The sequence below is a fragment of the Mustela lutreola genome, chromosome 9, assembly GCF_030435805.1.
Source record: "Mustela lutreola isolate mMusLut2 chromosome 9, mMusLut2.pri, whole genome shotgun sequence".
NCBI lineage: Eukaryota > Metazoa > Chordata > Mammalia > Carnivora > Mustelidae > Mustela > Mustela lutreola.
This window is the reverse complement of record NC_081298.1, coordinates 63,644,916-63,766,031: the sequence shown is the minus strand read 5'-3', so window position 1 is coordinate 63,766,031 and position 121,116 is coordinate 63,644,916. Positions and strand designations below refer to the sequence as shown.

At 42.1% G+C, this 121,116-nt stretch overlaps 1 protein-coding gene across 1 annotated transcript; it reads right to left on the bottom strand.

Annotated features, from left to right (window-relative positions):
* Positions 1–14,262: 14,262 nt before the first annotated feature.
* RFX8 (regulatory factor X8) lies at positions 14,263–84,594 on the bottom strand. The gene is made up of 15 exons (XM_059134468.1): positions 84,399–84,594; positions 71,193–71,316; positions 59,452–59,513; positions 58,297–58,383; positions 39,893–39,953; positions 35,738–35,848; positions 35,081–35,158; positions 32,559–32,672; positions 31,594–31,744; positions 28,980–29,038; positions 27,349–27,502; positions 25,127–25,221; positions 22,103–22,217; positions 19,516–19,832; positions 14,263–14,652 (listed from the first exon to the last, which is right to left on the bottom strand). Exons 1-15 carry the CDS (start codon positions 84,551–84,553, stop codon positions 14,512–14,514), a joined length of 1,824 nt encoding a protein of 607 aa, XP_058990451.1. The 5' UTR covers positions 84,554–84,594; the 3' UTR covers positions 14,263–14,511.
* Positions 84,595–121,116: the final 36,522 nt, after the last annotated feature.

The following is a 121,116-nucleotide window of genomic DNA, read 5'->3' as shown; positions in this document are numbered from 1 at the left end:
TCAATCTGATGCCAAAGCCGATTCCCTTGCTCTGTAAGGACAATGACCGTCTTTACGCTTTACTCAGACAGGAACGCATTGTCGTCAGTTCATCTGAAAGCAAAATCAAATGTTTACATATCAACTAAAGTAAAAGAGAGCAGACACCCAGAGACAAAGTGCCTGGGATGGACGAGGCAGAGAACTGTATGAATGCACCACAGTTTTAAAACATTCTCTTACTGGTGGAAATTTGGGCTATTTCTGATAGTAGTTTTATAGATATCAACATAATTCAAAATCATTTACATTTTTTGCTTATAGCATTCCCTTATCTGCCCATAAAGAGATATATTCTGCTCTAGATTTTCTATCCCAAATCAAATAGTCCTACTTCCAATTTGTTATGGATCAAAGTAACGAGAACTAGCACCAGACTTTTTGTAGGTATTTTGGCAAATGTTCCACTGGGCAGTAACCAGAGGAATTCATTGTCTACCCTGCCCCTGCCCCCATCTACCCTCCTCCTTTTCACTTCTCTTCAAAGCCATTATTCTTTAAAAAGTCTACTTAATTGGGCACCAGGATGGCTCAGTCATTTAGTCTGCCTTCAGCTCAGGTCATAATCCCAGGGTCCTGGGATCAAGCCCCACATCAGGCTCCCTCCTCCTCGAGAAGCCTGCTTCTCCCTCTCCTACTCCCCCTGCTTGTGTTCCCTCTCTTGCTGTGTCCCTTTCTGTCAAAAAAATCAATAATCCTAGTAAAGTCTACTTAATCTCCTCAGTGTACTTCAGGGTGGCCTCCTCCCATCCCCCCCAACCATCCTTCCAGGATGCCCTCTTTCTGTTGGTAGTCTCAGGGGGAGTTCTGGTATTCTTCTCCTAGGGATCTTGTCTCCTCCCATGGCTCTGCCATCCTTATTTACTGCTGACTTACCCACCTCTCTCCTTCGTCCCCAGAATGATGTCTTGCAGAGACACTGGAGCAAGTCATTAAAAACATGGGCTGCCTCAAACGACTTCAGATTAATTCAAATCCTGCTCTATGACCTACTGGCTGTGTCTGCAAAATAAGGACAGTCACATCTATCCCAGTGGGCCAGGAGGAGCTCAGCACTGACCCGCCAGAGACGCTCAGCATAGCAGCTTTCCCTTCGTGAGCTCCTCAGGGAACTGGGCAAGCCTGCTGGCTGCCTCCTTCCCCCAAGGCTCTTGCTCTTGACCAGGAGGGACTCCCTCTTCCTTTGAGGCTCTAGTGAAAGGGGGCGTTTTCCTCCACCAGCCCCAGCACATGAAGTGAAGAATAAATGCCTGATTCTTGCTGTTCATTGCCAGCCAGAAGAGGTCCAAGCTCCTTAATCCAGTATATAGGTCCCCTGTAGCCCGTGTGTCTGTCCCCACTGCATGTCCCTCCCAGACTCTGCAGCAGCCATACCAGCCTCTTACCAGTCAGCAAGCACCTGCGCTTGGCACTGGGTAGATAATACAATTAACATTTTGATCCATTTGCCCCCTCACTCTTTACTCCTCTGCTCATTCATCAAGCCACATGATAACCATTTAAAAATATTTTGATTAACAGGATGTATGCAGCAAATGCATAAAATACATATGTACAATTTAAAGAATCACTAAAAAGAAAATCTGTTAAAATCACTCAGTGAGAAAATATTACCATGACCATTACCAGTTCCCCAGAAGCTCTCCATCTGCCCCTCCCCCAAATCACAATCCCTTGCCTCCTTTCCTGGAGGTAATTACTATCTCGACATTTGTGATACATATTTCTTTGCTTTTCTTTACAGTTTGACTTCCTATTTATGCATCGCTCCATGCTGTAGATTCCCTTTTCCCTATTTTGAACTTTATGTAAATGAAATCGTGATTGATGTATTTTTTTTGTGTCTTTGTACATTCAGTCAAAATTCTGTTTGTGGGAATCATCCTTGTTTTATTGTTTGTGGATGTATATGGCTGTATAGTATTGCATTGTGTAGCTATATGATCATTTATTCAAGTATTGTCAGTAGATGTGTTAATAGGTTCTCTTAGGCAGATCAGGCAGGGCCAGCAGATCAAGAGATAAATTGCCATGGCAAAGGTGATTTATTCTACTCATAGATCCCAAGAAAAGGGATCTTTGGGCAATGGGGACAGGAGCCAATGGATAAATATTCCCCATTTTCAGGTCAGAGGTGGGCAATTCACTTTATACAGTTTCTCAGAGGCTGTCCAGCAAGATTGAGCCCTAGTTGCTTCCACTGACTCTCAATGACACCCCCTTCGAATGGCTTTCCTTTCTCCCTGGTCTAATCATTCTAGTGCACCTCTACTGTTCTTTAAGACTATCACAAGGTAGGGGTGCCTGGGTGGCTCAGTGGGTTAAGCCTCTGCCTTTGGCTCAGGTCATGATCCTAGGGTCCTGGGATCGAGCCCCACATTGGGCTCTCTGCTCAGCAGGGAGCCGCTCCCTCTCTCTCTCTGCCTGTGTCTCTGCCTACTTGTGATCTCTGTCTGTCAAATAAATAAATAAAATCTTAAAAAAAAAAAAAAAAGATTATCTCAAGGTAAACTACCCGAGTGCCATGTTCTGGTCTAGACCTTAGGCAGGACTTACGCTAAGATGTTGGTGTACACATTCAAGAGTTTCTCTAGAGTATATACCTTGTTGTAGGATTGTTGCTTGTGGGGTGTAAGTATGCTTAATTTTATTATGTAATGTGAAACTGATTTCCAAAATGATTGTACCAACTTACTTTGCTACTATCGAGGTATGAGGTTCCTGTGGCTCTGCATTCTCATCCACACAGATTATTGTTAGATTTTCTGTTTTTTTTTTTTTTTCTCCTCTTCCCAGACTGGAGGATAAGAAATGGTAACGAATAACTTTTATTTTAATGACTAATGTGACTGGTTGATCACCTTTTCATCTTTTATTGGCCAACTGGATATCCTCCTTTGGGAAATGCCTGTTAATATCTTTTTTCTATTTTTATTGGGTTACCCTGTGGGTTTTTTGGTATTGATTTGTAAGAATTAATTTTATTTTCTGTACTCCAGTGTTTTGGTGTTGAAAAGTGCCACAGCTTGTCTTTGCGTAATTGTTAATATTAATCAGCCCCAACTTCATGGGGCTGATGGAGCCCCAGACAGCTGCTAAAACATCATTTCTGGGTGTGCCTATAAGGGTGTTTTGGAAAGACATTAGCATTTGAGTCAGTAGATGAGGAAAGAAGATGGGTCTCAACAATAAGGGTGGCATCACCTGATCCTTGAGGGTCTGAATAGAGCTGAGATACCCATCTTCTCCTGCCCTTGGACATCAGCATTCTTTGTTCCCAAGTTTTCAGATTCTGGCTGGAACTGACTCCACTAACACCCCTGCTTCTGAGAGCTTTGGGTTTGGACTGGGACTACACCACTGGCTTTCCTGGGCTTGTAGCTTACAATGGTGCAGATCTGGGATTTCTTGCTCCATAATCACATGGCCTAATCTATGTTGTTCTACATATTAGTAGTGATTTCTGTTTTATAGGTGACTAAGATTCTCTTGTGTGAATATACCACTTTGTTAATTCATCCAACATTTCATGGATACTTGTGTTATTTCCTTTTTTTTGGCTATTATGCATAAAGTTGCTTAAAAAAATTCATATACAGGTCTATGTGGGGACACATGTTTTCGTTTCTCTTGAGTAGGTACTTAAGAACAGGATTGCTGGGCTATATGGTAATTATAGGTTTACCTTTATAATAAATTGTCAAGCTTTTTCCCCTAAAGTGTCTATATCATTTTGCTTTCCCACTAACACTACACGACAGTTCCAGTTGCTTCACATCCTTGGCAACACTTGCTATTGGGTGGCTTTTAATTTTAGCTATTCTGCTAGGTATGTAGTGATATTTCATTGCAATTTGAACTTAGATTTGTCCAATGACTACTAATATTGGCTAGCTTTAAAAAATAAATAAAACTGAGCAAATCTCATGAATAAGTTAAGCCTCATACCCAACTGCTCAATAAAAATGTGTATTCTCACACACAAAAAATATTGGGCAGCTTTTTATGTGCATGCTTACTTTTGTCTATCTTCTTTGGTGAAGCATCTGTTTAACTCTTTGCTGGTTTAAAAATCTGGTTGTGTCTTCCCATTTTTGAGTTGGTGAGAGTTATTTTATATATTCTCCATATCCGTCCAACCCGGTATGTGTTTTGCCAATATTTTCCTCCCAGTTTGTGACCTGTATTTCCATTTTCTTTACAGTGTCTTTTGAAGAACAAACATTTAAAATTTTGATGACATGTATCAAATTTTTCTTTCATAGTTTGTGCTTTCTGTATCCTAAGAAATCTTTTCCTACCTAAGCCCATGAAAAATATCTTTGATGTTTTATTCTAGAAGCTTAATAGCTTTATCTCTTACATTTAAGTCTATAATCCATTTAAAGATGTTTTCTGTGTATGGATGAAGTTCATTTTGTCCCTACAGAGATCAAATTGATCCATCACTCTTTGTTAAAGAGACTGTCCCTTCTCCTGATTTACATGTTATTTTTGTTTTAATGCTGTATTTCTCTTAATACAATGAGACATTGTTATTATTCTTTTTTCCAGTCCACATTTATTTATTTTTAAAGATGTTATTTGAGAGAGTGAGCACAAGTACACTTGGTGGCGGTGGGGGGGGGGCGGGGTGTTGTTGCTGAGGGAGAGAATCTCAAGCAGACTCCCTGCTGAGTGCAGAGCCCAGCTCTGGACTTGATCTCAAAACCCTGAGATCATGATCTGAGCTGAAATCAAGAGTTGAACACTTAACCCACTGAGCTACCCAGGCACCCCAGTCCACGTTTATTTTGATTTAGTTCCATATTTAGTTCTTCACTCTTACTTGTTCTGCTATCTCAGATCTTCCACCTGTGAACATTTTCTTTGTTCCTGAAGCATATCCTTTAGAATTCCTTTAACGAGGGCCTACTAGTGGCAAACTCTCTTTTGTTTGTCTAAAGTTTACTTCTCTTTCACTCACAGAAATTATTTCCTCCGAGTATAGAAATTCTAGCAGCAGGCATGTCTTCAACATATGGAAGTTATCATTCCACTTTTGGTTTCCATGTTCCTGCTGAGAAATCAGGTTTCAGCTTCATGGCCACTCCTGTGGTTTTAAAACCTCTTCTCGAGGTCTTTGGTATGCATCTAGGTATGGGTTTCTTCCTTCCTCCTTTCTTTCCTTCCTTCCTTCATTAGAAACATTTTAGACCTCTCTGGTTTCTAACCTGTCTTTCATATCTGTTGTCTCTTTATCTTTGTACTACACTTTCGATAATTTGTTGTTATTGTTATGTTTGTGTCTATCTCCCACCACCAGTTCATATGTTTGGGGGTGGCTAGATCTGGGGATAGGGCCTCGAAGGAAATAATTGAAGTTAAGTGAAATTGAAAAAGTGGGCACTGATCTGATAGAATTAATGCCCTGATAGGGACATCAGAGAACTCTCTTTCTCCCTATATATGTGCACCAAGGAAAAGATGACGAAGTGAAAAGGTGGCCATCTACAAGGGGGAAGAGGACTCTTACCAGAAACTGCATCAACTGGAAACTTGATCTTGGATTTCCCAGACTCCAGAACTGCAAGAAAAGAAATTTTTGTTCTTTAAGCCACCCAGCCTGTGGTTTTGTTATGGCAGCTCAAACACATGAATACAAGGAATATTCTGAAATGGGTTTGTCTCTTATCCTATTGATGGATATTAGTCTTGTTACCAGCTATTGTCTATTATAAATAAAGCTTCAATAAGTACTCTTGTACAAGTCTTTTTGTGAATATATGTTTTCTTTCTTTTGGTTAATTATGTAGAAATAAAATCACTGCTGATATATTAGGTATATGTTTATACAAAACTGTGTTATGGACTGTTTGTGGCCCCACCTTCATATTTGAAGCTCTACCCCTCATTGTGATGGTACTTAGAGATGGGGCCTTTGGGAGGTAATTAGGGATAGATTAGGTCCTAAGGGTGAGGTCCTGTGATGGGATTGATGGCCTTATAAGAAGAGGAAATGAGAGAGTTCTTCTGCCCAACTTCCTGCCCCCAAGGAAACTGTGTAGGGACACAGCAACTTGATCTTGCATTTCTAGCCTCCAGAATTGTGAGAAAATAAGTGTTTGTGTTTTAAGCCACCCAGCTTATGATATTTTGTTATGATAGCCCAAACAGGAACACAGCCAAACTTTTTCTAATATGATTTTTACCATCTTATAGTCGTGCTAGCAGTGTATGACTAGCACATGAGGTCTCTAAATGATGTTTGTGGTCATAGCATTTACCCAGAAGGAGCTATTTTGAGTTGGAACTCAGTTACTTGGCTTACTAACATTTTCCAGAGATTTCAGGTTTGTTTACTGTAAGCAATCCAGAATCATGGGTATTTGCTGCTATCCCAAAGGACTCTCCCACTGGCAAATAATCTCAGGTTTGGTTGCAGGAGACTGGTCCTCAGTATCCTTGTAAGAAGATTTGACTAGTAATGGGAGAGAACAGATTGCAGATCTACTGTTCACTCATTACTTCGTGCTCATAAATACGTTGTAAAGAACAATGAGAGGCAAGTGGTCAGAGGTAACAAAGCATGGTTTAAAGTTTGGGGTTGGAAATGTACAAGTTATGCCTACGATGCCTTCTTGAGTCAGAAAAGAAACAGAGCTAGAAAAGATTAATGGGTCATGTCAGAAAAACACAGGAGGCAAATCAAAAGGTCTTCCACTGGGAAAAGATGGAAAATTTAAGCATCAGAAAGAATAATGGTGGAAGTTATTTTTAAAAACTGAACGTACATTTATTTACCGTACTCCCTGGCAATTGCTCTCCTGGGCATTTTCCCCAGAGAATTAAAACTGTATGTTTCCCACAAAAATCTATATACATCAGTGTTCATAGCAACTTTATTGGTAACAGCCCCCAAATGGAAGCAACCCAAATGTCCCTCAATATGTGAATGGCTAAACAAATGGGCATATCCATACTATGGAATACTACTCAGCAATAAAAACTGATACATGCAACAACTTGGGTCGATCTTACAAACATGATGCTGAGGGAAAAAGTCTCAGGCTCAAAAGGTCGCACATCATGTGATTTCATTTATATAACATTCTCAAAATGACAAAGTTATAGATATGGAAAATGGACTAGTGGTTGCTAAGGGTTAGTGATGATACATGGGGGGTGGTGTGTAACCATAAGAGGGTAGCCTGAGGGAGGTCTTTGTGATGGTGGAAGAGTCCTGCATCTTGATTGTAGTGGTGGTCACATAGATCTACACATGACAAAATGTCACAGAACTGTACACAAACAGCACCAACGTTCAGTTCCTGCTTTTGACATTGTACTATAGTTGTGTAAGGTATAAGTAAAAGTAAAGACAGACTCTCAGTAGTCATCACTGAAAGTTACCAGGGCATCTGGTTTATTTTATTTTTTCTAAAGTAAAAACAGTCCAAGCATTTATCCTGCTTTTCCTCTTACATTTCAATTACATTTCAAGGTAACCAATTGGTTGATGAGGGAAAGATTTTCTTTCTAGATAAATTCCATCTAATACATCTAGAAGGAATTAGAAAATTAAGAAAAAAATCATTTTGCAACCTCTAATGAAGCAATCAAGAAAGACAACAGTAATCAATATATAAACTACTAAGTGAAATTTTGAGTGGACTCTCATAGTGGATATACCAGCCTGGTGATACGTGAGCCCCGTGATCAACCTCAAGCCTTAATTTCACCAAATGTGGGACAGAGGCCTGTCTTAGTCTGTTTGGGCTGCTGTAACAAAATACCATAGACTAAGTGGTTTAAACAACACACATTTATTTCTCACAGTTCTGGAGGCTGAGAAGGCCAAGATCAAGGTGCTGGCAGATTTGATGTCCAGTGAGGGGTATCTTCCTGGCTTATAGATGGCCACCTCACTGTGTTCTCACATGGCCTTTCTTCTTTTTCTCTTTTTATAAGGGCACTAAACCCATCACAAGTGCCCCACCCTCATGAGCATCTAATCCTAGTTTCCTCCCAAAGTCCACATCTTAAAACACTGAGGTCTAGGGCTTCAACATATGAATTTTGGAGGAACACAAACATTCAGCGCATTACAGTGGCATGGAGTATTAATAGTGTATGCACAAGTAGGAATTGCTCAGGGCTGTCTATGAAGCGTTTTAAAAATTTTTGGCCTAACCTACGAAATGGGAGAAGATATGTACAAATTACATATCTGATAAAAGGTTAGTATCTGAAATCCATAAATAATTTACCAAATTCAACAGCCCCAAAATGAATAATCCAGTTAAGAAATGGGCAGAAGACATAAATAGACATTTTTCCAAGGAAGACGTCCAGATGGCTAACAGATACATGAAAAGATGTTCAATATCACTCATTATCAGGGAAATACAAATCAAAACTATGATGAGATACCACCTCCCACCTGTTGGAAAGCTAAAATGAACAAGTCAGGAAACAACAGATGTTGGCAAGGATGCAGAGAAAGGGGAACACTCTTGCACCAGAAAGCTGGTGCAGCCACTCTGGAGAATAGTATGGAGGCTCCTCAAAAAGTTAAAAATAGAGTTACCTTATGACCCAGCAATTGTACTACCAGGTATTTACCCAAAGGATACAAAAATACAGATTCGAAGGGGCATATGCACCCTGATGTTTATAGTGGCATTATCAACAACAGCCAACTTATGGAAAGAACCATTGACTGATGAATGGATAAAGAAGATGTGGTATATATAAACACTGGAAGATTACTTAGCTATAAGAAGAATGAATTCTTGTCATTTTCAAAGATGGACATGGAGATAGAGCATATTATGCTACGTGAAATAAGTCAACCAGAGAAAGACAAATATCGTATGATTTCACTCATATGTAGAATTTAAGAAACAAAGCAGATGAACATAGGGGAAGGAAAAAAAAAGAGAGGGAAGCAAACCATAAGAGAGTCTTAACTATAGAGAACAGCTGAGGTTGCTGCAGGGAAGGTGGGTGGAGGGATGGGTTAAATGGGTGACGGGGATTAAGGAGGACACTTGGGAGGACACTGGGTGTTGTGTCAGTAATGCTGTAAGTGATGAATCACTAGATTCTATTCTTGAAACCCATATTACACTATATGATAACTAACTAGAATTTATTTTTTTGTTATTTTCCATAGAACTTGTATTTTTTATTTTTAAATTTAATTTTATTTAAATTCAATGAACATATAGTGTGTTATTAGCTTCAGAGGTAGAGGTCAGTGATTCATAAGTTGCATATAACACCCAGTGCTCATTACATCATGTGTCCTCCTTAATGCCTGTCACCCAGTTACACCATCCCTCCACCTACCTCTCCTCTAGCAACCCTTAGGGTTTTTTTTTTTCCTATTAACTAACTAGAATTTATTTTTATTTTATTTTTTTAAAGATTTTATTTATTTATTTGAGAGAGATTTATTGAGAGAGATCACAAGCAGGCAGAGAGGCAGGCAGAGAGAGAGGAGGAAGCAGGCTTCCTGCTGAGCAGAGAGCCCGATGCAGGGCTCCATCCCAGGACTCCGAGTTCATGACCTGAGCGGAAGGCAGCAGCTTAACTCGCTGCGCCACCCAGGCGCCCCAACTAACTAGAATTTAGATAAAAAGTTGAAACAAACAGAAATTTTGGCCTGAATCTGCCCAAGTTTTTATTTTAACTTCTAGATAATGGAAAAATAGAATGCAATAGAATAAGTTATATAATTCAAAATGTGGAACACCCCACGGTATGAATAACCCAGTTTCTTCAACAAATAAATGGCATGAAAAATTATGGATGTATGGTTATAGGTATGAAAAGATTTAGGAGACATAAGATGAAGTTTAATCTATTATTATATATAATAATAATATATATATTATAATCTATTACTGAGGTAAGTTGAGAAATCTGGATGTGGGCTAAGTATTAGATGATATGAAAGAATGGATTTTTTGTTAGGTAAAACATTCTGTTACAGAGATGTCCTGCAGTATTTACTGTTACAATATTTGCAAATCATGCATCTGACAAGGGACTTGTATCCAGAATATCCAAAGAACATCTACAACTGAATAACAAGAAAACAAATAAGCCTATCTATAAATATGCAAATGGGGTGCCTGGGTGGATCATTGTGTCAAGTGTTCAACTCTTGTTTTTGGCTCAGGTGATGATCTTAGGGTGAGATTGAGCCATGTATTGGGCTCCAAGCTCAGAGTCTGCTTAAGATACTCTCCCTCTGCCCCTCCTGCTGCTCAAATGCTCTCTTCTCTCAAATAAATATATACATAAAATCTTTAAAAAAATCAGTCAATACATACATACATACATACAAATGTACAAAGGGTTTGAACAGACATTTCTCCAAAGAAGTCACACAAATGGCCAATAAGTACATGAGAAAAGGCTCAACATCATTAGTCATTAGAGAAGCACACATCAAAACCACAATGAGATACCACCTCACACTCACTAAGATGCCTATAATCAAAAAGGCAGGGGATAGATATTGGTGAAAATGTGGAACCATTACCATTTCCGATGGGAATATAAAATGGTACAGTCACTTTGGAAAAAGAGTTTGGCTGTTCTTGAAAATGTTAAACACAGAGTTAGCATATGAACAAGCAATTTCATTCCTAGGTATATATACCCAAGATAAATGAAAATGCATGTCCACACAAAAACTTGTACACCAATGTTTGTAGAGGCATTATTCAGGTGGAAATGTCATTATCTACATTTCCACTCAGGGAAAACAACCAAGACGTCCATCAAATGATGAATGGATAAATGAAATGTGATATATCCATACAATAGTATACCATTTGTCAATAAAAGGAATGGTTGCTAGGGGCTGGGGGAAAGCGAGAAGAGTGACAGTTTTGCCCCCAACCTGATCCACACAGCAACCTTCTTTGTCACCTAGTGGATGTGGAGAGGGGGTAGGGTGGAGAGGGCAGAGGCACGTTTACTTCTGATTCACCCTTCCCTGGAGCTTATAAACCTTTGGGTGCTCTGATTTGTGAGTTCTGCTCCTAGACTCCGTACCATGGGTTACTCAGTGACTCTGATTCATTGTCCCACACTTCTAGAAGATCATCACAATTTCTTTTTTCTACTTTCTTCAGATCTCTTTTCAAATTATACCTTGTAAAGGAGACCTTGTTTGAGAACCCTATAAGAAGTAACACCTGTCTCCCCATCACTATCCCCATTATTGTATGTTATTTTTAGTATTACACCTAGTAATAGCAATCACTACCTAAGACATCAGACTTCCGTTAATTAGTTCCGTGTTGGGGTCTTCTACCAGGAATATAAAGGCTGAAGGGGCAGGGATTTGCCTATTTAGTTCCATGATGATCCTTGATGCTTAAAGTATACCTGGTAAAAGAATATACATGACAAATATTTAATTTCAGAATACATCGCCATACATTGTAGATCAAATACCTGTGTTTGTAAGGTCTGTCTGCTGCCAGAGGGTGAGTGGATTCAAATTCAGCATCATCGTGGGTGCAATTTTATGTTCCAAGATCTATGGGCTATTTCATGTGCTTCTCTTTCTGCAAGCACCATACTGACACTAGTGATGGGCCCTGTGCAGGTTTCTGTTTGTACATGGTGTCATTAGTATTTCTATTTCAAATGACTATTTCAGAAAATACTATTGCTTCTGTGGCAGATGGCTGAGTGAGCCCAGTTGAAGTTCACGAGGTCCAGCCCAGAGCAGCATAGCTGTCTAAGAGACCTGAGGACCAGTGAGGAATAATACACACAGTGTGGCTGTTTTAAGCCATTAAGGATTAGTTTGTCATGCCCAGATTATGAAGTGATAGATGGTGCAAGCAGAAAACAATCTTTGCCACTAGCTCTGTGAATTATTTCTGGCTCTTGGATAAAAACCCAAGTTTGGGGAAGGGGCCAGAGGGTGCTCCTAATTTATGCTCATGTTCATGTTCACATAATAGACCACCAGTAACTTTCAATCATAAGAACTGTAGATTTCACATCTACTTCTTTATGGTTTAAGTGATGTCGTCTTGATCCAATGGTGACTTGGTTTATGTCAAAAGTATGCCCCCAAAGCTGCTGCACTGAGTGCTTATAGAGAGGAAACCCTTAATACTAAGAATTTGCAAAGACTTACCAAGAATGTTCCATCTGGGCGAGGCTACTCTTTGGTGATCTAAAGAGCTCTTTGAAGACCTTGGGACATGAGCTCCTGCTGTGGCGAGGCTACTCCTTGTTGGGAGTAGAGCAACATGCAGGGGCCCCACGATTGAGATCCTCTTCCTCGCCGACACCAGCGCCTCGGCTCTGCTAGCATTGTGTTCTAGCAACAAAATGCTTTCAGTCTGGGCTGGCCACTGGACATAGGCTTGGTTGGCTCAGCCGACTCTTCTGAGAACAAACTTGTGGAACTGTACACCTCAGTTAGATTTGGACTTTCTTTCTTTCATCTCCCCTTTGAGTGGAACAGTAGTGTAATTAATCTATCACTGGTTTTGAGTATGTTCTTTCTTTATTGGCTCCTGAAGAGACATTATCCTGGATGCTACTGGCTTGTGACATATTATCATTATAAATTATAATTCCCTCAGTGAATTTTTGTTAAATAAATTATTGGCAAAGACAATCTCAGTCTCTGAGTATAATTTTCCATGAATGAAACAGGAACCATCTCTGTTGAGTAATTAGAATGTCTGATCCAGAGTAATAATCCAAATGTCAAACTCTATTAAGGATAAACATTTCTTCTCTCTCCTGGCTGAGAACCGTGTTGGGTCTTGAGGCCTGAAGTGAGGCAGGAGGATGTGGTTAGATTCTTGGTCTCCTTGCTGGGTCTTCTGCCTCAGCTCATCAGGGAGGTGGATTGAGAGGGGAAAACAAAGATATACATGGTGGAGTAGTCCCATTTTCACATCGGTGCTCGCTGGCCTCAGAGGCTTTCCAGCCTGGCTCACTATCTCTTGAAATCTTTCAGGTTTCTTAGCCATTGTCCCACCAGGAACCTCTAACACAGTCCCCATTATGTGTGCAATGCCTTCTATTTTTAAAAATACATTTTCACACATAACATATATCAGAAAAGTAAATCAAATCATAATGTTCGTGACGCATTTTCACAAGGTGAACACACTTGTATGGCCACCCCCCAGCCAAGAACTGGAAACATTATGAGGGTCCCAGTAGCCCCTTTAACTCCTCTTTCTTACTATCCACCCTCATCTGTACCCTAACTTCTAACCCCAGAGAGAAGCAATTCAGATTAGTGCCTTTGATAAACCTGGTTGGCTTTTTCAAGGACGTTATGTCCTCTGCTGGCTCTCAGCTAATCAGTTTACCCCCAAATATGCAAACAAAATTCACTGTTCCCAGACAGATACATCTTGGTGCTACCTTTGTTCCTTGACTCAGTCTCCTACCCCTCCACTTACATGTGAGCAAACAAATGATACGCAGGGTCACTGAACAGTGAGCAAAGGAATATCTTTGAGTTAGTCTTTGACAAACAACTCTCAGAGAGCTTAAGTAATGAGGTAATATATTAAGTGTGGGAGTAGAGGGCCTTGAAAAATGATACTTCTTTAACCAGAAAGATGAATAATTCTTAATGAATCTAGAAACATAAAGTTCTTGTGTTTCTTTAAAATTTCCAAGCATTTAGGGAAATTTAATTCATTTCTTAAATAACATGAGCTCAATAAAATATTCTCCATTATCTCCACTTATGCCAGAAATCATGTTAAGCATGAATTGTTAAATTCCTTTTAAATATTATAATCAGTTACATAAAAATGGGTCTGGTTTTAACAAGGATCTATTCTTAGCTTCAGCATTTCTTAGGATTTTGCAACAAAGAAAGGAATAAAAAGTGATTCAAAGCAGGATATCGCCATTTACTGCAGACACAGTTGGGTTCAAAATTTGACCTCCCTTTAAGAATGTTCTCAATGGACCAATGTGTAAGCCTAACAGTCGGTATCAAATTGCATTTTGTCTGTTCCTCACTGCCTGAGGGGATCTTTCTGCAAATTCTATTTCAATCAAGGCACTACCAAGGGGAAGAAAACTGACCACTGGCCTTCTACTCCTTGTATCAGTTTGTATTCTTCAGACTTTACCTTTCTCCAGAGATCTATTTCTCTACTCCCAACAAGATTCCTCAAATGTCTCTTCTGTTAAGTTCCTGATAAACACACCTGAAAGGCCCCGAAGAAAAGTGATAGAGGCAAAAGTTTTTCTCCAAATCGGTTTATATGATTCATCAAAACGAACTTCTTGAAATACATATAAACGCACCATAGACAACGCTACCTCTATTATGTACATAAAATCTTCTTATCAATACAAAAACTTTAGCATTTAATATATTTTTAAAAGGGAAAATCTATGTTTTCTTACGTCCTATTCAAATAAATAATCTTATATGTTAGCACTGCTTTCCCAGAAAAAAAAATATTTTCAGAGCTTTGGGGGTACATCTGATATGTGAATTACAAATTTTTGTCCATCTTTTAGGGTTACCAGGGCTTCTTGTCCCACAGGAACGCTGAGTCGGACTGTGCTTCCTGTGGCCTTGTCCTCCAGTAATAGCTGGATGAGCTGCAAGGGGGAAATGTTTTAAAAGGCAAAGATAGAAGGAAAAGTTATTTCCTGTTGCAGGACCCACCATTTATACTCTTCTACCATGCCCTCACCCCACCATGGGATCTCAAGTGGAAGCTTCTGTCTTTATTTGTTCATATTATGGGAGATCTTAATTTCTTTAAGGAACGCTCGGGGCCTGGTGAAGACTTCAAGGAAGGAATCTCAAACCTGAGATGGTACAAGAAAGAGGGCCCATGGAGGGTGAGGCAGGCGGGCTCTCTTTAGGAAAAAGAATGGGCCTGTTGTTTGTGAGTTGCTAAGATCAATCTAGCACTCTTCCATTAAAGACACGAGAGAACGTGGATTCATTGTGAAAATCAAGAAGGAACCTGTCTTCCAGATGGATACCAATCCCTGCATTCTTGGCTCAAATTCCCACATAGACTCTCCCTCTACCATTCATCAAGTATACCAATAGATAAGGGCCAGGGGGGAACCATGAAAAGAGTCATTCGTTAAATTAACAATCAGTTGGGTAGTAATAGATTTGAGAGATTCACCGATTCTAATGTTAGCTTAGGGCCTGCTCTTGGATAAGCCATCTAATTTGCCTGAGCAAGGTTTCCTATCAGAGAAACAAGGATACTATGCTTTCTTTCCCTTAGTTCTGATGGTACTGAGATTAGCATATCCTTGGACATAATTACTTTCAAATGGATAGAGACATATTTTCCTGGTCTGGTTTCATAGATAACCCCCTCCACCTTCCATAAGTGAATATATTTTACAAAGATGTACACAAGACAACTTCAAATGCAAGGTTAGTGAAAGTATTTCTCACTCTTTCTCCCTAAATTTGACAATAACCATCACCACCCAATGAGAGGATGTGTTTCTTCTCTCTCAAAAAAGTGGTCTTTACTTTTGTCCTATAGCTCAAGAGTCCCTTGTTTTTAAATATCTTTGCCATGTTTTCATTCTTGAGTACATGCCCTAAAGTGAAAAATGCATAGTATATTTTTATTTTTTATTTCTAAATATTTTTTTAAGTGACCTCTATACCCAATGTGGGGTTCAAACTCAAAAGCCTGAGATCAAGATTTACGTGCTCTACAGACTGAGCCAGCCAGGTGACCCTCCGTGTGGTATGTTTTTAAAAGAATATTCTTTATTTAGTATCTGTGATTTTTTTTTTTTTTTTACTTTATTCTTAAACACTCCTGGGCACCTTCCTATGTTGAATGCTGCTGGGGTGTAGAAGAGTGACAGATGGATACGGCAGTCCAGAATGCTGACTCTGGATGTTTTCATAGGTGCAGGGCAGCACTAAATTGTTCAAAGAATGAGGAAGCCACAGATGTGCAGCTGAATGGGCTGTTAACTCGTGGCAGATGAATGCAGATGGGACACAGAGGGTGTGCTTTTTTGTTGATGAGGAGTGCAAATGCTGAATGATAAATAAAATAAAAATTAGATGAGCATAACTTTTTGGTGTTAGAGTGTTTAAGTCATTATAGCTAATTCAGCAGGCATGCACAAACAGAAGCAGGTTTAATTAATCTCTAATGCATATTACTTTGGGTTACCTGAAATTCATCTGCCTATATTGCTTTATTATGTAGTTCAATTAAGTATTTAATGTATTTCTCTACTGTTTCCACCAATTAAATATAGGTCAAACCCCACTGCAACAAACTTTGGAGATGCTAGGGGATTGGGTGGAGTGTCATGGAAAGGGACTCAGATTAAGTTTCTTTGGAGAAATAATAATGATGACTAATGATTATGGGGTCTTACTATGTTCTAAGAATTTTGCAATCATTGACTTATTTAAACTTCATAATAGTCCTATGGAATTAGATATTATTATTCCCATTTTGTAGATAAGGAAGCTGAGGAACAGATAAATTAAGCAACCTAATCAAGGTTGTCAACTAAGAAGGGAAATTAGGGCATTTGAACCCAGGAAGTTATGTACTAGAATTGCCCACTTACGTTCCCAAATCATCAGAGTCTAAGGTATTTTTAATTTATTCCCAAGTTACTGCTTTTGGAATTAGAGCACATGGTAGCATCTTCTGGGGAGAGAGAGGGTGCTAGGAAGGGACAGAGATCTATGAAGGTTTGAATCCCTACTCTGTCAATTATAGCAAGGTGACCCTGGAAATATTACTCAACCCTTCATGAGCCTCAGTTATGTTATTTGTGAAATGGGGGTAATGTTGGTACATCTCATTGGGTTGTTGAAAAGGTGCATTTAAATGTCCAGCACAAGGAGCTGACAGTGTCTGCTCTCCACCAGCTTTCAACTGTGGCCCAAGAAGTAAAAGTTTACTCCCAGTTACTCTGGTGACCAAGGGCCATGTCAAATTGTCTACAGTCTTAGCTATCTCCCCAACCAGTGAGTATAGAGATATACACACTTGGAGCTGAGCACCCAGCACAACCGCTTGTCCTGGCAGGGTTCCATAGAATGCTCCAGAGTGTACGGGCCAGCCCTTGTGGGGCCCTGTTGCAAGAACAGGGTACATTGTCCAGAAGGTCAGAGTGCCCGGAGAGACATTCTGCTGGGCACAGCCTGGCCAGTTGGGTCTAAATGGGCCTTCTCTCTGCCAACAGCCCTGATGTACCAGCTTGTGAATGATGCTCTAACTGTCTCCAGCTGTTGCTCTCCTGAGGGGGCCCCGCTTTCCTGCCCCTGCCGCTGGGTCCCTGACTTGAGATCAGTATATCACTATATCCCTATTTTATGCCTGTCATGTCTGCTTCACATACACCTCTCAGGGGAGGTGAGTTTCTTATTTATGGACACACATCTGAATCTACTCCACCAACAGCATCAATGGCCGATGGATATATGAACTTACTATTGTAAGAAAATAAAAACTGTGGGCTTCTGGGTGGCTCAGTCATTAAGCATCTGCCTTGGGCTCAGGTCATGATCCCAGGGTCCTGGGATCAAGCCCTGCATCAGGCTATCTGCTCAGAGGAAAGCCTGCTTCTGCCTCTCCCACTCCCCCTGCCTGTATTCCCTCTCTCGTTGTCTTTCTCCTTCTGTCAAATAAATGAATAAAATCTTTAAAGACCACTAACTCTACAGAATGCTCAAATACACTTCCATGATCACAGAGGTTTGGGAAACACCACACACTCTATCTGATTCTCTATCACAATATATGTTAGCTGATTAAAGATTCTTATAAATCCCCAAGAAAACAAAAACCAAAGACAGAATTTGTAAACCTGAGAGGCATTTCTTTTGCTCCTGCTTACATAATTTTTGGCATTCCATCTAAGTAGTACTCAGTAATAGATTCTCTGGGGGCGCCTGGGTGGCACAGTAGGATAAGTGTCCAACTCTTGGTTTCAGCTCAGGTCATGATCGTAGGGTCCTGGGATTGAGCCCCATATCAAGCTCCCTACTCAGTGGGGAGTCTGCTTGTAGATTCTCTCCTTCTCCCTCAGCCCCTTCCCTTGCTCACACTCTCTCTCAAAAAATAAATAAATCTTCATTTAAAAAAAAATTAACAGGGTTCTCTGCACACTGCAGTATTTGGAATGAGGGTTTGTTCAGGAAGGAAAGGTTCTTGGGAGGGTCTGGTTATTGTGAGGACTGTAGGGCATGGACAGTTTCAGGCTGTGACTCATTTCCATGAGCAAGACCACTGTTCACTCCGGTGAAGGGCAACGCCTCTGTCTGGATCTCCTGCCCAACTCAACTCCTCATCTTCTCAAAAGAAGACCAAACTTGAGGGTGCAGAAGAAACACTATGCAAAGTGGCTAAACTTCCAAACACGTCTATAGAAGTTTTAGAAATTAGTACTAAGGTCACTTTTTTTTTTTTTTTTTTTTAATTCCAGGTACACCATCCCCTTTCTCCACCCCCGCCCTCCGCCCCCGCCAGCTTCCTTGGTCAACAGAGGAGTTTCAGTTGCTTATTCCATCAGGTTGGCTCCTCTTTCTGGCACTCAGAGAGGACCCCCCTCTCTGACCTCTGCAATCTGAGTCCCATTCCCCTTGGGGAGTGGATCACCTCCTCTGATCTCATGTTGTGGGAGAAGAATGGACTGGAGATCAGGCAGGCCAGGTCTCTGATCTCTGTTCCACTATTTACTTGCTGTGTCTTTGTGCAAGTCACTTAGCTTCTCTGAGCCTCAGTGAACTCAGCATGGTATGAAAATGATAAGAGCAGATACTCTGCAGTATTGTAAGGCTTTGAGATAATGCATATAAAGGGTGTATAGTTTGTATTAAAATAGCAATTCTTTTTTTTTTTTTTGAGATGGGGAGAGGCAGAGAGAATCTTTTTTTTTTTTTTTTTTAGAGGAAGGTAGGGCAGAGAGAGAGAGAGAGAGAATCTTAAGCAGCCTCCATGCTTGGCATGGAACTGGACATGGGGCTTGATCTCATGACCCTGAGATCACGGCCTGAGTTGAAATCAAGAGTTGGACACTGAACAGATTCAGCCTCCTAGGCTCCCCAGCAATTCTCATTTTTATATCTTTCAGGATGTACCCCAATTCCATCTTTTCAAAATCCAAAACACCAGAGGTGTGCTCAGTGCTTCTCTCTTAGTTCAGTTAGCTCAGTTAGTCTAACCATGCCTAGTAAGCTGTGGGAAGGTGAGACCCAGGCCATTCAAATATTCCATACCCCTGAGTGTGCCGGGGACCTATCTATGCACCATGAACCTGAGCTGACCAGTGATCAACAGATAAGCTACTATAATCACCTCTGGCAAAATCTCCCAAATCAAAGACAAATCTAGAATTGTGTATTGTTGTCAGTACAAAGTGATCTTTATGGGCTTCCTAACCATGTTAGAGTTCTTATTTTGTTTACAAAGACTGCAGAAGCTGGGGGCCCTGTATCTGTACCTTATTGCCCGTGTCAGCGTCCACCAGGAAGCCCAGGACCCTGAGAACCACACTGCTCACACCCATGGAACATCGGCTCTGGCCCATGTGTTTCAGGGTCACTCGGTGTGGATCTACACTTGGGCTTTCATATTCCTGAGTTGGTGAAGAATCTGGAGGGTGGAAAGGGTCCTGGTCTGGCTGGACAAGAGACTGGTCATCTGTTAGCATTTCCGTGAGATTTCCCACGTCATCATCTTCCTCTTCCTCTTCTATGCATGACTGAAGTAGATGAGTCACAAATTCCAAAAGCAGCAAATGGAACAGATGCCAGGAGCCTACATTGAAATAACTCCAAATGAATAATTAGATAGACAGATGGGCAAATAAGCAGATTACTCTGAAACTACCAACTTTTCTGAGGCTTTTCATTCCTGTGTAGTGGGGCCTTCTCACACCTGTAGCAGATCCTGGGGGATCCTGGGCAGGCATTCCAAACCCATGAACTCTAGCAAGGTGGCTTTTGGACAGAAAGCACAGATAGCTAAATAGCCTGGCCTTGAGAGGGAACTTAGAGCCCATCTAGTGTGAGGAATCTGACAGAGAAAGAGGTATTATTCCCAGAGCTGGAGAATGTGCCCCTCAGCGCCCTGTGGTTGGCATACGGGGCAGTAAGGGATAGGCTGGGAGGAGATGGGGAGGCAGAGTACGGGAGGGAGCCAGCTGCGGAGAGGAGGCTGGAAATGTAGCGCTGCTTTCCCCATGCTGCAGCCTCCTGCTGAGGGAAGCAGGGAAGAGAGCCTGGCAGGCCTGCAAGGGCAGCTGTCAGGGAGATAGTGTAGGAGCGACAGGAGGGCACGTGACTCAGCTGACCGATCCAAATCCCAAGGGCTTTGGTCTTCCAGGAAAGAAGGATAATTAATGTTCAGCTGAGAAGTGAGGCAGGGTTGGGGGGATGGGGATCTGGCTTATGGCTATCATTAAAAGACACTTTCTTAATGAAGGTAAAACCAGGGCTCTCTACAGATATAAAATGAACATGTGTCAAAGAACTCGTGTAAGTCATTTATTAAAGAGGAAGATGATAAAATGTTGCCAACTGGTTCAAAGGAGAATTCTAAGCACTGAACATGAATAGACAGTAAAGAATGTACACAACGAAGCCCACAGATCTGTCCTCAAGGCTGCAATCCATAGACCCACCTGACACATTAGTCTGCACTTCCCTTGGGGAGAATCATTTGCATTATTATTGATACAATACAGAGAGCTGTAAAATAACTCAAACACAATGGAAGGTTGGAGATAACTCAGAAGGGTGTGCTGAATCTTCTGCCTATTTCAAAGGCTTTTTGGTCCATTTACAACAAATTTTTGTCCGTTTCAAAACCTTATATAATGTTTGGTTTTGCCTGATGGATCTGGGGGGGTGGGGTGGGATGTCCCGACCGGGTCTGGAATAATCCTGACCAATAATCCCTGGCCCACTTAACTGTGTGAAGAGGAAAACCCAGTGTAAATACTTTTTTGGACACCATAGGGAGATCCGAAGAGGGTGAGTGGTAGGGTTGGGGGCAACAGCTTCAGGGCTGGGTTTCTTATCATGAGCCCAGCACATGAGCTCTGCTCCATCACTTTGCTCTGGGAGAGCATTAGCATACAGCAGAATCATTTTGGATTCCATGAAATGGAAGAGTCTCATTACTAGTGGGTGTCCCCTACCTGGCAGCTGACAGCAGCCACCGTCGAAAGAGTTCCAGAGCATTGGCAATACTGATCTGCCTATTTGACCAGATAGTTTGCAATGGATGCTACACTTCGCTCTTTCCGCTCTCTCCATACAATGGTGACTGTATCAATCCCTATTCATGAAATTTAAATTTGGATCCCCCAAAGAACCCATTTCCCCCCCCATCTCAGTTGGCTCCCTGGGTGCTTTTCTAAAAACACCCAAGCACACAATTCAAAAAAAAAGAGGAGGATTCTTATGCCTCCAGCCATGATGGAGCGGGAAAGGGAAGCTTGGTTAGACTGTTTGATGGACTATCATGATGCCATTAAAAAACAATTATCGTGGGGCACCTGGGTGGCTCAGTGGATTAAGCCGCTGCTTTCGGCTTGGGTCATGATCTCGGGGTCCTGGGATCAAGTCCCGCATCGGGCTCTCTGCTCAGCAGGGAGCCTGCTTCCCTCTATCTCCCTCTCTGCCTGCCTCTCTGTCTGCTTGTGATCTCTCTCTGTCAAATAAATAAAATCTTTAAAAAAAAAAAACAATTATCGTGGCTTTCTATGTCTATGTTGTATTTTACAAAAAAAGGTGAAAAGAGGGGAGGCTGGGTGGCTTAGTCCGTTGAGCACCTGCCTTCGGCTCAGGTCCTGATCTCAGGTTCCTGGGATCAAGCCCTGCTCAGCAGGGAGCCTGCTTCTTCCTCTCCTATTCTTTCTCCCCCTTTGTGCTCTCTCTCTCTTCCATCTTGCAAAAATAAATAAATAAAATCTTTTTAAAAAAAGGTGAAAAGAAGGTGACTGGATTCTATGTAGAACACAGATAATAGCTATCCTGTAATAACATTATTAATTTCAAAATGTCTTGTATTCTCTGACTTACCGAAACTATCTCTGTGGCACAGAGTCATGGCTTTGCTCACGGCCGTGAGAAGGAAATTCCATCTTAGCTGGAAGCCGGCGGCCAATTTGATAAACTCTTCTTTGCTTCTGCTTGGCTATTCCGTTTTTGTGAGGAAAAAAACGCTGGGGTTTATGACAAAATCAGGAAGATCATGTGCCACAGATCACAGTTGCCACGCACAGACGCTCCCACGAGGCCCAGGCGGGAAGGGAGGCAGAGGCACACTAGCCTAGTTCTGGTCTCCCCGCATCTCCTGCAGAGATGATTCCAGGGCAGAACTCTTTGAAGTTGGTAGAGAGAAGGAAAGAGGTGGGAAACTGGCCTACATTTTTTGTTTGGATCCCACACAGTTTTTCAAAAGCAGTCATTTGTGAAGGCCAGGAGAGGACTCCCACAGGCAGCCTCGCTCAGCCCACCGGGCAGTTGCCACGAAGAGAGCTGCTGGCTGCTGTGTGCTGGGCAAGTCCGAGAGGGTGCAAATGCGGCTCAGGAGCCCATAGTAAGGAAAGAAAGGGTGCTGATTTTGGAAAGCACGAAGCTGGCCACCTTGCTGTGTGCATGACCTGAGGCCCAGAAGGTTCCACCTGGGCAGCCAGCGGACAGCCTGAGTGGCACTATACTGGGGACTGTGAACTCCACAAAGACGGAGAGTCGCCTTGGGCCGCACTTGCTCTGGATTACAAACCCACAGGATCCTATGAATCTCGTGGGTATGTGTTGGAACGAATGCCCCTAAAGGCTTCCTAAGTCTCATCGTGTATGTGGACCACACATGCGGCCGACCGCAAGTCTCTGAGGAGATGTTGAGACTGGTGAGAAATGAGGGAGCACCCTTTTTCACCTCTGCTGCTCCTCCCTCTGCCCACTGTGAGTGCTCCGGGCTCTGGAAGCTGGTGGACTCCATCCAGGAGCGGCACCCTTGCCCTCTGGGCGCCCAGTCCCCCTGTTGGTGCTTCTGCCCACCTAACTCAGGGCCCCCGGGAGAAGCCCCACTCAACACACACAAGGACACTTTTGAAAAGGCTGGAGAGAAGTAGCCCTGGGTGACCAGCATGCTGCACAAGGGTTCAAACATAAACCCTGAATGCTGTAGCGCATTCCTCTGCTCGCCACCCACGTGGCACTTTAGGCTCCCCTGTTCAGAAACTGCTGCTGGGCCACAACCGCTCTGAAAACTGGGAGAGCCTACCCGTGACCCAGCGGGCCGGCTTCCTCTGCTGACACTGCCAGATGCTGGCCACTGGAGCCATTAGTCATCTCCGACATGCCTCAGGGCTTACATTTTCACAGTCTGAGTATTTTATTGACAATAGTCTGTTTTTTGTCAGCCAAGCTGTTGTACAAAAACAAGTCCTTCAAAGGCATGATTACAAAAATACCATTTTTCTAGCATGCCTCATTTGTGAAGGCTGAAGATATGGGGGTGGAGTCTGGGGAAACACTGAGGGTTACATGGTCTAAAATAGGGCGAGCCTCTTGGGCTGCTTCGAGGTAGGATTGGCATTACTGGGCTCATCTTGGTTCAAGTCAGAGGTGGAGAGAATACCCAAAACAAGGAACAGGGGCTTGAAAGCGTCTATGGGTGAAGCTGTCAAATGAACACCTGTCTCCACAGCAACACGACCGGAGACACACTTACACTGTTACCTGTGGGTTTTGCCAAAGCCCAACGAGGAGAGATCAAAGCCATATAGCATCTGGAAGGATTATCACCCAGAAGCAAAGGATGGAAACAGACACCTGCCAAGGGCTGGCACTGACTTTCAAGCTCCCTCCTGCAAAGTTTTCTGGTTTATCTCTAAAGTGTGCAACTGTACTGTCACCTGATGTCTTTGTGGCCTTAGGTTTACCTGTGCCTTTTCTCTGATGGGGAAGACAGGCATGCAGACAGGAACAGGTAGGGCAGGAAGGAGAGAAAGAAATGTGACTGGAGGCTTAACAGAGAAAGCCCAAAGTCGTGTTTCCAGCACAGGCCCTCCAAGCCTTAGCTCTTTGCTCCAGAGATGTTTGCTTCTTCCATAAATGGTCCTCCATTTTCCCATATGTTCATTCTGCTCTTGCCAGTCTCGTGTAAACACTGTTCCCTTTCTTAGATTGTTTTAATCCTATTCACCTTCTACATCTTGTTTAAATCCCACCTCCTCCCTCATCAAGGCCTTTCCTGACTGCCTCAGCCTTTGGGGGACAATGCCTCAAGGCGGGCAGCCTTGGGCTGCCTTGTTTGGGCCTAGGTTTTAATGCACAGCCCCCAGCTCCTCACCCACCACCCCCAAGGCACCACTGAGCAAGGGTGCTGTGGCTTTCTCCGACAGTACTCTCAGCTCTCACAGTGCAGCTGCCGAGGCCAAGGATGGGGACAACCAAGCCAGAGCAACGCCCTATTCAAGTAACGCCCGAGTTTCAAGTCGACCAGAAGGACCAAGCCCGTCTGTATCTAAAACGATACATCTCTGATTTTGTGAAATCAAGCCTGCCACTTGGATGGTTCTGCAAAATACCCAGACCAACACTGTTTTCCCCAAAAGGACAAAATCCCTCTTCCTTCTAGACACTCTGGCACTCATCCACACTCATCTGCGTGCACATGCTCACCTGCCCTGACACACACTCACTGGCACCCTGATGTTCACCCCACACTCGTGCTCGCTTGCACTCACCCATGCTCATCCGCACACACATGCTCATCCACTGGCACCTGCACTCATCTGCACATACAAGCTCACTTGTACACACAGCTGAGGCCACACACGCTCACCCAAGCGCATGCGCTCACCCACAAACACACACCTGTATGTGCCAGCCTCTGATTCCTGCCTTGCTGCAGAGGGAGTGAGACACCGCTTCCCTATTGTTAACACCCGCACCAGCCTTGATACATTTCTGGCCAAAGAAAACTCTTTCACTTCTTCAGGGCATGGGCACTGGTGCTAAAACATAGCTAGAATGTTCAACAGCCCCTTCTTCCCTTTTTAAAAAAAAAAAAAAAAAAGCACCCTTTTGTACCTGGAAGACAAATGTTTGGAGATTTGATGACAGACAATTCAGGAATATGCTTAGATCTGTGGATGTCCCCAGCAAAGAAACCAAACTGCTTAAACCTGTAAACAAAAGAAACAAAAAGATTGCGAGCGAAGTAGCAGGATTTTACTGTACGTATCTGTGTACCAGGTGACCTAGGGGACAACACTGGAATGGCAGTTCAAAGGAATTCCCTGGAGCCTCACACTCCTTTTGAACGCAAAGGATGATTTCTAACGCTGGATTTGTCACCTCTGCTGTCAGCTGGTTCAGAGATACATGGTCTTGCCTCTTAGGAACCACCTCTGTCACTGATTGAAATGGAAAAAAATATTTTGAAATAATAATAACTACACCTTATAATTATACAGAACTCAGCTACAGATGAGCTCATCACACGATACAGACGTGAGCTCACCTACCCTTGCTGTTTCACAAAAGGGGTAGTTTATTAGTGTCCTTTAAACTCAAGGTGGACTTCAAAGCCAATGAGGGTTGTGCCTTGCCTGGGGCTATAAACTCAGTTAGTACAGACCTGAAGGGTGGAGCCCCAAGCAAGTGTGACGTCAGGACTTGGGTCCTTACCTGTACAGGCAGCACCGAGCAAAGAACAGCCTTGGGCTCTCCCAACTTTTGGAATGCGGCTGTGCAACAAGCAGAGTTTAGAAACCTGCGGATGTTGCCATGGCCTTGACTGAGGCTTGGCCAGGTCTCATCTGGAGGATCATCCAGGGACACCGCAAGCATTTACCTACTAGACGCCAGCAGGGGCAACCAGAACACTGTCTCCTGCTGGCTCTGTGCTCTCTTGGAAGTTCTAGTCACAAGAATGCCAGTAGGAGCACAGGAGAACTGGCCTCGTGCCCTCCTGGGGCTCCCTAGACTCTGGCTAGGGGCAAGAGCATGCTTTGGGGACCACCCAGAGCTTGGGGGAGAGCCAGTAGCCTGGGAGGAGGGCCTTTTGGGCTCCTACCAATGAGCCCGGCTTGTCCACATCGCTGAAGTTTGCTAGGTTAGGGGTTTACCTTCTCATTACTTGTTTCGGAGGGGAAGAGCTGGGATTCAGGACCGTCAGGCAATAAGGGCAGGGGTGACCTGCCAACAAGTATGGATCTATTTAAGTATTTAAATAACCGGTATAATCCTACCAAAGTCAGCCCTACTTCAAAGAAAGAGGCCAGGATAACTTGTGGTGCATTTATGCACTATTGAGTCCACGTATTCATCTAGTTATAAAGGTACGTGAGTGCTACCTTGTGCCAATGCGATGTTGGGTGGACCAAGATGAATAAGCCACAGCTGACAGCTGAGGAAGCCCACAGGTTCTGGGGAGGCAGCTGTCCGCATAGTAAGTGTATCAAGACAGGGCCAGGCTCATGGAGGGTGAGGCTGCTGGACCTTCCCAGGCCATCCTGGTGGAGAGTCTGGAATGCATATGAATGGAGCACAGCTCTCATGGCCCCTCCTGGTGACTCTCTTACAAAGGCCTAGAGATTCACCAGTAGTCTGGGAAAGGAGGTCATACACCTTCCACAGCTCTCCCGCTGAAATAGCACCCAGGTTCAATCCCCTGAGTGAAGACAGTTCTTTCTCTCACTACTTTGGCTTCCCGGAGATGAAGCAATGCTGTCAGCCTGCTTGCTGAGCTCTTTGTGGAAGGGAGATTTTTCCCCTGAAAGATATTTACAACTATCAGATAGCAAAGGGCAGGAATATCTACATATTTAACATCACTTGTTTGGAAAATAGTGAAATATGGTAAGAGCACCATATAAGAGCTAAACTTCACCTTGTTAAAAATAATACTTGGTGATGCTAACAATAGTGACAGCAGAATCTGGCAAGGCAGGGAGCTAACTCAATCCATTTTGGACAGTTAGGAAAGATGCTGTTGAATCTGCATGTACAAGATCGATGCAGAAATGTTTTTTCCAAAGGAGGCACTCCAGGTTGGTTTTCGGGAAGAAATACTGGGAAGCAACAACCATCCTCCTCTGTTCATTCATTCAGCAAACGTGCGTTAGCACTGGTGGCCTGGCGGACCCTTCCTCACGCCTGCAGGCAGAGATGTGTGAGCAGATAAATGAGAATATCAAAGAGGAAAGTAGGTTCTACCTCTATTAAGAATTCACAAACTAGTGATGGCCGTGCCAACCCCAACTGTATCCCCAAAGTCCCAATAGCGCAAGGTGCAGAGGGAAGATTACATTTCATCTCCGCGTGTGTCTCCAGGACGGCGCTACTTGGATTACTTGGCAGGGCTTTCTGGGACATGTCCAAAGCACCTCGACTGATGATGGCATGTAGATCTGACTTCAAAACGTTGACTCTCCTGTTATTTTTCAATACCATTCTCATAGTCTAAAAATAATGGAGAACCATAATACTTCATTAAATCTTGTCCTTTTACTTTTGCCTAACTCCCCTTTTCCAAACAACTAAGATTAAAAAAAATTTTTTTTTGAGAAGAAAGAGAAGTAGATTTGGGTATTATCCACGAAAACTGAATCCTACATGACAACCGAAATGGGCAAATTGCACACATTCTAGGATGGCCTTTCTGAAAATCACCATTTGGAGTGCTTCTGCTCAGAGGCAGATGTGGACAGGGTTCTCGGGACTCTGTGGCTCTTCCTCTCCCTGATTCTTGTTCTCTGCACCTCAGTCCATGAGCCTGAGCTACTCTAGAGAGCAGCGTGGTGGCTCTTCCTAAAACTCTGCAAGGAGAGTGAGGCTCCCTGGACGCCAGTGTTGACCAGCTCTGGAGGGGGACTGTGGGCACTCAGACACTGTCTCTGTCCTGCCCGCTTGCAGGCTCAGGCCATGAATTCAGCCCCTGGGAGCTGACTTCCTCTGCCATCCAACAGGGACACCCAATCCCCTCCATTTCTGGGATCCATGGACAGAGCAGTCGGTCATTCTCAACCTCAGCCTCAGAAGCAGGCCCTGACGCTGCCTCCTCCATCTGACGGGGGAGGAGCCTGAGGGCACCTGGGGTGCTGAGCAAACTTTTGCAAGCCATCGTGTTCAGAAAGAAGATTCAGAGCAGCGTGGCTCTAGAGCCTGAGCTTGGTGCATGGGCTGGCCATCACCAGTGGACCCAATCAGGAATGAGAAAATGCTGGAGATTGGGATGGGCTGTGAGCACAGGCAGGACACAAGCCTGGGAAACGTGAAGTTGAGGAGAGTCTTGTGCTGGGAGGACAGAGATGGTGACGGGGAGGACCCAGCAGCGCTGCTCCCTAGCTGGGGCCGATTTGGAACAGATAGCAGTGTAAGTGCTGTCCTGATCTGGTGGCCACAGGATTTCAGAATTACAGAATCTTTCTTTCAGCCCTTCTCTGCCTTCCTCAAGCTGCATAAATAACCCAGGAGGGAAAAGGTCAGAGCTGAGAACAGTTTTCTGGCAGGCCAGACCCACGGAGTCCATGGGGCCGCGCTCAGGGTGAAGGGACCTGTCTGTCTCTTCTAGGCTCTGCCTCGATGTCCTTTCATCTCTGACACTGGCTGGCCCTGGTCGGCTCTTATGAGGGGTCTTCTTCTGTAACTTTAGAACACTGGCCTGCTTCTTCTGCTTCTTCCTCCTACGGGGAAAACCTTTCTGAGCAGGGGAGCACTGGGGTGGGCTTCTATCTGAGAGTTTTGGGCACACTATGCCTTCCCAGTTAGTGGCCAACAAGGTCCTCCTGTCTGCCCTCTGCTCTGTAAAGGGATAGATATGGGCTCCCCACAGAGGGAGCTACCATCGGCTCTTAGGGCACACTTGCAGCTTTAGGAAATACATACTTTGCTTTAGGAAACTGCTTTTCTCCCTCCTGTCCTTTAGGCTAAAACCTACCTTTGCCATGTTGGAAAGGTATGTCTTCCTTCTTAGTCTTTTGACAAACACAGTCACTTCTGTTAAGAACAATACACGTGGCCATTATTAATACTGTAGCTTCAAGTTTTTTAAATAAATATTTTTATTTATTTATTTGACAGAGAGAGAGCACAAGCAGGGTGAGGAGCAGAGGGAGAAGGAGAAGCAGGCCCCCCACTGAGTAGGGATCCCAGTGTGGGGCTGGATCTTGGGACCCTGGGATCATGCATGACCTGAGCCGAAGGCAGTTGCTTAACTGACTGAGCCACCCAGGTGTCCCTGTAGCTTCAAATTCTTATGTATAGAGTGGGGGAGGGGACGCACAGCATAAGCATGACTCTTTCCCGAATGACTAGGAGATGCTGGCAAAGGCCACTTGACTAAGACCACTCCCCCCACCCCTCCATGCTGGAATGTGATGTACTCCCAGCCTCTGATGTGCCTACTTAAAGGAATTTAGGCATTTTGTCCAGGAATTTTGAGTTCCCCCAACAAGGTCATCTTTCCAGGGCTCTCCTCAGCAACTGACCCAAGGAGAGGCGCCCAGGTGGCTCAGTCAGTTGAGTGCCCAACTCTCGATTTCAGCTCAGGTCATGAGCTCAGGGTCCTGGGATCAGCCCCACATTGGACTCTTGTGCTCAACGGCGAGACTGCTTCAGGATTTCCTCTCTCCTTCTATTCCTTCCCCCATGCTTGCTTGCTCTCTCTCAAATAAATGAATAAATCTTTAAAAAAGAAAAGAGATCCAAGAAAAGGAAAGGGTGAAAAGAGGAAACATAAAGGGAGTGTGTGCATTTATTCATCTGACAAATATTTATGAGGGACACTTGTGCAGTGTTTGCTCCATAAATGTGTGCTGGGTGTTTGCCGGATTGTTGGACAAAGGAGGGCAGCTGCTACCCTCTAAGGGCTCACCCTCTGAGGAGGGGTCGCCAGAAGTGCAGACGCCTTCCCCAGAGCAGGGTAAGTGCACCTGGCAGTGAGAGCCACCTGGGGAAGAAGCAAGGAAGGGATGTGTGGGGGTGCAGAGGGGAGGGAGAGGTCTGTTTGAAAGAAGGGTTAGGTGTGGCTTCATTTAGTATGTGCAAGTTAGGAGTTAGGGAGGGGTGAGGGCTTGGTGGTGAGGGGAATGGGGGTTGGGGATGGGACTAGCAGTCTAGGCAGAGACAGGAGCAGGAATAAGGGCGTTTTTGGAGACAACCCGTCTTGTGTTGCTGAGGAGCACCAGAGCAGAGGGAGGGGGTTGGGGACAAGGATGAGTGAGGCCAGAGGCCAAGCTATAAATGATGCTGGATAGTGAGTGAAAGCCCACAGATCGACCAGGCGGCAGGGGCCATGGAAGGTTTTAATGGGTCTGATCACTGTGTAGAGCCATCGCCAGGGGTGGAGGGAAGTGTGACCCAGCGGGTGAGGCTGGAGGCAGGATGATCAACTAGGAAGTTCTGAAGTAGTCTCGGGAAGGGACAGAGGGAGACCAGGCTTGAGTGGTGAGTGAAGTCCCTACAGGAAGGCTGGAGTGCGGCTTTGTCTCCTCACTTCATGGACCCTCTGCCACTGCAAGTTCCAGACCTCACGCTCCCTGCAGCACCCTCTTTCTGCTGATTCTTGGTTGGCAGTCGCATAGCCCATGGTCCCTGCCTGGCCATGGGAAGATTCCCAGTGTGAATACTGAACACAGTAAGGAGAGCAGGGCTGGTGGGTTAAAACTAGAGCTGGTCCTGATCTGTGGGCACTCTGAGAAGACAGTAAAGAGCATGCAAAGAAAGCAAGACTCAGCCCTGAGCAAGCTGGCCCAGGAGGAGGAGGGCCTGGGTGAGAAGGACATTGAACGCAGCTACAGGCTGTGGTGGAAAACCTCACAGAAGCAGAAGGGGGGAAAGAGGTATTTCCAGGACCAAAAACCTTGTCTTCGCACATGCGGGAGAGCGCTGGCATTTAAGCTGCTGTAGGCCTTGAGGCAAAAGCAGCCTGGGGAAGTAGTCTCCAGAGGCTACCTTCGGGCAGCAGGATGAAAGGGAACACGTTCTAGAAAGTCAGTGTGGAGACTGAGACTACAGAAGTGTGAATGCCCCAGTGGCCCAAGAGGTGTGAAGAAGTTAAGGACAAGGGGGAATGTCTAAGGAGGGAGTGATGTTTTTGGAAGGCTTGCTGTGAAGCCACACAAAGCACAAAGAAGCAGAAGAATATTGGAGCCAGAGCCCTGGTCAGGCCTGCTTACAGGGCCACCGAGCCCACGGACTGTAGGTGGCCCTCAGGGGACTGGTTTGAGAAGGCAGGCTTTAGCCACTGGATGGATGCAATGCTGGCCACTCCCCTGCCTGGGCCACAGTCAGCAGCACCTTCCCTGCACCTCTAACCCTCTGGGCCTGCCAGAAGCCCATGTTAGTATTTATAAGGGACAATGGATGGATTAGCAGAAGGACCCAACACTGCACTCCAGAAAAGGCCAGCAGTTCGAACCAGTCAGACCTTGTGCACTGCAGTTTAGCACAGGAGGAAAAGAGTTAAGTCACAGCTGAGGTGTCCTGCCTCAGTATGAAAGTTAGAAACTTCATCTATACTCACAGAATTGATTTTTTTCATTGAAACCTACCTTTGAGTTTAGAGATCTGTACAAGGGCTGGAAAACCTTCCAAGGCATTAAGTAGCCACAGCTTAAATTTCTTACTGAATAACCGGACAGACTTCAGGTACTGAATAGAAACATCTTCCAAAAAGTCATGAAGGAGAACATCTTCAATTCCCTACAACAGAATTGTCAAGAGGCTGTGACTGCTGGCCACAGTAGACATCCTCTAGTTATAAGTGGTCGCTCTCAGCTGGGCCACAAACTCAGAGAGAAAGCTACCATGCAGCCCTTGCCACTGCTCAGTGTGCAGGGTGTGCAGCCAGAATGGGTATTTTTTCCCAAAGATCTTCAAATATTGATAATTGATTCCAAATTTTCAGAAACACTATTTTAGCCCATAGGAGGCAAATCAAACCCAACTACATAAGGACTGAACCCAGACTCCAGTCTTCAACCTTTGTGTTAAACACATCGAAACACTAGGTTGTTCCCTAAAAAATAATAAAGTAAGAGGTAAAGGTTCGTGACCAGATTCAGAATCACAGAAATTATATATAACTGATTTTCCAAATAACAATAATTGCTCTGGAGGTCGAGCGTTTAAAAAAAAAAAAAAAAAAAGCAATGAGAAAACCTGGCACTTCTGTATATTCCAAAACAATTATTCCAGTTACTCTTTTTAAAGATTTCTTTTGTTGAGGTTACCAGAGAAAGAACTTTGACTCAGTGCAGGGCTCACTAATCCCTGGAACCATAGGTCACCAGGTGTACTGGCTTTTTCTTTCCATGAGGTGACTCTTGCCAAATTCATAAAGAAAAGCTGAGTTTTAGGGAAAGATCAAAAGGATCCATCAACATCATGATTTACTCCTTAGAGGGCCTGAAGTCCCCGGAGCCTGAAGAACAGGAGGGCTGCAGTTCTAACACCAGCATTGGTAACAGTTTCTGGGAAGGACACAAACTGGCAAGGCAAGCAAAGGTCTTCCTACCTTGTATAGCTGCACATCGTAGCATTTAAAGAGCTGGCACACATCGGGCAATGTCATAAGCATGACTGTGTCTTGCTGCAGAGATTTCCAGAAGGAAGTGAGCAAGTCCTCCACCTGATGAGGGAACAGAACCTACCTTCAAGAACTCATTTTGCACCTGGTGAGACCGATCTGCAGTTATATACTTAATCAGCCCCAAATGATAATGGGATGAATGTCAGTCCAGTTAACGTATAGCTCAGCCTATCAGCTTTTCCAAGCTGAGTTTTAGAAGTGTTCTTTCCAGTAACCCAGTGAGAATTGCCGGTGGGAGGATGTGAAATGTCATTTTTGAGTTTTCTAGAATGAAGGCTGCTTCTGACCACAAGGGGGCTCCTGTTGATTTGTAATAGGATGAGGATCTGGCCACAGGGCACAGACCACAGATTAGAACAAATGTTCATTGACTGACTGATTCCCTCAATTATTTGTAAGCTCAGAAGGACATGTAACAGTATGTCATCCAAGAGGCCTCCTTGAGAAGTTAGAATTCACCTAAGAACTGTGTGAGCAAAAGGGCACTGGTATCGTTCTCCGTGGAGCTTTCCGCTGACCCCTTTTGTTGTGGAACAAAATGGTGGCTTCCTTACTTTTCTTTATGTTTGCCCATATGGACTCTTCAGACTCGATTATTGAACCAGGTGGCCAGTCTGAGACCCTTGCCTTTTTAGGATTTTTGCTGGCTCAGATATTTTGTGGCTTTGAAATCCTGACACAGGACCCGCCAGTGACTCCAGGCAAGGAGCTATTCCTGTACACAGGCTGTCAAGGAAGTAACGGCCAGCTCTCAAAGGACCTGACGACTAGCCCATGATTTGAAATCCAGTTGTCGGGGCAGTAATTCTAGGGAAGACATCTCCAAAGAGGCTCACAGATATTGAACAAAAAATGCAATAGTGGTATACACAAGATTATTTAATTCTTTTAACTTTGGAGCATGGTTTTGCGGGTTGGTGGGTTTATGAATGAGGCAGCAACCACGGGCTCATCTCTGCTAACTCCCTCACCACCCTTGTCCAAAGTCATCCAGATGCACACATGCATCTGCTTCAGAAATATTTCTCCCATTTTTTCCATCTGTCTCTCTGATGTCATTGTCACTGCTCCAGATTTGACCCCTTGCCTCAGTTCTCACCTTGACTATGACAAAATCTCCTCATTGCCCTCTGCTCCGATTTGGCAGTCTTGCATCACTGCTCCCCACCACCTTCTCAGTCAATCAGAATTCTTCACAGGGCATGAAGCTCTTTCTAGTACCAGACTACTTTCTCCACATCCCCTCTGGTTCTCTCCTTAAGAGATATTTACATCTAGTCATAGTGACCCTTCTGCCATGTCACCCCTGAGAACATCTTGCTGCTTGCCTACATCATTGGTTCTACCTGGAACTCCTTTCCTACTGCGGTGTTGAGTGTCTCTGAACCTCTGCTTTTCTACTGCAATCAATAGCATCATGGCTTCCCCTTGGTAGACTCTCAAAAAAAGATACTTTTGCTATTTTTCCTCCTCGCCCCCAAAACAATCTAATCAAACTGCTGTTCTAGAACTTGCCATGTTGTATCACATTTATAATTTTTTTTGGCTTATATTGCTCCTTTTAGCACCAGATTATAACCTCTTAAGCCTTATGGAGAATACCTTCCTAGTTCCAGAAATGGTACTAGTCACAAGGTAAGAATTAAGTTAAAGTTTGATGAGCAAATGAAGAATGTGTCTGCTTCACTATAATGCTTTACACTGAACAAGTACTAAATGAACTCATGCTGAATGAATATTATCACCCAAAGTTCATGTACTTAGAACACTGAGTACATCAGAAAAGCTTTTATTTACATGTGTGCTTGTTTCCCTGGATTTTCTACAACAAAATATAAAATTCAGAATGGTTAAAAGATTTGGTTGTGTTTTCCACAGCCAATTCTAGAATAAAACCCAGTCATTACAACACAGATGACCCTGCTTCAAAGTCTTGCTTCTTTTTTTTTTTTTTTTAAAGATTTTATTTATTTATTTGACAGGCAGAGATCACAAGTAGGCAGAGAGGCAGGCAGAGGGAGAGAGGAGGAAGCAGGATCCCCGCCAAGCAGAGAGCCGAAGGCAGCGGCTTTAACCCACTGACCCACCCAGGCGCCCCTTGCTTCTTTTTTAGTTAACATGCATCAATAAAATGGCTCTTTAGCATTACTGAAAATTCTAAGGTAAATAATATTACTAGTATTTTACTCAAAATCAGCAGGAATTAGTTATCAAAAAACAGCTGAATTATATTTGAAGCATAAGGTTATATTAGCACCTTGGAAAATTTTCAAGTGATGAAACTGAATAAAAATATCACCCAGATGTCACCTCAGTGTCCATAAATAGGTGACTTCTAAGGACTACAGTGCAATGAATTCCCACTCGGCATCCCTTGAGGGGGTCTTTTCAAGTAAAATGCTTAATAATGAGTCATAAATACTTGTATTTTATAGATAAAACCCTACCCTCTCAAGTTCTTGGTTCCTCACGTTTTGTAAAATATCTTGGCAATAGTTGCAGTATTCATCGGCAAGAAAGGCCATCTAGGAAGATATGGAAAATGATTTCAATTTTAAGGTCACTTCAGGAATGAATTGATCCTCAATGACCTCTCTAAGCCCTTAGTGGCTGCTGCTTATGTTGTTCTGCTCTGAGAACACCTGAGCTCTAATGGTGTTGTCTACTTAGGTGGCACAGTGCATACACATCATTGGCCTAACGCGGACATAGCTTTAATTTTGATGTCAAAAGTCTAGGGTCTGTATCACCCACTAAAGAGGCCACCAATCTCTGACATCTTTCTCCCTAAACCCCAATTTCCCCCTTCATATTCCCCAGTCCCAGTTTCTAGAAAATCTGCCTATCTGTTCTCTGCTCTGTCATAGGGAAGCCCTCATTCTAGATGACACAGTGGTCCCAGGTAGAGCCTTTCTATAGCATGTGAGAGGAAGACCTGAATTTCCTGACTGCCACCAACTCCGGGAGGGAATGTTGGCGCTCACAGTTCTGGGAGAAGGCAAATATTACTCCATCTGGTTCAAATGATCACAGCCAAAATAAGAAGACATCTTCCGGGCATCAGAGGCATGAAAAGTTAGTTTCTCCCATATGTGCAAGCCTACCATTTTGTAGGAATACTTCTTTGCCAGTTCTTGCTCCCAGAATGGACATCTCCTGAATTCAGACAAAGGGGATCCAACTGGGTCTGTCCTTATCGGAGAATGATTTTCACACTAGAAACCATTTACACATAGATTATCTCTTGAAAATAAAATGCATTTTCTTGCATATAAACCATGTAATAATCACATTACCATTACAGGTTAATGTTCTACGTAACCATCTAACCACATCTCTGGACATATTGATCCAAGCAACTTTTCCCCCTTACTTCATTCTAAAGAATATTAACTTTTCCCTATATTCTATAAACTCTGGTGATCAGGAAGTAGTTAGGACTAAATATATTACCCAAATGTGTCACTCTTGTGTTCATGTATTATATATGCTGTATAGTAACATGTGATAAAAAATACTACCAATGAATAATTTAATACCACAAATACATTTATACAATCCTTGTCTATATAACTGTTCCTCTGAAATAAAACCATATCCTATCTAGGTCATGATGCCTGTATTATAAAAATGGTTAGTTATATCAGAAATCCCAGGGCCTGACTACCAAAGAAAATGAAGAGCACAGACTTCAGGAGGACAAATTACAGAACGGTAAAACCTTTTCATCAAGGAGGAAAAAGGTAACATGGCAGGAAGTGAATTCAGCATTCCTTCCTGCTGTCCCCTTTGAGCAAGAGAAGGCAGGATCACTCCTGGTTGATTGCAGGACCTTGATTTTATTTTAAATGACTTCTTCAAGGTTTTCCAGAATGACTTTGGAATAATTTCCATCTCATTTCTAGGAGTTGGAAATTGAGCTCATGAAGCCTGCCACGTTGGATTGCCACACGCATGAATGTTCTTCTCTTTATTCTCTCTCCAACCCAATGGTTTGCTTTGTGACAGTACAGTTCCAAGATCAGTATTTCATCCTTTGGTCTTATATCCTCAGATCTCATATACTTAGAGCCTCACTGAGCTACTCACTTATATCTTGCTTAGTAGATTGCTTATGCGGGTTTGCAGTATGTTCCTGTCTATAAGCTAGATGACGGCAGAGTGGCCTTCTGGACCTCCTGCACCCACCCTCCTGCACCCACCCTTATGGATAGGAGTGGCCCTTGGCCACCATCCCACAAGCTGCTACACACAATCGAGAACAGACACTGCCAGCTTCCTCATTCTCTCATGCTCCCTTGTTATCAACCCATATCACAATGAGGATCAGGGGAACTTAGGAGACATGGTCAACAGTCTTTTCAGTGTCCTGAAATCTGTACTACTTAACTCTTTGTGGTCCTGAACCCCTTTGAGAATCTGATGAAAGCAATTGATCCCCTCCCTAAAAAATGCACACTATGCACTTAACATTGTGAAGATACCAAGTTGAATTTCCTCTTACTGATATTTTTAGAATAAATAGAGGCATGGGTGTCTAAATAAATACATAAAGTAGTTGCATGGAAAGGTGCCATCTCAAAGGATGTCATTTCCAGTGGGTGCTGTTTGGTTCTCACTGAGTTTGCACTGGGTGCTATTCAACCCCTATTCCTCCCATTTTGGAACACTGGCTTCATTTAGAATCATGGGATGGCAACCCTTGTAGTGTGTGGATGTGGGTCATCAGGAAGGATGGGGCAGTTTTGTGGAGTTCACTGGCCTGACCGTCCATCTTCTATTAGAGAAGCACTAAGGAATCATCCAGTCCAATTCTGGCTAGCTTCTCTTACCTACCACATCTTACCCTAACTACATCCCTTTTCTCCATAGCACACCCTGACCTCCTGTATTCATCAATGCTCCTGAGACTGATATTGCTATGATCAAAGCCAGTGTTTCTCAAGTGTGGTCCTGAAACCACCTACATCAGAATCCCCGGGAGCACTTGGGGTTCATATCCCTAGGGCCCTAGTAGATCACACGAGGGCAGAAATCTGTCATTTTAATCAGCCTCCCAAGTGAGCCTTATGGACGATCCAGTCAAGAGCCAGAGTTCCAGGAAGACTGTTCTTTGTCTTGCTGCAGAAATCTCTACATTTCAACGTGGCAAAAAAAAAAATCACAGTTCTACCTGTTCAATGTAGTTGAATGTACTATCAGTGTACTATCATAGTAATGTATACTGTACATTACATACTATTGTAGTAATGTAAGAAATCATTATAAGGAAAATGTGAAAGTAATCAATTACTAAAAAAAAAATAATAATAGAAAGCAAGGTTATGTGTTCCTGGAGCTAATTCTTTCCAGGTTCTTCCTATGAAAAGATTTTTTTCTTTCAGAAAAAAATTTTTCAAAAAATTGTTTTAAAATCACAAATTGAAATCTTTCCTTTACAATATAAACTCTAAAGTGAAGTATGTTTCAGAAACACTGAAGTTGCGATTTCTGCAGAAGGCATTCAGGAAAGAATCAGAGGGATTCCCATTCTGGAAAAATAATTCAGCAAAATGACAAAGAAAAAAGTGGGAAATTCATTTAGATTTCCTAGGTATATCAAATGCAGTTTGGGATTTTCAATACTTCCAAAAAATGACATTGTAATCTTCAGTGAGAACGTACTGTGTGTCACACCCTAGAGATACAATGGGGGACACTCTTGTCAATATCTGACCCTCTAGGCATTATCTGCCTCCCCTATCAATTCTCCTGGATGCTATTGGTCCTTCCTGCATCCTTAATGACACTGGTCCCTCAGTTATCACCCCCAAAGCAAATGTATCTTGTCATTCTCCTGCTAAAGATGCCTCAATGGTGGCCTGTAGTCTCTACCAGTCTTCTGTATAGGTGAAATGTAAATTCTCAACCTGGCATAGATAGGCTCTCTACCCACCTGGAGTCTATGGCTCCCCCAAATCCTCACCTCTTCCTCCTCACTGCCTGCACACCTCCCAGCATGAATGTAAACTATGCCCTCCAGAAGAATGCTTCCTAAAAGAAGATCCAAGTGACCCCTCCAGGATCAGCTAAAGTACATTGTGACAGGCAGAATAATAACCACCAAAGATGTCTACATCCTAACCCCTGGAACCTTAGATGGTGAGAGGGACTTTGCACATGTGATTAAGGTTAAGGACCTTGAGATGGGGAGATTATCTGGATCATCCAGGTAGCCCCCATGTAATCACAAGGGTGCTTAACAGTGGGGAGCCCTTCCCAGCTGCAAAGAACCTGAGGGGTAGTAGTGTGAGAAAGACTCAGCCTGCCTTGGCTGGCTTTGAAGACTGAGGAAGGGTCCATGGGCCAAGGAACAGGGGCAGCCTCAAAAGCTATAAGATAAGAAATGGATTCTCCCCTACATCCCCCAGAAAGACTGTAGGCAGCACTTTGATCTTTGCCTGGTGAGAACCATGCTGGACTGTGACTTCCAGAACTGTAAGAAAATAAATTTGTGTTTTAAGCCACTAAATTTGTGTTAATTCTTTATAGTAGCAATAGTAAATGAACACAGGCCACCTCTTCCATGAAACCTTCCCAAATTACTCTGACCCACTACAACCTTTCTCCTCCAATCACACTTTGGACTTCACAATCTACCTACAGCCTACCCTGCCCATTCCACAGCACACTAGTTATTTCATGTTTATCTTAGTTTCTCAACCCTGAAACTGTATTCTATTCAAGTACAGAGAGTAGGCTTTTTTTGTTTTTGCTTTTCTTTCACATCTCATTCAGTCCTCAGGATTGCTGGTCACAAAAAAAGCTTTCGAAAAGTCATTCATTCAATGACACCTATCAACAAGACAGTGTCAAAAGTACTACCATATCATGTTGGCCAACTTCAGTGAAATTCAGTGTGTGATGTCATAGATTAGCTATTGATAGTTCTGGTGTCCTAATTCAAAGAGCTATAACTGTAATATGGAGACATTTTCACACAAATCCATTGCTAACAACCTATACATCATTCTTAATTATAGCAAAATAAACACAAACAGCTGCTGTACAGTGAACAGTAAGCTCCTTGAGGACATCTGTCCCAGCATTGTGTGTGGCATACTGTGGATAATGAACAACCCTGGTCAAAAGAGTGAGTGGTTAAGGATCATATATAATAAGAACATTAAGCACAGGAAAGCTTATTTGTTGTATTTGATCAAGCAATTATTGAATATTGCAGGGTCTATTATAGTAAATCTATTTTATTCCATACTCACTGTTTCTTCTTGTTGGATAATGTTGTTATAATTGGGTTTTTCAAAACCAATGATGTCTCCACTGTGACAGAACAGATAACAGAGAAACAATTTTAGTAAACCACCTGTTTCTGAGCACAAGTATGAAGTGTTCTTCTTTTTCTTTTTTTCTTTTATTTTCTTTCTTTCTTTCTTTTTTTGCAGCAAGTTTACATACATGGTGTACAATTTTATTTCAAAACTCTCCTCCAGGTTTCTATACACAACTGGTGATTAGCACCTGTTTGGAGTTTAAAAAAATCAATTTCTGTAACTGTAACCATATATTTCTTTTGAAGGGTTTATTTCCCTTAGAAGTAAAGTTATGATGTCACCATGGGTAGAACTTGCTCCTGAGAGAAAAGAAAAATTATCATGGAAATTAGATCTTACACTTTCTGATTTGGGGTTTTTAAAATGATCATTTCAGAAAAGATAATATCCTCTGATGTAACACAGCATCTTCACAGAACAAGGAAATGGAGAATAATGAGATGTACATCGTATTTCTCAGATTCATACCTTATAGTGAAGACAGTTGTATGTCACGGAGAACATTCAGTCCTCTCCATGCGGTGTGGGATAATTTCCCTTTAATGCTGGGTATTTGAGACTCTGGGAGCCCAGGGACAACCCTCTTTGCACAGGAAATGAGTATTTTCTGGATGTCAGAAGAGGTGGAATCTCCTTCCCAGTTCTCCCACTATCCCCAGAGCTGTAGCTGCTCTGTCCACGCTAAGTCAATACATATCTTTACACCTGATTGTTTCAACTTACATAAACATGCAAAGAGGAAGGCAGTAGACTAGTGCTCTGCTTCTGGAAGCAAGGCAATGGTCTTCAAGGTAGGAAGACCTGGGAGGAGGTCAGAGTCCAAGGGCATAGGGGAGATGGAGGTCAATGGCTTTCATCTCACACAAGCAGAGACTACAGCCCCTCCCATTTTCTCCAAATCCCCAGAAGCTCTCCTAAAGGTTTGTCTCTGTCCAGTCTCCAACCTAAGTTTTGGGAAACTGGGCAGAATACTTCACAACATTTCCACATAATATTCTATTTCAAAATAGGGCAAATAGATTTAGGGTCTGGATACAAAACTACCAGAAAACCATCCTCTTCACCTCCCATTAAGAGTTGTTATCATTATGGAAATTGCACTTTGGAGTGCTCAATAACAAGAGAGTTTCAGAACATAGGATCTGGTCAACCTCCCCTCCACATGGCATGATGGATTAATGAATGATGCAAGGAGACCCGTAGGTGAAGAATTTGAGATGTCTTGAAATTCCACTTGTCATATCTCAATGATTTCTTGGGTAGGTGTGGACAATGATGGTTTCTTCAGGTAAAATTTGTAAGGTTCCCATTGCCACACAGGTTCTGAGACATTGCCTCAAGACCAACAAACAATAAATAAAACACCGGATAAAACCTAGAGTGAAAGAAGACAGAAGAGGGGTACCTGGGTGACTCAGTCAGTTAAGCATCTGCCTTCAGCTCAGGTCATGATCTGAGAGTCCTAGGGTTGAGTCCTGCATCAAGGTCCCTCCTCAATGGGGAGTCTGCTTCTCCCTCTGCCCCACCCCACTGCTTGTGCTGTCTCACTCTCTCTCTAACAAAAAAATAAAATATCTTTAAAAAAAAGGAAAAAAGACAGAAGAAAATATCAGAAATGAAAGTTCACTGAGTAAAGGACTGATAGAAGAGGAATTTAAATAAAAATATATAGTCATCAGCCTTTAAGAGATGTTCTAAAAATCACTTGTGAGGCCTTTTCTCAACCAAATTGGAAGAAGAGCAATTCTATATTGTGTTAATATGCTACTCCTAATATATTTTCTTTGGGAAATGAACGCAAGACCATGGTATGAATATATTCAGCCCCATCCATCCATCCATCCATCCATCCATCTGCCATTGCCTCATCAAATATTTACTGCATGCCTACTATGTCAGGCATTGCACTAGGCCTTGGGGGATATAACTGTGATCATGATGGACAGTCTGTTCTCACAGAGATGACAATCCATAAAAAAGATGTCACATAAATAACTGCAAAGACATTGCATGGGAGTTAAGACAGTTGAAGTACAGGGTGTTAGGGAATATATGTTGTGGGGAGGGGCAGGCTATCGCCTTGTTAGTTTGACAGTTTACATGCCCGTATATCAGCAGCTTGATAAACTCAGGAGGGTGTCACTTGTGATTAGTTAGCCCCTCTGTTTGGTACTTATTACAAGACTGTACTTGGATAGCACTTACTAAACTCTTTTGATGATGACAGCCATATTCATGGGATATTCCTTTAGCTACTTAGAAACAGAAGTCTGGAAGCTACAAGATTGAGTTTTTGACTTAAAAGAACAAGGGAAACCCTCTGCCTTATTGTTCAGCCCCTCTGCTCCAACCGTGATTCTGGTAGCTTTGCAAGCCAATCAGTTGAGGGCAATACTCTCAATTATTTAGGATTTGTAATTGCAACTCCCAAGTGCCTACCACGTGTTCAATGTGGTATATGAGTTTAATTCAACAGCCATCGAAAGGAGGGGTGGGTTACCCTCCTCACTGTTAAAAGGAGGCTGAAAGCGAACCCCATGCCACATAGAGGTCTTTGTGTGTCAGACTAGGGGACACAATCCCACTATTCTCACTGGGATGTTATTTTATTTTTATAGCACTTATTTATTTGACAGACAGAGATCACAAGTAGGCAGAGAGGCAAGTGGTGGAGGGAAGGGAGCAGGCTCCCCACTGAGCAGAGAGTCCAACGTGGGGCTCGATCCCAAGATCCTGAGATCATGACTTGAGCCGAAGGCAGAGGCTTAACCTACTGAGCCACCCAGGCACCCCTCTTTTTATAGTATACAAATGGGGGATTTTGTTCTTTGAAACAACAGTGACAGGAAAAATAAAATCTCCTCTTCAAAGACAGATGTTAACAAAAGTGTCTATCTCCTTCTGGTCAGAGGGTGATACCTCACTTGTTCAAAAGAATGGCAAGGCTGCCTCTTCTAACCTTTGGGATCCTTTAATTCAGGTCAATGGCTCATAACATGGGCCTGGGCTCAGTGCAATCCTATCTATTTATTTAAAAAATTACCTAGTCTCCAAGACCCCCTTCAAGCAAAGATGCATGAAAGTATGCACCAGTTAGTGAGAGAGAAAGAGGCAGTATCACAGCCGGGCTACAAAGCTGGTGAGCAGAAGATCAGTGATGGAGCCAGACTTGTGGCAAGAGAGGGATCCATGGAGGCCCAGGTAAGGGGCACTGGCACCCAGAGGATCTGGCCAAGTAGGCCAAATGGACATTGCCTTGGCCCCATGCTTTAATATTTTTTTTTTAAGATTTTATTTATTTATTTGACAGAGAGAGATCACAAGCAGGCAGAGACACAGGCAGAGAGAGAAAGGAGGAAGCAGGCTCTCCACGGAGCAGAGAGCCCTATGCGGAGCTCGATCCCAGGACCCTGGGATCATGACCTGAGCCGAAGGCAGAGGCTTTAACCCACTGAGCCACCCAGGTGCCCCACCCCATGCTTTAATCTTAAGACAAGGCTGGGCTGAGCTAGAAAGGGAGACTATAGTAGACATTTGGGGTCTACCACTCAAGAGGAGGGGCAACAAGGGTAGGGAGGCCAAAGCAGCATTGGAGGTGATAGTCCAGCTCTTGGGGTACCAGTCAGGATGGCCTCATGTTCTAGGGGTCACTGCCACTGCCTCACTTCCTGTGTGCGTTTCTGACTCAGTCCTTTGCGACATTTATTAGATTGTGGTCAAAAGCATAGTCATTGCTGAAATATGGTTCTAATAAAACCACACTAACATCCAGAGCCAGCCTTGCCACGAACGAAGGGCTTCCAGTCCAAGAGGCCTCCTTCCACCATTCCCTGAGGCCTCAGATGCTTCAATGGTGCCAAATCATGGGGGAAGCCCATGATTCAGAAAGGACCCCAAGTCAAGTCTGCCCAGTGAAGTCACTTGTGTTCCTGGTAAACTGTCTTCTCAGCTCCTGCTCCACAGGGTACAAGCCAGCCCAGTCCCAGGATGTCAGGATTTAACCAGTAGGAATTGGGAGGGGCCAGGAGGTACTGCAAAGAGTCCCCTGGAAATGGAGGGAGAGAGACCTGGGATGAAGGAAGGCTCAGAATTCACACAGTCCAATAGAGAATCTCGAGCAGATGCCATGCTGAGCGCAGAGCTGGACATAGGCTCCATCTCACAACCTTCAGATCATGACCTGGGCTGAAATCAAGAGCTAGGTACTTAACTGACTGAGCCATCCAGGCACCCCTTTTCTTTAGATAGATTTTATGATCAATTTGGCTAAAGAAGGATCCGGTATGAACAGGGCTGAGACGTGATTATATGGCACATAACTCACCTTTTTTTTCTTCCATAAACTCTTTCAAATGCACTGTTAGCTTAATATGCTTTTTGGCATTTGAGTTTCTTTTAGTCTAACTACAATTTGCATTCACATTCCTAGGTTTTGACATCATTTGTCATTAATCCAAGCTTTCATTTACATCATTTTAGCATCTTAATTTGTCCTCTCAAATCACCCAATAGCAGTGAAACAACTTGAAGCGATTACAAAGGTAAGAGGATAAAATGTAATAAAACCTAATTTGTGGGCCATACTTGTTTGGTGTCCAATTGCAGAGCAAAGGTGCTTTGTCTTCCAATCATTAAGGGACCTAATTTCAATTTTGACTCAAAGCACATGAATAATTATGTTTCAGTTTGATTAGGAGAAGATGAACTTAACTTGATGAATATTTTTATAACTGAAATTAAAATCGTAAATGTATGTAGTCATATAAGGACGTGTATCATTAAGATTGCAAAAGAAACTTTCTTTGGTATAATTTTGCTCCTACTAATGATATTAATCACTACAATCCACTGAGCATTTATTTGTTGCTAACTGCTTCACTTTGTATTACCTAAATTCTTCCAACAATCCATGAGGTAGGTAGATAATAATTATTATCTCCACTTTATATATTGGAAAAGAGAAACAACTCAAAGATCTAGAGACCCAGCTCTGACTCAGAGCCTCATCTCTGTTACCCATTCTACTATTCTATCTTGCGAGATGTATATGTAGGATAAAAAATAGTATACTTGAGAAGGACAAAGTAAGACATAAGGTATTGAAATTTAAAATAGAAAAGAACTACCTTATTTTTAAAACTGGTTTGCTGAGTGTTGTTTGTGGATTAGTCATATTCTGCATTGGGGGCTGCTGCTTTTTATACTGCTTAACTGTACCCTGACCCATTCGATTTTATGGACAACTTAATTGCAAAATGATGACTGCAGGGAACACCCTGGGAAATGCTGAGAGACTAACTCATTCATGTTCACCCTCTTGAAGTAAAACTCAGCAACCAGAAGTCAAGCTTCACTGGCAGACAGCAAATAGCACGTTGCCTTGTAGTGCTGGCACTAGCTGGAGCTGGGAGAGTGCAGGAGGTTTTGTGCAAATTGGATTGTCCAGTGTTCGTGAGCTTAGGAGCATTACCTGCTTTTAAATTCTTTTCCAAACAAGGGTGCAGTCTAGGGTATAATTCTCCAGATGTATGTTTCTTGAGCTGCTAGACAGCAACCAGGTAATGTGTATTTTTTTAACCTTAACAAGTTCTAACCAGCCTTGAAAACTATAGGGTGGACAGGGCCAAAAAGCGGGTTGCAACTTGGACACCTTATTAGTGCCTCAGAGTTAGGCCCTCTGGGCTCCTCAGAACCAGGAGGACTCATCCCCTGCCGGGTGCCATGGCTCCACAAACAGAAGGAGAAGACGCCCTTCCTGGGTCTGGAGAAAGACTCTGAAGGAACTGTTGGTGTTCTCTCTGACATCATTAGGTCTGTGGCGCCCACAATTGCCAGGCTGACAGCTCCCTGTGAACTCATTCTCCTTAAGGGGGGTGTGGTCTGAAAGATGAACCCTTTGCCTTTCTGCTTTGTCGGCACAACTAGCCAGCTGGGGACCCACAGCCTCAGATTCGGTAGGCTCAGGGCCCACTGAGGCAGCCCCCTGAGCTCATGAGCTGGCAGAAGAACAAAGGACTGAAGAACAAAGGCAGAGAATGTTGAAGGCACAATTTTAGAAGCTTTTTAAAGGCTTTTAATACCCTAAGTTGGAAAAGCTGGGTGGGAGAGAGAGAAAGAGGTGGAGAGAGGGAGATTGTTGTTGGGGGAGGAATGAGGGCAAGGGTTAGTTTCCATATTTCCTGAGAGAAACATGAGACTCTCAACAATTGATTTCAGAACTTACATTCGGTAGAATGGGGATTCATCAATTTGCAAAATGACAAAAAAGTTTTCCTTGGAACACAGTAACGGGGATTTTGCCTCAGAGGCAGAGCATAACAGTGAATTAGGCACAATAATACACACACTCTCCCTCCATTCCCCGCTTCTCCCCAGACAATAATAAAGCATTTTATACTCTGGCCTCAATTCTTCAGTGAGTTTCTAGGTCAGCAGTTATACCCAGGTCCAAGTCTCAATCTGGTTGCCAGCTAAACAGGATTGGAATCTGAGGAGGCCTATTGCCTGTAAAATTATGTTACCCCGGAGAGGGGAGCCGAAGGGAAAACGTTCTGGATTTTGTGAAGGAGTTCTTTTCATATGGTGCACACTGCATATTTATAGTTTTTTTTTTTTCCAAAAAAAAAAAAACCTCAAATTTTTCATTTGCTTTGAAAATCAAACCTCGGTCTCTCCTTGGTTCAGGGCAGATGCTGCCTCAGCAATTTTGAGAGAAATTCAGCACCACCCCCACTCCAGCCCAGTGCAAGCAAATGCCATTAAGACGTGGGACTCCTGATTCACTCCTTGGCCACCTGTTCAGGTGGCCAGTGAAGGGGATCATCAGTGCTGCTGTCCCTGGCTCTGGATCCTGTCTTCCTGCTGCTTCTGCTTGAGTGAAGGGTAGAGTGATGTCAGAGACCTGGGCATCAGTACTTCTATACTGATGAGCTTTATTGGAGCCATATTGGAAGAGCAATATGAAGGAAAGATGGAGGAGATAGGGGCTTGTATTGAGACTAGATTTATTTTAATTAGATTATATGCTTCTTTGTAGTGCTTGGTGGTGGTGAAGAGGCAGAAAAGTTCCCTAAAGCCACCCCTTTTCTACCAAACCTGGTTCCTTGCCAAATCTCTAATGCTAATGCTCTTATTGGTGTTGCCATGTCTTTCCTTAACACAAGGTCCTAGGGGAGCAGAAGGCAAACAGAGTACCCTTGAACAGCAAGCACACCGCTCAATAACTCAGAGGGTTGTTTCTGGGAATGGAATATATTCCACTCTAAGACACCCCTAACAAGCCATGCTCTTGAAAAACAAAGCAACTCAATGTCAACAAAACCTAAACATTCAGAGTCCTATTCTTCTCTTAAGAAAGTTTCATAACAAAGTTTTTTAAATTAGACCACACATAGAGAAGTGCCTGCTTCACAGGGGCATTCAACTTTTGGGAACTACAAATAAACTCATCTGTGGTTTGCTGGGGTTTTCCCCTCTGTGTTTTAAACACTGGGGAGATCATGCTCTTGGAGGTGAATGTAAGAATACACTTGAGCCGACTTAACTGCCTGCTGCCCACTGGGGTTGAAGACTTCCAAGAGTGCAAGGCCTGTGGGGACCCCTCTTGCTGTGCACCTCTTGACTCTAAGGAGTCCTGCTTGGTTAGACTAATGACACCACTTAAGGTCTCCAGAAGAAAAACAATTGGGCTGCCATTGCAAATTCCACACAGCGGAACGTGCCGAAGAATGCTTTGAAATAAAGGAAAGACCTGAACTCTGTGAGAAGAGAGAATGGGTGTGAGCAGAAGGAGAAATAAGACATCTGCAGATATGGCCTTGAGAAATAGGCAGGAGAACACTGTGGGGAGACTTCATGGGAACTGTCCTCATGTAGGATTAGGCCTCATTAATTATTTGAAATTGAAATTTTTAATTGATGTAACTGTAGATTGACATATGATGATTTGGAGAGCTTCCTTTTACATTCTGCCCAATTCCCCCCAATGCTAACATTTTGCAGAACTATAATACAATATCACAACCTGGATACTGACATTGATATAATTCACTGATCTTACTCAAATTTCCCAAGTTCTACTTAAACTCATTTTTGTGTGTATTTAGTGCTCTACAATTTTATCACCTATAGAGATTTGTGTATCCATCCCACCAAAGACAACATAGAGAACTCCCGATCACAAGGATCCTTGTGTTGCCCCTTCATCACCACAGCCATCTCTTTCTTCTCCACCCCCAGGTCTCTGGCAACCACTAACTTGTCATCTACTTTATTTTATTTTATTATTTTTTATTATTTTTATTAACATATAATGTCTTATTTGCCCCAAGGGTACAAGTCTGTGAATCATCAGGCTTACACATTTCACAGCACTTACCATAGCACATACCCTCCCCAATGTTGTCCTCTATTTTAAAAACTGTCACTTCAAAATGTTTTATAAATGGAATCAAAAGATATGGAATCCTTAGAGACAGGATTTTTTCACTCAGCATTTAGAGATCTATCCAAGTTGTTATAACAATAGTTTATTTCTCTTTGTTGTTGAGTAATATTCCATGGTATGGCTATACCAGAGTTTGTTTAACCATTCACCCAGTGAAGCAAATCAGGGCTGATGCCAATTTTTGGCTGTTTTAAAGAAAGCTTTTATGAACATCTATGTATGGGTTTTAATTTTTTTGTTATTTTAGAAAAGATTTCTTATTTTAGAGAGAGAGCACAAGTAGGAGGAGCACAGAGGAGAGAGACTCTCAGCAGACGCCACACTGAGCATGGAGCCTGACAAGGGACTCCCATCTCACAACTGTGAGATCATGACCTAACCCGAAACCATGTTGCATCCCTGTACAGGTTATTATGTGGACATAAGTTTTCATCTGTGTGAAACCATATGTACTCTTGGATAAATGTCCAAGAGTACAATTGATGGTTTGGATGTTAATTGTATGTTTAGTTGTATGAAAACTGCCAAACCGGGCTGCCCAGGTGGCTCAGTGGTTAAGCATCTCCTTTGGCTTAGGGGTCCCAGGGTCCTGGGACTTAGCCCTGTATTAGGCTCCCTGTACTGCTCCCCCTGCTTGTGCTTTTTCTCTTTCTCTTAAATAAATCTTAAAAAAAGAAAAAAACCTGCCAAACTGTTTTGCATTCCTACCATCAATGTGTGTATGAGTGATGCAGCATCTCTGAATCCTCATCAGCACTTGGTGGTTGCTGCTGTTTTTTTATTTTAGTCAGTCTGACAGGTATGCAGTGATATTCCATTATGATGTTAATTTTCATTTCCATAATGATTAATGATGCTGATGATTCTTTTATGTGTTTATCTGCCACGTGTATATATCTTCTTCAGTGAGATGAATATTTGTGTCTTTTGCCCATTTTCTAAATGGATTTTTTTTTTATTGCTGAGGTCTGAGAATTCTTTATATATACTAGGTACTAGTCCTTTGACAGATATGGTAACTTCAAATACTTTCTCCCAATTTGTAAATTATCTTTCCATCCCCTTCATAGTCTTTCACAGAACAAAATTTTTAATTTTGATAAGGTCCAACTTATTAGCTTTTCCTTTTATGAACTGTTACTCTGTTGTCAAGTCTCAGAATTTTTGCCTAACTCTAGGTCCCAAGATTTTCCATTTTTTTTAAGTTTAATATTTTTATGATTTAAAAGTAAGTCTATGATCCATTTTGAGTTGATTTTTGTGTAAGTTGTGAAGCTTAGTTGTGAGTGTTTTTTTTTCCCCCCACATGTGGATATCTAATTTTTCTAGCAGCATTTGTTGAAAATCTAGTCTCCTTCCATTGAATTACCTTTGCACCTTTGTGAAAAGCCAGTTGAGCATATTTGAGTGGATCTATTTCTGGATTTTCTACTCTGTTCCATTGATCTGTGTCTGTGTCTCCACCAAAACCACACTGCTCTCTTGATTACTGTAGCTACATTACAGTAGTGTTTCCTCCCACTTAATCTTCTTTGTCAAGGTTGTTTGAACTATTTTAGGGCCTTGCCTTTCCATAGAACTTTTAGAATAAGCTTGCCTATGCCCACAAAAAACCTTGCTGGGATTTTTTTTTTTAAAACAACTTCACTGAGAGATAATTCACATACCATACAATTCACCCATTTAAAGAGTGCAATTCAATGTTTTCTTCGCATATTCACAGGGCCATACAATTGTGCAGAAAAGAGATAACATAGTGGTATTGAGACTGCTCTCCTTAGAAAGGCCTTCTGCTAAGATTGGCCCTTGGCTGGAGTCTGGGAACTTGGTTCCCAGCGTGTTCCCAGTCAACAGTTAACTGATAAGAGTAGTTCCCTGTGCCTAGACTGTTTGTGCAAACAATAAAGTTTATGTAGAATAACATACTTTCTTTTTGGGAAACTGTCATTTTGGTGCATGCTAGGAAGAATGTCCTCATGACCAGCCCCCAATAAAAACTTTGAGCATGGAGTCTCCTAATGGGCCTACCTGAGCAGACCCATATATATGTGTTGCTGTATTTTTGTTACACAGAGAAGTGTGCTCTTTGTGGTCCTCTTGAGAGAGCAAGAGCATATGGAAGCTTGCACATAGATTCCTCCAGACCTCTGCCTCTTTTCCTCTTATGCTCCAAGTGTATATCCTTACTATATCTCTGTAGTATTTTTAGCCATAAGTATGAATATATTATTTTGGTTTGCCTGATTTATCTTGTGCCACCCAACCTCCCAGATGGTGCAGCCTGAGGGAGCTAGAGGGCTCTTCCGAGACTGCCTGAGGGATCTCTCTCTGTGGGACAAGGGTTCCCTCCAATGGTGCTCCCCAGCTGCCTCTGGGTGCACTGGAGACAGAGGCTTCTGGACTAGGCCACTTGCTATATAGCTCAGTCTCCTTGACAGATTAGCTCACACTCTTTAGTGTACCTCTTGGTGAAAAAAAGGTGTCTCAGACCAGCAAATAATGAGAAGGCTTTCTCTAGCTGTTTATTTTTGGTGGAACTCCCTGTTGCTGCCCCTTGCTTAATATTATTAGAGGAACTAGAGGAGAAATGAGTCTACCCAGATGCCTTATCTTGCTGGGGGGGGGTTGGGAAACAGTGGGTCTGGGTGATTGGGGGAAGATACAGAGCGCCCTATCACTGTGCTGGTTGTGCAGTCCTTGGGGTCCCCAACCAGCTCATTTTCTTCTTACCACCTTTCAAAGTTTTCCTTTGCTTCCTGCATTATTTCCAGTGTTTACAGTTGTATTTAGCAGGGAGAGGCAGAAAAAAATGCATCTATGCCATCTTTTTCCAACCAAAAGTCCCTACATCATCATATTTTAATTTGTTAGGCACAATCATATCATCAAGCATTCCAACTATTGGTAACATCAATTTATAATATATATACGGTCTACTTTCAGAAGTTTTCTGAGGCAGCTAGGATGATGTACAGGGAACAAGATAGTGTAGTTTCATTTTTCCTTTCTGCCTCCCTCTAATACAAATAAATACCCTGGAACTTTTACAGTGGGTCATGATAAAAAGGCTCCAAAACCTGGAAAGAAGAAGGTGAACTGCTAGAGTCTTCTCGCCACAGTGTGGTGAGTGTCCTGGGTTTTCTTTCTATGTCCTATACATAGCTGGACTGGATATTGGAGAGAACTATAGCCCCGAACTGTCAATAGGCATAGACATAAATCCCAAGAAAAATCTGCACTCCCTAAACAAAGGAATAGGAGAAGGAAGCTTAACAGAAACCTGGAGTGGGCTGCTAACCTTGCTTCTGGAGCATGGGTTGGCAACCCAGTCGGACCACAGTGGCAGCCTCAACATCGTGGTGAGATGATCCACCCTCCAACTCCACATCCAGGGCACTGACAGGTGGGCTAATCCACCTGCATAGACAATACTGAATCCTTTAGCCAATTCAATAGAGCACAGAAGGGTAGGCATGCTATCCAAAGGAACAATGCCAGCAGAACCTGGTATCTCCCTGCCCGACACCAACCATAAAAGAACCCAGGCTCAGCCACTCTGGCTGTCTGCATTCCACACAGAAAGTGGACCAGCAAAGCAGGTTCAGCTCCTATAGGTAGCACCAGTAAGGAATTGATCATATATCCATCCAATGTCAGAAGAATGAAGCAAACCAGAACAGGGTGCAAGGGCTCTGAAAATTAAACTGTCTTTGGGACAATAGTACACAAAAATAGGCCAGAACCTACATGTTCCACCTAAACCGTGGTAAAGGAGATTTAAATAGGATAAAAAATATAATGTCATAACACAAATGCTCAGGATACAATAGAAAATCAACAGAAAATACCCAGGATACAATAGAAAAATATGTAGATCAATGGAACAAAATAGAAGGCTAGTAGAAAACCCACACATACATGGTTAATTAGCTACAACAAAGTAGCCAAGAATATACAATGTTCTTTTCAATAAATAATGTTAGGGAAACTGGACAACCATATGTAACAAAAGAGAAAACTTCCTTATGCTACAAAAATGAAATCAAAATGGTTTAAAGACTTGAGTGTAAGACCTGAAATCATAAAACTCTTAGAAGAAAACATAGGTAGTAAGCACCTTGACATCAATCTTAGCAATAATTTTTTTTTTATTTGACACCAAAAGCAAAGACAAGAAAAGCAAAAATAAATAAGTGGGACTACATGGAACTAAAAACCTTCTACACAGCAAAGAAAACCATCAACAAAATAAAAAGCAACCTACTTAATGGAAGAAAATATTTGTAGATCATATTTCTAATAAAGGGTTAATATTCAAAATATATAAACATACAACTCCATAGCAAAAAAAAAAAAATCTGTTTACCAGTGGGCAGAAGATCTGAATAGTCATTTTTCCAAAGAAGACATACAGATGGCCAACGGGTACATGAAAAGATACTCAACATCAGCAGCGATCAGGGAAATGCAATCAAACCACAATGAGATATCTACTTCATACCTGTCAGAATGGCTAATACCAAAAAGACATGTTGTCAAGGATGCAGGGAAAGTAAACCCTTGTGCACTGTTGGTAGGAATGTAAATTGGTGCAGCCACTGTGGAAAACAATATGGAATTTACTCAAAAAACTAAATATAGAACCACCATATTATCCTGCAATTTCACTTCTGGGTATTTATCCAAAGAAAATGAAAACACTAACCCAAAAAGATATCTGCCCCCCTATGTTCATCACAGTGTTACTTATAATAGACAAGATACGAGACAATCTAAATGTACATTGACATTTGAATGGATAAAGAAAATGTGGTGTGTGTATTCCTCATGATGGAATACTATTCTGCCATAAAAGAGAATAACCTCTTGCCATTTGCAACAACATGAACGCACCTTGGGGATATTATGCTAAGTGAGGTAAGTCAGACAGAAAAAGACAAATATTGCATGGTCTCACTTATAGGAGGAATCTTAAAAAAAAAAAAAAAAACACACTCAAAAAAAGCAAAATGCCAGGCTCATAGATACAGAGAACAGATTGTACCTTTTGACTTCAGTTATAAAATAAATAAGTCCTGGGGGTATAATATACAGTTTGATGACTATATTAATAACATTATAGTACATATTTAGAGGTCCCTAAGAGAGTAGATCTTAAGTCCTCATCACAAGAAAAAATTTTGTAACTACAAAGTTATTAATATTAAAATATTAACTAGATTTTACTGTGATGATCATTTTGTAACATATGAGAACATCAAATCATTATGTTGTATGCTTGAAATTAATGTGACATTGTATGTCAATTATAGAGAAAGAAGAAAGGAAGAAAGGAAAGAAGGAAGGAAGGGAGGGAGGAAAGAAGCTAAGAAGGAAAAGAAATAACAAGAATTCGGTAATAATAACAGGACCTAACCCCTAATAACAAAAATTAGGTAAGCCACAATTTGAATAAGAAAAGGTAACAAACTGACACCAATATTGAGATGATTTAGATGTTGGAATTATCTGACAAAGATTTTCAAGCGATCATTATAAAAATTCTCTAACAAGTAGTTATAAATTCTCTTAAAACAATTGAAAAAACAGAAAACCACAAAAAAGTAGAAGTTACACCAAAGAACCAAATGGGAATGATAGAACTGAAAAATACAATGACCAAAATAACAACCATATACATAATACCACGGAAAAAATGATAGATATGATAAAACGTATATATCAAGGTCAAGAGCAATATGCTTAGAGTCATATTAAGTGCTTACTGTGTGCCAGGTCCCATTTCAAACATTTTCCTTGTATTAATTCATTTAATCCTCACAACAGTCCTGTGAAGAGATATTATTTTCCTTATTTAAATTTCTTTTTTTCTTCATTCTTTTTTTAGGGAGAGCACACATAGGGGGGAGGGGCAGAGGGAGAGAGAGTGAATCAGGGCTCAAGCTCACAACTGTGAGATCATGACCTGAGCCGAAATCAAGAGTTGGACATTTAACCGACTGAGCCACCCAGGCACCCCATTATTATTATTATTATTAATAGATGAAGAAACTGAGACACAGAGAGGTTGAATGACCTGCCTAAGATCACACAGCTTACTAGTGGTAGAGCCAGGCAGGCTGTTTCAGAGTCTCTGCCCTTATCCATGTATAATACTGCAGAGTATTATGCTGCCTCTTTGAAGGCAGAGGCTTAACCCACTGAGCCACCCAGGCGCCCCCTATGCTGCATTTTTGAGAGAATTAAATTTATTTCAGTGAGAAATCTCAATGGGCCAGCTCTGACAGGCTGCTGAACAAGTCTCCTAGCTGGTCACTCTGCCTCCTCTCCCATTTTCTTGCACAGTCCAGTCTTAGCATGGTTGCTGGGAGGATCTTCATTTAAAACACAAATCAGAAACACCATATGATCCAGTAATTCCACTGCTGGGCATTTACACAAAGAAAAGGAAAACAATAATTTGAGGAGATACATGCACTCCTATGTTTATTACAGCATTATTTACAATAGCCAAGATATGGAAGCAAGCCAAGTATCCACTGACAGATGAATAGATAGAGAAGATGTGGTATATATACACAATGGATAATATTACTCAGCTATAAAAAAGGATGAGATCATGTCATTTGTCACAACATGGATGGACATGAAGGGTTATTATGCTAAGTGAAGTAAGATAAAGAAAGAAATACCATATGATTTCACTTGCATGTGGAATCTAAAAAACAAAACAAATGAATAAACAAACAAAAAGCAGAATCAGAGCTACAAATAGAGCACAAACTGGTGATTGTTAGAAAAAGGAGGATGAGGGATGGGCACGATGGGTGAAGAAGAGTGGGAGGTACAGGCTTCCAGTGATGGAATGAATGAGTCACATGGATAAAAGGTTCAGCATAGGAAATATAGTTGAAGCATTGTAATAGCCCTGGATGGTGACAGATGGGAACTACACTTGTGGTGAGTGTAGCAGAATGTATAGACTTGTTGAATCACTGTGTTGTACAGTTGAAACAAATATAATAGGCATGCCTACTCAAATTTTTAAAAATTTTAAAAAATCAGATTGCTTCACTTCCCAGTTTAAGACTCTCCAGTGGGGGACGCCTGGGTGGCTCAGTTGGTTGGACGACTGCCTTCGGCTCAGGTCATGATCCCGGAGTCCCAGATCGAGTCCGGCATCGGGCTCCCAGCTCCACAGAGAGTCTGCTTCTCCCTCTGACCTTCTCCTTGCTCATGCTCTCTCTCATTGTATCTTTCTCAAATAAAATTTAAAAAAAAGAAAAGAAAAGACTCTCCAGTGGCTCCCTATCACACTCGGAATAACATTCCAACCTCCTTGCCAATACTTAGAGGTTCTACTTGTATGTTCAGATTCCACTCCTCCCACTCTTTTGGCCTTCAGATTTCCTTGCTGTTTTTTTGAACTCATCCCTGCCTCCGGTCCTTTGCACTTGCTCTTTCCTCTGCCTGGAATACTTGTCCTCCCAGATCCTCACTTCGCTGGCTGTTTTTTTCACCTTTCTCTCAAAAGGCATCTTCTCAAAGAGGCCTTCCCATGACTCCATTTTATTATTTTCAGATTAATTTTGCTATTGTTCCATTTTTATTGTTTTACGTCTTCCCCACTAAAACTGATGAGAGGGGAGGCCCTGTTTTTTTGTTTACTGCTTAATCACCAGTAACTAGAACAGGGCCTGACTTATTGTAGGAACTCAAGTATTTGTTGAATGAACAAATAAATGAATGGATGAGTTATATAGATTTTATTACCTGAACACTAAAGAAATAACGTTTTTTTTGTTTTGAGACCTAATTTAAAAACATTTTTTAAAAATATTATATTTATTTATCTGACAGACAGAGAACACACAAGCAGGGGGAGGGGCAGAGGGAGAATCAGACTCCCCACTGAGCAGGGAGCCCAATATGGGGCTCTATCCTAGGACCCTGGCATCATGACCCGAGCTTAACCAACTGAGTCACCCAGGCACCCCTGTTTTGAGACCTGATTTTTTAGAGGAATTTGTCACACAGGTTCTTGTATAAAAGATACAATAAAGCAGAAGACATTTTCATCTGCATGCTTCATAGATTATTAACAATAGTGTATCATTATATTTCTGTATTTTAAGATATATTTAGTATTTCTAAAAATGTGGAATGGAATCAATAAGAAAGTTACCTTAAATCTTAGTACTTAAAAAAACTCGCTTAACTGGCAAAGACTTTAGCGTTTATCAATTTTTAAATATGTGTTGAGCATGAAAAGCTCCTGGTCCTGGGCTTATCTTATGGATAAGCCAATGTCACCCTTGTTTGTATCTGTGTCTCCTGGCAGCCCTCCTCTTCCTTGCTGAAGATAAAACACAGTTCTTTTCCCCCCACAAAGACCTGTTCTAGACCCTCACTCTGTGTGTGACATGGACCCAGAGATCTCAGGACACTCCTGGCCTCTCACGGCTGCTGAGTGCTGGTCTGGTCATGCTGCGGGACACTCTAAACAGCCTGCTGGGTGATCTGGGGCAAACAAAGAGATGTCAGCTCTAGCCTTTCAGGAGTGTATGGGTCAGCAAGCCAGAGAATACATTTGCAAAGGAGAGTTCTAACCTTAACCGAAATAAGTCTCCTATTTCTTCCCTTCCTTAACTTCTCGATTTTTGTTGATGTAATTTTTCCGTCTTTGTGACTAATCGATGAATAAGACTTTGAAGCAGAAGAGCTGGTTGGAAGAAGAGCATAATGACTTTATTTGAGGTTAAGTTTGAGGTTTCAGTGGGACAGGCTGGGCTGAGTCAACCAACCGAAGACCCTGCCTTGGAGAGGTCTTTGAGATCTGCCTCTTTTTTGATTCAGGCGCTCATCAGAATGACCATGGCAGCTTTGGAGCCATCTCTGGGCTGACTCTCTCCTTCCCGATCTAGCTAGGGATGGCTGTGGGGTGACACTTTGTTTAGATTCTTCTGTTAGTAGCATATACTGAAATAAGGAAGTCAAGAGGCAGAGATGATTTGGAGGGAGATTAAAAATGTAGATTTCTGGGGCGCCTGGGTGGCTCAGTGTGTTAAGCCTCTGCCTTCAGCTCAGGTCATGATCTCAGGGTCCTGGAATCAAGCCCCGAATCAGGTTCTCTGCTCAGCGGAGAGCCTGCTTCCCCCTACCCCCTCCCTGCTTGCCTCTCTGCCTACTTATGGTCTCTGTCTGTCAAATAAATAAAAAAAATCTTTTTTAAAAATGTAGGTTTCTACATACTAAATATGAAGAGCCAATGGGTCATGTAAATGAAAATATCCAGCAAACAGCCTGAGGGGAATGGCTGGGAAGTGGGAGAGAAAGGGCCATGGAAAACGACTTAGGAGGAGGAAGTCATCCGTGGGCGTGCAGTGATAGGTGAAAGTTAAAGAAGGATGAGATATCTTGGGACCAAGGGGTAGGAAGAGCACCGTTGGTTGAGTCTCAGGACGATGACTGCACTTAAGGGGAGGGGAGCAGTAAGGAGACAAGAAGGGTCACTTGGGAAGAAACTGGATAAAGCAGTCTTAAGAGCTATAGGAAGTTTTAAGAAAGAAGGGGCCAATTCTGTCATATTTTACCAAGAAGTTGGGAAGAATGAATGAAAAATGGTTTTGGAAAATGAGATGATAATTATAAGGAAAAGTATCCAAGAAAATGGACTGGAAATGCCTTTCTCTGGCCAGTGATGTTGCCAGAGTCTGATATACTGCCCACGTCAAAGCCGTGTTGAAGGATGTGTATGTTTCCATCCATAAGAAGGATTAGTAGCAGAACAGCCAAAAATACAGTTAGAGTCAACTAAAATATGAGTGCATCTCATATTCATCAGACTGTGACTTATGGCCAAAATACTTAAATGACAGATACTAACCTGTGGTACCTTTTTTCACCCAGAAGGTAACAATACTGGGCATAGAAGAAAGAGCTTTTCTTGATACAGATTCCATCATAATGATACCTGAAAAATAAAGGTTGTCTTCACGATCATGTCAAACCACTGACATGCTTTACAGAAGCCACAGAATAGACTAGCTAATAAAGATCTGAGTTTTATCTACAATGCCATTTATCAGCTCTGTTAGGTAGACCGTTTCATACTATTTCATACACATTAGCTTTAAAATGGGATCATAAATGCTCTACTCTGCTTTCCCAGCTTAGACACTCCAATCTCAGAGACATGTGACAGAGAAAGACTCCTCTTGCCACCGCTGTGAACCTTTTTAAAGCGAAGGGCAGCGACATCCACATTCCCTCCACCGAGAACTAGACTCAGATTCTCACAAACCCAAGAAGGCAGTCAGTTCCTGCTCTGCAGCCCAGGCACTCTGCTGAGCTGGGAAAATGCAGCTGCTTGTCTAGGCTCACAGCAGCAGAGCAAAATTTTTTCAAATGAACTATTACCCAATGTTTAGTTTGGCAAACGTTTCAGCTGTCTTTATTCCCTCGTGGGTAGCAGGCCCTTTTCCTAATTTGGCTTCCATCCCTTCTCACTGATTTTCTGATCTAACTGATTTCTCCTGATTTTTCTTGATTTAAAAGAAATAACAATAGTAATTGAGTGACAATTACACCATGATGCACCTGATAACACTGGAATTTCCTTTTGTTTTAAAAATACATAGAGTCTGGGTACCTGGTCTCTGGAAAATAATTCAAATATGCTAATTAGGTGAATACTTAGAAATTTTAGTTCAAAGAATAATTAAAACAGTTCTATAACTCCATGTGTGTAATTATTTAAATATGTCAACAGACATCTACAGGTCTAAACGCTTAAAGTGTTGAAACAAGAAAACACTTTCATATTTTAACAAAATCACTAAGAAAGTAGAGACTAATATTTAGTTCTAGTATCACCCAAATTATTCCAGGCAGTAGGATTTCATGTGAATTATGGGAACTCTTTGGTAGCGTTGATATTTCTATTTTGTTTAGTTTTGCATTTTTGTGTCACCCATTTTGTGATTTTTCAAAATGTTTGTTTATTCTAACATTTCAAATAAAACAAAAACGATAAACCTACCTGGCACTTCCTCTCGTGCCTAGCCTCCGGGTGCCGAGATCAGGAAAAACCAAACGCACAAGCTAAAAGAATAAAACAGACTTAAAGCTGCAATTGGAAAACTTAGAAATAAAACTTACAGTTTCTCCTCTTATAAGGTTTCAGTTGTATTTCCCTTTTTTATTATAGAGAAAATATGTGCAAATAAAATTTGGAAAAAATCAGACATATATAGGGACAAAAATATACCATTCAGAGGAAACTACCATTTAAACCTCAGTGTGGTTTAAATGAGGTTTAGTGTGGTTCCTTCCAGTTTTTTAAGATTTATTTTAAAGAGAGAGCACATGCATGGGGGAGGGGAGAGGCTGAGGGAAAGGGAAAAGGAGAGAAGCAGACTCCCCACTATGCGTGGAGCCCATCACAGGGCTAGATCTCAGGATCCTGATAAGGGCCTGAGCTGAAACCAAAAGTCAGTCTCTCTTTTTTTTTTTTTTAATTTTTTTATTTTTTATAAACATATATTTTTATCCCCAGGGGTACAGGTCTGTGAATCACCAGGTTTACACACTTCACAGCACTCACCAAAGCACATACCCTCCCCAATGTCCATAATCCCACCCCCTTCTCCCAAACCCCCTCCCCCCAGCAACCCTCAGTTTGTTTTGTGAGATTAAGAGTCACTTATGGTTTGTCTCCCTCCCAATCCCATCTTGTTTCAAAAGTCAGTCTCTTAACTGACTGGGCCACCCAGGTGCCCCTTTCCAGTTTGTTTTTTTTTTTTCTTTTCTTTTCTTTCCTTTTTCCCCCCCTTCTTTTTCTTTTTATTCTTTTCAAATATTTTATTTATTTATTTGAATGAGAGAGAGAGAATGAGCAGTTGGGAGCAGCAGGGGGAGAGAGGGAGGGAGAGAGACGGGGGTGGGGGGGGGAGCAGACTTCCTGCTGAGCAGGAAGGCTGATGCAGGTAGATCCCAGGACCCTGGGATCGTGATCTGAGCCGAAGGCAGATGCTTAAAAGACTGAGCCACCCAGGCGCCCCTCTAGTTTTTTGTTTTTTTTTTTTCCCCAAGCCTCCATATGTGTGTGGATTCTGTCGGTATGCACAGGAAACAACTGGTGTCATACAATTAGCATGTGTACAGTTTTGCTTTTGACTTTCTCCCCTCTACAGCGTACCATAAACATTTCCCCCTTGTCATTAAGAATTCTCTAAAAACAAGAAATAGCTGCATAAGAGTCCAGCATGTGAGCTGCCATAATTTAACTATTTTCCTCTTTTTCCAATGTGATAGTCATTTTCACTTTTTATTATTTACTTGTTTACCTTATTTTTTTGTTTTAAAGGTTTTGGTAGCAAATGCTATTAAAATATTGAATAACATAGCTACTTCTGACTCAACTTATCATCTCCCAGATATGTTTTTGATGTGTTTTGTCAGCACTGACATTATATTTATGACACATTATATTTTTTAAAAATAGAAGCCTATTCCAGTTTCCTAATTAGAAGAGGTTCATGACATGCATGGTATCCAAGTGCATGTCTTGTTGAAAGTGGAAATCCTGGAGCATGGTGGAATTAAAAAATACAAAGCATGGATGGCATGGTGTTGGAAGCAGTCAAGTAATAATTTCCACTATTTTTCTCTAGTTCCCTCCATAATCATTCAGCTTCTGCTTCTGCTTGGTTTCTTGTTACATCCCTCTTTCTTTTTTTCCTTTTTTTTTTTTTTGAAGATTTTATTTACTTATTTGAGAGAGTGTGAGAGAGAGCAGGAGTGGGGGAGGAGCAGAGAGAGAGGGAGAAGCAGATTCCCCTCTGAATAGGGAACCTGATTCGGGGTCTATCCCACTGATCCTAAGGTCATGCCCTGAGCTGAAGGCAGACACTTAACTGACTGAGCCACCCAGGAACCCCCCTCCCTGGCTATTTCTTTTTTTCTTAACTTCTAAGCAGCAGGGTTTAACAGTGGCATATAATGTTTCTCTTGCCTGGTTCTAGGCCCTACCTCTTCCTATGGGAAGCCACCCAAGCCCAGGTATAGAGGAAGAAAAATGAAGGAACAAGAAAGGCAATTCTTGTACAATTAAACACCAAGGTTATGCGGCCAAATTGAGAGGTTCCTTTAGGGAAGAGGTCCAAAATGTGCAAATGAAGAATAAATGATAAAAGAAAAATTCAGCAAGTCTAAAAATGCAGAATTAGAAGCCAAAAATTCCTACTTTCAACCACAGATTCTAAAAATTCCATCACCTCTTAAGAAAATCACTTAACACCTTCACTCTATGTGAGCTGTAAAATAGTAGGTACCTAAAAGAATTATTATAAACTATGCAGCAGGCTCAGATTCAAGGCCCTGGGAAATAATCTGGTGTTTTAGAGGGAGAAGCAGAAAGAAATTGCCTAGTTGCCTGACAGTATAATAATCTGCACATTTTATTTTATTGAGTAATCCCATCCCCAGACTATCTTGTGATTTTATTTTATGATCAGGTTCACCATAGTTAAATTTTAAAACCCATTGAGATAATTATTTCCAAAAAATGTAATAAGTAAGAAATGTATATATTTAATAGATGGACAACTCACAGAAATTAATGGGAAAACAATAATATTGCAATGGGAAGTAGTCTAGGGATAATATGTATACACACAAGATGCGTATGACCAAAACACATGCAAAGGTGCTTACCTTCCCTAACCATCCAATAAGTGCAAGTGGAAACAGCTAAGTATAGTTCTTTAAAAAAAAAAAAAAAGATTTTATTTATTTACTTGAGAGAGAGAGAGCATGAGAAGGAAGAAGATCAGAGGGAGAAGCAGACTCCCCACTGAGTAGGAAGCCCGATGTGGGACTTGACCTCAGAACTCCAGGATCACAACCTGAGCCAGAGGCAGTGGCTTAACCCACTGAGCCACCCAGGTGCACTGTAAACAGCTAAATATAGTTCTAAACCAACAAATTTTCTAGGTTAAAAATATTAGGGATTTGGTTAAGAATATCAGGAACTGGGGTGCCTGGGTGGCTCAGTGGGTTAAAGCCTCTGCCTTCGGCTCAAGTTGTGACCCCAGGGTTCTGGGATAGAGCCCCGCATCAGGCTCTCTGCTCAGAGGGGAGCCTGCTCCCCCCGCCCCCCTACTTGCACTTGCAATCTCTGTCTTACAAGTAAACGGATAAAATCTTAAAAAAAATATATATATATATATATATATATATATATATATATATATATATATATCAGGAACTATCATGAGGGCTGAGTATTGGTTACAATGGTCTAGAATCCCTCCTAAGGAAGTTACCACATACAGATGGAGACTTATGGTAGAATAGATAAAAATTATGAACAACCAAAATTTCCAATAAGGGAAATGGTTAAATGAATTCTGGAACATCCAAAAAGTGTTTGAAACTGTTTTACAACATTTATTTCAAAATATTTTAGTGTGAAAATGTTTATGATATTCTAAGTTTAGATAAATGGACATGTGATTATAAAAGTTAATTATTTCTTGAGTGTTTCCTATGTGCCAGGACCACTCAATTCTTTTTATATGCATTCTCTCATTAATTTCTTAAAAGCATCTCATAAGGCAGGTACTGTTATTAACATTATGAATAGTTCCATCCTACAGTTGATGATGTCGAGGCACAAAAAGATGAAATAACTTGCCCAGGGTTATAACCTAATTAGCTGGATTCCAGGCTTAGTGTTGTTAAAAAGTATACTACATTGCAAAATCAACAACACAAGAAACAAGTATTGGCAAGGTTGTGGAGAAAAGGAAGCCCTGGTGCACTGTGGGTAGGAATGCAAACTGGTGCAGCCATTGCAGAAAACAGTATGGAGATTCCTCAGAAAGTTAAAAATAGAACTAGCCTATGATCCAGTAATCACACTACTAGGTATTTACCCAAAAAACAAAAACAAAAAAGACCCCATGAATTTAAAAAGATATATGCATCCCAATGTTTACTGCAGCATTATTTATAATAGCCAAGCTATGGGAGCAGCCTAATAATGGAATATTATTCAGTGACCCCTGAAACAAATAATACATTATATTTTAATACAAAAAATGAAATCTTGCCATTTGCAATGACTTGGATGGAGCTAGAACGTATAATGCTAAGCAAAATAACTCAGTCAGAGAAAGACAAATACCATATGATTTCACTCATAGGTGAAACTTCAGAAACAAAGCAAGCACAGGAAAAAAAGAGAGAGAGACAGACAATACAAGAAACAGACTCTTAACTGTAGAGAACAAACTGATGGTTATTGATGGGAGGTGGGTAGGGGATTGGGGAAAAGGGGAATAGGAATTAAAGAGTATACTTATGATGAAAAAATGATAAAAATTACCATATTACATGTTGTCTTTCTGTCTATCCACCTGTCCATTTACCTCTGGCCCACTTATCCATACATCAATCTTTTAATCCACTCATCCACGTAGTACCTTTACAACAGGATGAGACATGAACACAACAGACATCAGATAGCAAAGTGAATTGTGAGACACGCATTGCAGGGGACTTGTACACTCAGGCATTTAGCTAAAATTGATTTTTTAAAACCCTAATAAGTCCTCAACTCAAACCACTCACGATGAAATAGAGAGAAGAAGAGATCTAAGGGGATTTCTTGTGGCAAGACAACCTTCTTACTTGTGAAGGGTGTGTGAGACAGAGCGTGACTCAATCATCTCAGGTCTAGCAGAAGAAGGGGCACAGATTCACTTAAACTCTTTGTGAGGCCCCCGTTGGTAGTGACTATGGCATAGGACTCCTAATAGAGTATAGACAGGCTGGCCGGTGCACTTGGTGGACAGGCAGAGGAGAGCTGCCTCCACCCTGGTTTCAGCCGGGACAACCACAGGCTGTTTAGACCAAGAATGGCTGAGTAGTTCCTATGGCCAGAAGTGGTCTACATGTGAGAAAGAGCTGACATGTGGAAGAGCCCGGACTCTGTCCAGCAAAAGGCCCCCAGAATGGACAGTCAAGCTACAGAAAGAGTCAGTCACCAACACAAGGAATGCATACTAGAACATTCCCATGGGCTGCTCTGAAGAAACCACCAAAGGGACCAGGAAACAAGAGTCTGCCTGGCCCCCAAAGTGTGAAGTTGAGCAGTAGGAACCTTCCAGCCATTTTTATCTCCCCTGCTTCCAGAGGGGTAAAACTCCCCAACATGTTTTGGGGAGGAGGGATAGGGAGGGAAGAAGCAGCCCCAATGTCTAGTTCTTCACAGGCAAGAAACCATCCTGGAGGAGATAAGAAAAAGATTACACTTTAAACCTAATTCAGTTTTGATATTATACAGAACTGGACATTCTAAGCATCAGACTGATACTGTGTAGTAAATCAAGAGTGACAACAGGGCTTTGTATCATGCAGGGACTAGAGTGGTCACACTTTGTGCTCACCTGCTCATTCAGGAGTGAAGGAAGAACCACCCAATGAGCAGGTTCAAAGGACCATGGGAAATGAAGGCAAAATCACTGTGTGATTAGTCCCTTAGCTCCTGCTGGTCACATGTGTGTGCATGTGTGTGCAAGCATGCAAATAAACTATATGTGTGTGGCTACAGCTCTGGAGAATGAGGCTATAGCCAGTATTTATCTTCCTCTTTTTATAGTCTTCCCTAATTTTTACACTTTCTATAAAGGGACTGTAATACGTTTATAATCAGAAAAACATCAGTAAATGTTATTTTTAAAAAGGAAGTCAGTGTTATGGAAATTCCCTAATCCATGTGAGATATCGCTTGCACCAAGAATGAACACTACCCATCATATGCCCAGGGCTGCCAAAAAGAGCAAGAAACATTCCGACATCTGCACAGGAACTTGATGTGGAATCTGGAATCAACTCCATTCCCAGGGGAAGAGAGAGGAAATGAGAATTGGGTATTTTGTTGTTTCTCTTGTAAACATGCTTTGGGATCATATCCTTTTCCCCTTCCTCTCCCTAGTCCATTAGTCACAAATTCGGCAGTAAGGGTCCCTTCCCAACAGGGGCTCCACTAAATGGCCTGTTTTTCAGGCAAACCCCAGTGAGAACTGAAAGTTAGTTGTCTTGAAGAATGGACTCTGAGGCAAGTATTAAGATGAAAAAATGCTAAATAAATGCCCCATTGCTACACACTTGAGTCTCTTTTTAAGTTTTCCTTTGGAATGCTCTGCCGTGAGACTACCCTAGAGGTAACACAACTTATAAGAAACTCTGAAAAAAGTTTTTAAAAATAGGCTTTGATTTCTTAGTAAAGGAAATGGAGATCTTAAAGACACTAAACATGTCATGCTCAAGTCACACTATTTCCATCTGATCAAGCTGCGGGGCAGGTAGATAAGGAAAGCGCTGTAGAGCCAGGCTACCCAGGACTGGGTCCTCTTGAGGAAGTGTCCCAGGCGGCCCTGTGATGAAATGACCAGGTGTGGGCTGACTGATAAGCTAACCAAGGGAATGCCTGGCTGGCTGGAAAATCTTATTCAGGGACACCTTGCAAGCACAGAGTGTACTCAATGTCTTGCATGTACTCCTATTGCTTTCATTTCTTGAATGAAGGATAACAGATATGCATTTCAAATATGGGAAAAGACTGGATGACCTACAAGATTCAAGAAGATACTGGGAAACAGAACTGCAGATTGAAACTAAGAAGCTAAAATACAGGAATAATAAAGAGTGGCCGCGCCTAGGTTCAAATAGTTACCTGCATAACAACAATAATCTGAGAATAATACTTTATATTTATGTAAATACATACAAATACTTCGTATTTAACTCATGTGAAAAATACTTAAGGGTATTTCTGTTGACCACAACCTTAAAATGAAACCAACAAAGTGTCTTGGAAGGATAAAAGCCAATAGTAGCTCTCTTCCCCCCTCCCCCATAAAAACAAGAGCCCTTGTCATTTGAGCACTCCTAAGGCACTGGGTTGTACCCTTGGGGCTACCTACATTTTAAGAAGAACATCAGTAAATTGAAGTCATAATGAAACAAGTGGTCAGGAAGGTAAAAATTTGGGAGCTGAGGAATATTCAGTGTGGAGAGGGGAGACAAGGAGATATAAAAAATTGGTTCCAATATATTTGAGTAGCTGCTATTGTAGAAGACTCTCCTAAGTACTTTATTATTACCAAAAGTTCAGGACTTCCATCAATGACTCCATTTCAGGGATGAAGATTTTGGCTAGAGGAGTGGATCTAAAAATGTAAATGTTTTGGAAACAACAATTGAATCCATAGAATTGCTTGTGGGAGGATAATCTGGAGCAGTCACTTTGGAAAATAGTTTGGCCCCATCCCCAGACATCACAGTCGCACACCTCCTTCGCCTGCAAGGTTCATCTCAGGACATAAATGCCTAAGAGAACATCTTCATGTGCGTAGTAGGAAATACACACGTGAGCATTCACAAGAGCAAAATCTGGAAATAACCCAAATGCATATTAGTAGGACAGCAGATGAGTAAATTGGAAAATATTACACAATGGTCAAATGAATCTAAGATGAGTCTTAATACAATATTAAGTGGACAAAGTCCCAAAGATGACAAATAACATACCCCTTTTTAAAAAGTTGAACAACAAAAATTTAAAATATGCTTTTTAGAAATACATATATGAAATAAGTTAGATGAAAGTCAAATAGGATCTTACAAATGAACCTAAAAAGCAAAACAATAACAAAACAAACTCACAGATACAGAAAACAGGTTGGTGGTTGGCAGAGGCAAGGGGCATGTACTGGGAGTGGGCAAAAGGGGTAAAGGTGGTTAAAGGGTTAAAAAACACACACAAATGCACTAAAACTTCTTTTTTGATGGTTCTCACCAGTGGGGCAGGGCAGGGAGATGGGATATGGGGCAACTGGTGTGGTGCTTCATTTGGGGTGGTAGGCTCACAGATGTTTACCACATTATTGACAAGAACTAAACACCTAGATGGAATTAGGCCATGCATAAACCCATGATGACAGTGTGTCATGAACTAATGCAGTTCTGTCCACCCGAGGGCCACCAAAAAGAAGGAGAAGGCACACATAAAAAGGAAGACTGAAGGGACGGATGGAAGATACTGAATCGGCATAATTGTGGCCCAGTCAGCAAGCCCCTGGTTACCCATATCATTTCAGCCCAAGCCAGGTGGCTACCCAAAGTAGTATGGCTGTGCAGATTGTGAGCTGCCCCAAGGTCCCTGAGGAGTACTAGAGCAAGTTCTCATCAGCCTGTGCTCTACTTGCCAAGCAAGATCCAGGGGCAGGACTGTGTTTGCCCAAAGGAAGAACACAGAAGTGTGCCACCCCATCACCCAGCTCTATACCCCTTGACTGTCTCTGCCCAGAGGGTGCATTTTGTTCTCATTAAAGTTCCAGCCAGAGGTACTTTCAAAGGGATCTTACACTGAGTTTGGAGGTGGACCAGGTGACTTCCAAGTTCTCTTTGAACTCAAGGATATTTTTGAGAGAATAACAAGTGGAAAGAGGTCTGATCCACAATTCAGGAGACACTGGAAGGGCGCAAAATTCGCCATCCAGAAATGAATCGCTTTGGCATGTGGATAATTTTGGGCTAATTAAAAAAAGACTTTATTTATTTATTTCAAAAAAAGAGACAGCAAGAGAGGGAACACAAGCAGGAGGAGAGAAGCAGACTTCCCAATGAGCAGGGAGCCCAATGTGGGGCTAGATCCCAGGACCATGGGATCATGGCCCGAGCCATAGGCAGCCGCTTAAACACTGAGCCATCTAGGCACCACTTGGCTGATTATTTTTAAGAAATAGAAGGCTCAGGAAGAACGTTTGACCTTTCCCCTAATTGCCTAAAAGAATTTAGAGGACCTGCTATTTTCTAAAGGAGGTATCACTGTAGATAACTATAGTATAATATGAAAGAAGTGTGGAAGATAAGAATTTAGCAAAATCTGTTTGTTAAAATTCCTCTCATTGTTTCTGTATGGCCCAGCTAACATTTGCTTACTAAACATTAAGTATTTTTCCTTTTCTTATGAATCGCATGCCTTCCCTTTTGAAGTCCCACTTTCCTACCCTCTTCTCCTTGGCTCTGGATGGTATAGAAGCTTCAACTGCCTGACTGCCAGGTAGAACATAGTGAGCTCCCATGCATACAGAATTAAATTTGATTTTCTCCTGTTAATTTGTCTCTTGTCAATTTAAATCTTAGGCCAAACAAAAGAATCTGGAAGAATATAGGAAAATTTTTTTCCCCAAAACACCACCCAAGCATTGCGACTAGTTGAGCGATCCTCAGCCTTCACTGGTGCTGGTTTGTTTTCTTGACTTCTAATGCTACCTGCTTCAGCCAATGGCTGTGACACAAGACAAAGCATTAAAGATGCCAACTGTTTCCTCCCCACCCATAGGTCTTTCCTGCAGGCCTCTCTTGCCCACAGACTGTTACAATATTTGTCACTGGGCTGGAAGGTCAGGCATAATATCATGGAAAGCACCATCCAAGCAGCCATAATGAGAAATCAGGAAGCCAGTGAAAGAAGCTGGCTTCTGGGAAGGGGCATGGATCAGGCCAGTGGAGAGAAGCAGAGACCCAGTGGTTTAAGGATATACTAGAGAGAAAGGAAGGAGATGGCCTGGTGACTTAGAATCTAGTTGTGAGCTCTCTGAGATGGGAATCACCCATTCATGGTGATTTGGATTGGAATCATTCACTGGTGATTCCAATCACTGCACAATTGAAATGTGGCTGGTCCAAACTGAGATGGGCTCTACATGTAAAATACACACCCGATTTTTGAGATTTGGCATGAAGAATGAAAAAAATAACTCAATGATTTATAATATTGATTCCATGTTGAAATAGTATTTTGAATATTTTTGATTAAAATTTGATATTTTTTACTAAATTTCAAAATAATAAAAAATTAATTTCACCTTTTAAAACTCTTCAAAAATGAGGATACTGAGATATTTTAAATTATATCTGTGGCTCCCATTATATTTCTGTTAAACAGCAATGGACTAGATTCCATTGCCTAAACTTTACAATAGTATTTTACAATAATATTTCATGAAATATCCCTTTTACAATACTATTTAATGAGATATCCCTTTTCTTTTAAAAAAAAATTCTCCTTTTAACTTATTTCCAGATGTTGTCTGCATATTTCTAAAAACTGGCTGGAAATGTGCCTTGAAAATAAATACAACTTTATAATTGGAAATTATTATTGTTACTTTAATAATGATCAAGTCCTATGATTCTATTAATTACTTCCATCAACAAATCCCACTGGCTCTGTTTCCCAAATATACCCAGAGTTTGATCTCTATTTCCCTGCCCACTCTCTGCACACCTGGCTCCTCTTGCCTCCCTGATTTGACCTCAAGGTCCTGAGGACCATCCTGGTTCTCTCCCTGTACTCCTCCCTCTAGCTGTTGCAACTTCCTTGCTGTTTGTGCTCCTTCTTTCCTCAGGGCCTTTGTACTGGCTCTGCCTGCGTTACTCTGTTCATATCCACATACTCACTACATTATCTCTTCAAAGTCTGGACTCAAATGTTACTTCTGAGGGAGACCTTCCCTGTTTGCCTTCCCTAAAATTGCAACTCTTACACACACACACATACTCCTTATCTCCTGTTCTATTAGTCCCCTCAGCATTTATACTACTCTCGTATACTATGTATTTTATATTATGGATCTGTCTCCTCTGGCTATAATAAATTTAGCAAGGGCAAGAATTTTTCTGTCTTGTTCATTATTGTATTCCCAGCATCGGTAACAGTGCCTGGCACAGAGCAGCCGTTCAATAAATATTTGTTGTATGCGGAGGGTCTCCGTAGACTATTCTTGTGCTAATAACTGTTTGCTGTATCTTATATAATCTACACAAAACTCCTGACAAAGCTCTGAACCTCCAGAGGAGATATTTGATAGTCAGTGAATTTTCTAAGTACAACCAAATTGTAGGAGCACCAGCTCTCTGATGCTACAAGTGGCTCTTGGAGTTCATGTGGTGCGGAATGTTGGCATTTCTTTTTTTCTTTTTTATTTTTTTTAAGATTTTATTTATTTATTTGACAGAGAGAGACCACAAGTAGGCAGAGAGGCAGGCAGAGAGGGAGGGAAGCAGGCTCCCCGCTGAGCAGAGAGCCTGATGCAGGGCTTGATCCCAGGTCCCTGAGATCATGACCTGAGCCGATGGCAGAGGCTTAACATACTGAGCCACCCAGTCGTCCCTCTTTTTTTCTTTTTTAAAGACTTACTTATTTTAGAGAGAAAGTGAGCATGAGTGGGAAGGGCAGAAGGATGGGGAGAGAGAATCCAGAGCAGACTCCCTGCTGAGCATGGAGCACAACATGGGGCTCCATATCACGACCTGGGCCCAACACCAGCACCAAAATCAAGTCAGACTTAATTTACTGTACAACCCAGGCACACCAAGTGTTGGTATTTCTATGCAGGGAATAATGGCCCAGCAAACCTGACTGAATTTTGGAATATTTGGAGCTGCCACAGTTGTATTTTCTTGGGTATCACTCATTCCTTACCTTTTCTGGCCCCTCACTGTGAAGCGTGGACAAAGGACAGAATGGCTTTTCAAGGAAGATGAAGGAGTATATTAACCATCTGGTTGGCTTCCAAGAGTGAAGCCAATTATTCCAACTGAGAACCCATCAGACGCAAATCAATTTTAATATTGCCTCATCAATTCACTTGCATACTTTTTTATTTTTTAACTGAGTACTGTATTTTTATCTTCACAACCTACCTTCCCAAATGTGGCTGGATTGACTTGGTTCTGAGCATTTTGACCACAGGTTTCCACATAAATCTCATACATCAGGCAGCGAGGCACACTGTACCCTTCACAGATATAGAAATTGTCAACCAACCTGGGGGAGAGAAAGAAAAGGCAGAAGAAATTGGCAACAGTTTCTCTAGGGTGGAAAATTCTGTTAAGAATCAATAGGTATGGGGGCGCCTGGGTGGCTCAGTGGGTTGAGCCGCTGCCTTCGGCTCAGGTCATGGTCTCAGGGTCCTGGGATCGAGGCCCGCATCGGGCTCTCTGCTCAGCGGGGAGCCTGCTTCCCTCTCTCTCTCTCTGCCTACCTCTCCGTCTACTTGTGATCTCTCTCTGTCAAATAAATAAATAAAATCTTTTTAAAAAAACAAAAAGAATCAATAGGTATGGAATCCAAGGAAATGAAACCTGTTTAAGTCACTGAATGCGAAGGCTCACCAACCAGCATCAACAATGTACCTTTTTGTTCTCAGCCTAGAGATAAGTATATTGACTGTGGGTCTTTTTTTAAAGTATATCTTTAATTTTAATTCCAGTATCAGTAACATATACTGTTAATAATAAGTTTCAGGTGTACCATATAGTGCTTCAACAATTCTATACATTACTCAGTATTCATCATGGTAAGTGTACTCTTCATCTCCATCACCTAATTCATCCAGCCCCTCCCCGCTTCCCTCTGAAACATCAGTTTCTTCTCTATAATTAAGAGTCTGCTTCTTGGTTTGTCTCTTTACTTTTCCCTTTGTTCATTTGTTTTGTTTCTTAAATTCCACATAGGAGAAAATCATATGGTATTTGTCCTTCTCTGACTTATTTTGCTCAACATCATACCCTCTAGTTCCATCCAGGTCATTGCAAATGGCAAGATTTCATTCTTTTTTATGGCTGGGTAATATTTCATTTGTATATATATACCACATCTTCTTTATCCATTCATCTATTGATGGTTACATGGGCCGCTTGCATAGTTTGGTTCTTGTAAATAATACTGCAATAAACAGGAGTGCATGTATCCCTTTGAATTAGGGTTTTTGTCTTTTTTTGGGTAAATACCCAGTAGTGTGCTTACTAGATCATAGGATAGTTCTATTTTTAACTTTTTGAGGAATCTCCATATTGTTTTCCAAAGTGACTGTGCCGGTTTGCATTCTGATTTTGGGCCTTTAGATAATCAACATGGTGGGCTTTTATTATTGTTTTGTTTGTTGCTTGGTTGGTCTGCTTTTGTTTTTGGCATGTAGGCATATTAAAATGAAGCCTAAATTATTGACTCAGCAGACACTGTTTTATGTCCTATTGTAAATGTTGCAGCCAAGATCTCTGTAGCTATGAAGTGATTATTTACTAGCTATACCATCCCTGTAGGCTTGCCAGTCCCTGTATGTGACCCAGGGCCCATGTGCAATGCTTTGTCTCCCTCCCCCAGTTGTTTACACAATTTTAAAATCTGAGTCATTTAGGGCAAGCCACGATATTTTGGTTCTTTAAACTGAAAGAAGATGTAAAATGCAAGACACCAAGTTATAGGCAATACACTTTCACTCTCCAGCTGAGTGGCATTTATATGTGATCCGGAGCATTCTGGGCCTCTGCTCGGGGTGGGGTCTTCAACTGATCAAGTGCTCCCACACTTGGGGGGAGGTGGCAGTCCCTTGGCAATGAGGGGTTCTTCCTGGGGCTCACAGCCCACAGCCAGCCCTGTGGGGACAGCTGTGTCCCTGTTCCTGCAACTGGTTTGCGTGTGGGGCAAAAAGTGGGCAAGACTGACATCAGAAAGTGTGGTCCTCAGTCACAGCTGATCCCAGCCCTCGCTTTACTGGTTGAGGAGAGACTCTCAGAGTTCCCCCTCATTCTTTTAGAGAAATATACAGAGCAAGCCAATATAATTTTTAAACACAGAAGAATTTTTTAGTAGGACATTTACCAATTCATCTCCTTTCTCATTGATAATAAGCAGTTAATTTTCTGGGATGAGGCACATGGAGGCACAAATTTACTTTCCCTCAGAGCTAAAGACACAATTGTTGACCCCAACGACTTCCTAGTAAAAGGAAAAACCAACTCATGGGAGGTGGGGGGAATCTTTGGCCCTGTATACTGAGGTATACCAATTACCACAGGTCAGGCACCTTAAAACAACAGAAATTGGTTTTCTCACAGTTCTGGGGGCTGAGAGTCCAAAATCAAGGTGTTGGTAGAGCTGGTTCTTCCCAGAAGCTCTGAGGGGAAAGTGCTGTATGCTCCTTTCGTGGCTTCTGGTGGTCACTGGACATCCTTGGCTTGTAGATGCGTCACACTCAGACTGCCTCCATCTCCACCTAGGCTTCTCTTCTCTGAGCATCCCTACCTCTTCTTATGAGGAGCTAAATCCAGTATGATGTCTTCTTAATTAATTATATCTGCAAAGACTCTGTTTCCAAATAAGGTCACATTCTGAGCTTCCAGAAAGATATGTATTTTGGAGAGGCACTATACAACGCAGTACCTGGCCAGGGGGTATTTTCCAAGGGCCTTCTTGACATCATTGTGAGAACATGCCATACTTTGCCATGGTTTAAATATAGCTGCTATGGCACCAATTATTTGGCTCCGATGTCTCTTGGTGGGGAGGGGAGAGGCAAATTCATACAACTAGGTGATTTTTATATTTCTTTTGTTAAGAAACCACTCGTTGATAGATGAAAAGCCTATGCTTGAAGTATTACAAAAGATAGCTACACTTGGGGAGCTGCCAGAAAATGTGATAGATGTTAAGTTCAAACTCACTGTGGTTTATTTATAGCTACTACTGATTTAGTCATGGAATGGTCTCCTTAAAAAAGAAACATGCAAAATACTCACTCCTTAAAATGAACTCTAGTTAAAATTTTTGCCAACCCTTCTTCCTTGTCACAGAAATTCATTTGTTCTAAGCCTCTATGAACTGTGTCTTTCTCTTTCAGAATGACATTACTGAGTCAGCCTGTTATCTGGATACACAAGGCCAAGTGATACTATCAGTAAGAACGACAGTAAAGGTCCGGGATGGGAGTCTTCTCTGACACACACCTAAACACAGGACTGCCTTTTGGTCTGAAGCCTTGAACTGCCACATGGTCACTTTGCTGCTTCGATCCTGGCTGCTCATCATTTCTGGCCATGCCTTTGGTGGTTCCCCAAAGTTCCTAGCCAGATTTCAGAGATTGGCCTGTGGTGGGCATCCAGCATACATTAACTGGGAAAAATGGAAGGTTTGAAAGAAGGTTTTAGTTTGTCTAGAGCATCTGTTCTGGGTCATGCCTTTACTTCAGCTCAAATAGTAGTTGGTTCAGCATTTAGTCTCCACATGCATGGGACATTATGATTTTTAAAAAAGATTTATTTACTTATTTGAGAGAGAGAGAGAGAGCACGCATGAGTCGGGGGAGTGAGGGGCAGAAGAAGAGGAAGAAAATCTCAAGCAGACTCCCTCCTGAGCACTGAGCCTGACTTGGGGCAAGATTTTGTGACCCTGAAATCATTACCTGAGCCAAAATCGAGTCAGATGCTTAACCGACTGAGACACCCAGGGACCCCTATGATTTTTTTTTTTAAGTAAATGATTTTTTAAAGTAATCTCTGTTCCCCATGTGGGGCTCACAACCCCAAGATCAAGAGTCATGATGCTTTATTAATGGAGTCACCCAGGTGCCCCTCAAAATTATGAACCCAAGTATTACCCTGGACTTCCCACCACACAGATAGGCTTGTATTCTGACTCTGAGATACCTCCTAGAGCTTTTGTGACTAGGCAAAAAGCACATGATGTGCCTAGTACACTTCTTGGCACAAGGAAGCTCTTTACGGTGTCATTTTAGTGTATACTTCCAAAATATTCAGAGGAAGCAAGACGTCGCTGTTGTAGACAGGCCTCACAGAAATATCTGCAGTAAATGAGCCTCACTTTCAACTACATGTGGGTCTAAGGAGAAGCTGTTGGGGGTGGGGGATTGTGTAGGCAATAGGCTGGCAAGTGAGATTGGTTAAGCATTTTACTCTGTGTCACTAAAATGTGTTTTGGTGATCCATGATTATGAAGCTGTGGAATGAATCAGATCACTGAATTCCTTGCTTAGCTGCCTAAGAACGGTATTTACCAGGTCGCACTGTCAGATGAAGTTGATTGCTAAGATTGTAAAAACATTTATGATGCTCTCCTCGTTTTGAGCGATGGACAACTGGATAGTAGCCAACATCAGAGCGCACATACTTAGCCCTGCGATTCTCACATTTTCTGAGCGCTCCTTTCCATGGTAAAGAAAAACGAAATGCTGGGAATTACACATGCTGGAAATTATAGTATCCTGATTCAGCCTGATCAAAAGCTCCCATGAATTCTGTATCTTTCAAAATAAATTTGCATTTCATTAATTTCAACAGTCTGCAGAAATTTGAAAAAGCCATGTCATATGTGGGAGACAGTTATTTTAGACTATGGCCAAGCTCAGCATGCATAGGGATTAGAGGATGTGTCGTAGTTTCATCTGAGGTCTGAAGCCAGGGGTCCCACCATGTCAGACCTGTTCGGTTTGCAATCCCCAGCAGGGGATGTCAAATCTCTGCTCTTCATCCCTTTGTGCTCCCCCCGAAGTCTGATCACTTCTCTCTCCATTCCTACCGTCCTTCCTGTGTGTGAAACAGAAAATATCTGTTACTTCTGTTCTGGGAGACTGTTCTGCTCCTTGCAGGACCTTTCTCCTTGGAAAATTTATCGTGTTTAGGACAGTGGCACTAAAGTCTCCAAGGAATGCTGAGGACCTAACCAGTAACTGGAAAATGAAGCAATGAAACAATGCTAAAAGTGGAATGTTTTTTCCATGTGACAATAACCAGCCCCCTCTTTCACTCAGAAAGAGTGTCTAGACAGCTGGCCCACTCGTACCCACTGCCACTCTTCTAGGAAACTGGTCTCCTTGGACATCTTCTAACTCCCACCAGGAAGCCAAGGCTCTGGATTACAAACTCAATCCCTCTACTGTGTGTGTATTTGGCTTTTAAAATATATATTTATCTTTTAATTGTGATAAAATATACATGACAAAATTTATATTTTAAAATGTAGAGTTCAGTGACATTAAGCACCTTCTTGTTGTGCAAACATCACCACCATCCAACCATAAGAACTTTTTTCATTTTGCAAAACTGAAATCCTATACCCATTAAACACTAACTCTTCCTTCTCTTTCCCCGAGTACCTGGCACCCACCATTCTACTTTCTGCCTCTATGAATGGGAATACTTTAGATACTTCATACAAGTGGAATCACAGTATTTGTCCTTTCATGACTGGCTTATTTCATTTAGCATAATGTCTTCAAATTTCATCCATATTTAGCATGTATCAGAATTTCCTTCCTTTTTTAACCCTGAGTAATAATAGTCCATTGTATGTACGTATCATATTTTATACAAAAAGTTGTTTCCACCTTTTGGCTATTGCAATATAATGCTGCTATACATATAGGTATGCAAAAATCTGCTTGAGTCCCTGCTTTCAATTCTTTGGGGATACATGCCCTGAAGTGGAATTGGTGATCATATGGTAGTTCTATTTCAATTTTTTGAGGTGCCGCCATATTGTTTTCCATAATGGTTGCACCATTTTACATTTCCACCAGCAGAACACAAGGGCTCCAATTTCTTCACATTTTGGACGAAACTTGTTATTTTCTATTTTTTTTTTTTTTTTTGTCTGATAATGGCCATCCTAATGGGTGTAAAGTGGTTGGCTATATTTTTATTTTTTAAAGATTTTATTTATTTGACAGACAGAGGTCACAAGTAGGCAGAGAGGCAGGCAGAGAGAAAGGAGGAAGCAGGCTCCCTGCCGAGCAGAGAGCCTGATGCAGGGCTCGATCCCAGGACCCTGAGATCATGACCTGAGCTGAAGGCAGAGGCTTTAACCCACTGAGCCACCCACTCAGGCGCCCCTGGGCTATATTTTTAATGCCAGTGTTAAAACCACCAGTACCAATGATCTGTTAAACATTCACCTCATAGACTGAATGCCTAAAGAGCAGTCCTCTACAGGCAGCTATGCCCTCTTCACCTCCATTTCTCCACCTCCTTCCCAAACTTAAACAGCATGACCTCTGCGTTTTAGAGGCCTGCAGAGGTGGGTAGGAATTCATGGCATAGGACTTGAATTAGTTTTAGTTTGGCTCAGTGCTAAAATGGTCTGCACCATCCTAAGTGATTTAGGGCACCTGCACTGAGGGCAGCCTGCATTATGTCATTTCACAGACAACCTCAGGAGGCTGTCCAGGTATGTTTGAATCTCCAATCATTCTTTCAAGTCTCTGGAATATAACACAAATCCAGAAAGTCTAATTTACTAAACAGTGACCTGGAATGGTTGACAAAGGCATCCTTATAGGTCTTTCTTCTAAGAAAGAGCCACTCTGCTGAGGGGTCTGAGTCAGTGAGTGTAAAAGAAAGAAAGCATTGCTGTAGTATTCTGTAAACTTGATGTTTGCTCTAATATGTATTCTTTTGATTTTTTTTCTCCTATGCAAGATAAAATATATCAAAAATTTTCTCTTGGAAGAAAAGAGTAAAACCTTAAGCCTTTTCATGTTATAATCACAAACACACCCTTCATTTTTCTATTTTGCTCACATGACTTTTTCAGAAAATCTTTCCTGAGAAATATTCCTTAAAACCTTTGAAAAAAAGTAATCAGATATCTGCTATTTGTACACCTTATAAAACTTAGGTTTTAGATTTTAGGACTGGTTTCAATTATTTTCCTATTTATGAAAAGCTACAAACCCATGAGTTCATCAGTCCCAGAGGCTAATGATATTTTTCTTTCCAGTTTTTCTGCCCCTATTTAAATAGCCAGAAGTGAATTTCACAAACAATGTGGAATGCATTGTTAAAGCTAAAAATTGCTTTGCTCTAAGTTAGAAAACATCCCATTCTGGATCTCATACTGAGGGGGAACATTTCCTCCCCTGGCCAGCGCCCACGTGCCTTCAGACGTATATGTAAGAGCGGGACCAACTAACAGGCCCCCCAGTGTGGGGCCAGTCTGCATTGCTTCCCTCCGTTAGGGTGACCAGCAGGGAAGCCCCCACATGGAAAACCCACACCAGGAGGCTTTGACAGTGTGTGCGTGTCTCCAGCTCCATCCGCTATCAAAATGCACTGGTTCTGGATGTGAAGGGCTGTCCTTCTAGCGCTATTTTTCAGGGCCCCTGTAGCACCACGCGGTCACTCCTCGCACTGGGCACTGGCCGGATGTCCTGGGGACAGCCGCAGGTGGAGTGACGTTTCCCCCCTTCCCTGCCCCACCTTTTCCAATCTACCGGGTCAGACAGCCTCGCCTCCCAGCCTTGACCACGAAACCCGGCCCGGTGCGAAGGCGCCCTAGGCGGCTCACCACTGGATGATGCCGCTGTGCAGGCCCCGGGTGCCCCCGCCGCCCGATGGGGAGGCCGGCACCTCCTCAGCCATGGCTCTGACCAGCGCCCGCCGCACCGAGACCGGGAGCGGGCGGCTGCTCCGCACCCGTCGGGGCGCCGCCGCTGCTCGGTGTTTACTTTAGAGCTAGGCGCGCGGGGCACGCGGGGGGCGCGGAGGGGCTCGGGGACTGCAGCCGAGACAACCCGGCCGGAGCCCCAGGCTCGCGGCGGACGCTGCTTGCTGGGTCGCGCCCTGAGCCCTACGGTGAAGGTTGCTGGGAGCGGGACTGGGGGAGACCGGGTCGCGGGGCCCCTAGATCAAAAAATCAAAAGACAGAGATGCCTGGGTAGTTAGCAGGTTAAACCCTCTGCCTTCGGTTCAGGTCACGATCCCCCGGTCCTGGAATCGAGTCCCCCATCGGGCTCCTTGCTGGGCAGGGAGACTGCTTCTCTCTCCACCTCTGCCTGCCACACTGCCTGCTTGGGCGCTCGCGCGCTCTTTCTGACAAATGAATGAATGAATGAATGAATGAATGAATAAATAAACAAATAAAATCTTAAAAAATAAATAAATAAAAAAAGATTGAAAGACAGAAATACAGAACGCACTCTTCCCACCTTGCTACCAAGCCATGAAACAAATGAGGAAGCAACAAACACAAACCAATGTGTAAGTTTTAAATCACGTCACAGCAGCGGTGACTAGCAGTGGTCCTCAACCCTGCTTGCACTTTGGAATTACCCGAGCGATTTTCAAAAATAGTGACGCCCAAGAGCCAACCCCAGAGGCTCCGATGTAATTTGTCTGGAGGTGGGAGCAGCCCAGGCAAACAGGCTTTTACAAGCTCCCGGGCAGTGTAATGATGTTGATGTGCACCCGGCACTGAGAACCACTGGTCCTGGGAGTTGTAAGGGGAGCTGGCATCAGGATTTTTGAGGCCGACCCCAGATTACTCCAGTGGTGGCTGGGGCTGAGAACTGCTGCCCTGGAGTGATTCCCCAAACCTGTAGCTAGGACCAGGCCGTCCTTGCCCTCAGGAGCTGTATGTTCATGTCACTAATCTGTGATGTCAAACTGCTTACTGTCTCCCAAACTAATGTTGTTTACTGAGGAATTGTGTGGCTATTGTAAATATTAAGTGACCTAATAAATGCAGGGCATGTGGAATGAAGAGCTCAGTCAGGCAACAGCTACTTTGGCTGCTGACTGCTTCAAAGTCCTCTCATAAACTCTTCTTCATCTAGGTTAAAAAGACACTTAACACTTGCTGACAACTTAACAACAGCAACAACAAAGCATTCCAATTAGAAAATGGGCAAAGGACTTGAATATCTTCTCCAAAAGAAGATATACAAATGGCTAATGAGCACATGGAAAGATGCTAAACATCATTGGCCATTACTGAAATGCAAACCCAGATCACAATGAAATATCACTCTACACTCATTGGGGTTGCTCTTATTAAAAATAAGAAATAAAAACAAGAAAATAACAACTGTTGGTGAAGATGTAAAGAAACTAGAACCTTGTTCATGGCTGGTGGGAATGTAAAATGGTGCCGCTGCTATAAATCCAGGTGGGGTCTCAAAAAATTAAAAATAGAATTAACATATGATCCATCAGTTCCACTTCTTGGGTATGTACGGTTGGGGAAGAAAAATTTTCCTTTACCCTTCAAAGATTCTTATGGCTGGCCTCAGAATTAAATTTACATCAGACTATTAACAGGAAAAAAACAGATTTGATTTTGTAAGAATGGGAACCCCACATACACGAGTGGTGTAAAGACAGAAAGGTAAAATGAGGTATATATGCCATCCTGAGCTGAGGAATGGGATAGGAGTCTGGGGCTTCAAAGGGGAATAGGGCAATTCACAGGACAATAAGAAATGGCAAATGCTTGGTAATTAGAATTTGCCCTGCCATTTGGATGGGCCACTTGGATAAAATTTATCTCTGGTAGTAATTTTATTCTGGGAAAAATCCCCAGTTTAGACTCTTCTCGGTAATTAAGGGAGGAGCAAAGTTTCTCGTGAGCCCAGAGGGTCTCAATTGCCTGCAGCTTAAAACAGTCCACAATGCCTAAGTGGCACATTTTGGGGAGACTTGTACTGAATCCCTTCAGTACCCAAAAGAACTGAAAGGAGAGACTCAAACAGATATTTGTAATTCGTACCCCCTATTCATAGCAGCATTACTCACAATAGCCAAAAGGTAGAAGCAACCCAAAGGTCCATCAATGGATGAGTGGGGAAATAAGACATAGTATTTGTATTTACATACTTGGAATGTTATTCAGCCTTAAAAAGGAACGAAAGTTTATTACATGCTACGATATGGATGAACCTTGAAGACATTAAGCTAAATGAAATAAGCCAGTCACAAAAGTATGATTCCACTTATTAGGTACTTAGTATAGTCAAACTCAGAGAGACAGAAAGAATCATAATTATCAAGGGCTGGGAGAGGAAAAATTGGGAGATGTTGTTTAATAAGTACAGTTTCAGTTTGGGATGAGGGAAAATTTCTGGAGAATAATAGTGGCAATAGTCGCACAATGTAAATATACTTAATGCCACTGAATTTTACACTTAAAACTGGTTAAAATGGTAAATTTTATGTTACGCATATTTGACCACATTTTTTAAAAAATCTGCCTCAAAAAAACAAAACAAAACAAAACAAAACAAAAAACAAACAAAGAAAAAAGATACCCGGGAGTGCCTAGGTGGCTCAGTTAGTTAAGCACCTGACTCTTGATCTCAGCTTGGATCTTGATCTCAGGACTATGAGTTTGAGCCTCATGTTGGGCTCCACACTGGGCATAGAGATTACTTTAAAAGAGTTAAAAAAAAAAAAAAAAAAAGCCCCATCCCTACCACTAATACCACGTGAACACATTTGGGGAACCACTTTTGGAAGCAGGGCTGAGATTCATTCAAAAAACAGCAATGGCTGCCTTCCATGTTACAGCACTAGAAAATAGCTTTTGGTGCCTGGGTGGGTTAGTTTGTTGGGTGTTTGACTCTTAGTCTCAGCTCAGGTCTTGATCTCAGGGTCATGAGTTCAAACCCCACACTGGGCTCCACGCTGGGTGTGGAGCCTCCTTAAAAAAATAAAATTAAAAATAAAAAAAATAAATAAAGTAGTTGTTGGGGCACATTGGGAGGTCTCCAGGGCCAGTACTCTTCCTCCAGTGGGGACACAATCATCGGGGTATCAGGGACAAAGCTCCAAAAGCAATTCCAGAGGAGAGATCGCAGGACATTCATTAAAGCACCTGAGCCTTGAAGTTTGGCCGGGTCAATGGAGCCAACACCAGATGGCATCTGACTGGGTGAGCTGCACCAGGAATCAGCCTTGTTCTGAAAACTTGGGGAGGGTGTTTTTTCCAGGGGAGGGGACCTCAGCTCGGTCCCTGCCAGACGCGGCGGCCACAGCGGCCACACGATGGCCTGGACAGGGAGCAGCGTCGGGGCAGGCGGGGCTTGCCCCACCAAGGCCTCAGCAGCACTCAGCCTGACCGCCAGCACGCTGAGGCCGGCACCGGGAGCCGAGGTCCACCCAGGGCAGAGCAGTGAAGCCAATGCCAGGAATGCCCCATTCTCCCATCTGACCCCCGAGGAAGTGGCGGCTGCGCTCCCGCTCACACCACGCTTTGGGCCCTGCCGGGAGCTGCGCTCGCTCGCTGGAATTGCCCCTGGGACCGAACAGACAGGTTCAAGGTGGTTCTGGCTACACTCATGGGCCAGGTGCTCGGGCCCCAGGGCCCCCATGTTGTCCCCGGTCACCCAGCCCATGGAAGAGAATCTCTTCCGCGCCTTCTGAATGCATGTGGGTTCGACTGTTGAACACTATCTGCCTCTCCCTGCCTAACTCGTCTTGCTTCAACCCTTCACGAAGTTGTCATAGGGTAACAGGTGTCTGAAACCCCTGCAAGCCCCATCCGGTCCGCTGGCTGCAGCAGGGGCTTGGTCACTCAGATTCCGCAGGTCAGCGAACCAACCCAGGCTGTGATTATCAGTCCCATAAATGACACGCAGATTGGCAACAGCTTGTTTCATGTAGTGCCAGGAGACTCTGCTGAACAGGGAAAGCTGAATGGTAACTACGGTGAAGAACTAGCAGGCGGAGAGATGAAACAACGAAGGTATGGAAGGTTCTCCAAAGAAGCTTTCTTGAGTTCAGCCCTTCTTCTCTGGTTGTTTCTAGAAAGGTGGTAGGTGTCTCCCAACCTCAGCGGGAGCCCTCAGGACCTGTATGCTGCTTCAATGGGTTTGCTTTGCCTTGAGTGCTCACACCCTGGGCCTCCTGCAATGGGGGCAGGTCCTTCTCAGCAGCCTGTGGAAGCTGAGAGTCTGGCTCCTGCCATTCTTCATGCAGGTCCTGCAGCAGCTCCCTGCCACCCAAGAAACTTCCCAAGAGGCTCACTCATTTCCACAGAGACTGGAAATAACCAAGAGAAGAGCCTACTGTGATTAGGTTCAACTTGTTAGGTTTTACTATGTCATTGTGATGATTATGTAATATTTGCATATTTACTTTGCTCCAGTCAGTACCAGGCACTGGAACAGATCTTGGAAATATAATGGAACACCTTGACCCTCTGATTGACCAGTGGTCTCTGCTGTTTACTACATCAAATATTAGATGCAATGAAATGCAAACATTACTTTGCCTTGGTCCAAAGCTGTTGAGGCCAGTTGGTTAGTGGACTAAAGACATGAGGCCATGGGGTCAATTTTATACCTTCCACCCAAAGGACCAGTTAATTTCTTCTATGACAGGTGACAGCTGGTGTGCCTACTTTGACCAGCCCTCTTCTAGATGCACTCTGAGTAGCTATGTGCTAATACAATAACACTCTTAGATTTACTCACAGTATATGCCTCCCTAATGTGGTAAATGTGCAAAAGACTGCATGTGACTCTTTTACTAGTAACATAATTAAGGTTTTCATTTGCGTTGCACATATAGCCACATAGACTGTGGAGTAGAAATTAGGTCTAAAATTTATTTTATTTTCAAAGAATGTTTCATTGCAACTGACATAACAAAAAACTTGCTTTTGTTGCTTTCACTAATGAGACAGCCAGACCCATGTATATGCTCTCTTGTACCTGAAAAGTGCAGTCTCCCTCTAACTCAGGTTCAGCACCCAACCGCTAATGTCCTATATCATTACAGGGAACCAAAACCTTAAAGTTCATATCAAACAGAATTCCAATTCCTCATGTCACATTTTACACACAAAAAGCGTTTTCTCCCTCTGCCATAGAATATATCTCTTTCAGCTAAACAGTGACTTCTGCCTACTTCAGTCTATTGGTTTCTAGATTATCCAATTAGTCTTATTTCACCTTCTAAAAGGGCACCAGCTGTGCCTTATCCTTGCACAAAACAATCTCTGATCTGGGGTGCTTAATTTCATTCAGTCCTTGCAATTATTCACTTTCTGTGCATGTACCAGGTGTCTTCAGGCAATAGATGTATTTTTAAATAAAGCTAATGAGTATAATGCATTTGGTCAAGAATATACCATGTAGTTAGTATCTGCAGGGACAGAGCATTTCAGAGAACAGACAACTGCATGTTTCATTGTCAGCTGGAAGAAACTTTCGAAGATCGTTGGGCTCTAAATCATTAAGCCGTGGAGACTTTCAAACTATACTGGAGCAAAAGAGTCTCATTGGAGAGATTCTAAATTGCTATCATATGTTAAAATTTTCATTGGTCTAGACTCACCTACGGAGTGTCTGGTTCCTGCTGTAGTTGACATTGATTGGGTACACCACATTCACAGGCATGAATATGCTGGGAACGAAATTCCACCCAAAGCACGTATCTGCTATTTCTTGATCTGAAACCCATGATTTGGGGCACCTTGGAGACAAAACCATTTCTGTAGAGGTTAACTGCTACCAATCCACAGTCTCTCCCCTCCCCAACTTTTGCACAGGTCACATGAAAGGCTGGCCACATGAAGGATAACAAACAATATTATCTGCAGAGGAACTCAAAGAATGTACGGAATGGAAGGGAACAGCCTTCATTCATCACAGAATGCTCATGAATAATAATTTGTAGAGGAATATGTTTGAACTCTTGCTACATTAAAAGTGGGCTTTTTCTGAAGTCCGAGAGAAAACCAAGCAAACCCAAAGCAAAAAGTGGCTTCCTTTTTTGCAAAGGAACAGTAGGAATTAAATAAGTCATCCTTTTTGAGCTGCCCCATAACCTCAAACAGCAACCGTTCAAATCATAATCATGTACAAAATTGTAAATCACATCTTAATTTGTTTAATAATTTTCTAAGAGTAAAGGCACACTAATGCAATTAATTTTTAATAAATTAATGCAATGCAATTAATAAATTAATAAATTAATTAAGTTAAACTTAAAATAAACTAAGTTTGTGTAAATACTATTTTAAAGGTTTTTATGAGCATGGAGAAATTATTTTGGGAAAAGCAGTTTTATACTGGTAACATTAGCTGACTTTCTGGTGTGACAGACCTTCATCTTTCCTCACAGTTTATATTTCTCTTTGGTAAAAGCATACTCCAATAGCTGTTTGCTGCAAGCTATTCTGCATGGAATTATCTCATGATATTCCCACCATGAAATGAATTTCACTAAAGCATCAAAACACATGTTTGACGCATCTTTCTGAAAGCAGCTAAAGGACAGCAGACTGTCTTTTCAGCTGGTTGTGTGACCCCCTTCTGCTAAGTAGGAATTGAATCCCCAGCAGAGAGGCAGGGAGAGTGCTATAATTTAGAAAAGGCATCTGCCTATACACTTTGTTGCGGGATGAAAGTAGACACATCCTGATAGGCGCCTAAAGATTGTTAAAGAATGTCTTATGAATAGAAGCTTTTCTTCATCTGGGTTAAAAACCACTAATATGAAGACCCCAAAGAGCTAGGCCACAGTGCAAATAGTTGTTGAGCTCATCGTTCTCAAATACAATCTTCACATGCTGTCACTGGGCCAGGACCTCTCATCCACACCTGTCTGCAGTGAAGTGGTCCATGTCCTACCTCTCCCACTGCCTGGTTCATTTCCCAGCCAGACCACTCAGTTTGTAACACTTCGTAGAAGCTTGCAGAGGAAGCAGATGAGTGAGGAGAAGCTGAGGTGAGAGGCCATGGAGCCAGGGAGACCTATAGGGAGCAGATGCCCGATCACCTTCTAGACCCCAAGTGGCTCTGCAGGACCTCCTGAAACCTGCAAGATTTCTCTGTGTTCTCCGATGGACTGCCTTTTCACATGAGTTAGTGTCAGCATATTTCCTTTTCTTATCACAAATGGATGTGTTTCTAATACTTATGCTTTGTGGTTTTTTTTTTAGTGAGGATTCTGGGAAAAGCAGGGTAATCCCACACCAACCTTGAGGTGATCATTTTGAAGTATACCTGGTATATCATGGCTAAGCAGAGGGAGGGCTAGATTTGAACCTTTCACTCAATATATGTTTATGAAGCACCTATGTGAACCATATGCATGCCAGGGCCTGGGGCAGGAAGGACACGTTGCAATGGTACCTGCCCTCATGGTCTCCACAGCAATCACTGATCCCGACAGAGACAAAGACATGAAAATAGAGCTAACCCCAAAAGAGTCTGCAAAAGTGAACACATTAGATAGTGGTTGAAAGTCTGGCTAGGGATCCTGTTAGAATGGACATATAACTCAGGGTCATGGGGTGGGCCTCATGGCAGGGAACAGAGTGAAGATGGAGTGAGAGCTCAGGGGCCCCTAAGGGCCTCAGGAAAAAGGGTGCACAAGTCCTCCCTGGAGGAAGGGTGACTGAGGTCTAGCCATGGCCAGCTCTGGATGACGGCCATGCTGCCGCCACGGTAGGAAGCTCTCCTGAAGATAAGGGCACTGCTTTGCATGATAGGGGCCAGGGAAGAGGACAAGGCCTGAGCAGGGACCCATGTTGGGTGGGTTTGCCTGGAACAGTGCTGGGACAGTGCTGGTTTATGCCTGCTGCCCTTGGGTGACTGTTTCTTGCTCTCTTCTCCATTCTAAAGACTTCCCTGCCTTACACGGTGAGTTATGTGGTTCTCCCACACAGTAAGCCACCTCTCCTCCCCCTACGGCTTGGGGCCATCTTGGGGAAAAACAGGGGAGGGAAATGAAACAGAGATAAATCATGTTTCCCTAAAGAGACTGGGCATGATCTCAGAGGACAGACGGTATCAGTACAAACTGGACTCGCTGTAGCAGTTTGGACTAAAATATAGATTTCCCCCCTTGTACCTAACACGTGCAGAAGACAGCAGTCCTTCTTAGGGTCTTCTACATGATTGTACGTTGAGAGGAGCATGAGAGGAGCATAGTAGTTGCCTCACTTCACAGGGGGAAAGGCAACAAGAAGAGACGTGAAGTGACCTTGTCCCAAAGTCATCCAGTCACTAAGTAGCAGAACACCTGGGGCACAGCCTTAACCACTCCACGGGGGGAAGTCTAAGTGGCAGGTTCCTTGGTTACAAAATGGGCAGTGAAGTAGCTACCATCCACTGTTGCTGTGAGGGAAAAAGAAAGTCAATGAAGCCTTTAGCACAGTGCCTGGTACATAGTAAGTCCTCAGTAAACTTTTTACTGTTGCCTATCTTACAACTGTCCTTGCAAAGAAATAGGTAAAATGAAGTCAGTTATTTTGAAATTTGGGGCACAGGGATATTATTATGGTTATGTTTGTAAAGAGAATCCTTAACCATTTTATTTTACTTACTCATTTTATTTATTTGAGTGAGAGAGAGGATGAGAGTGGGCTGAGGAGCAGAGGGAGAAGCCGACTCCCCACTGAGCAGGGAGCCTGATGCAGGGCTTGATCCCAGGACTCTGGGATCATGACCTGGAGTGAAGGCGGATGCCCAAGGGACTGAGCCACCCAGGCGCCCCTCCTTATTCATTTTAGATATACACGTTCAAATATTTACAGATGAAATTAGAGGATATCTGAGATTTTCTTCAAAATAACCCAGTTGTCAGGAGTGGGAGGAAGAGGGGAGAGATTGGCAGGTACTGATGACTGTGGAAGCCATGGGGTTGAGGAAGTTCATTATACTCTCTTTCCACTTTCATGTGTTTGAAATTGTTCATAATAGGGGTGCCTGGGTGGCTCAGTCACTTAAATGTCTGTCTTCAGCTCGGGTCACGATCCCAGGGTCCTGGGAAGAAGTCCCGGGTTGAGATCCCTGCTCAGCCGTAGTCTGCTTATCCCTCACTCTCTGTCCCTGCCCCACCCCATCCTGTTCATGTTCTCTCCTGTGTGGTCTCTCTCCCTAATAAATAATAAATAATAAAATCTTTTAAAAATGTTCACAATAAAAAGTATATTTATGTATATACCTATATTTGAACCTATGTTCTGGGGGATGATGCACATGTAGACAAAGACACACACATACACCCACACTAGTTTCAGATCTGCCTAAAACCCCCTTCAGTATGTAGAATATGCAAACATAGTATATTATTAACAGTATAATTAACACTAGTATTTTATCAGTATGCAATTATTTAAACTCTGGTTTAGTGTTCTGTAGAACAGCCTTGCAGCTAAGTGTTCTGTACATGCATACAAAAAATTCTTCTTTGGAAACTTCCCAATACTATAGTTCTATCTTCTGTCTTAGTGAGTCACAGATTATATTAAAGGAGCTCAGCAGTCCTACAGTAGATATGCCTGTTTAACTTCATTTAATTTAGTGTTTACAAGTTTCATTGTCTACAGATTCCCACTCCCTCCCCATTTATTTGTCTGTTTTTACATAAGACTGATTACCACTGATAAATATCTTGAAGGATACTGGTTGCATGGAACTCAGTTTGGGAAACAGTGGTATGAGCTATATCACAGATTAAGTCGGATCTTATGGGGGCTGTCCAGGAAGTGTAGGCGGCTGTTAAACGAATGGTTTCTAGAGCGTTAACAAAAAAGGAAGTTTAGTGTCCTAGTCTCATGCTTCCTTTGTCCACTTCTCTTCTCCCTTCTCTCCTTCCCCTGGCCCCAGCTGCCAACGGCCACATACCCAGAGAGGAAAAAGGGATGGCCTCGTGGGCACATCGCACTCCTCTCCCAGGGGAGCAGCGTCTTTGGCTGTGGTGTGGACGGGAGGTTAGAGAGACAATTCTGGTTCCCTGGGGCTCTGGGTGGAGGCTCAGCTCCTACTCTTCCCTCCCACCATTTACGCAGCTCAGGCTTTCTGATGGCCAGCAGAATCCAAGTCAGGTCCTATCCAAGGAGAGAGAACATAGGAAATTTAAAATACACACGCAGTCATGTTTTATACACTCAGCATCTGACATGATGCAAATGAATTTTCTCTGCTCTTCCTCTTCACCAGCACCTGAACTTGTGTTTGAGCCCTGCATGGAAAAGCCCTGTGAGAACTGAACACACTGATCAGTTTGGCATTTCCTTGCTCTGGAAGGTTTATTTTAAAAAAATAGTAAAAATAAAAAGAGTGTGATCACAATTGCTCAAGAAATATGCTGAGAGTTACAGAATGTTGATTCACAGACTCACTTTTTATTTGTCCGCCCACCAGACAATTAGCCACTTCCCTTTCCTGACCCTTGTGCTGCCCAGGCAAACACCCGCACGCACCTTCCTCCTCATCCTTTACTCTGTCAGGGGCCCCCAGCGCCTCTGAGATCCTGGAGTCGGCCCCTCCCCGCCGATCCCTCCACTGTATCTTCTCTAGCCTTCCTTTCTTGGGTCTCTCATCATGTGGAGGGCCGGGAGACTAAGGAAATCTTGTGTTGACGATGAACATTACAATACTAAAAATGCTAATCCCTAACACGGTTGTTGTTACCATTTCATCACATTTGCTCGTAAAGCTCATAAAACACTGTCATGTCCATCCATTTATGGAATATTTTTTTATGTCGGTCAAAACAAAACAAAACAAAACAAAACCCATTCTCTAGAGAGAAGTTAAGCAGTTTGCTCGAGATGGTACAGTTGCAATTTGTATTGCAACTAAGTTTGTGGCCTAAGTTTTTGCTATCGTTAACATTTCGGTCATACTCTGGATCCTCAGTTTGCCAAAAATGACTGCAGTGATGTAACCACACACCTGAGGATTTCCCTTCTCTATAGGTATGAGCCTATAGTTTCAAATATTCATACAGAAATTATGTAGATTTGAATATCTTGTTCTCTAGCCTCATCTCACTCACCTCCCCAAAGCACAGAACTTGTGGTTCCTTGAGCTGCACATTTGCCTGTCCCAGTGCCTTTGCACAACCTACTCTTTCTGCCTGGAATCTCTAGGCTTCTGTTCATCTTCTCCCAGCTAACTTCTGCCCAGCCTATTTCAGCTTAATCTCTGCTTGTCCTGGCAACCTTTCCAGGCCCCTCTTCTTCAACCAATTTAAGTGAGTGGTTGCCCAGTGCTCTCCTCTACTTCCCCTGGGCTCAATTCTGTCCTAGCATTGTTTAGACTGTGGTCTAACACTGTGTGCTCAGCTGTCCTTCCTCTATATGGTGAGCTCCTTAAGGCAGGGACTGATGAGCACAGTGGTAGGTGCAGAATACATATTTGTTGAATGACTAAAGTAATGAGAAATGTCCTCTAGAAAGAGATGATAAGGAACTTGAGTTTTGTGTTTCTTAAAAAGGAACCATTTCTTGCATTGTTTGCTTCAGCATAATATTTTCTATTTCATAGGGTGGGGGTGGCCTTTCTGCTTGGACCCATCCTAGGAGCCATCACTTGAACTTCCTGACTTTGTTGCCTTTGCCACATCAGATATAGCCCACCATAAGGAGGCCTGCTGCATTGGATTTCCTCTGCAAGGAAGAAAAACAAAACAAAACAAAAGTCTCAATTTATCACAAAACCCAGCACAGGAAAGCTTAAACAATGACTCCCAAACTCAGCTCTCAGACTGCTGAAAAAACTATTTGTCTTATACAAGGAAGAGAGTTCCTCAAATCCAACAAAGGCAACTCTTCTTCCTGGATAAAGCAGCTTTGCCAGGAAGGAGAGGAACATTCACAATACAGGTTGATGGTGAGGGACTTTTGTGAACCCAAAAGACTACTGGAGGGAGGAGGGACTGACAGAATCCCGCCGAGGAGTGGACCCATTCAGTTGTGAGGATGAGATGGACAACAGCTATGACTTACAGCGTCTTTGGACAATAGACAAGTTTAAAAATAGACCATGAAGTCATCAGATGTTTTGGAGGAAGCTGGGGGCCCACTGAGTCTCACATGGTTGTGCTGATGGTGCAATAGAGATTCTGCCCCCGTTTTCATCTTGTACCTTCTTCTGCTAACTGCTGACAGTGCCTGCTTTCATTTCATTTAATACTGATCGCCTACTGTGTGATGTCTGTTACTAGTTGCATTATTTGTCGAGCACCCTCTGATCCCATGACAAACTTAAAAATCCTTTTTGTCTCCTTTCTTGATTTCTTTTGGATTAACTTAGTATTTTTAGCATTCCATTTCTTAGCATCTAGTAATTTGGAGGTAATATCTTCTGTCTACTTTTTTAAAGATTACTCTAGAAATTACAACAAAAATGCTTAACTTCTCAGAGTCTACATTAGTCAAATACATTTAGCCTACTCCTCAACAATAGAAGGTTAAAAACAATTAACTTCATTTCCCTTTCTATCTCCTTCTAAGTAAATGCCGTTATTTATTTTAATTCTTTTTGCCACTCCCCCGCATTAAGATATTGTTTTACACAAGCAGGGTTTGGTTGGCTCATCTATGTACACTCCATTTTCTTTTGCTTTGTGCTTTGTTCCTTCTTTTATCATAGTATTTCCACCTGGTATCACTTTTCTTTTACTTAAAGATTATCTTTTAGAATTCTCTTTATTGAAGATCTATCTACTTTTGGAAACTTCTCTCGGGTTTTATTTCTAAAAATATCCTTATTTTGCTCACTTTCTCGAAAGGTGTGTACACTGGGTTTAGAAATCTTGGCTGACATTTATTGCCATCATTGTGAAATGTGAAAATGTCTATGCTACCTAAAGCAATCTACACATTTAATGTAATCCCTATCAAAATACCATCCATTTTTTTCAAAGAAATGGAACAAATAATCCTAAAATTTATATGGAACCAGAAAAGACCTCGAATAGCCAGAGGAATATTGAAAAAGAAAGCCAAAGTTGAGGCATCACAATTCCAGACTTCAAGCTCTATTACAAAGCCGTCATCATCAAGACAGTATGGTACTGACACAAAAACAGACACATAGATCAGTAGAACAGAACTGAGAGCCCCAAAATAGACCCTCAACTTTATGGTCAACTAATCTTTGACAAAGCAGGAAAAAATATCCAATGGAAAAAAGATAGTCTCTTCAACAAATGGTGTTGGGAAAATTGTACAGCCACATGCAGAAGAATGAAACTGGACCATTTCCTTACACCACACACACAAAAATAGACTGCAATGGATGAAATACCTCAATGTGAGAAAGGAATCCATCAAAATCCTTGAGGAGAATACAGACAGCAACCTCTTTGACCTCAGCCACAGCAACTTCTTCCTAGAAACATCGCCAAAGGCAAAGGAAGCAAGGGCAAAAATGAACTATTGGGATTTCATCAAGATCAAAAGCTTTTGCACAGCAAAGGAAGCAGTCAACAAAACCAAAAGACAACTGACAGAATGGGAGAAGATATTTGCAAATGACATACAGATAAAGGGCTAGTATCCAAAACCTGTAAAGAACTTAGCAAACTCAACACCCAAAGAACAAATAATCCAATCAAGAAATGGGCAGAGGACATGAACAGACATTTCTGCAAAGAAGACATCCAGATGGCCAACAGACACATGAAAAAGTGCTCCATTCACTCGACATCAGGGAAAAGAAATCAAAACCACAATGAGATACCACCTCATGCCAGTCAGAATGGCTAAAATTAACAAGTCAGGAAATGACAGATGCTCGTGAGGATGCAGAGAAAGGGGAACCGTCCTACACTGTTGGTGGAAATGCAAGCTGGTGCAGCCACTCTGGAAAATAGCATGGAGGTTCCTTGAAAAGTTGAAAATAGAGCTACCCTATGACCCAGCAATCGCACTACTGGGTATTTACCCTAAAGATACAAATGTAGTGATTTGAGGGGGCACGTGCACACGAATGTTTATAGCATCAATGTCAACAATAGCCAAACTATGGAAAGAACCTAGATGTCCATCAACGGATGAATGGATAAAGAAGATGTGGCATATATATACAATGGAATACTATTCAGCCATCGAAAGAAATGAAATCTTGCCATTTGTGACAACGTGGATGGAACTAGAGGGTATTGTGCTGAGCAAAATAAGTCAATCAGAGAAAGGCAATTATCATATGAGCTCCCTGATATGAGGAAGTTGAGAGGCAAAGTGGGGGATTTAGGGGGTAGGGAAGGAAAAAATGAAAGAAGGTGGGATCGGGAGGGAGACAAACCATAAGAGACTCTTAATCTCACAAAACAAACTGAGGGCTGCCTGGGGAGAGGGGGGAAGGGAGAGGGTGTTTGGATTATGGACATTGGGGAAGGTATGTGCTATGGTGAGTGCTGTGAAGTGTGTAAACCTGGTGATTCACAGACCTGTACCCCTGGGGCTAATAATACATTATATGTTAATAAAAGATTAAAAAAATTAAAAAATAAATAAATAGTTTTTTTTAAATACACTACATAGGGCTGCCTAACTGGCTTAGTCACTGAAGTATGCAACTCTGGATCTCAGGACTGTGAGTTCAAGCCCCATGTTGGGTGTAGAGATTACTCTAAAAATAAAAAAATCTTTTAAAAAATACACAATTTGTTTTATATTCTGTCTGAGAATTATTTGTGGTTCAAAATTTAGCTTCTCTAATCTACTATTTTACTTGTTCTTGCTCAAGATATCTAGTTACTTTTCATGCTTGTTTGCTTTGGCTATCTATTGGCCACTCTTCTTTAAAAACTATCTTTAGAGTTTTATCTGCCTGAGGCTGAAGATGCTATCCCCTAAAAGAATCTGTGCTTATTTTTGCCAATAGTCTGGGACACTAACTACTAGTCCTAGAGTTGTATTGGGCCATCAGGTGATATGGTTATGGACTGCAAACCCACACAAGGGCTAGCTTGTGGTTATGACTCTAGGGAAATTTATATTTCCCATACTCTGTTCAGTATTAACTCAATTTTCCTCAAGTCTTCTTGTGGATGTTTGCTTAAGAAATAGACTTTTTGGGTCGCAGCTTTATGGAGGGAGGATCTCTCCTAAGATCAACTCCATCCTAGGCATGCCCTGGGTGCTGACCTTTCTCCCATTGTCCCATGAGGCCAAAAAAACCCAAGCTCAATTCTGACCATTTGGCAGATGCTCCAGAAAGAACATCAGAGTTTCATTTAATTATATAGGTCTCCACTTAGATGTCTGTTTTGGTAATTCCTTATTATCTTGTTAGCTATTTGTTGATTTTAATATACAGTAAAAGTGAACTTAAAATTATCAGAAGTCTTGGGGCTGAAACAATCTGAACCTATTCTCAGACTTGAAATGGGTAAGAAGCCTGGCACACTGGCATGGAGCCAGGTGTGGCATGTGATTGCCTAGTTGGCCACTTTTGGAAAACTGTACTGGCACTGTGGGATGACTCAAACACTGGGTTAAAGTGCCCAATGTTAATGCTCATCAGACTCTAGAAAGGATCTGGGTAAAAGGAGTGGGTAAAAAAAGATGTTAAAATATTTCCAATATTAATTTTCATTAATTTTTAGCAAAAGTATTATTCTGAGTAACCTAGCCCATTGAATTTCCAGAAGTAGAAGTCTACCATTTTCATCTGACCAGCTCTTACTCATCCATTAAGACACATTCAGGCTTCAACTCCCCAAAGTATTTCCTTATCCTCCTAGCCCTTCTCATGTGACTTCAAGCCCTGCCCATATGACCTCAAAGCCTATCCACATGATGGTGCTATCAGTGTACTTATGATACTACATTCTTTTTTAATCTTGTTTTTAATTGTGAAATATAAAGCACTACATAAAACACACTGAATATAAAATGTAGCTTAACAAATTAGTATAAAATAGAGGTTGGCAAATGTTTTCCGTAAAGGGCAAGTTAGTAGATATTTTAGGCTTTGTGATCATAGAGTCTCTTTTTCAACTACTCAACTCTGTCATTGCAGTGAAAAGCAGCCACAGACAATATATAAACAAATGAGTGTGGCTGTCTTCTAATAAAGCTTTATTTATAAAAACAAGTGGTAAGCAGGATTTAGCCCACAGGTTGTAGTTCACTAACTCTTTAGTAGTTTATGCTACTAAGGAAACATTCTTGTACCCATCAACTGGGTTAAGAAATGGCATATTGCCGGGCACCTGGGTGGCTCAGTGGGTTAAGCCACTGCCTTCAGCTCAGGTCATGATGTCAGGGTCCTGGGATCGAGTCCCGCATCGGGCTCTCTGCTCAGCAGGGAGCCTGCTTCCCTCTCTCTCTCTCATTCTCTCTCTCTCTCTCTCTGCCTGCCTCTCCGTCTACTTGTGAGCTCTCTCTGTCAAATAAATAAATAAAATCTTTAAAAAAAAAAAAAAGAAATGGCATATTGCCTTTCTTGGACCTTCTCAATCAAAATTCCTTCTCACAAATATAATTGCTATACTGACTTTGATGCTAATTCTATCTTTGCTTTTCTTTAAAGCCTTACCGCCTAAGCAGGCATCCTTAAACAATATAGTTAGTTTTACTAGTTTTAATTATCATATGCGAAAACACTTAATTTTTTGCATCAGAACTCTTTTTACTTATGTTTTTCATATTCATGCATGTTGCTGCCTGGCTATAGTTAATTCATTTTCTTTCCCATATAATATTCCATAGGATTGTATTGCCATACACATTATATGACACTTTATTTATCCATTCTATTACTGATGGATATTTAGGTTCTTTCCAATAGTTTGGGACTATTTTGAATAATGCTTCTAAGAAATGTCTTTTGGTACACACACAAAAGCATCTGGTTGCCCCCAAAATACCCAGCAGTGGAACTGCTAGGTCATAAGTTATATAATTCTTCAATTTTATTCAAATGAGAAACTGTTTTCAATGGAGTTCTATAGTAATGGACAATACCATCAGCACTATGGAGAGTTCCTGCTGCTCCATGTTGTTAAAGATAAAAGAATCCTGATTGAATGATCACTCCCCCCATCTCCCACTTGGGGCAGAAAACTCAATCCAGCAGAAATTTTAAAGGGTAAAATTCAATGGCTCGGGACGCCTGCGTGGCTCAGTTGGTTGGATGACTGCCTTCGGCTCAGGTCACAATCCCCGACTGCTGGGATCGAGTCCCACATCAGGTTCCCAGCTCCATGGGGAGTCTGCTTCTCCCTCTGACCTTCTCCTCGCTCATGCTCTTTCTCACTGTCTCTCTCTTAACTAAATAAATAAAATCTTTAAAAAAAAAAATTCAATGGCTCTCAGCATATTCGTGGAATTGTGCACCCATCACAACAATCAACTTTAGAACATTTTTGTTACTTCTAAAGAAAACTATGATACGATTCTCCACACTGGGCTAAGGGCTTTCTTCTTGGCTCCTAGTGCTTTGAATAAGCTAATACATGTTTCTCTAACTGAAAGTTATTTAATATTTTTCTAAATGACTATCTCCCATCTCCTTGTAAAGAGAAGGCCTAGTCTCTGTCTTTGGTAAATGGAAGCAATTTAATCCACTCCGGTGATGTGAAATAGCTGTTTCAGTAATATAAATAAGGGATGCCTTGCGGTGAATAAAGTGTCAGATTCTGACTGGTGAGATTAAAGATAAAGTCCCAGATGAATTGGGCAAGAGTTCTATTAGATTTTATGTCTGCTAACATCACTAAAAAATGTGATACAAAATATCCAAAGTTGCCCTCCCTGCAGAGCAGAGTCAGTGATGGGCCAGACTGACTTTTCCTCAACAGCTTTCGTAAGCCACAGAAAGCTTCAGTTTCCCTTGTCTGCTGCTCTTTTTAATCTACAAAGTCTTTCAGGCCATGGGCACTTCAGAGGCAATCTCTCAGCTTGCTCTGACCTAAGGTAGTACAAAGAAGGGAGTAGAATTATCTGAATGAACTAGAAGAAGCCTGGCCATAGGGCAGTTCAGCTGAAGTCCCTCCGGGACACTAGAAACAAAACAAGGACTAAAAGCTGTTGGGAATATTGATGCATACCATACCAATTGATCAATATGTTATCAGATATCAAAAGAATTAACCATAGAACATTTGGAGATGAATACTCAGATGGAATAAATGTCAAATAGGAAAATGGGGAGATAATGTTATGAGCTTCTTACAAAACTTATGTCAAAGTATAATGTTCAAAATGTTAAAAACATGACTTTCTTACAAATATAGGTTTATTTAACACATTAGTGACAGATTCAGTATGACATTAAAGCTGTTTCAAAGTGGAATTTAAGAATTCATGTAGTCAGGAATGGCGTACTGAAATGGCTTTGTGAAGTATATTTTTTTACTGAGGCTAACACTGCAAAATACCACAGACTGGGGGCTTAAATTTATTTTCTCATGATGAATTTTTTCTCATGATGGTGGGTAACTTAAATTTATTTTCTCATGATGGTGGGGGTTGAAAGTCAAAGATCAAGGTGTTGACAAGGTTGGTTTTCCCAAGGCTTGCTGCTGGCCATCTTCTCCCTGTGTCTTCACAGGACCATCTTTCTGTGTGTCTGTGTCCTGATCTCTTATTATAACGACACCAATCAGACCGGATTATTAGGGCCCTTCCTCATAATCTCATTTTAGCTTAATTACCTCTTCAAATACCTTGTCTTCAAATACACCATAAGGTACTAGGAGTTAGGACATTAACATATGAATTTGGGGGTGGAGGGACACAATTCAGCCCATAACACTTTGTGTTAATGGACAAACTTTTAATGCTTTGTGTTAGAGACAAAACAAGTTAATGTCCTAACAGGGCAAGAAAACCATAACTTTGAGGGTAATTTTCTTTACCAGACAGGAATATTTACAAACCTAACTAGATAAAAATCTACAATTAAGAATCCAGGCCAAATCAATAGTAATTAGTAACTCAAACAAAGCTGTATTCCCTAAATAATCCTCGAGTTGACCTCTTCAACAATGTCCCTAAATGACATTGAAAGGAAATGCAGTCACCCGCGTATTGTAATCTCAACTTTGCATAGTTTGCCTTTTTTAACATGTGTAACAAATACAACAAAACATAAAAACAGATAAGCGAAAATACAAGAGGCTAGGGAATTAAATGCTAAATCGTGTAAACCGAAGAAATTGTGAGTCTTAAAATACACGCAATAGAATTTCAATAGAATTTCTTCTGGATTAGATTATTTGTAAAAATCCATTTAATAACATTGAAACTATTTTATTGCCTCTTTCAATGTATGTGTAAATTTAAAAAGTCACGATAAAACTCAAATTATTAAGTATTCATTATTTTGTTCACAGATTTAAATTAAATGCTGTACTGTGGGAAAAAATGGATTTGAGCAACTAACATTACCTCTTTCCGTATTGGTTTAAATTTGTAAGAGCTATTTTCACACAAGCAATTCATGTGTCTACTTAGAAATGATTCTGGCATAAAAGACAATAATAGAGTCAACTGAACCTCAACTCCATAATACTATCTTAGCTATCAATACTATGCTTGTTTAAATGGACCCTTACGTTCCCTTAATATTTGACAGATACTCCCAGTACCCAGTTAAGTCCATGTTCCCCAACGTACATCAAATGAATGCTTCTCTTTATGGTACATAAATGCCTCTCTTTATGATATATATATACATATGTATATATATACACACACACAAACATATATATATGTATATATATAAATGGTATACGGTATATAAATGAATGATAACTCTTTCTTTAAGATTATTTATTTATTTATTTATTTGAGATAGAGTATGAGTGGGGGGAGGGGCAGAGGGAGAGGGAGAAACGGGCATCCCGCTGAGCAAGGAGCCTACATGGGTCTCAGTCCCAGGCTCCTGGGATCATAATCTGAGCTGAAGGCAGATGTTTAATCAACTGAGCCACCCAGGAGAGCCTAAATGAATGATATTCTATTTATTTTTTTGAAAACTTCGCTCACATACTATTTTTCTTTTCAATAGTAATAGCTTTCTTATTGTTACAAGAAGCGATGTCTTTTATTATTATCATAAAGGCAATATATTATTATTATTTTTTAAAGATTTTATTTATTTATTTGACAGAGAGAAATCACAAGTAGACAGAGAGGCAGGCAGAGAGAGAGAGGAAGGGAAGCAGGCTCCCTGCTGAGCAGAGAGCCCGATGCGGGACTCGATCCCAGGATCCCGAGATCATGACCTGAGCCGAAGGCAGCGGCTTAACCCACTGAGCCACCCAGGCGCCCAAGGCAATATATTATTGTTATTAATATTAAGGCAATATATTTTTGTTATCTCACAGGAAATTTTTATCCAGTCCCCTCATTTTATTTTTTAATTTTTTAAAAAGATTTATCTATCTGAGAGAAAGAGCAGGAAGAGGGGCAAAGGGAGTTGGAGACAGAGAATCTCAGGCAGACTCCCTGCTGAGCGCAGACTGAGGTGAGGCTTCATCTCATGACCCATGACAACATGACCTAAGCAGAAACCAAGAGCCAGATGCTTAACTGACTGAGCCACCCAGATGCCACAAGCCCCCTCATTTTATTTATGTATGTATGTATTTATTTATTTATGTTTAAAGATTTTTATGTATTTGACAGAAAGAGACACAGTGAGAAAAGGAACACAAGCAGGTGGAGTGGGAGAGGGAGAAGCAGGCTTCCAGTTGAGCAGGGAGCCGGGTCTGGGGCTTGATCCAATGACCCTGGGATCATGACCTGACCCAAAGGCTGACACTTTAACGACTCAGCCACCCAGGTGCCCCATCTCCTCATTTTAAACAACACAGCAATGAATAAAATTCTGGAGTTCTCAATACAAGTGGATGATTCTTAGTATATTTTCCTAGATATGGAATCATTGAGGTAAGGAGCAATCATGTTTAAATTTTTAATAGATACTGTCAAGTTACTCTATAGAAAAGTTCCTCCTATTTTTCCTGCAACACATGGTGATTGAGAAAGCCTTCCCCTTTCTTTACATGCTGGTCAACATTAGATGTTTGTGGTTTGTTTTTTAAGTCAATTAAAAAAAAATGTTGCTAATCTAACCCATTTTTTCTCATTTCTATTTAAAATTTTATTTCTTTGATTATTAGGAGAGTTGTTTTTCATGTTTCATGGCTTTTGAATTTCTCTTGTGAATTGATTAATTATATTCTTTACCTGATTTTCTATTAAGGTGCTTGGCTTTTTCTTATTGATTCATAAGAGCCCTTCCTTTGGTAAAGGTTGTAATTTGGATGTTAACCATTTCAGTTGGATATCTGGCAAATATTTCCCTCTCCTTTTCTTTGTTTATGAAGTAGCTAATTTATTTTTTATTGTTTGGTGGATTTTTTGGCATGCGCAAGTCCTGTAATTTTTGTAGTTGATCTTTTAAAATACAGTTTCTGATTCAAGTATCAAGATAAAGTAATATATGTACTTTTGCAGCTGATATTTAAAAGAATAACTTCTTAGAAGGTAGGGACTGATGTTACATATTCTGTATGTTGTGAAGGTTAGGTAATTATTAAGCAGCAACACAGGTATGTAAGGAAAAATCAATTACATAATAATAAACAAAAACATGCTGAGAAAAAAAGATCTTACCAGAAAAACAAAAGATTGAATACAATTTCTATCTATGTGTTTAAGAAGTAAAAATTCTACATGCAATGCAGTAGCTAATGGGAGCAACAGTTAGCTACATTCTGGACTTTTTTGCAAGTATAGTTAATCTTTAAAAAGTTGAAGTCCTTGGAAAAAGAAATGAAAGGCTCTGGAAAGTAGGATAATTTTGTTTAAAATGCATGAAGCTCTTTGATAATACAGCATGGTTGGGGAAACGCCAGAAATGGAGATCTAGCCACAAGAACAAAGCTAAAGTATTTTATGTCATGAAATGAAGTAAAAATTTTAAAAGGATAATTTCAGCAACTTTACGGCTATTTTCCAGGAGATCAGTTACAACCACAGATCTGCAGCTGTGACCAGAAATTATCTGGGTTCCCCCAGCATGGGATGAGAAAACAAAGGAGAGCTCTAAGTTCATACAAATCCAAGTCTATAGCCAAGAATAATCTAAGAACTCCAGTGATTTAAAAAAAAAAAAAAAAAAAAAAGAACTCCAGTGCTAAAAGATTAGCAATCAGTCTTTAAAAGAGTGTGAAATGGAGTGTTTGTAGTTTAAAAAAAGAAAGAAAGAAAGAAACAGAATTGAAAAGATAAACTATATTGTCATTGTTGTTGCCATATTCTGTAAGAGCCAAATGAAAATTCTTCAGGCATTTCCAATGTCAGGTTCAAACTCAGCTCCCGAACCTTCTAAGCCTACCCCCAAGGTCTTGGTTAGTCCACTCTCACCTGTCCCGATAGCCAAGCTAGGAAGCCTTGAGTTATCTGGGCTTTCTCCCTTCTCCTTTCCCTGCCTTGTATCCAAATGATGGACAGGTGACAGTTGTTCTGAAAAACTTTCCCAACCCCCTATGAAGATTACATTCTTCCACTGTGCTTCTAAAAGAAAGGTGTTTTTTTTTCTGAGATTGAGTTTATCACAGCTGTTTTGTATTTATGGTCTATGTACATCCCTGGCACATAATAGATGCTCACATGGTTTCCTGAGTTGAAATTAAATCCAGGAAGGCTAGTCACCTACGTGATGTATTTTCTCTGGCAGAAATCAGTCTAGCTTTTGCTGTTATAGCACTGCTGCTCCTTAATCCTTGCAGATTTCATTGCTATAATTTTTATGGTGATTCTCCCCTGGCCTAGGAAGCCTGGGTTTTTTTTGCAGCTGTTAGTAGCTGCCCACAAAATTCTAGACTGTATCCTGAGGCTTGAATTAGCTCTGTAAATTAATAGGCCACTGTGATCACTTTTTATTACCAAATCAAAGAGCCACCTATGATGCAAGGTATTTTGTAAGCTTTGGGGAAAATGTTTCTGAAGGCCATTCTCCTGTGTCATGTGAGTGGCAATATGAGGATGTCTATTGCTTTATTAAAAAGAGAATTCTTCTTTTTAGCCTAAATTTATAGAAGAAGCTTTCACGTTATTTTACAAAGTGCAATATAAGCACTTCTGTGCTACATATATCGAAATAATGTTCTAGAGAGGTTTGAAAATGAGCTGTTGGAGCTGGGAGGCTAAGCTGTCTGTCACCTTTGAAGAACACATGTCTAATTCAATTATCAGAACCAAACAGTCAAATACTGGCCAGGTGGACGGTAAACTGACTTGCTGTAAGCGGCCCTACCCTAAGCTGGAGAGGTGGGTAGTCAAGAGAGAGAAAAAGCCCAGCTCAAGTAGTTCCTGATGGCAGGGATTTGATCCCAGTCACCATTTTATTCCAGAATATAACCCATAAAAGACTCTTGAAGCAGTTTATTGTTTTTGAGATATGCACAAATTTCCCTTCAAATATAGGCTGTTCTGATGACCATGATGGGTTAGCAGGTGGTAAAGGGGTTTCCTGGCTTTGAGCACAGACAAAATTTAGAGGGAAAGTAACAAGAACAAGAATAGGTTTTCATTGCCCCCATAACTGACCTACAAAAGAAAAGATGTTCCAGATCTGAGAGGCATTAAGAGACGCAGAGCCTGGCACACAGAGGGAGAATGTAAGGGAGCACCAAAGACGTATGGAGACACTGCCAAGGCCCAGGGGTAATCAGGGAGGTCCGCTTACTCTCATCCCATCCTGCTGACGGCATGGCAGGAGTCTGTCTACTCAGTGCTCCTGAGGCTTGGCTGGCTGCAGTGCACTGTTCCCCATGTGGACAGCCGTCCTATTTCTAGCCCTTCAGATGGGCCTCCAAATACCTATCAGCCCAAGGGATGGAAGCTGGGGCTTTGCAAACAAAGGTGACCCCACTCTGCACTGTTAGCTCATTTAGAGGGGAGCCTGAAAGGAGCCAGCCCAAGCCCACCCCTGAGATTGGATGGTGGTACTTACTTTCTGCTGAGCAAATGCTGGAAGGAAGCAGAACAGCAAAGATGTGAATGGATGGAAAAAAAGTCAGCTGGCCAGTCAGGCTACAAATATTCAAGATAGTACCCACTATCTCCTTGGTATTCTTTAAGGTGCTGGGGAAAGGGCAGTGAAGTGCCTGCTCTTGAGGAAAACAAAGATAGGAAATAGGAAGGTGGGCAGGTAGGCAGTCAGGACCAAGGATGGGTTTATAAAGAGTAAGTAGTGTGGTCTCTCCTTACAATGGAATAAGATTCAGCCCTGAAGAGGAACAAAGTTCTGACATGTGCTGCAATGCCAATGTCCTCAAACACATCGTATTAAGCTTTTAGGCCAGACCCAAAAAGCCACATATGGTATGATTCCTTTTATGTGATACCCAGACGAGATGAACTGTTAGAGAGCAGAGTGTAGATTAGTGGTTGTAGGGGCTGAGGGAGGGCAAATGGGGCGTGACTGCTAAATGTGTAAGGAGTTTTACTTTGGAGTGTTCAAAGAACTACTTTTTTGGTCACAGTTTCTGGAGTGATGCAGAATGGGAAGAAAGGCATGGATGGTAGCCTGCAGAGATGGGCGGAAAGGGAGGTAGATTCTGAGAGGTGCTCCCTGCTCCCCATGTGGGGGACAATCTGAGCGATGGCAGAGGCCCCAGAAACCCTAGACAAAAGCTAAGTACATCTAAATAGATATCATCCAGGGGCTGTGGAGGGCAGGGAAGCCCAGAGAGCTGGCTGTTGAGGATATGGGGTGGTCTTATGGTGAGAACCCCTGAGCAGTTTTAGCAGGTGTCATGTAGGCTGGGGTTTCTCAAATTGTGCCCTGGGGATTGCTGAGTGATCTGTAGACACTTGCAAAGCCAGTTTAAAAGTATTTTCACAAGAATATTATGCTGAAATTGGCCCTTTCACTCTCATTCCCTCACAGGTGTACAGTGAAGATTACTAGAAGATACGAGATGTATGGCATTGTGACTGGCTGAATACAAAGCAGTGAGGAGAGGGGCCCCTGGGTCAGTCAGCGAAGTGACTGACTCTTGGTTTGGGCTCAGGTCGTGACTTCAGAAGTAGCTATGAGAATCCAGTTGTTTTCTATTGAGCCAGACACTAAAGAGATTTGGGAAAATGTAAAACAATTCCACTCTTCCCGTTAAAATTTTTTCCCCATTGGAGTTTTAAAAATTACAGCCATTTTTTTTTTCATAAAACTCTGTCCTTTATCTTAATGGATTTATTATTACTCTTAAAGTGAATGAGTAAATATATCTTTTTAAATTCTAAGTTTTAATTTCTAGTAGGGTAACTACTAACAGATAGGATTCACATATACAACAGCTCTTTGGGTTCCTCAATAATTTCAAAGAATGAGACCAGAAAGCTTGAGACCTGCTGGTGTAGGTTATAAGATTGATCTCTTTTTCATGATTCTGGTCAGACCCATGTAAAACCTGGGCCATGTGGGCTCCTAAATCTTTGCGCGATCAATCATAGGAACTTAAAAGAAAAAAAAAAGACAATGAAGTTGCTGGTCAGCTAAACTAAAATAACACTCTACTAAAGACTTAAGTATTTTTGAATTTTGTTTTCTAAACTGAGTATAACATCATTTCCTCACCTGAACATCATCCTGTTTCCTCCTTTATATTACATACTGCTTATTCTCTGTAACCTGGGACCTTAACCCCTGTCCCAACTTTCTTCACATAGAAATATCCAAACAAGAGAAATTCCATCTGGGAACGAGGCAGGTCTAAGATCTTGTGGCTGTCTGGTCTCGAATGCAACACAGGCAGTGAAATCATTCATCCTTTTTAATGACCCAGGGTAAATGTTTGTTTCACAGGAAGAAAGTCAAATTTCATGACTATAAATACTATCAATATTAATATCCCTCTATTATCAAAAGCCCAAGAGATTTTCTACAGAGGTCTCTTGATCCAGTAAAGCAAAATTCTTTTGATCCAATGAATTTACAGATCCCTCAGAATTATTGTAACAGTCTTTAACTCATTGATCCATGATCATAATAATCTCAATAAAGACTGAAAATTAATATACTATCCCCCAAACAATTTGAAAGCTGGAAATATTAATGGATATCTTCTGGTTAATTGTACTAGTCTGGGTTCCCTAGGGAAACAGAACCAGTAAGATATATGTAGATATAGATAAATAGTATACATATAAAAGATATAGTATATAGTATATATACTATATCTAATATAGTATACTATATATACTATATCTAATATATATATAATATACTATATACTATGCTATATATAATACACTATATACTACATACTATGTCTATATATACTATAAGCTATTATAGTCCTATAAATAGTAGGACTATATGTATATCATATAACATATATATACATGTCATTTCTATAGCTAGCACACTGGAGATTCAGGAGAGCTGATGGTATAGTTCCATTCTGAGTCTGAAGGCCTGAGAACCAGGAGAGCTGATGGTATAAAGCTCCAGCATGATTCTGAGTCCAAAGGCAGGAAAAGATGGATGTCTCAGCTCAAAAGACAATTAGGCAGAGAGAGTGAATCTCTCTTACTCAGATTCTTCTGTTTTATTCAGACCTCCAATGGATTAGATGAGGCTCTCCCACATTGGGAAGGGCAACTGACTACACTTCAGTCCAGATATGCACATGTTAATCTCATCCAAAAACATCCTCACAGACACATCTGGAATAATATTTTACCAAATATCTGGGCACCCCACGGTCTAGTCAAGTTGACACAAACAATTAACCATCACAGTAATTTTCTAAATTTTCCTTTTTACAACCATGGAGGCCATATGTCATTGAGGTGGAGATATTAAATCCTCTGTCCCCATTCCCTGTAGGTATTCTGAAGATCCACAAGCCCAGTGTGAAATCCCTGTTTATGATGATCATGACAAACACCTACTTGGCATATCCAACTTGGAAACCCTAAGATATTAAAACAGCTATCAGGAGTTCTGTTTGCACCAGGGTCCACAGCCATTATGAAAGGACAAAAAGGACGTTCAGGACTGATTCATTTCAGACTAAGATTCAAAGCAGAGAAAGTTACATGAAATTGCCTGCCTCAGTCATTTCAAGGTTTGTGAGGAGATGGGACCTGAATATGCAGGGGATTCATCCCGAATTAGATGAAAGTTGATATGCAAGAGAAGAGCCCATTATTTATTAGGGACTGTGAATTTATGTATCTTTCCTAGGGTTGTTCTTGTCACAGCCCATCTGAGGGACCCATCTGAAGGTTCCTAAAGGCCAGAGTGACTCCACCATGTGGATCAGCTATGAAAGTATCCTTCCTAGGTGTCCTCAAATACAGAGCCATTTCTCCTCCATAAATATCTGTCACTGAGTATTCACCAAAGCTGCAGAGGGAATGAAGTAATAATGCTTTTCTGCTCAAGTAGAGATACAGGCATTTCTACACATGCCCATGTCCCAGAAACAATCTTATACATGAGCACCCTGCTGGTAGAGGGCTGTTAGCTAGAGGGAGATGTGGCTTTGACAGCAGGGACAGCAGCCCAGCATCATGCCAAAAGCAGGCATGTGGAGGTGTGGGTATTGGGCAACAGAGAAGACAACCAATCAAGGTATTGACGTGCTAGCACAGGCAAGGGCTGGAGCCGAAAATTCAAGAGGAGAAGGCTGAGAAAAGAGGGATACTGAGTGGGGAAAGAGGTTAGAGTACAAATTAACCCAAGGCATCCTCACCAAGCTATTTGGAAAGTCTGGGGAAGGTACCACAGCAATGGGGATCTCAAGGGGCAGCCAGTGCAATATACAGTTGAATGTTCAGGGAGCCAGGAAAACAAAGAGATAGAGAGGCTTCAGGGAGATGACTGGGCATCCAAAGGTGCTGATATCTGACTCCCACCTGACAAGAGGCTAGGAGGGGAGACTGCCCAGGTGCAGGCTGGAACTGGACCCACTGGATCATCTCAAAATGGATCCCAAAATGGATTTTCTGGAGGATACAGGAGCCTCAGGTGTCAAGGGGGTTAGGATTGGAAGAGGGAGGTAGAAGAGAGGTTGGTGTTACACAACTTACAAGCTTCCTCTGTCCATTTAACTTATCTTGGGATCGTCAGTACCCAGTAGAGCAATTCACACAGATCATCTACGTGGTGCCCCTGATTTATAGCCAAAACCCTGTTATTAGATGGTTTTCTATGGTAAGAGAGTCAAGATTGGAAAGAAAACTGGAAATCTGGAGTACTTGTGAAGTTCATTTAGCCTGATCCCCACCTGCCTAGACTGCCTGTCATACTTCCTCTGGGACATAATGTTCTTGACTTGCTCTCTCAGTCTTCAATAGTTCGGGCAGGCTCTTGGTAAACTTGTGAGGTCATTGAGGTGGAATGCTGGTATTCCTTATCTTTATTTCCCTCTTACTGTTTGATGCCTTTCTCCATTCCCCATTCCTCCTCCCACAAGTATCATCTTGGGACTCCCTGGATGATAAGTAATCCCTGCCCCACTTGAACTTGTGGACACTTGTCTCCCGTAATGAATGATGCTCTCCCCTTGTGTTCAAATTCTGACTAGCTGTATGACAGACAGCTGGTCATTTTGTGGTTTAGGTCTTTCATATGGAAAACATTAATAAAAATCTACCAAGCCAGCCAGTTGCTGTGAGGATTAAATTAGACAATCAACAACAAATAGTGAGCACACCATGAGTGTTATCTGTTATCCTTTGAACAGTGATCCAAAAAGGACTTAATATACATATTCAGGATTTTCTTGAAAACCAAGTATTATACAAAGATTTCAGTGATTATCTGTGTCTTTGTACGTTACTGGAACACACCGTGGTTACTGGAAGATATGGCACTTAATTCGTACCATAGGGTTTCTCTAATTAAGAGCCAGAGATATATCCTTAGGTGTTACCAGGTTCACAGAGTTGAGAAATGTTGCTATGTACTAAATGGGCAATATCTTCAAAGTACATACAACTGACAAACCACAAATGTCCCTTGAGTATGTATTGTAACATAAAAACCAATATGGTGGGGCGCCTGGGTGGCTCAGTGGGTTAAAGTCTCTGCCTTTGGCTCTGGTCATGATCTCAGGGTTCTGGGATTGAGCTCCACATCGGGCTCTCTGCTCAGCAGGGAGCCTGCTTCCCCCTCTCTCTCTGCCTGCCTCTCTGCCTACTTGTGATCTCTGTCTGTCAAATAAATAAACAAAATCTTAAAAAAAAAACAAACCAATATGATATCTCTAAATTCAAATATGTTACAGCCATGTGCTGTATGAGGGATTGCTAGCCTGTCCTGGGACACCTGGCACTCTAGGGCTTCCTCTGTGTCCCCAAACTAAGTGGGATATATGACCCTTTCATGACCAGTGTGACCGATGATCTAATTAAAAGGAAACACGGTGAGGGAGAGTGGGCTCAGAACTGGAAACCTAGAGTGTAAGATCTCCAAGGTTTCCAGCTGTCCAATTCTGAAATAGCTGTCCTTTAAAATGTAAGAAATCAAATCACAGCACGGAGGCCTATGATGTTGTTATGGACTGAATGTTTGTGTTCCTTCAAAATCCGTATGTTGAAATGCTAACCCCTAATGTAATGGTATTTGGAGGTTTGGATAAGGTCATGAAGGTGAGGCCCCATGATGGGATTAGCGTCTTTATTAGAAGAGGAAGAGAGACCAGAGCTCGCTCTCTGTAGTATGAGGACAGAGACACCGATGTCTGCAAGGCAGGAAGTGAGCTCTCACCAGGAACAGATCGACTGGCACCCTGATCTTGGATTTCCCAGCCTCCAGAACTGTGGGAAATAAATGTCGGTTGTTTAAGCCACCCAGCCTGTGGCATTTTGTGATAGCAGCCTGAGCAGACTGAGACAGATGGCAACCTAAGCAGCCCTATTTGGTATAAGTAGCATTAAGTCAATTAGGTGTTCATTTAGGACAAGTGTTTGCATTCTTTAGCTAGTGATTACTGATGGATCCCAGCTGGGTACCTTACTAAGCATTCTACCCGAAAACTTACAGAAGACTTGACCCAATTCTGCCCAGAACCCCTACAGCGTTAATTTAATAAGAAGCGGGACTGGGAGTCATGGGGCCTGAGGTTGGATTTCTGTTCTAAGTTGAAGCAGCTAAGTAGCTGCTTGATTTAGAAAGTTCTCCCTCTTTTTAGGTTCCAAGTACCCAGGGGCTAACCCAGAACAGAGCAGAGGGAGCAGCTGCCTCAGCTGCAGGCAATAAGGCGAAGCACCAGCAGTAAAGAATTTTAAAATAATAAAACCCACTAAGTCAGCCAGCTTTTTATTATCACTGTGCCCTAGCAACTCTAAACAAAGTTAGTGATAAAGAAGTCCTCATTTGAGAGTCTTTTTTGGTTTAAGTTCTAAACAATTGGTGCAATTACTATAGCTTTTTAATAGTATTTATGTCAACTTTAGCATATTTGTATTATTTATTCATTATATTAGTTTTTCTATTGGGGCATAATACACTGCCACAAACTTAGTGGTTTAAACATTTCCTTCTGGTATCTATCCAAAGAAAATGAAATCAGTATGTGGAAGACATATCTGCACTCCTCTGTAACTAGTCACAATAGCCAAGATATGGGAACAACCTAAGGTTCTTTGATGGATAAATGGATAGAGAAAATGTGAGAGAGAAAGACAGACACACTGGAATATTGTCCATTCATGAAAAAGAAGGAAATCCTACCATTTGTGACAACACGGATGAACCATGGGCCTTATCAACAGCATGGACATTATGCTAAGTGAAAGCAGCCAGACACAAAAAAAGACCAACACTGCATGAACTCATTTAGGCATAGAATCTAAACTAGTCAAACTCAGAAGCACAGAATAGAAAGGTTGTTGTCAGGGGCTGGGTGATGGAGGAAATGGAGAGATGGTCAAAGGGTTCAAAGTTTCAGTTTTGCAGAATGAATAAGATCTGGAGATCTAATGTCACAGCATTGTGACATTAAAAATACTGTATTGTATTTTTAGTGAAAAAATTTTAGTGAAAAATACCGTATTGTAGGGGCACCTGGGTGGCTCAGTTGGTTGGGCGGCTGCCTTTGGCTCAGGTCATGATCCCAGGGTCCTAGGATCGAGCCTCATATTGGGCTCACCGCTCGGTGGAGAGCCTGCTTCTCCCTCTCCCTCTGCCTGCCTCTCTGCCTACTTGTACTCTCTCTATCTCTTCTGTCAGATAAATAAATAAAATCTTTTAAAAAGAAAAATACCATATTGTATACTTGAAATTTGCTAAGAAGATACATCTTAAGTGTTCTCGCCACACACAAAATGTATGTGAGATGATGGATATGTTAATTAGCTTGGGATGATCATATCCCGGCATATTTGTGTATATCAAAACATCAAGCAGTCTCAATATCTTAAGTATACACAATTTTTCTTGTTAATTATGCCTCAATAAAGCTAACAAACAAAAAACTCAGCACCCACTTACTAGCTCCCAGCTATGTAGGTCCCATACAGTGTGGTTTAGCTGATTCTCTGCTCTAGGTCCCAGGACAGGAGTCAAATTGTCAGCCAGCCTGAGTCTTTGGTTCCTAAGGCCACTCACATTCTTTGCCATGTGGCCCCCTCCATCCTCAATCCAGGAACAAAGCATCAAAATCTTTTTCTGCTTCACATCTCAGATTTCTTATGTCTCTGACCTCCACACCAGATTTAAAGGGCTCATGTGATTAGGCCAACTGGATAATCTCCCTATAAGTTCAACTAATTTGAGAGCTTAACTGCATCCACAAAGTCCCTCATGACAGTGTCTAGGTGAGTGTCTGAATAATGGGAGAAGATGTCTGTGCACCAGGGGCTGGAACATGGGGGTCACCTTTGAGTCCCACCCACCATAGTCCTTAATAAACTTTATGTACCAAGGAATGTTAATTCAGAGAACTTCTAATTATACAGTGGGCCCTGGGTTACCCTGGACTCAGCTATACTCATTCCTTTTGAGAGCAAACCGGCCTTGTGTTCCTTTTGAGTGGGTTCACTTCAAGTTCACATCTAATTCTCTGTTGAAATACATATTCCCGCATTTAAACAGTAGATTTAATAAATCTATAATAACAATAAGAAATTAACAATGATAACAGACTGATTGCAAAGATGAAGAAACAGAATACAAGTTACTTCTATTCTTTCTATATAACCACTTGGACTTTTCACTTCTCAAATTTAAAATTGAAACCATGCCAACGGCAAGGTATGATATTATGATACGTGCAAGTTTTCCATACACAAAATGCATGATTAAATTTGAGTAATTCTTGAAAATGTGAGTATTTAAAATTCAAATATATATATATATTAACCTTACTGTCGTTCTGTGGCTATTAAATTGCACTCTTATCCATTACTGTGATGGACCAATTTTTAAGTATACATCTTTCTCCTTGATATTAAAAAAATTATTGTAATTAAAAATACTAATCCATTGTTTCTTTCCTTCATTGTGTTGAAAATGTGCTTCCTTTTTTGTATTGGGTATTTATTTTGTTTTACTGAAAAGACTATATATAGAAAGCTCAATAAGAAAATTTTACTGCATTTTTTCTGGCTATTAACATTACTTATTCCATTTCGTGATTATTGCTGAAACATAGCTTGTTACAAAAGAGGGAGAGGGATAAAAACTGATCAAATGACCTGGGTAGCCACTGAGGTGCTTAGACCAGCTTCAGATAATATTAGCAGAGGCTGACACTTCCTGGCTGTCTCCCACATTTGGGAGACTGTGGTTTAAGTGCTTTGTAGACATTATCTCATTTAAGCCGCACAAAATCTTCATTTTCCAGATAGGAAGCAGCCCAATGAGTTGGCACACTTGTGAATATAGAAGCTGAGACTCGAACCCACGCCAAGTCCACTAGCCATGTCACTAACTGGCAACGTGTAGAAAAGCCTTCATTTGTTGAAAGCAACGTGTTTGTGTGTTTGTTTGCTTTTCCTGTTAGTTCTGCCTCAGGGTGGGCAGCCCCACATTTCCAGCTTCTCTGTCGAAGCCAACAGAGCAGGCCAACCCCTTTCCACTACTGGCAGTTTTGTGCCTAAGCAAGGCTGACCTGCCTGATGCTGAATTTCCCATCAGCTCCCCTTCTTCTGGCTCCATCACTACCTCAGGGACAGTAAAGGAGGCAAGGCTTTGCTCTGACATTTTTTGATCTGCTTGCCTGCGTGTTTGTTCTGTCATAGCAGCAAGTGTGTCTGGTTGATAGGTGTAATCCCACCATCTCCCAGGGTCTTTGGCACATCATATGGGTTTAAGAAATATTTGTGGAGCTTACTTGGCTGGCTGAATGCAAGCTACTGGTTAAGAAGGTGTTTGGAAACTTTCTGGGAATTTTGTTTAATACCGCAACTCTGATCTCACATGAATGATGATCAATTCCTTCCTCTGGCAGGAAGTAGTGGTCTGGTTTCCTCAGCCAGGAATCTTCCCCTGCGACTGTGGTAGATTAAAACGGAAGGAGCAAGCAAAGGTGTGGATCAGGCAGGCGGCCAAGGTCAGCATGGCTGTCAAATAGGTCCAATCCCATTGTCAATGAAAGGAGGGTCTGGTACTCACTAAAGCCAGGTACAGATATTCCAGTTCTCTTCTGCTGGTGCATGGAAGGACTGTACTTCCCGGCACCCACTGAAATGAGGCATGTGACTTGCTTTGGCCAATGAAATATGAGCAGAAGCTTTTGGGGAGCTTGTAATTGACCATGTTGCCTTCTTCCATCGGCAGTGACCATGTAATTGTGTGGGGAGCAGGAACTTCCAGCAACCTGGGTCCCTAAAAACGACTGTAGTGAGCGGAAGTCCTCCACGGACCCATAGTGGACAAGTAGCTCTTGCCATTATTAAGTCATTAAGATTTTTCAGATAGTTACTGTAAGGGCACCTCACCTCTCCTGACTAACTAGCACAGTGGACCTGAGGCAGGTATGTGGAGGCCAATGAGGACATCAAGGGACTGAAGAGTTCTGGAAAAGAGAAACAGGAAATGTGGATCAAGAGGTCAAGTGGCCTCAACTCTATGGTCAACTAATATTCGACAAAGCAGGAAAAAATGTCCAATGGAAAAAAGACAGCCTCTTCAATAAATGGTGTCGGCAAAATTGGACAGCCACATGCAGAAAAATGAAATTGGACCATTTCCTTACACCACACACGAAAATAGACTCAAAATGGATGAAGGACCTCAATGTACGAAAAGAATCCATCAAAATCCTTGAGGAAAACACAGGCAGCAACCTCTTCGACCTAGGAACATCGCCAAAGGCAAGGGAAGCAAGGGCAAAAATGAACTATTGGGATTTCATCAAGATCAAAAGCTTTTGCACAGCAAAGGAAACAGTTAACAAAATCAAAAGACAACTGACAGAATGGGAGAAGATATTTGCAAACGACATATCAGATAAAGGACTAGTGTCCAAAATCTATAAAGAACTTAGCAAACTCAACACCCAAAGAACAAATAATCCAATCAAGAAATGGGCAGAGGACATGAACAGACATTTCTGCAAAGAAGACATCCAGATGGCCAACAGACACATGAAAAAGTGCTCCATATCACTCGGCATCAGGGAAATACAAATCAAAACCACAATGAGATACCACCTTACGCCAATCAGAATGGCTAAAATCAACAAGTCAGGAAATGACAGATGCTGGCGAGGATGCGGAGAAAGGGGAACCCTCCTACACTGTTGGTGGGAATGCAAACTGGTGCAGCCACTCTGGAAAACAGCATGGAGGTTCCTCAAAATGTTGAAAATAGAACTGCCCTATGACCCAGCAATTGCACTACTGGGTATTTACCCTAAAGATACAAACGTAGTGATCCAAAGGGGCACGTGCACCCGAATGTTTATAGCAGCAATGTCCACAATAGCCAAACTATGGAAAGAACCTAGATGTCCATCAACAGATGAATGGATCAAGAAGATGTGGTATATATACACAATGGAATACTATGCAGCCATCAAAAGAAATGAAATCTTGCCATTTGCGACAACATGGATGGAACTAGAGCGTATCATGCTTAGCAAAATAAGTCAAGCAGAGAAAGACAACTATCATATGATCTCCCTGATATGAGGAAGTGGTGATGCAACATGGGGGCTTAAGTGGGTAGGAGAAGAATCAATGAAACAAGATGGGACTGGGAGGGAGACAAACCATAAGTGACTCTTAATCTCACAAAACAAACTGAGGGTTGCTGGGGGGAGGGGGGTTGGGAGAAGGGGGGTGGGGTTATGGACATTGGGGAGGGTATGTGCTTTGGTGAGTGCTGTGAAGTGTGTAAACCTGGCAATTCACAGACCTGTACCCCCTGGGGATATAAATACATGTTTATAAAAAAATAAAAAATTAAAAAGAAAAAAAGAGGTCAAGTGGCAAGAGGGTCTGGGGAGACCCTTTCTGTTGTTGGACTTTACACACTCTATGGTGTAGGCTGGCTCCTTCTGAAGGTCCAGAGTGGGTAAAGCCGTGCAGTGACACTATCCAGGAGATATGCTAATGGTGATTTTGTGGTAAATGCTGACTGTCAGGCTCTGCTGATGGGGGAAGTGGTAGCAGGAAAAGGGTCCGGAAGAAAGTGTGTCATGCACTGAGCAGTTTGATCCCGGAAAGTTCTCATTCTCTTAAAAAATGAGTGAGTTGGGATATCCACAAAGGAGGCATAACTCTGACTTCCTGTGTGGGAAGCAGTGCTTAGCTGTTGGTGAGTTATCATTTTATCACACGCGTCTAGCAGCTAATGTACTTACTCTGGGGCCACGCCTAGAACAGAGAATTTCTTGTGGAACATTGGTCATTATTCATACATTCATTCTGCAAATATTTGAGATCCTAGGCACCAAGCCTACCATAGTGAGTAGACAGGTTTCATGAATATTATGGTCTGCATAGAGCTGAATAATTAATAGCAATTTACAATATGGATTGTTAAGTACTCTGACAGACCTCAGTCCAGGTTATCCAGAAGAAAGCCACATAAACTAGTCTGGAAGGTTCACAAAGAACTAGACTGCTAGTTACTGCACTGGGAGTTAAGTACCTGTTTCTGTGTAGAAAATGTCCCCCCACTCTTAGAGATCAATGCAACTTTTCCTCTCAAGGACCAGCAAGAGTGGGAAATATTAAGTTGCTTGAGGCTCTTAATGCAATATAAAAAGTTTCAAAAGTCAAAGGTCTTGGAATAGAACATTCATGAGGTGAAGGCTTATGATTCATACTCTCGGGTTCACTTCGTGGTCAAACCGAAAAAGAAAAAAAAAAAATCTGGGGAGTTTGAAGGAAGCCAGGTATCTGGAATGAATTAACTAGTTCGTTTTTCCTCTCTCCATCTCTCTTTTTTTAAATTATGAGTACTACCAGAAACTCAAGAGATCTGAGACGATCAGAAAATTAAAATATCACAATGATAACAGGGCTAGGTGCTTATCTAGAGTTAACCCTTTCCATTCCAGAGAGTCCTACCCTATCATTCCTATCCCACTTCCTTCCACGGACCAGATCTTTTCATTCTTCAGCCCCGGTTAAAATCTACCTCCCAGAATTATACAAAACAAACTCTAAACAGTGATTTCCTGTCAGGAATAGAAGCACATGGGAGTGAGAAAAAAAAGTCCACTTCCCCCCCCCCCAATTTTTATGTTTTTTTCAATAATACAAGCATGTATTATTTTGTTTAAATGAAACCAAAAATAAACCACCCCAAATCCACCTCCTTCATGGAAGCTTCTCTGACTCTCTAGAGCAGAGTGATCTCTCATGCTCTTCAAGTCTGATTGCTTCTACCTTAACTAACCTTTCACAGCTAAGTTGTTTCCCTTTCTCTAGACTATCAGTCTCAGCTGGAGTCATCTCTAGAATGAGCAGGGCAGTGCTCATATACTGGGAACTCAACTAATGTTTGGTGGATGAACAGATACCTGTAATGCTGGCACCTTACTTTATGGGAATCGTGGTTTGCTTGTGTGTGTGTGTGTGTGTGTGTGTGTGTGCGCGCACACACATACGCACTCATGCAGTAGAAATTCATTTCTTTAACTGAGTCCCCAACTCAGTTTAGTAGATGTGACAACTGTTTTTCATTCCCATCTGGTTTCCACACACCTCCATCAGGAAGAAGCTGGCCTATAATTTTCTCAAGAAATATGAAATAATAGTACATGGGAGATGATGGAAGTTGGGGAAAACTACAGCTCTTCCTTCTATGAGGAAACAGGACTCTCTGAGCCAGCATTCGTCCTGAAAGCCCCCTCCGTGCCTTGCATTTGTGTGTGCCTGGGAAGCTGGCCTGCTTTCCACACCACTGTGCATTTTTCCCTCCTGGGTCCACTAGATGGCCTCCAACGAACACAGTGACTTTGAGGAGGCCCCGACTGAAAGAGCAAATACTTCTCTGCTTATTTGTTCATTTGTTTGCTTTCTCTTCCACCATTTGTCCTCATAAATCCTTGAAGTATCACTCATATTAACAATACCTTATAGATTTGAGGATGGGGAAAGTGCCATGTCAGAGTTCAAACTGTGGGCCTTCAAGCAGAGATTTCTGGTTGTTGGCAGAATGATAACTGATTTTCTGAGTGTTAGCATTTTGTTAATCACACATACGCAACTCTCACAGAACAAAATGAACTGTAAAATAAATCTAAAGGCTCATTATCTATCTATTAAACTAGTTAAGGTAAGGAGAAATGGCAAGACCTAGTATGGGCAGGCCTGTGAGGGAGGAGGCTCTTTTGCACATTGCTGGTAGCCTACATAGAGTTGTGGCTTTTATGAAGCAATAAGGCTTTATGTAAGAGTTGTAAAATAACTCAGACACTTTAAACCAGGAAACTTTACTCTGAGGAAAAATCTAAAAGAAGAAAAGCAAGCAGTGTAAAAAATCTTTTGAGCACCGCTATTTGTAGCTGGGGAAAACTTGGAAACAACTTGAGGGCTCAACAATAGGGAATGACTCAGGGTATTAGTATAATAGATGGGCCTTACAAATGGTGGAAAGTGTGACCTCTGCCTGTATCTGTGCATGTGAAGTCACGTTAATTACGTTTTCTCTAGTTACAGACTAATTTTCTGGTCTAGAGAGTAACACTAGGGGCAGGTTATTTCCCTCTGGGTGAGCTCTTCTACAGACGTTAGAGTGCCATCAGATAGGGATTGAACAAAGGTAAACTCAAAAGCTACCTTCTCTGGGAGGAAGTGGACAGTCACTCCATTAGGGATAATAGAGTGCAGACTTTCGGGGAGAGGTAACTGGAGGAGGTCTTAGTCCGCTTGGGCTGCTAGAACAAACTACCACAGACTGGATAGCTTACACAACAGACTTTTATTTCTCACAGTTGTGGAGACTAGGAAGTCCTCAAAAAGTGCTGACAGATTCAGTTCCTGGTCAGGTTTCTCTCCCTGGCTTACAGACAGCCATTTGCCTGCTGTATCCTCACAGGGCAGAGAGGAGGGGGCTCTGGTCTCTTCTTCTAATCCCATCATGGTGGGGGGGAGGGGAGGCATCTTCATGACCTCAAAAACCTAATTACCTTCCAAATACCCTCACTCTAACATGATTGTGTTGGGAATTTGGTTTCGACATAGGAGTTCTGAGGGGACACAGATATTTAGTCCGTGGCAGGGAAAAATTCCACTAGCAGCTGTTAAGCATTGTATAGAAACAGCCCAGGCCAGGGGAAGGCTTGAGAGCTGCTTCCTTTGTGGGACTCACTGGGTGTAGTTGTGGTTCTAATGGAGACAGGCTGGGCTCTCAGGGGCTAGCCCACACATGTATAGATGAACTGCTGTCTCCTCAGACTGCATCACTAACAATCATAGACTTTTTATTCTGATCTAGCATTTGAACTTACATTCAAACTACCACACAATTACATGTTACACTATTTTGTGTATAACTTAGGGCCTACAGGCTTGAACTACTTTAAGGATAGTCTGGTGATCAAAGGGAAGAAGCCATGTGATAAGACAGCGTTTGACTGAACGCCCAAGTCCCAAAAGGGAGATTTTCCTGGCATCCTTTCCACTGCAGTAAAAACAGGCAGGATGTAAGGCAGCACTGATTACTGCAGCACAAAATGTATATTTGAGATCTGACAAGTTAAGCACTGCAAATTAAAAGGGTCATATAGAATATAAGATTTGGTTCCTTTCTCCTGTAAGATTATAGAGTGAAAAATAGAATTTTAAAAAGCTGCTCAAGATTTCCTCAAAATCAAAGATAACTTTCATGTTCACACATTGAAATTTTTGCTAAGCACCTTCTGTGTTCTAGACCCTGTGATAGATACTGACATTACATCACTGAACAACACAGACCACTGTCTCATAGCCTAGTGGAGAAGGCAACACTTTCAGAATTAATTAATGCTATAGTGACAGGTGCTACAAAGGAGAACCCAACTGCTCTAAGATTGAATGTCAAAGGTCCTATTTAAATGGGAATGTGGTGTGGGAATGGGGACTCTGATCTTTTTTTTTTTTTTTTTTTTAATGTGGTTTAGACAGAGACTTGAAGGGTAGAGGCTAGTTGAGTGTGATTAGCTAGGTAGAGTTGCCATAACAAAATGCTTTTGGACTGAGCAGCTTAAACACCAGAAATCTATTTCTCACAGTTCCGGAGGCTGGGAAGTCAAGATCAAAGTCAGCTGAGTCGGTTTCTGGCTAGGATCCTTCCTGGCTTGTAGCTGACTATCTCCTTGCTATGTCACATGGTGGGGAGGGGCAAGTAGAGCTCTCTTGTGCTTGTTTTTATACAGATATGAATACTATTGGACTAGGGCTCCACTCTTGTTACTTCATTTAACCTTATTTACCTCCAAAAAGCCCTTGTCTCCAAATTTAGTCACACTGGGGGATCGGGGCTTTAACAAATGAATCCTGGGAGGATACAAACATTCAATACATAACACTGAGAAAGGGGAGAAAGAAGGAGAGTATTGTAAGTAGAGGGAGCAACAGGTGCAAAGGTCCAGGGGCAGGAAGTGAATGACCCTGGTAGAAAGGCAAAAGTGGAAGCAGGAGGAGAAGCTGGATTAGCCTGAAACTTGGAGGCCAACAGAAAGATTTTGTTCTATCCCAGAAGCAATGGAGAACCACTGTAGGGTCTGAAGCAGGGCAGTGATACTGGAGGGCAAGAATGAATATAGGGCAAGTAGTCTAGAAGCAAGAGATGATGGAGGCCTGGTCTCTGGTAATGGTTGCAGAGATGGGAGAGAAAGAGATGGATTTGTGATATGTTTTGGAGGTGGAATGGAGAAGAGGATGTCAATCATGATTGTTGGTGTTCAACATGAACAACTCTGCAGATGCTGGCCATTAATGGGGAGGGTTTTGAAAAAAATAAAAATAAAAATTGGGAGGGTTTTGGAGGAGGAGAAAGTTTTGGGGAGGATGGCTAGTTTAGTGTGAACAGTTAATTCAGAGATTACAAGGCTTCCAAAGATGAAATTGGATATACAGGAGAGGTCTGAGCTGGAGATACACATATGGGAACAGGTGAAGGGGATCAGTCAAGGAGAGAGTAGAGAGTGAGAAGAATAGAGAGCCTAGGACTGTACCCCGAAGAACATCATTTGTAGGTTGAGTAAGGGAGGACAGAGCAGTGATGGAGGCTGAGAAGTGGTCAGTGAAGTAGGAGAGAAAGCAGGAGAACAGGATGCCATGGAAATCTGTGGGAGAGAGTATTTTGAAAAGGTGGTGGTCAATGCTGGTGAATGCTGCTGTCAAGAAGAGGACTGAGATGGCTCTGTTGTTTGACCAACTTCTATGCCCTTCCTTGAAAAGGCAGATTTTGTGGAGTTGTGAGGCTAAGACAATCTTGAGTGGGTTGGGAAGTCAGTGGAAGGTGAGGAAGTTTGGCTATGAGGGGCAGAAGAGGTGGAGTGGGGGACTGGAGACAATCTGGGACTGAAGGAGGGGTTCTGCAAGATGGGGGAGACCAGATTGTGTTTTTTTGTTTTTATTATTTTTTATTTATTTATTTGACAGAGAGAGATCACAAGCAGGCAGAGAAGCAGGCAGAGAGAGAGAGAGAGAGAGGGAAGCAGGCTCCCTGCTGAGCAGAGAGCCCAATGCGAGACTCTATCCCAGGACACCGAGACCACGACCCGAGCCGAAGGCAGCGGCCCAACCCACTGAGTCACCTAGGCGCCCCCCAGATTGTGTTTTAATGCTGATTAGAAGGATCTATTATCTGACAGGAAGAGCTCCAATATATCCTTACTGGGGAGGCCAAAGAGGATGGGTCTAGAGCCCAGGAGGTGCACCAGCCTGAGGCAGAAAGACACACAGGTCCCAGATTAATGGAAGAGGGAAGTGGGAAAGGGAGATGACTGAGTAAGGAAGTAAAAAGCTGACTGGATGTCTTGCACTGGGGTTGGGTGCTGTTGTTAACAGTTTCTCAGTGAGGTGACCAGCCTGGGCCATGAGTTGGGGAATCCCTTATGTCAGTACTTTCTTGGGCCGTCTGATGTCCCTGAGGAGAAGTTTCTAGCATCCTCTGAGAGGGTGAAGAACTGCTTGCCTGGGAGCTGTGTGAGAGAAGAAGGCTGCTCATCACAGGTTTGAGTAGGCACAACACGTCATTTTTCCCATCCTTTTAGTACAGGGTCCTGTCCTCAGCTGTGCCTGATAGTCCCAGTGCTTAGTCTCCCCATGTGCTCTCTCCATAGACCAAATCTCCAGTCTCCTGACAGAGTTGGGGAGAAGCAGTTGTGCTGTGGAGTGGAAGGGGGCACCCGCAGGCCTCCTTTACTCCCAATTCCAGAAATACTTGCTGCCATCCTATAAACTGTGTAAATCTCAGCTTTCTACACTGCCAGCTTTGGCTTTCACCTGCTTTCCAGCTTCCAAAACCTCATTGCCTCCTCTCTTGCTCACTTTATCGTAGTTTAGTAGGGTTTCAGGAGAGATCAAAGTCAAAGGCAGGTGTTCAGCCCACCATCTTTATCTAGAAGTCAGAACCAGAGTGTGTGGATTGCAAAAGAATACTTTTGCTTGTGTAGGAAAGGAAGAGGCCCCAGAGCCTTTTGTCCTCTCTGCTGCTGTACAGATACCAAGACCTCAAACCAGCCTGCTCACCTAGGCACATCAATCCAAACCAAGCAAAATGGAGACCACACACAGATGGTAAACTACAGAGTCTGAGGCTCTGTCAGTTCAGATCTGGAATTACACAGGCCCAGGGCCTTCAGTCGCACTGGTGGTCTTTAACAGCCCAAGACAAAATGAGACAAATTTAGAAATACCTCTGCATCTTCTTAATATAGTGAT

Coding starts and splice junctions, on each gene's coding strand:
- RFX8 (XM_059134468.1), bottom strand. CDS start 84,553: ATGGTTTTGTCTCCAAGGTGCCCCAAATCATGGGTTTCAGATCAAGAA. Junction 71,317..84,398: donor AGGAACCAGACACTCCGTAG/GTGAGTCTAGAC, acceptor TCTCTCCCCCAG/GTTGGTTGACAATTTCTATA. Junction 31,745..32,558: donor ACGATGTGCAGCTATACAAG/GTAGGAAGACCT, acceptor ATTCTGTTGTAG/GGAATTGAAGATGTTCTCCT.